This window comes from Oncorhynchus kisutch, linkage group LG8 (assembly GCF_002021735.2).
Source record: "Oncorhynchus kisutch isolate 150728-3 linkage group LG8, Okis_V2, whole genome shotgun sequence".
Taxonomy (NCBI): domain Eukaryota; kingdom Metazoa; phylum Chordata; class Actinopteri; order Salmoniformes; family Salmonidae; genus Oncorhynchus; species Oncorhynchus kisutch.
Genome location: NC_034181.2, coordinates 70,310,276 through 70,454,454, shown reverse-complemented (window position 1 = coordinate 70,454,454; position 144,179 = coordinate 70,310,276). Strand labels below are relative to the sequence as shown.

The window sequence follows — 144,179 nt, the reverse complement described above, 5'->3', positions numbered from 1 at the left end:
CGGGGATTTCCTTACGAAACTAGAACAAAATAGGACCATGATCTTTTTAATTTTCATGAAATTGTATCCATAGAAGGGTCCTTTGGTGCAATAATTGTTGACATTTGTAACTTAAAGCATAATAAAAAAATATATATTTCTCAATATTCATATATTACTGGGAATCCCGGACAGAGTAGCAGGATGACGAGATGTGGAACTGGAGCCCGGGACCAGAGTCAGAGCGGGCAGAACTGTAGCGGAGAGGAAAACAGCGTCAGGCAAGGAAAACAGGCACAACAGGATAACAGGATCTGAATAGTAACAAACGGCTAGAAACGTAGATTGACTGAGCAGAGATTACGATCTGGCAGCATAGAAGTGGCTGAGTATTTGTAGAGGTCTTGATTATGAAACAGGTTGTAGCTGGTGGGGATCTGCTCTGACTCACACACATACACAGAGAGAGAGGGAGAGAGAACTGGGGGAGTGACGGCCGGTCAAGGAGACACAGGATGAGCAGTAGAGGGTGTTGCAGGAGCAGATGTGACACCTCCAAGGTACCCTTCAATGGACAAAGGGTCCTTTGAAGGTGGGTCCTTTGGCGCCACCTGGTGCCCGACCAGGCTTATCTGGGTGTGAGGTATAGAAATCCCGTAAGAGGGAGGGGTCCAGAATGTGATGGCGGGGCAGCCAGCAGTGCTCCTCAGGCACATATACCTTCCAGTCCACCAGGTACTGCCAGCAACGACCCCGACGGTGCACGTCCAAAAGCCGCCGGACAGTATAGGCAGGATTGTCATCGATGAGCCGAGGGGGTTGAGAAGCTGCTGCAGGAGGAGACAGGGGACTGGAGCAGACAGGCTTAATCAGGGATACATGGAAGGTAGGATGGATCCTGAGAAAGGTTGGGAGTTTCAGGCGCAGAGGGGTTAATGACACGGTCAACTTCAAAGGGACCAATGAATCAAGGGGAAAGTTTCTTCAATGCCACCTTCAATGGCAGTTCTTTCGATGGAGAGCCATACCTTTTGACCCGGGGTGTAGACTGGAGCAGAGGCACGGCGACGGTTGGCTTAGTACTGGGTCCTGTCGGAGGCACGAAGAAGGGCAGCCCAGGCTTCCCTCCAGGTACGGTGACAACAGCACAGATGGTCCTGGACAGAGGGTACCGCAACCTCAACCTCTTGGGTGGAAAACAAGGGGGGTTGGTAACCCATAGCACACTCGAAGGGTGACATACCTGATAAGGCGTCGATGAGGGTGTTGTGGGAATATTCAACCCAGGGCATCTGAGCGCTCCTGGAGGAAGGTTTAGCAGAAGTCACGCAGCGGAGGGCAGGCTTCATCTCTTGGTTGGCCCATTCGGTCTGGCTGTTGGTCTAGGGGTGATATCCAGAAGAAAGACCGACATTGATACCAAGAGCTGAACAGAAGGATATCCATACCTGGGAGGTAAACTGGGTTCCTCTGTTTACCTTTACAATGTCAGTGGGGATGCCATGCAGATGAAGCACATAGGGTACTAATAGGTCCGCAGTCTCCCTTTGAGTACGGGAGCTTGGAGAGGGGAATGAAGTGAGCCATTTTGGAAAACCTGTCAATAATGGTGAGGATTGCGGACCAGAGGGCGGAGTAGACCGGAAGTGGGTTTAGTGGAGGTTTTGTTCCGGGCACAAACCGAACGCCCTGAGACAAACTCCCGGACATCTCTCTCCACGGTGGGCCACCAAAAGCGCTGTGGCAGGAAAGCAAGATTCCGGTTCATACCAGTGTGACAGGTGAGATGGGTAGAATGGCCTCACTGAAGAACATCAGAGTGAATACAATCTGGAGCAAACTGAGCTTTACAAGGACCGTTACCCGGGTCAGGCTGGTTCTGCTGAGCCTGGCGGATACGGGACTCGATCTCCCAGGTGACGGCGGCAATGATGCAGGTGGATGGCACAATGGCTTCTGGTTCGGTACCCGTGTTGTCGGTGATGAACTGGCGAGAGAGGGCATCAGGCTTGGTATTCTTCGAACCGGGGTGATAAGTGAGTGTGAAATTGAATCTACTGAAGAACAAGGCCAACCTGGCTTGCCGGTAGATCAGACGTTTGGCGGTCTGGGTGTAGGACGAGTTTTTATGGTCAGTCCACATGATGAAGGGGGTTACAGAGCCCTCCAGCCAGTGACGCCATTCCTCCAGAGCCAGCTTAACTGCCAGGAGTTCCCCGTTTCTGATGTCAAAATTGCTCTCTGGAGGTGAGAGCTTACGGGAAAAGAATGCACATGGGTGGACCTTCTGATCAAAGGGAGGATGTTGAGACAGAACAGCACCTACCCCGGTGTCAGTGGCGTCCAACTTCACGATGAACTGGAGTTCAGGGTCGGGCTGAGTAAAGACCAGAGCAAAGGTGAAACAACTCTTGAGTTCCAGTAATGCTGCCTCTGCCTCAGGAGTGGAGTGTGTTGCTGGTGAAAAAAAATCAGGATGTCATCTAAATAGACAAAAACAAAGCGTCCAATCACCTCCCTCAGCACGTCATTGACTAGGTTCTGGAAAACAGCAGGGGCGTTAGTAAGACCAAAAGGCATGACCAAATACTCAGTGAGCAAGTGGTGTGTTGAACGCAGTCTTCCACCCGTCCCCCGCTCTTATGTGGACAAGGTTGTAGGCATTCCGGAGGTCGAGTTTGGTAAACATCGTGGCACCATGGAGGGGGGCAAAAGCAGAGCTGATGAGTGGCAAAGGGTACTTGTTCTTAACAGCCCATGGTAGTTTATGCATGGTTTCAGTGACCCATCCCTCTTCTTCACAAAGAAAAACCCAGCACCCACCGGGGAGGAAGATGGCTTGAGTCCTGCAGCCAGAAAATCCTGGATGTACCTCTCCATAGCCTCTTGCTCAGGACGAGAGAGGTTAAACAACTGGCTACTGGGAATAGGAGCCCCAGGCGCAGTTGTATGGCCGATGAAGCGGCAGAAACAGGGTGTGGTGCTTGCTGAAAACAGGAGCTAGATTGTGATCCTCGGGAGGAACTGATGACAGGTTCAGAGGTTATGGAATTAACTGGGGCACAGACAAGGCAGGGGAGGGCAGAATGTAAACAATTAGAGTGACAAAATGAACTCAGAGTGGTTACTTTTCCAGCAGTCCAGTCAATCTGTGGATTGCGTAGCTTTAACCATGGATGACCAAGAACCAGGGGAGAGTAAGGACACAGATCTTTTCCTGGTGATTTCCAGAGAGACGCAAGATGACAGGGACTGTTCTCACAGACACGGGCGAGGAGCTGTCTATTGAGAGTGTTGGCATCGAGGGGTGAATCGAGTGGGACAGTGTCCAGGCCCAACTGTGTAATGACACCTCGGTCCAGGAAGCTCTCGTCGGCACCCGAATTGAAGAGAGTAGACAAAGGAAAAGCCTGGCTCTGCCACACATGGTTGCCTTCAAGCAGGGGTCTGGGGGAAGATGGGCAGGCGATTTGGCTCAACAATATATCCACCACGACTGCCAAGCCCCCTATTTTTCTGGACGCAGGGAACAAGTGGAGACAAAGTGACCAACCTGGTCACATTATAGGCAGCTCCTAGCGCCGATTCGTCATTGCCTCTCCTCTGGAGAGAGACAGGCCCGGCTGAGCTGCATGGGTTCAGGATCTGGATGAGTCTGGGGATGGGATGCAGTCGGAGAAGGAGGACAAGGCACTGAAGCAGATGTCATGGGACATGCGACCCTACCTACTCTGTCCGATGCTCATGGAGACGGTTGTTGATGCGGATAGCAAGAGAGATGAGTACAGCAAGTCCATCAGGGACATGGGGGACTGTCTCTACCACACCGCTGTGTCCCAGGAAAGCTCTGCTCCACCGAGGCAGCCAATCAGAAAGGAAATCTTGGCCCGTTCGCTAGCATAAGAGTAGGGATGTTGCTCAACTTCTAGTAAACATTGTACCAAACCAAATTCAAATTAAATTACTATAAATATTAAACTTTCATGAAAACACAAGTGCAATACATCAGAATAAAGCTTAACTTGTTGTTAATCCAGACGCTGTGTCAGATTTCAGAAAGGATTTACGGCAAAAGCAAACCATGTGATTATCTGAGGACAGCGCCCAGCTCATAACAAATCATTTTCAACCAGGGAGTTGCGACACGAATGTCAGAAATAGTGATATAATATATGCCTTACTTTTGAAGATCTTTTTCTGTTGGCACTCCAAGAGCTCCCAGTTACATTACAAATGGTCCTTTTGTTCGATAAAGTCCTTTCTAAATATCCATAATAACTCAGTTTAGCTGGCGCACTTCAGTCAAAAATGCATGCAAAATGAATCCCAAACGTTACCAATAAACTTATCCAAACATGACAATCAACATTTATAATCAAACCTTAGATACCCTAATACGCAAATAAACAATCAAATTTAAGACAGAGAATCATTATTGTCTTTACCGGAGAAAAATACCAAAGAATGCGCTCTCATTCACGCGCTTGGAAACACTACAGCCAAAATGGGAGCCACCTAGAAAAACTACAATTTCTGGCTCATTTTTCCAAAAACCAGCTTGAAACTCTTTCTAAAGACTGTTGACATCTAGTGGAAGCCCTAGGAACTGCAATCGGGCAGGATTTCGCACTGTTATAAAAGTGCGAGCCATTGACATCCGTGGTAGGATGATTTTTTTTGGGGGGGGGGGTTTTGTCCTCGGGGTTTCGCCTGCCATTTTAGTTCTGTTATACTCAAAGACATTATTTTAATACTTTTAGAAACTTTGGAGTGTTTTCTATCCAAATCTATTATATGCATATCCTAGCTTCTGGACCTGAGTGGCAGGCAGTTTACTTTGGGCACGCTTTTCATCCGGACCACACCCAGTCCCGAATAAGTTAACGCTCGGGAGTCGGAACAAACAGCTCCCGGAGCGGAGGAGAAGGACTTGGAACTGATTTTGAGCTCTGGGCGAAGGGTCGGCCCTGTAGGTCAGACAGGCTTCAGGGCTTGGTCATGTTGCTCGAGCAGGGCGCCTGGGTTCTGCTGGGTTCATCTCTTTGGCCAGATCATGCTGTTACGCGGAGTGGAACAGGGGAACCCAAGAGCAGACTCAGACGAGGAGACTGGTATGAAGTAACCAATGTATTTATTGAAACACGGGGAAGATGGAGTGCAGACCAGGGGAAGCCCGGGTGGGTTGCTGGAAACCAGGTGTGGAGGCTGAGGCTGGAGCGAGAGGGGTTGAGACAGGGTAAGCAGGTCCAGAGGGGAATCCAAGGGAGTAGAAGAGTGGGGAATCCAGGACAGAGTAGCAGGATGACGAGACGTGGGACTGGAGACAGGGACCAGAGTCAGAGCAGGCAGAACTGTAGCACAGAGGAAAACAGTATCAGGCAAGGACAGCAGGATAACACGCTTGGTTAACATAGAGATTCTGCGAACATCAGAAGGTGGGGGGGAAATTAACTATATTCTGGTAAACCGACCAATTGAACGGTGGTACTTAATGAATATAGTGTCAGTTCGGTTGTCATCTGAGACATTCTCATCAATGATAAGATTACATAAACTCTACAGTGGAAAGTCTACACATCAGAGTTATCGGATTCACATGGAATTGATGTTCAATTTAAATGTTTGAATATGAAATTACTTGTGATGGGATGAAATGTGATTTTAGCTTCTAAAATGTGAGATTTGGGTTTTCATAAGATAAGGCTCTGCTCAATCAGTGGCCCGCCCCTGTGAAGGGACAAAGGCTATAAAACGTTTCAAACACGCCCTCCTCTCCCTTCCTATATAAAGCCTTGACGACAATATAACCTCATGTTCCGAGGATGTGAGGAAGACGGTCCGATGTCAGAATGGTTCAGATAATAACTACAGAGCGAAGCCAACATCCGCGTGAGCTTTGGTTGCGAATGGTATGAACTTTTAACTTTTATTCACTACAGAAGTGATACCTCCTAGCCGTTGCATTAGCAACAGCAGCTGCAAACGCTGTTGTGTCTACCACACAACAACGTTACTACAACGTATTCAATATACCAGCAGATACATTCTTCAAAGGACTCGGTTGGGCAACATGGCCTTCCATCTACCACCAACCTACCGAAGCGCAGCTCAGAGTAAATATTTATTGCATTTTCCTTTTCCAAATGGGCGGTAATTTAGAATGCATAAGATACTGTATTTATGATAGCACAGCTTCGCCCTTTGTTCCTCAGTCTTCCCGAACTTTCACTCAAACCCAGCCCCTTTTCTTTTGTGTAACAAGCTGTCATATCTGTTCCGCCCGCTAGGGACGTTTTCCTCTATGACGTAATTTGTAATCAAGTTATGATTAATTATATGTATGTGTAATTCTGTGTGATTAGTTAGGTATTTAGTAAATAAATAATGAAACCCAATTTCGCATTGCTGATTCAACTTGTTAGCCAGGGTTCGTGAAGATAACCAAGAATTTACAACTTTCAGATGAGACTGAATTAAGGTGACGAGTAATATTGACTGCTATTGATTTAAAATATTACTAGGTCTTTATTAAGAGTTTATTCGGAAGATAACAGCTCTATAAATAATATTTCGTGGTGCCCCGACTCTCTAGTTAATTACATTTACATGATTAGCTCAATCAGGTAATATTAATTACGGAGAAAGGATTTTATAGAATAGCATGTCATATCACTTAATCCGGCATAGCCAAAGACACGACAGCTCTGTATGACTGGAATCACAGCCTTTTACTAATAATTATCTTGCAGGAAATAAATAATTAAAAAGTGATCACCCAACACACAGCAATGGGACTGGATGGTACTGGAACAGAATCCTCTATTGGAAACATTAATTGCTGGCTTGTAAAGCAATGATCTGGCATTGGATACTTAACTTTGATCTTTATAGACGCCACAGGTACAAACATGCCCGGTGGCAGATGTCTGACAAGATGTGCTGAGCTGCAGTTTTCTTTTCTTCTGAGGACTTGTGTTCGAAGTTCATTGTTTATCGGGACACAGGGTTTCCATTTATGTCACCATTTACAGTCTCGCCCAAATTATAGCTTTATAATTGCTGTATTACATATGAACCAAAATATCCATGTTTTCTAATGTGCTTTATCTACACCATTGTGTAAAGGCGTCAAAAATGCCCAGAGCAGGGTTTGGTTCATCGCACATATGGCAGAATCCACTTTTCATTCCATTGTACATCACACAGTCTCTCTCATCTATAGCAATACAAACAGAATGTTCTAGTCAACTGCTAGCCACCTATTCACAGCCAAAGAGCCATTACTGCCACAGTGTGATGTCATAAATCACAGACGTAATGAAAAAGTCTGGGCGCAAATGAGCCAGTGTGGTGCTCAAACACTTTTAATTGTGTCTTTTGCTATCGCAGTGATCCTATTGTGCTCCAAGTGAATTGCGCTTAAGAAATATGATTTCCACTTGGAATGGGCCAGAGTGTATAGTGCTGTTATCCAAGATATATGTTTAATGTTGAAAATTAAAACTGATTATATAGGCCATATAATGAATACAATTTGATTTGATATAATATTTTCATGTCCACACCACATTTCTATGATATGGACAGGAGAAGTATTATTTCACAAGCCAATCCAGTAGAAAGGAAAAAACGATGTCGATTAAACATTTTCTCACAAATCTCAAGGCTTCTCCTTTGTTGTGATTGGATGTCGCTGGAGCTGTGTCTCTCTCAGGTCTGAGTTCAGTCTGGGGTTAAATCCTGCTCTATGCGTTGAGTGTTTTATCTGAACATGGGCCAGCACAGAGACATTCCCTCTCTCTCAGGCAGTGACACAAAGAACCCTGCGGTGTCCAGAGCTACTGATTAAATATTTATGCAGGTTTTATGAAGTGGTGATGCCGGCGCTCCATCTGAAGTGATGCACGCTGTATTCATCACTTCTTTGTCTCAGAGAGAAAAAGGGAAGAGGGGAAATAAACGACCATCATCTGTTCTCTCTCCTCATCTGTAAGTGTAATGTGGTGAATATGGCTGGGCCTCCATCTGTCAGACGACAAGTGAATTTGATGATCTCTCTGTCTCTCTCTCTCTCTCTCTCGCTCTCTCAGGGTGATGACGTTCTGACAGTCATCAAAATGAAGGCTCAGTGGCCTGCCTGGCAACCCTTGAATGTGTGAGTAGTCCAACAGTAACCTCCTCTATCACCCCTCTCTCTCTCTCGCTCTCTCTCTGTTTCTTTCACTCTCTCTTTGTCTAACTCACTCACACTTTCTCTTGGGGGATTGACCCATCCTGCAGCAATGTCCTTTTTCCTTCCTCTCTCTCCTTTCTATATACCATCCTCACCCCCTTATTATTTGCTCTCCTTTCTGTATGCCATCCTCACCCTTCTTCTTCTCTCTCCTTTCTGTATGCCACCCTCACCCTTCTTCTTCTCTCTCCTTTCTATATGCCACCCTCACTTCTTCTTCTCTCTCCTTTCTGTATGCCATCCTCACCCTTCTTCTTCTCTCTCCTTTCTATATGCCACCCTCACCCTTCTTCTTCTCTCTCCTTTCTGTATGCCACCCTCACCCTTCTTCTTCTCTCTCCTTTCTGTATGCCATCCTCACTCTTCTTCTTCTCTCTCCTTTCTGTATGCCATCCTCACTCTTCTTCTTCTCTCTCCCTTCTATATACCATCCTCACTTTTCTTCTTATCTCTCCTTTCTGTATGCCATCCTCACTCTTCTTCTTCTCTCTCCTTTCTATATAGCATCCTCACTCTTCTTCTTCTCTCTCCGTTCTGTATGCCATCCTCACTCTTCTTCTTCTCTCTCCTTTCTATATACCATCCTCACTCTTCTTCTTCTCTCTCCTTTCTGTATGCCATCCTCACCCTTATTATTCTCTCCTTTCTGTATACCACCCTCACTCTTCTTCTTCTCTCTCCTTTCTGTATGCCATCCTCACTCTTCTTCTTCTCTCTCCTTTCTGTATGCCACCCTCACCCTTCTTCTTCTCTCTCCTTTCTATATACCATCCTCACTCTTCTTCCTCCTTTCTGTATGCCATCCTCACCCTTCTTCTTCTCTCTCCTTTCTATATGCCACCCTCACTTCTTCTTCTCTCTCCTTTCTATATACCATCCTCACTCTTCTTCTTCTCTCTCCTTTCTGTATGCCACCCTCACTCTTCTTCTTCTCTCTCCTTTCTGTATGCCACCCTCACCCTTCTTCTCTCTCCTTTCTATATGCCATCCTCACTCTTCTTCTCTCTCCTTTCTGTATGCCACCCTCACCCTTCTTCTTCTCTCTCCTTTCTGTATACCATCCTCACCCTTCTTCTTCTCCCTCCTTTCTGTATGCCACCCTCACCCTTCTTCTTCTCTCTCCTTTCTATATGCCATCCTCACTCTTCTTCTTCTCTCTCCTTTCTGTATGCCATCCTCACTCTTCTTCTTCTCCCTCCTTTCTGTATGCCATCCTCACTCTTCTTCTTCTCTCTCCTTTCTGTATGCCACCCTCACTCTTCTTCTTCTCTCTCCTTTCTGTATGCCACCCTCACTCTTCTTCTCCCTCCTTTCTGTATGCCATCCTCACTCTTCTTCTTCTCTCTCCTTTCTGTATGCCACCCTCACTCTTCTTCTTCTCTCTCCTTTCTGTATGCCATCCTCACTCTTCTTCTTCTCTCTCCTTTCTTTATGCCACCCTCACCCTTCTTCTTCTCTCTCCTTTCTGTATGCCACCCTCACTCTTCTTCTCCCTCCTTTCTGTATGCCACCCTCACTCTTCTTCTCCCTCCTTTCTGTATGCCACCCTCACTCTTCTTCTCTCTCCTTTCTATATGCCATCCTCACTCTTCTTCTCCCTCCTTTCTGTATGCCATCCTCACTCTTCTTCTTCTCTCTCCTTTCTGTATGCCATCCTCACTCTTCTTCTTCTCCCTCCTTTCTGTATGCCACCCTCACCCTTCTTCTCTCTCCTTTCTATATGCCATCCTCACTCTTCTTCTTCTCTCTCCTTTCTGTATGCCATCCTCACTCTTCTTCTTCTCCCTCCTTTCTGTATGCCATCCTCACTCTTCTTCTTCTCTCCTTTCTGTTTGCCACCCTCACCCTTCTTCTCTCTTCTTTCTGTTTGCCACCCTCACCCTTCTTCTTCTCTCTTCTTTCTGTATGCCATCCTCACCTTTCTTCTTCTCTCTCCTTTCTGTATGCCATCCTCACTCTTCTTCTTCTCTCTCCTTTCTGTATGCCATCCTCACCCTTCTTCTTCTCCCTCCTTTCTGTATGCCATCCTCACTCTTCTTCTTCTCTCTCCTTTCTGTATGCCATCATCACTCTTCTTCTTCTCTCTCCTTTCTGTATGCCATCCTCACCCTTCTTCTTCTCTCTCCTTTCTATATTCCATCCTCACTCTTCTTCTCTCTCCTTTCTGTATGCCATCCTCACTCTTCTTCTTCTCTCCTTTCTGTTTGCCACCCTCACCCTTCTTCTTCTCTCTTCTTTCTGTATGCCACCCTCACCTTTCTTCTTCTCTCTCCTTTCTGTATGCCATCCTCACTCTTCTTCTTCTCTCTCCTTTCTGTTTGCCATCCTCACTCTTCTTCTTCTCTCTCCTTTCTATATGCCACCCTCACCCTTCTTCTTCTCTCTCCTTTCTGTATGCCATCATCACTCTTCTTATTCTCTCTCCTTTCTGTATGCCATCCTCACCCTTCTTCTCTCTCCTTTCTATATTCCATCCTCACTTCTTCTTCTCTCTCCTTTCTATATTCCATCCTCACTTCTTCTTCTCTCTCCTTTCTATATACCATCCTCACTCTTCTTCTCTCTCCTTTCTGTATGCCATCCTCACCCTTCTTCTTCTCTCTCCTTTCTATATGCCACCCTCACTTCTTCTTCTCTCTCCTTTCTATATACCATCCTCACTCTTCTTCTTCTCTCTCCTTTCTGTATGCCATCCTCACTCTTCTTCTTCTCTCTCTTTTCTATATGCCATCCTCACTCTTCTTCTTCTCCCTCCTTTCTGTATGCCATCCTCACTCTTCTTCTTCTCTCTTCTTTCTGTTTGCCACCCTCACCCTTCTTCTTCTCTCTTCTTTCTGTTTGCCACCCTCACCTTTCTTCTTCTCTCTCCTTTCTGTATGCCATCCTCACTCTTCTTCTTCTCTCTCTTTTCTATATGCCATCCTCACTCTTCTTCTTCTCCCTCCTTTCTGTATGCCATCCTCACTCTTCTTCTTCTCTCTTCTTTCTGTTTGCCACCCTCACCCTTCTTCTTCTTTCTGTTTGCCACCCTCACCCTTCTTCTTCTCTCTTCTTTCTGTTTGCCACCCTCAACCTTCTTCTTCTCTCTTATTTCTGTTTGCCACCCTCACCCTTCTTCTTCTCTCTTCTTTCTGTATGCCACCCTCACCCTTCTTCTTCTCTCTTCTTTCTGTTTGCCACCCTCAACCTTCTTCTTCTCTCTTCTTTCTGTATGCCACCCTCACCCTTCTTCTTCTCTCTCCTTTCTGTATGCCACCCTCACCCTTCTTCTCTCTCCTTTCTATATGCCATCCTCACTCTTCTTCTTCCTCCTTTCTGTATGCCATCCTCACCCTTCTTCTTCTCACCCCTTCCATGTTTTCTCTCTTTTCACAAATGCATGAGTTACACCACACTGCAAGGTCTTCTTCATCGCTCATCTACTCACGTTGAATCATGCCTTGCCTCCCAAGCACACAAATGAGATCACAACTCATTCATCCAAAGTTCTGCACTCGACTTGTTGCTCTGTGCCATGGAGCCAATTAAATGCACATGGCCTGAATCTGTGAGCTCATCTCCACCTGCACAAAGCTGATCAGTGTGACTAGGGTTCCTTTAGACTCCTGCATGCATAAACCTTAATTTAATCTCTTATTTAGGACAAAAACAAGGAGCAAGTTAGCCCAGGTAGCGCAGAGAGAAGCATCCTCAATGTAAAAAACACTTTCACAGAGGATCTGAGTGTGAGACTCCAAAGAGAGCTGCCGAAGGCAGCCACAGCTAGGGACAGAGCCAATCAAATACACAGAGGGTAATTATCTCGCTATCTTGTTTATATGCCAGAAAATGTATTGTATCATAAAGTGGTTGTGTAAATGCAGAGGAAATCAAATCAACTGGTTTAGGGGATGGGTGGTAGGAAAGGGCGGATGAGAGGAGGGGAAGAGGAGAGGAGGAGGTGGAGGTTCTTGCTTGTAGTGTGATGTGGAAATGCACACATTCTGTTTGTACATGAGGTTGTCTTCCTTGAAAGTAGGGTGCAGAAATGGTTAAGTGTGTATTTTCCTCCTACAATTGAAGGATGTTTCTTTTTATTCTTTAAAATGAGTATGTTGGGATTGCATGCGATTTTTGTTCATACGTGTTCGTACATGTTTTTGAACATGTTTATAAATGTTGTTTGTTCGTCTTTGTACATGTGATTCATAAAGTTTGTGTGTGTGTGTTTGAATAAGTGAAGGGGGCTTATGTTACTGCACCTGTGTGTACGTGTGTATGTATGTGTGTGGGTTAAGAGGGTGTGTGTTTTGATGATGATTGGTAGAACTCCTGGAGGGGTTTTTCTCCATCAAGGTTAATGGCCTCCAGGCTCCTGTGTATCAAGACATCAGGCTGACCTATACTACACAGCTGCCTGCCAATTAACAAACCCTCCTACCCTGCCTTTGAAGAAAAGGAAGAGGGAGAAAAAAAGAAACAGAGAGAGAGCAAGAGAGAGAGAAATAGACTTTGATTAATTATCAGTGGTTAGACAACCAGCTCTTTATCACGTCTGAAGGATCCAAGGCAGATCTTTAGAGATGGAACTTCAGGTTCAGGGATATCTGGGATCAGTGTTGGGTTCGGAAGCGTTTGGAAGAACCATCATAATGGGACCACATGTAACCACATATTTCTTTACCGGTCTCTCTATGCATCTTCCTTTCTGGTGCCTTTGTTCCCCATTGATCACTTGTACTGATTACGAACTAAAGTGGTCATCTTGAGAGAGATGTGGTGGCTGGAGCAAAGAAAAGGGAGAGAGAGTCAGAGGAGAGGGAGCGAGGGAGGTGGGTGAGCGGAGGGGTGCAGATATGACAGCCATTACACACAGCAGAGCTACGGCAGTCTGTCTCCTGAGACTCATAACATGTTCAAGGGAGAGGAAGAGAGAGAGAGAGAGAGAGAGAGAGAGAGAGAGAAATTAGCCAAAATAGGGAAAGATGGACACAGAGAGAGCAACAGAGAAGGAGATGTGGTCAGAGAGAGTGAGGGAAGAAGAGAAAGTAATGGAAGGAGGAATAGAATTCCACCAGAGCCGTCTGCAACCAACCAACCGCTCCACGCCGCCACACCAAGGTCAGCATTATGGTGTTCATGGATTTACGAGGCTTGCTGGACCTATCGTTGAGGGAAGCTCGCCTAATTAAAAACACTGCGGCGCACTGATGAAATTACCCCCTGCCCGCCTCATTTGCATACACGCCAGGGGATTAGCCGGGCTGGACTTGGAAGGAATCAATTTCCTTTGTGTTGTGTTCACGTTCCTCCTACTCCCTTTGGCCGTGTTTTATTGACGTGTAAACACATCCTTCTCCCTGCCTGTCGTTTTCACAATGTCCTTTTAAATGACATGTTTGCTTTTGCCCTCCCCGGCTGGATTGATGAGGAGTACATTTTACACAGTAAACTGGAGACGCTGCAGCTCCTTTCCCCTTTGAGTTTGAGGTCTGTGTCTGTCTGTCCGTCCGTCCGCCCGCCCGTCCGTCCATCTGTCTGTCTGTCTGTCCTTCATAGGTAAACCACGTTTGAGAGGATGTCTGGTTTCATCTGGTTTCCCTCTCAGTTCCACTGGTCTACCTGCACTTCTAGATAACCTGACACAATTCGCTTCACTGTTTCTCTGGGAATATCTCTATCTCACGCATACACCTGTCCCCTGTACACACGCATGCACGCGTCCGAGCATGCACGCGTCCGAGCACACACACACACACATGCACACACACACACATGCACACATACACACACACATGCACACACACACACACACATGCACACACACACCACTCGTATGGTCAGGTGCTACGAGAGGGACCTTGGAAAAATACAATTGGCTCAGAACAGGGCAGCATGGCTGGCCCTTAAATATACACAGGGAGCTAACATTCATAATATGTATGTAAATCTCTCATGGCTCAAAGTGGAGGAGAGATTGACTTCATCACTACTTGTTTTTGTAAGAAGTGTTGACACACACACACAGTTAACACAGCTGTTCTGTAATATACTATTTATTCAACTGTGCGACCAAGACACTATCCACTTTATATTTGTAACACAGTCATACTTGACATAGCACATTAATCATGAATACTGTATGTCCTATTGTGTAGATATCAGTCTTATTACTATTATGCATACGACTTCCTCTAATGACTTGTTCATTTTGATTGACCTCTGATGAATATTGTTTGATATTATAATGCCATGTTGAGGGGCACGCAAGTATTTCTCTGCACCTTTTATACCTGCTGCCAACTGTGTATGTGACAAATAACATTTAATTTAACACACACACAACAACGGTGTCACACAATGTGCTAGTGACACAGAGAGAGCAATCTGCTGTGGGAATCTTCGTCGCTGGGCGGTGTTCTCTGTCACTGTCACAGTACAGAGCCATCCCTCTCTCAAACACACATTCGGACATGAAGGCAAGCATGCACACACACCCTCCAGAGTCCTAATGTACTCAGACGGTCCCCACAGAAGACAGCCTACACCCCTCTCTTTCTCTCCATCTTCCTCTCTTGGTTCTGCTCTATCTGACCCCCTCCCAATCACACACACACCCCTCTCTCTCTCTCAGAACAGGAATGGCTGTGCCTGTGACAGCTACAGTTACCTCCATGATGTCCAGTAGTGAGTCCCTCGTCTTTTTAAAGCACACTATACGTCTCATCAGACCCTTTCTAAAGACAGCAGGACTACCCCAGCTCCCTGAGGCTTCCAGTTGATTAGCACTGACAGACAGACAGAAACAGAGAAATAAGGGGTTGTCAATGAAAACAAATCAAATCAAATCAAATTTATTTATATAGCCCTTCGTACATCAGCTGATATCTCAAAGTGCTGTACAGAAACCCAGCCTAAAACCCCGAACAGCAAGCAATGCAGGTGTAGAAGCACGGTGGCTAGGAAAAACTCCCTAGAAAGGCCAATACCTAGGAAGAAACCTAGAGAGGAACCAGGCTATGTGGGGTGGCCAGTCCTCTTCTGGCTGTGCCGGGTGGAGATTATAACAGAACATGGTCAAGATGTTCAATGTTCATAAATGACCAGCATGGTCGAATAATAATAAGGCAGAACAGTTGAAACTAGAGCAGCAGCACAGTCAGGTGGAAGTTGAAACTGGAGCAGCAGCATGGCCAGGTAGACTGGGGACAGCAAGGAGTCATCATGTCAGGTAGTCCTGGGGCATGGTCCTAGGGCTCAGGTCAGCTCTTAATGAGCTAAAGGGTTTGTCTTTGTCACTCAGAGACAGCGTGTTTCCTGGGGATGTGGGTGGTGGGAAAGATGGATGGAGGGAGGGACAGTGTCAGAGTCACTGAAGAGAGAAGGAAAAAAGGGAATTAGAGAGAGAGTCTAATCAGATATACTGTATACCCATTACAGGATATCTATCCAACTGTCCCAATAGGTGATGGACAGTGATGTTCACTGTACTTAGACTTGAACAGATTAAAGGATAAACATTTGAAAGTTGAGATCTGGGCTCTTCGCTGGCCATGGCAGAACACTGACATACAGTGCCTTGCGAAAGTATTCGGCCCCCTTGAACTTTGCGACCTTTTGCCACATTTCAGGCTTCAAACATAAAGATATAAAACTGTATTTTTTTGTGAAAAATCAACAACAAGTGGGACACAATCATGAAGTGGAACGACATTTATTGGATATTTCAAACTTTTTAACAAATCAAAAACAGAAAAATTGGGCGTGCAAAATTATTCAGCCCCTTTACTTTCAGTGCAGCAAACTCTCTCCAGAAGTTCAGTGAGGATCTATGAATGATCCAATGTTGACCTAAATGACTAATGATGATAAATACAATCCACCTGTGTGTAATCAAGTCTCCGTATAAATGCACCTGCACTGTGATCGTCTCAGAGGTCCGTTAAAAGCGCAGAGAGCATCATGAAGAACAAGGAACACACCAGGCAGGTCCGAGATACTGTTGTGAAAAAGTTTAAAGCCGGATTTGGATACAAAAATATTTCCCAAGCTTTAAACATCCCAAGGAGCACTGTGCAAGCGATAATATTGAAATGGAAGGAGTATCAGACCACTGCAAATCTACCAAGACCTGGCCGTCCCTCTAAACTTTCAGCTCATACAAGGAGAAGACTGATCAGAGATGCAGCCAAGAGGCCCATGATCACTCTGGATGAACTGCAGAGATCTACAGCTGAGGTGGGAGACTCTGTCCATAGGACAACAATCAGTCGTATATTGCACAAATCTGGCCTTTATGGAAGTGTGGCAAGAAGAAAGCCATTTCTTAAAGATATCCATAAAAAGTGTTGTTTAAAGTTTGCCACAAGCCACCTGGGAGACACACCAAACATGTGGAAGAAGGTGCTCTGGTCAGATGAAACCAAAATTGAACTTTTTGGCAACAATGCAAAACGTTATGTTTGGCGTAAAAGCAACTCAGCCCATCACCCTGAACACACCATCCCCACTGTCAAACATGGTGGTGGTAGCATCATGGTTTGGGCCTGCTTTTCTTCAGCAGGGACAGGGAAGATGGTTAAAATTGATGGGAAGATGGATGGAGCCAAATACAGGACCATTCTGGAAGAAAACCTGATGGAGTCTGCAAAAGACCTGAGACTGGGACAGAGATTTGTCTTCCAACAAGACAATGATCCAAAACATAAAGCAAAATCTACAATGGAATGGTTCAAAAATAAACATATCCAGGTGTTAGAATGGCCAAGTCAAAGTCCAGACCTGAATCCAATCGAGAATCTGTGGAAAGAACTGAAAACTGCTGTTCACAAATGCTCTCCATCCAACCTCACTGAGCTCAAGCTGTTTTGCAAGGAGGAATGGGAAATAATTTCAGTCTCTCGATGTGCAAAACTGATAGAGACATACCCCAAGCGACTTACAGCTGTAATCGCAGCAAAAGGTGGCGCTACAAAGTATTAACTTAAGGGGGCTGAATAATTTTGCATGGCCAATTTTTCAGTTTTTGATTTGTTAAAAAAGTTTGAAATATCCAATAAATGTCGTTCCACTTCATGATTGTGTCCCACTTGTTGTTGATTCTTCACAAAAAAATACAGTTTTATATCTTTATGTTTGAAGCCTGAAATGTGGCAAAAGGTCGCAAAGTTCAAGGGGGCCGAATACTTTCGCAAGGCACTGTATCTGTCTTGGTGAGACAAAACCGCAACTCTTCAGTGAAGAGCACTTTTTTCCAGTCCTGTCTGGTCCAGCGACGGTAGTTTTGTGCCCATAGGCTACATTGTTGCCGGGGATGTCTGGTGAGGACCTGTCTTACAACAGACCTACAAGCCCTCAGTCCAGCCTCTCTCAGCCTATTGCGGACAGTCTGAGCACTGATGGAGGGATTGTGCGTTCCTGGTGTAATTCGGGCTGTTGTTGCCATCCTGTACCTGTCCCGCAGGTGTGATGTTCGGATGTACCAATCCTGTGCAGGTGTTGTTACACGTGGTCTGCCACTGTGAGGACGATCAGCTGTCCATCCTGTCTCCCTGTAGCTCTGTCTTAGGCGTCTCACAGTACGGTCATTGCAATTCATTACCCTGGCCACATCTGCAGTCCTCATGCCTCCTTGCAGCATGCCTAAGGCACGTTCACGCAGTTAAGCAGGGACCCTGGACATCTTTCTTTTGGTGTTTTTCAGAGTCAGTAGAAAGGCCTCTTTAGTGTCCTAAGTCTTCATAACTCTGACCTTAATTGCCTACTGCCTGTAAGCCTGTTAGTGTCTTAAAGACCGTTCCACAGGTGCACGTTCATTAATTGTTTATGGTTCATTGAACAAGCCTGGGAAACAGTGCTTTAACCTTTTACAGATCTGTGAAGTTATTTGGATTTTTACTAATTAACTTTGAAAGACAAGGTCCTTTTTAGAACCATAGAGTATATCATATTTCCCAGCATGCTCTATTGCATGGTGATTTTCAGAATTGTTTATTTTAATGTGTTTTTGCATGGACATTGATTGATTGATAAATGGTATGCTACACAAAGATAAATAACGTACTTTTTTTTTTGACCATTGAGGTAGTATCAGTTTTCCATTTTCCCTACCATGGCAGTCATTCTCAATGCAAATTGCGGGTGATAAAAACATCCATTTGTTGGATATCCTAACTCTGGCTGGATTCCAATAGGAATTGAACATCACTTTGCAAGCCAACATAAGGTGACTTATGGAGTTTTCGAATAACTGTTTTTGGGTATAACATGGCCCTCAATGAAAGGTGTTATGATATACTGTATGGTTCAACATAGCACCTTCTAAGACTGTACGGAAGCTCAATTGTCACCTGAAACAATTATCCCTCCTACTATTCTCCTGTCACTGTTCTGTTCTTCATCTGGCGATAAATCCATCAGATTTTCTATCACCACACACACCTCAGCCCTGTCCTGTCCAGTCCTGTCCTGTCCTCCCATACACAGTAATAATCACCTCTAAGGATGTGTAAGAGCTCTAATCCTCTGGGAACACACAGCAGGCTGCCAGCCGTCCCCTCTTCCCCCTCACCGTGTGTCACCACGTCCCTTTGCTCAGCTCAGCTTTGCTGGAGGCCTTAGGTTTATTTTTGACAGCCACATTGGACCCAACACAAAGCCGACTTGTAATTGACAGGGTGGCAGGAGGGATAGGGTCTAGGAGGGTGTAGGAGGGTGGGAGGTATCTATCAACCCCTGATAAATGTTCATTACAAGTGCTGTGGTTTGGTACTAGGAAAAAGTATTTCTGAACAGATATTTGTGCATGCTTGTGACTGCCTGTGAACTAGCGCACACATCTCTTTGGGTGTGTGTAATCTCTCATCACAACATTATCTGTTGCACACACACACACACACACACACACACACACACACACATACACAGCTCTCTGCCACCAGTAAAGTGTTTAGGGGTGTTTATTACTCTTTACCTCTGGCTGGCGGCTCTGTGTTGAACTGTTGTAGGGGGTGAGGTGGATGCGCAGGGCATGCCTGAGGCAGCAAAGAAACTTCTCTACATCTCTGTGGACTTAAGTACCGCTTCTATCATCCTTTCCTCATATAGTCATCATCTCCCTTTCCTTGCTATCCCTCTTTCGCTTTTTCATGTTTTTTAGGGACTTCAGTCAGTATTTCTGTTCTCTCTCTTCCTCTATACTCTCTTCTACTTTTCATATTTAGTCATTTAACAGGCACCCTTATCCACAGTGACTTGCAATCAGTGCATTGATCAACTAAAGGTAGGTAAAACATCACATATCACAATTATTGCAATTGTGACTTTCTTCAAAATAGTCCCTTCTCTCTGTCCTCCAGTCGTGCTGCCCCGTCGGCTGAGTTCTCAGTGGACCGTACCCGTCACCTGATGTCCTTCCTCACCATGCTGGGGCCCAGCCCTGACTGGAACGTGGGGCTGTCTGCAGAGGACCTCTGCACCAAGGAGTGTGGTTGGGCCCAGAGGGTTGTCCAGGATATGATCCCCTGGGATGCAGGCACCGACAATGGGGTCACCTATGAGGTCAGTGACCCCTCAAAATGTCACAACTACACGCTCTAATCTTCACACTCTCTCTACCACAGTGATTCTAACCATAACCCTGGAGCGCAAGCCCCAGACATCACTCACACCACCTACTGTATAAAATCACACTTCTTATAGGGCTGGGAGTTCCCAGGGTCCTCACGATACCATATTATCACAATACTTAGGTGCCATTATGATATCTATTGCGATTCTTACTATTCGATACTGCAATGCGATGTTCCAAACATACGTCTGCTGCAGAGGGACAAGAGAGAGCCATGACAAAACAACTTTTGATCAGTTCATGGAAATAAATGTGCTGAAAACAAATTGGCTCAGTATTTAAAAAGAAGATGGAGAACAAGCTATGAAGGAAAAATACTGGAATTTTGGTGCCTGTACAGCCGACTAGCACAAAAAGAATATGAAGATATTGTCAAAACGTATATACACTGAGTGTACAGAACATTAGGAACACCTTTCTATTATTGAGTTGCACACTTTTTCCCCCAGAACAGCCTCAATTCAACGGGGCATTGACTCCACTAGGTGTCGAAAGCTTCCTACATTTGTGTCAAGTTGGCTGGAGGTCCTTTGGGTGGTGGACGATTCTTGATACACATGGGAAACTGTTGAGCGTGAAAAACCCAGCAGCATTGCAGTTCCTGCCACATTCAAACCGGTGCGGCAGGCACCTAGTACCACACCCCGTTCAAAGGCACTTAAATATTTGGTCTTTTCCATTTACCTTCTGAATGGCACACACACACAATCCATGTCTCAAGGCTTAAAAAATCCTTCTTTAACCTGTCTCCTCCACTTCATCTAAACTGATTGAAGTGGATTGAACAAGTGACATCAATAAGGTACTATAGCTTTCACCAAGATTCACCTGGGCAGTCTGTCATGGAAGAGCAGGTGTTCCTAATGTTTTGTACACTCCGTATATATGTCAATATATTATTTTTCCATATGGACAGACTGGTTGAGGAGAGTCTATGACTGTGCTGTGCTGTGTGAGCTCACAGACAGACCTTTGGCTGATCCCTGGGAGTTCACAGACGAACCTGTTGAACTGTTACTCCCCTGTTTGATTTGGCTCGCCCCACCAATGACCTTACTCATATCAAATGTCTGGAGCCTCAGACACACTTACGGTGTACTTGGGTGGAAGAAAGAACACGTTGTGTAAGAACCGGTCAAGAGTTATGAAATGAGGTTGTAGAGTGTTTTATTATTGAACGGTGTCTCTATATTTTAGTGGTGTCTGTTGTTTCAGGAAGCCTGAAGTTGACGTTTAGAGTTGTTAAAACAGCTCCTGGTAACCTCCTGTAGTGTTCTCTCTCGCTGTGTGACTCTGCTCTCCACTGGTGTGAAACAGTAGGATGTATGTAATGATGTAGCAACCACATTCTGTACATTGTAATTGAATCAGAAGTTCACAGGTGTGAAAGATGTTGATCACCATAAACACAACAGCACTTTTACGAAGTGACATGTCAACCCTTCATGTTCAGACTAGTGGATGGCTTGTTTTCCCGTGCCTTCAGAAGCCCTGTGGCTGTGTTTGCTGTGTTAGCCCCCTGCTGGCAGACGCTTGCTGCAGACTAATGACAACAGTTTCACCACATAACCCCATAACTCACAGTGTCCCTGACCAAGATCGATGGATTCATGTTGTTTTAGTGGATGTGGCTTTGTGACTTGTATAATCTAGGTTTGCCAGTCTTAGGAGGCCGTATATTTTTTGTGCTGGGACGAGACTATATTATAGATGTGTTGTATACCTCCATAGTGCACATGAAGAGACCTATTGCAACCTTTCAAGGTTATCTGCAAATACATATTTCATCACTGACATCATGACACTGTTCCTCAATACTACAATGGAACACATATTGACATGAAAAGACAGTCATGTATCTATGTTGACTCTTCATTTGTGTGTGTGTGTTCTGACCTCCAGTCTCCCAACAAGCCCACAGTCCCTCAGGAGAAGATACGCCCCCTGACTAGCCTGGACCACCCTCAGAGCCCCTTCTACGACCCTGAGGGGGGCGCCATCACCCCAGTGGCCAGGGTAGTAGTGGAGCGCATCGCCCGAAAGGTCTGTTCATCCAATCATCTCTCTCCATTTCTTCCATTCCTTTGGCTGCTATATCTCTCCCACTTTTGTTGCCTCGATCCTCTTTCTTTGCTTACTTCACTTCCTATTTCCATCCTCTTTCTGTCTCATGCTCTACTCACTCCTCATGTTCTTTCCCTCCAGCTGTCACCAACACAACCTGATTTCATGCACGTCAAGGCATGTTTGAGGTTGGCTCTTAGATCTCAAAGCGGTTACAAACGTTTGATTATGTGCCTGTGTTCATAACGTTGTTTCGGTATACGACTCGAAATGAGAAGGTAAACTAACAGCACAATGGAACATATTGGTGCATTGAACTAGAGATGTCAACTTAAAATCTTCAGACACTGAGAGGAAGATACATCTTTTTCAGTCAGAAGAATGTAGCTTTATTTGAACTCCCTCTGCATTGTTCCAGTGTCTAACTGAAGACGTTGTGGGTCAATGCAGCTGTAGATATAGATGTTAGTTGTATAGGTGCAGTTTGAAGAGAACAGCTGTTGAACAGTGATGTAAATGTCAGTGGACTATAGCATTTACACAGCATTCAACCTGGCAGACTCAACTGGAATCTCTCCATCTACTCATAGTCAATATATTGATCCTCACACACTGAAGCACAATCCTACTATGCCCTCCGACGTACCATCAAACAGGCAAAGCGCTAAGATTGAATCGTACTACACCGGCTCCAACGCTCGTCTTATGTGGCAGGGCTTGCAAACTATTAGAGACTACAAAGGGAAGCGTAGCTGCGTGACACGAGCCTACCAGACGAACTAAATCACTTCTATGCTGGCTTCAAGGCAAGCAACACTAAGGCATGCATGGAAGTATCAGCTGTTCCGGACGACTGTGTGATGACGCTCTCCGTAGCCGACGTGAGTAAGAGCTTTAAACAGGTCAACATTCACAAGGCTGCGGGGCCAGACGGATTACCAGGACGTGTGCTCTGGGCATGTGCTGACCAACTAGCAGGTGTCTTCACAGACATTTTCAACATGTCCCTAATTGAGTCTGTAATACCAACATGTTTCAAGCAGACCACCGTAGTCCCTGTGCCCAAGAACACTAAGGCAACCTGCCTAAATGACTACAGACCCGTAGCACTCACATCCGTAGCCACGAAGTGCTTTGAAAGGCTAGTAATGGCTCACAACACCATTATCCCAGAAACCCTAGACCCACGCCCAAACAGATCCACAGATGACACAATCTCTACTGCAATCCACACTCCCCTTTCCCACCTAGACAAAAGGAACACCTACATGAGAATGCTATTCATTGACTACAGCTCAGCGTTCAACACCATAGTACCCTCAAAGCTCATCACTAAGCTAAGGACCCTGGGACTAAACACCTCCCTCTGCAACTGGATCCTGGACTTCCTGACAGGTTGCAGGCACAGGCACAGGTGGTGAGGGTAGGTAGCAACAAATCTGCCACGCTGATCCTCAACACTGGAGCCCCTCAGGAGTGCGTGCTCAGTCCCCTCCTGTACTCCCTGTTCACCCACGACTACGTGGCCAGGCACGACTCCAATATCATTAAGTTTGCAGATGACTCAACAGTGGTAGGCCTGATCACCAACAACGACGAGACAGCCTATAGGGAGGATGTCAGAGTCCTGGCCGGGAGGTGCCAGAACAACAACCTATCCCTCAATGTAACCAAGACTAAGGAGATGATTGGAAAAGGAGGACCGAGCACACCCCCATTCTCATGGACGGGGCTGTAGTGGAGCAGGTTGAGAGCTTCAAGTTCCTTGGTGTCCACATCACCAATAAACTAGAATGGTCCAAACACACCAAGAGAGTCGTGAAGAGGGCACAACAAAGCCTATTTCCCCTCAGGAAACTAAAAAGATGTGGCATGGGTCCTCAGATCCTCAAAAGGTTCTACAGCTGCAACATCGAGATCATCCCTGCCTGGTACGGCAACTGCTCGGCCTCCGACCGCAAGGCACTACAGAAGGTAGGGGGCCTCTACACCAGGCGCTGTCAGAGGAAGGCCCTAAAAAGACCCCAGCCACCCCAGTCATAAACTGTTCTCTCTAGTCTAGGACCAAAATGTTTCTCAACTGCTTTTACCCCCAAGACATAAGAGTCCTGAACAGGTAATCAAATGGCTACCGGTCTTTTGGCATCCCCCCCCCCCCCCCCCCCCCCCAACCCCTCTGTTAAGCTGCTGCTACTCTCTGTGTATCATATATGCATAACCATATCTACATGTACATACTACCTCAATTAGCCCGACTAACCGGTGCATGTATATAGCCTCGCTGCTGTTATTTTTCACGGTCTTTCTACGGTTGTTTTTTTATTTCTTTACTTATCTATTGTTAACCTAATACCTATTTTTTACTTAAAAATCGCACTGTTGGTTAGGGCCTGTAAGTAAGCATTTCACTGTAAGGTCTACCTACACCTGTTGTATTCGGCGCACGTGACAAATAAACTTTCATTTGATATGGAATCGCACACACACAGCAACCCCCCCCAGCAACCCCCCCAGCCTCACACACACAGCAACCCCCCCAGCCCCACACACACAGCAACCCCCCCAGCCCCACACACACAGCAACCCCACCAGCCCCACACACACAGCAACCCCCCCCAGCAACCCCCCCAGCCTCACACACACAGCAACCCCCCCCAGCAACCCCCCCAGCCCCACACACACAGCAACCCCACCAGCCCCACACACACAGCAACCCCCCCCAGCCCCACACACACAGCAACCCCCCCAGCCCCACACACACAGCAACCCCCCCAACCCCACACACACAGCAACCCCACCAGCCCCACACACACACCCTATCACTCTGATCGTTTGTCACTTGCCCTAAGCAGGCCTCTGTTGTTATGACAGCTGAATGCCATTATCAGCATGTCCCCATATCACCTTAAATAACTAAATATGCTAGCTAGATAGCGACAACGTGTATCTGTGAGCTCCAGCGAAGGTGAGAGGATGTATCAGCTGACCTCCCTGTTTACCCCCTTCTTTGTCTGATAGCCACCAGAGGCAAACGGAGGATCTTATCACAACAGAGTAGTATGTATTCCACAACGCAGGCCTGTGTTTGTCTGTCCGCAGGGAGAGCAGTGCAACGTTGTGCCTGATAACGTGGATGACATTGTGGCTGATATCGCCCAGGAGGAGAAAGAGGAAGGTCTGTGTCTCTCTTTATCTCTCTCTCCCCTCTGTGTCCCTGTATCTCCCCAACTCTGCCAACAAAGGTTGTAACAGAGGAGCGATAAGCAAGAGAGAGGAGAAAGGCATGTCTCTTGCTCTCTCTCATTCTCCCTCTGCCCGTCTCCGGGAGTGTGAGATTAGAACCAGAGCTTGAGAAACAGTTGAATTAGTTAACCCAGCATAATCGTCCTCCATGTTGCCTCTCTCTCTCTTTCTCTCTTTCTCTCTCTTCCTCTAAACCCTCCCCTCCTCTGCCACCCTTTCTCCCCCTCCATCCCTCTCTCTGTCTTGCTGTCTCTCTCGTTCCCACTTTCCCTCCCTCCAGACGACACTCCAGAGACATGCATCTACTCCAACTGGTCTCCCTGGTCAGCCTGCAGCTCAGCCACCTGTGACAAGGGCAAGAGGATGAGACAGAGGATGCTGAAGGCCCAGCTGGACCTCAGTGTACCCTGTCCTCACACCCAGGACTTTGAGCCCTGCATGGGGCCTGGCTGCAGCGACGAGGGTCAGTATGTTGGATGTACTAGGCAGCTCATGTGACATGGCAGGGTTTCGAACAAAGGTTAACCTCAGATTTACAAGCTGATATATTAACCACCCCCGTTACACAAATGTATATTGACATGAACTCATATAGTGCAATACAATCTAGGATACAATCTGGAAATGTGTATTTCTTGTTGCTGTCTTGGTGTATAAACACCCATCTAAAAACAAACTTCACCATCCGACCAAGTCCCTGTATGAGCTCTAGGAGCTTTATTAGTGTGGATGTCATCTTTGTTAGCATTTCATAGGTTATTGTAAAGAGTCAGACAGGGAAAGGTAAAATCTGGTTTACTGTAGGTCTTTATTGGTGTTGGGTCATCGATAAAGCCCCCAGCTCGTTTGTAGCTCAGCCAATAAAGTTGTAGCAGCATAGAGGTGAGAGGGACACTGTGTTTCTGAGACAAGCCTATAAAATGTGTAATGGGCTAAAGCTGCTGGGAGGCCACAGTGGATACTAAGGCTTTATTAAAAGACATATAACAAGTTATGAGAATACACACAGCGGCGTCACGTCTTTGCTGCTTGCAGTGAAAGACTAATGAATAAAAAAATAGGCTTGGGATGTGTGTGTGTGTGTGGGGGGGGTGTAAGGGTCCCGTACACACACACATGGGCTCTTATTCATGATATGCTTATTAATAATGATTCATTAATGATTTGCTCATCTTATTAATGATGAGCTGCTTTATTGAGCAGAATTGAATGAGTCTTTCAGTCTGGAGAGGGAGGGTTTTAGATATAAATCCATGTGAGTCTCACCCAGAACGGCTCTTATCCTCCCTCCCTCCCACCTGAACATAATGCAACATCAGCAGGGGGTTGTTTTTAATGAGGAGAAACATTTCTGTTGCATAAATGTGTTCACAGCTCATGCATTTTCAAAGCTCTTGCGTAACACTGTGGGTACAGGCATACTGGTACAAGCTTTTGGGTAACACTGAGTACAGGCATACTGGTACAAGCTCTTCGGTAACACTTTGGGTACAGGCATACTGGTACAAGCTCTTGGGTAACACTGTGGGTACAGGCATACTGGTACAAGCTTTTGGGTAACACTGTGAGTACAGGCATACTGGTACAAGCTTTTGGGTAACACTTTGGGTACAGGCATACTGTTACAAGCTTTTGGGTAACACTGTGGGTACAGGCATACTGTTACAAGCTTTTGGGTAACACTGTGGGTACAGGCATACTGGTACAAGCTCTTCGGTAACACTGTAGGTACAGGCATACTGGTACAAGCTCTTCGGTAGCACTGTAGGTACAGGCATACTGGTACAAGCTCTTCGGTAACACTGTAGGTACAGGCATACTGGTACAAGCTCTTGGGTAACACTGTGGGTACTGGCGTACTGGTACAAGCTCTTGGGTAACACTGTGGGTCCAAGCATACTGGTACAAGCTCTTGTAATGGCCATGAGCTGACATGGATGCTCATAGACTCCTACTGTCTTATTATGATAAATGAAACTAACAGAAGGTCTCATGATGTAGATGCATTATACACTGGTTGATTATATAAAGTATGATGTGGCTACTAACACTGTAACAACATTAAAATCCTGAATGCAACTCAAATGCCATATCTGACTGTGACCTTCTGCACTTTGCCCCGACCTCTCAGAAGGGTCCACCTGCACGATGTCAGAGTGGATCACCTGGTCTCCGTGCAGCATGTCATGTGGGATGGGCCTGCGGTCCAGGGAACGCTACGTCAAGCAGTTCCCTGACGATGGCTCTGTGTGTACCTTGCCTACTGAGGAGAACGAGAAGTGTATTGTGAACGAGGAATGCAGTGAGTAGCTTTAACCCCTGAAATCAATGGTTCACAAAGTCATTTATCACAAACTTTGCTGCATTTACCCATGTTTTAGTTTTTAATCAGGTAAACAAACATTTTCCGAGGTATAGGAAACTTTTGATTAATCTGTGTATGCGCTTTTCATACTAACAAATCTATGTATTTCTATGCTGTAGATAAATGAGGCTCATTGTGTGCATCAATTCACAGTGGAAGAGCATCTGCTAAATTATTCAAATGTACTGTTCAAACTATTAGGATGATGTATAATTATGCCTGATTACAGGACAAAGTAATGCATATGTGGATTACGTTCTGTCTCTCCCATTGAACACACCCCCACCCCTTCTTCCCTCTCCCCTTCTTATTCGCTCCTCCTCTTCCCTTCCCCCTCTCCGCCTCTTCCCTTCTTAACTGTCTGATCCCCCCTCTCCCTCTCTTTAGCCCCCAACAGTTGTCTGGTGACAGAGTGGGGTGAGTGGGACTCCTGCAGTGCCACCTGTGGGCTGGGCATGAAGAGAAGGGAACGCATGGTGAAGATGCCTCCCCCGGACGGCTCCATCTGTGGGGCTGAGGTGCTGGAGGTGGAGAAGTGCATGATGCCAGAGTGTCGTGAGTAACACACACACGCACTCACACATACGCACTCACACACACACATACTCACACGCACGCACTCACACAGAGAAGCATAAGCAGGCTTATACAAACAAACACCCGCTCATCTGTACACACACCTGCACACTTACACACACCACAACAAATGCCAACTACATGAAATCAGATAGGCACTGTGTGTGACACTGATTCTGTGTGTGCACAGACACCATTCCCTGTATGCTGTCTCCGTGGTCTGACTGGAGTGACTGCAGTGTTACGTGTGGGAAGGGCATGAGGACGAGGCAGCGCGTGCTCAAGTCTCCTGTGGAGCTGGGAGAGTGTATAGAGGACCTGGAACAGGTGGAGAAGTGTATGCTGCCAGAGTGTCGTAAGGAACACACACACACACACACACACACACACACACTGGAGCGAACCTACTTTATTCATGTGTGGACACACTAACTGAAACAGTACTGCACATGTGTAACTCATGATAATGCTGATTAGTATCTTCATTGTGCAACCTAACCATCTGCTTATAATACTCTCCCTATCATATCCAAATGCATACACACTTAAAAGACACTTGGCTTGTTAGTGTGTACACATCTGGTTGACATCTGTGTTAGGGGTGCCCATAGACTCATCTCCAGCCCAAACTCTCCCAGATAGGGTTATCGTGGGAATACCCTGGTGGGATATTAGCTGGTTTATATGAGAGGGAACAGCTACCTCAAGCTGCTCCTCCATTGGAACCCAGAAGTGCCCATGTGCTCTTACATTTAAGCCTGACTTAATCGGTTATATACAGTTGAAGTGGGAAGTTTACATACACCTAGGATGGAGTCATTAAAACTCGTTTTTCAACCACTCCATTCACTGTATCACCCAATTCCAGTGGGTTTACATACACTAAGTGCCTTTAAACAGCTTGGAAAATTCCAGAAAAGGATGTCATGGCTTTAGAAACTTCTGATAGGCTAATTGACATAATTTGAGTCCATTGGAGGTGTACCTGTGGTTGTATTTCAAGGCCTACATTCATGGGAAAATCAAAATAAATTAGCCAAGACCTCAGAAGAAAAAAAATGTAAACCTCCACAAGTCTGGTTCATCCTTGGGAGCAATTTCCAAACGCTTGAAGGTATCACGTTCATCTGTACAAAGACTAGTATGTAAGTATAAACATCATGGGACCACGCAGCCATCCTTCCGCTCAGGAAGGAGACGTATTCTGTCTCCTAGAGATGAACGTTCTTTGGTGCGAAAAGTGCAAATCAATCCCAGAACAACAGCAAAGGACCTTGTGAAGATGCTGGAGGAAACAGGTACAAAAGTATCTATATCCACAGTAAAAACCAGTCCTATATCAACATAACATGAAAGTCCACTCAGGAAGGAAAAAGCCACTGCTCCAAAACCGCCATAAAAAAAAAACAGACTACGGTTTGCAACTACACATGGGGACAAAGATCATACTTTTGGGAGTCCTCTGGTCTGATGAAACAAAAATAGAACTGTTTGGCCATAATGACCATCATTATATTTGGAGGAAAAAGGGGGAGGCTTGCAAGCCGAAGAACATCATCCCATCCATGAAGCATGGGGGTGGCAGCATCATGTTGTGGATGGTGCTTTGCTGCAGGAGAGACTGGTGCACTTCACACAATAGATGTCATCATGAGGCAGGAAAATTACATGGATATATCGAAGCAGCATCTCTAGACATCAGTCAGGAAGATAAAGCTTGGTCGCAAATGGGTCTTCCAAATGGACAAGGACCCCAAGCATACTTCCAAAATTGTGGCAAAATGTTCTATGGACAACAAAGTCAAGTTATTTGAGTGACCATCAGAAAACCCTGACCTCAATCCTATAGAAAATGTGTGGGCAGAACTGAAAATGTGTTTGCGAGCAAGGAGACCTACAGACCCAACTCAGTTACACCAGCTCTGTCAGGAGGAATGGGCCAAAATTCACCCAACTTATAGTAGGAAGCTTGTGGAAGGCTACCCAAAACATTTGACCCAAGTAAAACAATTTAAAGGCAATGCTACCAAATACTAATTGAGTGTGTATAAACTTCTGACCCACTGGGAATTTGATGAAAGAAATAAAAGCTGAAATAAATCATTCTCTCAACTATTATTCTGACATTTCACACTCAAAATATTGTGGTGATCCTAACTTACCTGAGACAGGGAATTAATACTTGGATTAAATGTCAGGAATGTGAATAACTGAATTTAAATGTATTTGGCTAAGGTGTATGTAAACTTCCGACTTCCACTGTATATTCTAGTCAGGTACGGGACTGGCAGACACATTACCATAGGAAAATACTCTCTTTCTCCTCTCCTTTCTCCTGTTCCCTAGAAAATGAGGGAGCTAATTTAAGGGCTGTATTGTGAAGAAAGGGATTAAAAGGCAGAAATAACCAGCTTTAACTTCGGCACACATGTCATTGTATTGGGGTGAAAAAGCTTGTTAACTGGTCTTCCCTCAGTCTTAGTGAGGGGATAAAGCTGGCTGTATTATTCTGGCCAGCCCTAATCATCCTTGCAGTTCTTTAAGAATGTTCCCATTATGGACATAAGTCAGAGAATCTGTTTCTAGGCGATTCATATTGTGTTATGTTTAGAACAAGGAACACTAATGCAAAGTCATGAGGTGTATCTACAAGCTTTCTTCCCATATTAACTCTTCACCTTTCTTACTACACCCTATCCCCTTCTTCATTATCTCCCATCCCCCCTCTCTTCTGTCTCTCTTACTCCCTCTCTCTCTCTCTGTCTCTCTGTACAGCGACAGACTGTATGGTGTCAGAGTGGACGGAGTGGTCTGAGTGTAACAAATCCTGTGGTAAAGGTCACATGATAAGGACACGCATAGTGAAGCTGGAGCCCCAGTTCGGAGGGGACTCGTGTCCCGAGACAGTACAGAGGAAGAAGTGTAAGATCAGGAAGTGTAACCGCGATGATGGCCAGGGCCAGGTCAACAGCGACGAGAAGAAACGACGCAAGGAGGCGAGGGAGAAGAGGAGGAGCAAACAGGGGGGTCCACAGGGGGAGGAGACCATGTCACCTGCTGAACACCCAGGTTGGTGGGACTCATTATCACCACCATAACCATTGTTAGCAGCAGTGTTATAGTCAATAACATTTGCATCATCATCAACTATGTAATCATCATCACTGTCATCACATATCATAGTAAGCTAAATTATAGAGTGTGGATACATGCACACAATAGTATGATTATTGTAGATAGTCAGATGAATATAATAGTTTGATTAAAACGTTTACATGCAATGCAAGAAGAACGATTTCCATTATAACTATGTTTACATGCAATGCAAGAAGAACGATTTCCATTATAACTATGTTTACATGCAATGCAAGAAGAACGATTTCCATTATAACTATGTTTACATGCAATGCAAGAAGAACGATTTCCATTATAACTATGTTTACATGCAATGCAAGAAGAACGATTTCCATTATAACTATGTTTACATGCAATGCAAGAAGAACGATTTCCATTATAACTATGTTTACATGCAATGCAAGAAGAACGATTTCCATTATAACTATGTTTACATGCAATGCAAGAAGAACGATTTCCATTATAACTATGTTTACATGCAATGCAAGAAGAACGATTTCCATTATAACTATGTTTACATGCAATGCAAGAAGAACGATTTCCATTATAACTATGTTTACATGCAATGCAAGAAGAACGATTTCCATTATAACTATGTTTACATGCAATGCAAGAAGAACGATTTCCATTATAACTATGTTTACATGGACACATCTGAAATCAGGCTACCTGATGGCACTCTGAGAAATGTTAAAAAAATACATTTAAAGAAGTTCTACCACGGCGAACATGTTATTTGTGAGAAGCATATTTGATTCTGAGTTGGGACATATAAAGTTTGTATGTGAAAACTACTTCTAAGACACGTACATTCAGTTGTTCCGAACACACGTTATTCGCTCTAAAGAGGGAGGCACTCGGCTGGTGCTATCACATTCACAGATCAAATACACCGCTGGCACGCCGATTAAGGTGTTTACATGTCCTAATAATGACTTATTTCTTTTGACCTTACCCCGATTAAGATGAGCAGAGGAATTTGTTTACATGACTATTGAATATTCTGCCAACTGCCATAATCAGTTTAATATTGCATATGTGTGCATGTAAATGTACTAATAGAAAACTAAATCACAGTCAGTTTTGATAGTCAGTATCTTCAATATGATCATTGCTATTCTTTAACATGGAACAATTTTCAATGAAAATGTATAAACTGTCTCTCTCTCTCCTTCTCATCAGGCTGTAAGATGAGGCCGTGGTCCAGCTGGACGGACTGTACCAAGCTGTGTGGCGGGGGGATCCAGGAGCGGCTGATGACAGCCAAAAAAAGGCTTAAGAGCACCCAGCTCCCCAGCTGCAAGGACAGGAAGGAGATCCGAGCGTGTAACGTGTACCCCTGCTAGATGGACCAAGGTGGGCAGGACGGGGATGGGATGGGTACGGAGTGGGTGGAGGTTGCCCATAAACACTGGTGTGAGCTCAGTTGTTTTCCCCTCTGACAGTTCAGGTTAGGATTGGGGATTGTAAACTGATCCTAGATCTGTGCCTATGGGCAAGTTGGTTATGGGACGGAGCGTGAGGTGGCATAGTGTCACTCAATGATCCAATGCACTCTGTTTAGGGCTGGCACGGACCTTAATCTCTCTTGGTTTAATCCAGGGCTGAGTCTGAAGATTCTAGATTGGGGAAGGTACACTGGTTCTGTATACACCTCTAGTCAGAGGTTGGAAAGAGTTTGGCAAATTCTGAAATGACCCATCCTTCCAGGTCAATGGTCATGGTTTATTTTACAAGAAGGAAGGAAGGAATTCCCTTGGTCTCTTCTCGAGCCTAAAACAAACAGCCATTTTGAGAGAGGATCTAGGCTAGGCTTCCCCAAATAACGCCTAGCCTATGATGAACCTGACTGATTTCCCTCTGTGTGTACAATAAACTAGCTCTGTTACATATAGAATTCTTCTGCAAGATTACTGTAAACTTGTTGTGGTATAATATTCTTGAATAATGATAATGATGAAAACACCAATTGATTTAATAAGCGATAGTACTGTTAGGCTATATCCTGTAGTATCCTCTTTGGCAGTGTATATTATCCCAGAACTTAAAGCACAGTTACCCAGCCATTCCAGCATTTTATAATCCTTCAGAAAAAAAATATGTTTCTAGGATCAAGAAATCTCCTGTATGACTTTATACTCAGCTGTACTACTGTTCATGTAGACACACCGCAACGGAAATCTCTATGATTTTGTGCATTGTTATTATAAGATCATTTTATTTTTTTTGCTGTGGATTTTTTGATAACAATATCACCCAAGAGTCTTACCCAAGTCTTGTGTAGGTGTTTTTTACGTGTCTTTACGTGTCTTTTTCCTCTGCTCCTCTAACATATTAATATTTTGGAATATATCACCTTTACAATAAAAGTAAATGTTAGAAATGTCATCTGGATGTTTATTTATGTTTGAATACCATTTAAATTGAGGTAAATGTTTACATACAATACATAAACCAATGCATGTCATACTCTTGGCCACTAGATGGAGACTATAAGCTGATTAGAAGTGAGTTCTTTTTGGTTTGACAGGTGGAGTCAGTACACCAGTAGGTGCCATCTAAGCCTGTGCTATTTCAATACACTTTGGTCATACATAGTACTGTAACAGCATACTTGATTATCATGAACCCTTTTTCTCAACCCATAACCAGAGATATGTGAATGTCTAGGCAGGAAGCTGCATAAGCAGCACAGTAACACTGGTCTGCAGAAGGGTGCGCTTCCTGGTGATGCAGTACATACACACATTGACCAGACGGTGGCAGAAGTTACCTATTTAGTGTTGAGCCTTGAAGTGTTGAGGGTTTTCTTTTTTTTTGCCTTCGAGGCAACACTGTGATTAGTGCTGAGTGTGTGTAAAAGGTCCACATATTAGGCCACTTCACTCTGTCAGAAATGTATGGAAATCCAACATCAGTCTCATACAGTGAGACATGTGCCTCGTCACATCAACGTTTGGACCTAGACACAGTCATGAGGGCCATGTTCAGTATCCAAACATTAGGAAACGCTGTAGATAGAAATGTCATGAGTAGAGCTGATATGATTCCTTATTCTACATGTCAGAGAGGCATGTTTGTTCTACATGCTATATTTCTACATGCTATCTGAAAGTTGTACAACGATGTGCCATGCTGAATGCACCCAGGTTGCTCATAGTCTGAGCTCATCTTCTAAAGATTTTCACAGTGACACAATTAGGGACAGTTAGTTGCCAGCTTTGCTCATTAAAGCAACATGCTTTGGTTTCAATTTGTGTCTCCATTAAGTAGTATTTCACTTAAACCAAGCAGAGTAAAATAGAGGGGAAATAATTGAACAGAGATGTCATGTACTGGCGGCCATCTTGAGGAACATATTCAAATTAGTCTGACTCGACCTTTGACAGTCTGAGGGATATGATGGTGTCCTATGGGTGGTGGAATTCAGAGGGAAAAGGTGAATAATGCAACACAAACACACTTTACAATGATAAGCACAATGCCATAACAACCACACATTAGGTTCACACTGCAGCTTTGGGAGATTTCCAACATGAATTGTCAAGGTGATATCTGCTGAAATATACATTAAATATCCATGGTGGCTAAATGTGGCTAAATGGGAGAAGAGAGATGTGAGATAAAGAGTTGCATAAGATCGTTGATGCTGGTGATATGTGTGTGCGCGTGAGTGTTTGCATGTATGTGTGAGTGAGTGAGTGAGTGAGTGAGAATGCAGCACACGGCGACTCGCCTCAAAGCGCTGCCCCCGGGACCTCACCAGGCGTTGTTTTTTGCATTCACTGTTGCCACAGCAACCACTCACAGCAGATCATAAGCAGCTCTCCAGGACTCGCCACTGCGGGCCTATTTGAAACGTTGCCCACAGTAAATAGGGGCGGTGCTACAGCTTTACACACACAGACTGGGGGCAGTGCAGTGGTCGACTGTGTGGGAGTGTTCCAGAGTACCCAGAAGGCATCCATCAACATGAACTGTCTCTTCTCTGACAGAGGGCCGGCTTACTGGCTTCTCTCCACCTTCTCTCCCTGTTTCGCAACAAGGCAGGATAGGTGGGCTCAAAATAGATGTGATGTCTACCTCTCTATCACAGACTGCCTTTAGGCTACTGCTGGTGAGATCTCAAGTTGACTGATGAAAAACTTTGAGTCCAATGAGAAGTATTTCTTCGGTATGTTAAGTGCTCTGTGATATAAACATTGATAAAGCCACTAGTAGGAAAAGCCTCCTTTGTGCTGCAATGGCACTGCATAATGTATGGTGAGACTCTATATATTCCTCTGCATTCCTTTGCATTGAAATGTGCATTGACTGTGCATAGTGTGAAGTTGGCATGAATAGTTTTACATTTCTTAACAGTAGTGAGACTGAAACTGTCATGTGGAAATGGAGCTGGAAGAAAATAGTAAATCCGCCCTAACATCATGATGCTGTACTGTAATTGATGACTTATGGTGATATATCATCCCAGAGTAATCTAAAACATTCATTATGAGGCATTTAATATAAAATACATATCTTTCCCGGGGACTTTTGGTGTTATTTGAATCATTATTGTGCACATTGAGATGCAGGTAATAAAGTGTTTCGGTCCTGCATTTGTTTTCTTTATCTTTCCCAAAAACAAATCTACATAAACCCAACACTTGCTTTAAAACACAGCAGGTGGCTGCTCGTACATATGGAGCTTGTACACATGCTTGTACAATTCCTCATATGGAGTCAGTCAGAAAATGTCAAAAGCCCTAGAGCTGAAAGAAATGACTGTTGCTATAGGAGCTGTGATTTTATTCAACTACCACACAAAGCGGAACCTAGTAGATAAGCAATGGGATTCCAATCTGTTCAATCACATTATGCAAATGTTGCATGCTTTCAGTGAATATTAATGTGAATACTAATTTATGACCAAACATGGCTATTCTTATTGGGTGTATGAGCTCTGGTCCAATATATCAAATGACTGGAAACCTAATATTACGGGTATTTTACAGTATAGCACCTTATACCCTCTCATTTGGCAAACGTGACTTTCTTTCATTCTCATGTAATGGGTGTCTGAATTGTCATTTTAGCTGCAGTGATCAGAATGGCTTGAGCTGTAGAAGCAGGGCATGGAAAGGGTTAACCACCTACACATCTCAGTCTAGCGTGGCTAAAAGGATAGATGTGTCTCTGAGATAATTGCCCTGTGATGTGCCTGACACTCAAATCATCCCAGTTGCTGACAGACTGCTGACAGACTGCTGACAGACTGCAAGACGAAAGAGAAAGAAAGAAAAGGAGAAGAAAATAACAATAACTTGATTTTCAAATTTCAAACTGCATTGGGAAATACAGCCGCTCCTTCCTTCCCTGGCCAGTCTCGCTATCCGTCTGGACAAGGAGTCAGAGGAAATCTAACATTTCATAAACCAGGCCAGTAAAAATCATTATGAAGACCAGACATCCAGAAGCTCTTTTCCACAAATGTATAGACCTCAATTGGGCTCCATGGCAGTGATACATTCGTATTGGGGGGGGGGGGGGGGGGGGTGACGGTGGGTAGGACTGACTACGGCTGTTCATATCAATATTGGTGCATATGTGGCATGGCAGAACAAGGTCGGTCATCTCGTTAAACGCACCATGTCTATAGACTGGCACTGAGCTGCGATGTTATAATTTAATGCCAGTGGTGTAAAGTACTTTAGTAAAAATACTTTAATGTACTACTTAAGAAGTTTTTTTGTTATCTGTACTTTACTTTACTATTCATATTTTTGACAACTTTGACTTTTAATCCACTAAATTCCTAAAGAAAATGATGTATTTTCTACTCCATACATTTTCCCTGACACCCAAAAGTACATTTTGAATGCTGAGCAGGACATGAAAATGGTCCAATTCAAGCACTTATCAAGAGAACATCTCTGGTCATTACTACTGCCTCTGATCTGGTGGACTCACTAAACAGAGAACATCTCTGGTCATTACTACTGCCTCTGATCTGGTGGACTCACTAAACAGAGAACATCTCTGGTCATTACTACTGCCTCTGATCTGGTGGACTCACTAAACAGAGAACATCTCTGGTCATTACTACTGCCTCTGATCTGGTGGACTCACTAAACAGAGAACATCTCTGGTCATTACTACTGCCTCTGATCTGGTGGACTCACTAAACAGAGAACATCTCTGGTCATTACTACTGCCTCTGATCTGGAGGACTCACTAAACAGAGAACATCTCTGGTCATTACTACTGCCTCTGATCTGGTGGACTCACTAAACAGAGAACATCTCTGGTCATTACTACTGCCTCTGATCTGGAGGACTCACTAAACAGAGAACATCTCTGGTCATTACTACTGCCTCTGATCTGGTGGACTCACTAAACAGAGAACATCTCTGGTCATTACTACTGCCTCTGATCTGGTGGACTCACTAAACAGAGAACATCTCTGGTCATTACTACTGCCTCTGATCTGGTGGACTCACTAAACAGAGAACATCTCTGGTCATTACTACTGCCTCTGATCTGGAGGACTCACTAAACAGAGAACATCTCTGATCATTACTACTGCCTCTGATCTGGTGGACTCACTAAACAGAGAACATCTCTGGTCATTACTACTGCCTCTGATCTGGAGGACTCACTAAACAGAGAACATCTCTGGTCATTACTACTGCCTCTGATCTGGTGGACTCACTAAACAGAGAACATCTCTGGTCATTACTACTGCCTCTGATCTGGTGGACTCACTAAACAGAGAACATCTCTGGTCATTACTACTGCCTCTGATCTGGTGGACTCACTAAACACAAACGCTTTACTTTTCAAACTTAGGTATATTTTCGCTTTTACATTTACTTTTGATACTTTTAAGTATATATAAACCAAATACTTTAAGACTCAAGTAGCATTTTACTGGGTGACTTTCACATTTACTTAGTCATGGTTTTGTTTATCCATGTTCTCTGGCCCAGCATATTACATGTATATATTATGCAATTGTCTCTGCTGGCAGGTGTCATACAGAGGCTCAGTCAGTCAATATCATGGTTGAGTATAATTTATCATTTACTATGGATAGTTTGTTTAGTCTTGTCTACATTTTTATATACATTTCCATTTTATTTACTGTCTTTCTTCTCCCATTGCAGAAAGAGAAAAGAAAACCCCATCCTGGCGATAGCAGAAAACAAATTCCCTGTCATGTTATCTTGCTGTTGCTTGGGAAACGCATTTCACAGGAATTCACCACGCACTAATCAGAAATTGACTGCTGTTCTACAGCAATGCCAAAGGACTCCAAACAATGTGGCGGTTGCCTTGGTAGCCGCTGGTCATTGTTTAATTAAAGCTAGAGGAACGGATGAGTTCAGAAATAATAAAAGTGTTTAATAATGTATTAAATAATAAAAAAGATTGTTAGACATAACAAATGTCTGGCGTAACCTAAACCCAAACGATCCTTTTCTCTCCCTCAAGCCTTAATGAAATCGAATGAGTTGTTTCCTCTCCACTCAATATTTGTTTGTCTCTCACTCTTTCTGTTAGCCATGATATCAACAAAGTGGAGGTCCATGAAGTCCAGATATTTCATATCTTGTTGGACAAGAGAAAATCCAACAGGTGGGTGGTCAAGCCTGAAGAAGTGTATCTGTTAGCCTGAGGGTGTATCCATATGTTGGTGTGTTGGAGTCTTCCCCCTGTGGTGTGACACCTCCTGCTCTCTCTCTCACACAAACACACACACACACACACACACACACACTAGAAACCCACATGTACAGTCATGGCAAGAGTACAGACACTCACACCCATTCCTCCTCTCTCCCACACTCTAACATTCATCCATCTGCTCTGCTGCATTTAGATAAAGAGTGGTTGTTATGTGGCTCTAGGATTTCTGCCTTACAGCCTCTCCCCACACTTATACATATCCTCACACTCTGCTGGCTCACCTCTCTTATCTCAACAGCCCAACACTTATAACTCAAACAATAAGATTGTAATGGTTTGGCCTGCATATACAGGTATATGATAGAAAGATAGATCAATAAGATAGATGGCATTTTTCTTATTTTGTTGCCTTATTTTGTTGGTTTGTATCATTTGATTTACTTTGAAGATTAAAATACTTTTTTATTGTGAAACAGGCAAGAAAAAACAGAAAATCTGAGCATGCATAACTATTCACCCCCCCCCCCCCCCCCCAAGTCAATAATTTGTAGAGCCACCTTTTGCAGCAATTACAGCTGCAAGTATCTTGGGGTATGTCTCTATACGTTTGGCACATCTAGCCACTGGGATTTTGGCCCATTCCCAAGGCAAAACTGCTCCAGCTCCTTCAAGTTGGATGGTTTCCGCTGGTGTACAGCAATATTTAAGTCATACCACAAATTCTCAATTGGATTGAGGTCTGGGCTTTGACTAGGCCATTGCAAGACATTTAAATGTTTCCGCTTAAACCACTCAAGTGTTGCTTTAGCAGTTTGCTTAGGGTCAACCTCTGGAACCTCTGTCCCAGTCTCAAATCTCTGGAAGACTGAAACAGGTTTCCCTCAAACTTCCCTGTATTTAGTGGCAATTATCATTCCTTAATTTCTGACCAGTTTCCCAGTCCCTGCCGATGAACAACATCCCCACAGCATGATGCTGCCACCACCATGCTTCACTGTGGGGATAGTGTCTCGGGGTGATGAGAGGTGTTGGGTTTGCACCAGACATAGCGTTATTCTTGATGGCCAAAAATGTTAGTCTCATCTGACCAGAGTACCTTCTTCCATATGTTTGGGGAGTCTCCCACATGCCTTTGGCAAACACCTAACATGTTTGCTTATTTTTTTTTTTTTAAGTAATGGCTTTTTTTCTGGCCACTCTTACGTAAAGGTCAGGTCTGTGGAGTGTACGGCTTAAAGTGGTCCTATGGACAGATACCCCAATCGCCGTTGTGTAGGTTTGCAGCTCCTTCAGGGTTATCTTTGGTCTCTTTGTTGCCTCTCTGATTAATGTCCTCCTTGGTCTTCATGGTGCCGCTTGCTTGGTGATGCCCCTTGCTTAGTGGTGTTGCAGACTTTGGGGCCTTTCAAAACAGGTGTATATATACTGAGATTGTGTGACAGATCATGTGACTCTTAGTTAAATAAATTCCATCTATGTGCAATCTAATTATGTGACTTCTGAAGGTAATTGGTTGCACCTTATTTAGGGGCTTCCTAGCAAAGGGGGTGAATATATATACATGCACCACTTCCTTTTAAATATATATTTTTTAAATTAAACAAGTAATTTATTTAATTTTATGTATATCCATTACATGAAATTCAACTGAAAAACCATTTAAATTACAGGTTGTAATGCAACAAAATTGTTAACACGTGCAAGGCACTGTAGATAGCTACCTATATGTACAGTACTAGTCAAAAGTTTGGATACACCTACTCATTCCACGGTTTTTCTTTTTTTTATACTATTTTCTACATTGTATAATAATAGTGAAGACATCAAAACTATGAAATAACACATACACATGTAGTAACCAAAAATGGGTTTTTCAGAAATGAGATTCTTTAAAGTAGCCACTCTTGGCATTCTCCCAAACAGATTGAGGAAAAAAAGTGTTAAACAACTGAAAATATATTTCATATTTGAGATTCTTCAAACCCTTTGCCTTGATGACAGCTTTACACACTCTTGGCATTCTCTCAACCAGCTACACCTGGAATGCTTTTCCAACAGCCTTGAAGGAGTTCCCACATATGCTGAGCACTTGTTGGCTGCTTTTCCTTCACTCTGTGGTCCAACTCATCCCAAACCTTCTCATTTGGGTTGAGGTCGGGTGATTGTGGAGGCCAAGACATCTGATGCAGTACTCCATCACTCTCCTTCATATAGCCCATACAACACAGAGGTCGGTTTTGGGTCATTGTCCTTTGAAAAACGAATGACAATCCCACTAAACGCAAACCACATGGGATGGCGTATAGCAGCAGAGTGATGTGGTAGCCATGCTAGTTAAGTGTGCCTTGAATTCTAAATAAATCACAGACAGTGACACCAGAAAAGTACCCCCATGCTTCACGGTGAGAACCACACATGCAGAGAATATTCCATTCACCTACTCTGCGTCTCACAAAGACACGGCGGTTGGAACCAAAAATCTCATATTTGGACTCATCAGATCAAAGGGCAGATTTCCACTGGTCTAATGTCCATTGCTCATGTTTTTTGGCCCATGCATGTCTCTTCCTTTAATGACCGTTAGTAGTGGTTTCATTGCAGAAATTTGACCATGAAGGACTGATTCACGCGGTCTCCTCCTTATTGAAATCTTCCTGATTAACTGACCTTCATGTCTTAAAGTAATGATGGACTGTCGTTTCTCTTTGCTTATTTGAGCTTTTCTTGTAATAATATGGACTTAGCCCTATTTGGTAAAAGACCATCTTCTTTATACCAACCCAACCTTGTCACAACACAACTGATTGGCTCAAAGGCATTAAGCCAATCAGAAGGAAAGAAATTCCACAAATCAACTTTTAACAAGGCACAACTGTTAATTGAAAAGCATTCTAGGTGACTACCTCAGGAATCTGGTTGAGAGAATGCCAAGAGTGTGCAAAGCTGTCATCAAGGCAAAGGGTGGAAACTTTGAGGAACCTCAAATACATTTTGATTTGTTTTACACTTTTTTGGGGTACTACGATTCCTTTTGTGTTATTTCATAATGTTGTTTTTCTCTCTCTCTCTCTCTCTCTCTCTCTCTCGTAATGCATAGTTTAAAAAGTAATGTATAGTTTAAAAAGTAATGATTGATCACTTGACCTTTCTTCAATGTATTTTATGTGGAGTATAACCCTTTCATACTTAGTTTGAATGTGGTATATTTGATTGAACGCACCCCACATATCTCTATGTGCTGTGTTTAAGACAAATTACTGACTCAATTCCCCTTGCCAACAAATCTACAATCACATAATCTGAACTGATATAGGAATGGGGGAAGATCCATACTGTACTTTCTCAGCCAATACAAAACAGTTCCCATCATGTGCCAACTTGGGGTTGCATCTTTATTTCCATCTAAATGTTATTTAACCAGGACTTTAAGGTCTTGACTGTTTCACAGCTGGTTAGAATGGTCAGGTGTAGAATGATTCATACGTACAATTGGAGAGCTTTGAGATTCTGATATTCCGTTTTTTCCATGAGAACATAACCCGTGTTATACTGTGTCATATCCATGTAATTAAGCACGGTACATGTCCCATGTGGCTCAGTTGGTAGAGCATGGCGCTTGCAATGCCAGGGTTGTGGGTCCGATTCCCATGGGGGACAAGTATGAACAAGTATGAAAATGTATGCACTCACTACTGTAATTCGCTCTGGATAAGAACATCTGCTAAATGACTAAAATGTTGTGTAAATATAATAATCAGGCACCCATCTGCAGTACTTTTCTGAGAAGTCACCCTATATTAATACAACTTCACATTTACGCATTATTCATAACAAGTGTAAAATGAGTCCTGTCCAGAATAATTACATTTTAATAATTGGATCTAGCTACTCTATAACAAAAATGTAATCTTATGCAATATTGTGATTGCGTTTACAATTTGAGTCCAACCCAATCATGGACTTTCTCTGTTATAAGACATTGCATCAGTTATGAAGAATTACACCATGCATCTCCCATCAGTCATCCTGTTATGTTGTGATGAATGTCTTCTTTTCCAACTGATTCACGTTCCTGAGAATCATGTTGTCTTGAGCGTACCGCACAATCAAACAAGCCCAGCTCTCCCCTGCGGCTTGCACCCCTTAGTTTGTGTTTCCGTGGCAACAGCTTCCCTCATGTCAGAAATTGCGATCTGTGGGTGTGGGTGGGAGTATCAATGTGTGTGTGTGGTATGTTTCCATGGGTGGGAGTGTATGTTTGGGTGAGAGTCCGAGTATCTGTGTGTGTCCAAACGTGTGTGTGTGTGTGTGTGTGTGTGTGTGTGTGTGTGTGTGTGTGTGTGTGTGTGTGTGTGTGTGTGTGTGTGTGTGTGTTTGAAGAACACATCTCCGTGTGCACTATTCCACACAGAGGGAGTGTTGGAATCCCACACACCCATATGGAGGCATCGATCGGCTGCTTCTTACGGGCCGGGCTGCCATAGTTCTGAGACAAGGTCACAGTGAATCAGTCCAGCTCAGAGTAGGCAGGAGAGAGAGGGAACCAGAACACACTCATCCATCAAACTGTGATCCACTTAAATGCGGAAAGAGAGGGTTAACCTCTTAACTGGCCCCCACGGCCTGTAGTGAAGCCATAAAAATACATTCTCATGGTATCATCCCTCCTTCGATAGATTGCTGTTGCTGAGGAAGATTAACAATTTATATTATTGATACATTGAAGGAGGGGGAACTGTCTCCAAAGTTAAGTTACCCTAGGTCATTTGGAAACTTCAGTATTGGGATTTTGCTTACCCTTTCCATCTTTTCTTTCCATTCACCTGTGTCACAAACTGCCAGGCTCAAGCTCACACTCTCTGTACTGTCTTTGTAAGTCACAGAACACTCCAACAGGGAACTAGCTACAGGACACTACAGAGACAGCCTTTGGACAGAATATCACTCCACCATGCTGTTACTGTACTATTCTCTGTGAGTCATAAAACACACTCCCTATGCAATAGAACACACTCCCTATGCAATAGAACACACTCCCTATGCAATAGAACACACTCCCTATGCAATAGAACACACTCCCTATGCAATAGAACACACTCCCTATGCAATAGAACACACTCCCTATGCAATAGAACACACTCCCTATGCAATAGAACACACTCCCTATGCAATAGAACACACTCCCTATGCAAGGCCTGTTTCTCCCTCTCTAAGTTCTCCCTGGTTGTGTTCCCCTGCTGTGGTTCTCTCTCCTTTAGGTTGCCTCTTCCAGTATCCCTTGTCTCCATAGTGTTTCCCCCATTAACCCGTAGTCTCTGCATACTGCTCCCGACACCCCTAATGTCCCCTACTTTAACCCAGCCTCACCTTGCCACCTCAGCCTCCCTCATCCTCCCCCAGTCTCCTCAGTCTCCCCTACTGTTCTCCATTCTTCCCATGTGTCCCACTAGCATCCTCCTGTCTCCCCTATCCTCCCCAGCCTCCCCCAGCCTCCCCAGCACCCCAGCTTTCACCCGCCTACAACAGTCTCTCCCAGCCTCCTAGGCTGGGTAGAGGCAGACGGATGAAACATGGGCCATGACAGCTAGTGCCAAATTAGATCATGGCTCTGTCAATGTGGCTGGCACGGGGACAGGAACGGTACCACACACTCAGCAGGTAGTCTACTGAGTCTACTCCTTACTTCACTACCAGCAGAGTAGCTGATCTATGGAGCTGTGTAGGGAATGGCAATGGCTGTGTCTCATTGACCACAAGATCACCTGAAGAAGGCTTTCATAGTGAGATGAGATATGTGTAAAGAGTTCAAATGAGGCATTTTGGAGTTTGGGGATTTTGAAATACATTTCTGAACCAGCAGTTATACTGTACCTGGCAGCCTGTTTATGTGATGGTGCTTGATCATGAATGAACGCATTTGCAAGGTGTGTTTTCAGTAAATGTGCCATGGAATAGAAATTATAACCCTTATTATGTAAACATCAATGGGGTTAAAGATCCATCCCTTTAGATTGTGTAAAGAATTTCTGTTTAGCGTTTACATACATGAGACTTAATAGAAAATGACTTATAATAGGTTGGTTGCTATACAGTTATAGTACAGTCCTTAAGTTCATAGTCTGATTTGGAAAGTTCTGGATGTTCGACTACATGTGCGCCTGGAGGGAGGGAGTGGAGAGAGATTATCTGTAAATCAAGGTGCAGAGCTCTGGGGAGGAATGGACTATATTTACAAAATTACACCAAGGCGAGAGCTATATTAATTAACTGAAATTTGTGAGTCACACCAGAGAGGATGAGGTGAAGCGAGAGTGATAACTGGGCCCAAAGTCTGTCTTCTCCAGAAGGTGGCAGTTTTTTGTGTCACGTGACCTTGAGTACAGGCAGTGGGTTAGCTAAAGAAACTGCAGTTGCTGGCCCAGCAACATCTGCCAGTTAATCAAGCTTTTATATGGCCCACTTGGGCCAGTAGGCTACATTTTCAAACTCCAAAATAAATATATTTGTAATTAATCCTTCACAATCTCCCTGACGTCTGACACTTCACACTTGTTATCAACCAGCATTCTCTCTCAAGTGAGCCCTGCCTCCAAAAGATTGGCCGCTTTGTGGGTGTGTGCGTAGGCATGAACCATTTCAAGTAAGTAAATGTATTATTAGCTAGCTAGCTACAACAGGCTAATGAGCTGCTAGCTAGATAGCTAGCTAGCCAACTTTACATACTATGGCTGTCACGCCCTGACCTTAGAGATCCTTTTATTCTCTATGTTTGTTTGGTCAGGGTGTGACAAGGGTGGGAAAGTCTATGCTTTCTGGTTCTTTGTTTTTGGCAGGGTATGATTCTCAATCAGGAACAGCTGTCTATCGTTGTCTCTGATTGGGAATCATACTTAGGCAACTTTTTCCTTTTCTCATTTGTGGGTTGTTGTCTTTGTTTAATGCATGTATAGCCTGACGGAGCATCACGTTCGTTTTTGTTGTTTATTGTTTTATAATAAAGAAAAATGTACGCCTACCACGCTGCACCTTGGTCCGGTCATTTTCAAGACGACGTTCGTGACAATAGCTAAGTAAAATGTCATCAGCACGCTAACTACATATTAGCATGTTATCTTGACGTAAGCCTATTTATAGTTGTAAATTATAAACACATGATCCAAATGCATTTGTAGATAGCAACAATGTAAAAGGGTGGAAGGATTTGCTGCTCCAGCTGTCAGAAAAGGAAGTAGGTGTACTAGTTAGATAGGGCAGGTTGTGGGATGACATTATGAAAAGATTCTAGTCCATATAGAGGAAAACTATGAAGACAAAGAGAGATAATAGTCAGAGCTGTCTAATTGTAATTGTACATTTTTTTGGTACTTTGTTACCACTTTTTCGTGATATCCAATTGGTAGGGATGAACTCGGGAGAGGCGAAGGTCGAGAGCCATGCATCCTCCGAAACACGACCCTGCCAAGCTGCATTGCCTCTTGACCCACTGCTTGCTTAACCCGGAAGCCAAATCCTCCCCTAACCTGGACGACGCTGGGCCAATTGTGCGCCGCCTCATGGATCTCTCGGTCTCGGCCGGCTGCGACACAGCCTGGGATTAAACCTTGGTCTGTAGTGACGCCTTTACCACTGCAGTGCCTTAGACCTTTGTGCCACTCGGGAGGCCTGTCTAATTGTAACATAATGAAGCATGTTTCTCTGTGATGTTGTCTGTTCTCAGATATGGAGACCTGCGTAAGCCTCTCTGCAGATGAATTGGTCACAGTGACAGTGGTCTGAGAGTCCTTAAGGTGCCTTTTGGCAAACTCCAAGCAAACTCCAAGTGGGCTGTCATGTGCCTTTTACTGGGGAGTGGCTTCCGTCTGGCCACTCTTCCATAAAGGCCTGATTGGTGGAGTGTTGCAGAGATGGTTGTCCTTCTGGAATGTTCTCCCATCTCCACAGAGGAACTCTGGAGCTCTGAGTGACCATTGAGTTCTTGGTCACCTCCCTGACCAAAAGCCCTTCTCCCCCGATTGCTCAGTTTGGCCGTGCAGCAAAGTCTAGGAAGAGTCTTGGTGGTTCCAAACTTTTTCCATGTAAGAATGGTGGAGGCCACTGTGTTTTTCGGGACCTTCAATGCTGCAGAAATGTTTTGGTACACTTCCCCAGATCTGTGCCTCGGCACAATCCTGTCTCAGAGCTCTACAGACAATTCCTTTGACCTCATGGCTTGATTTTTGCTCTGACATGCACTGTCAACTGTGGGACCTGATATAGATAGGTGTGTTCCTTTCCAAATCATCTCCAATCACTTGAATGTACCACAGGTGGACTCCAATCAAGTTTTTAGAAACATCTCAAGGATGATCAATGGAAACAGGATGCACCTGAGCCCATTTCGAGTCTCAGAGAAAAGTGTTCTATTTTTTTGTCTAAAACACTGTTTTTGCTTTGTCATTATGGGGTATTGTGTGTAGATTGATGAGGATTTTTATTTATTTAATCAAAAACGTAACAAAATGTGGAAAACGAACTAGAGCTAGCTAGCTATATGTTCTCAATTTAAAATTATACCAGTAGATCATGTATATGAAGCTAACCATAAGCTAGATTTTCTACATGATTTTTCTGACATATTAAATTGTTTAGTGCAAATCCAAACCTTGTATTCTAGGTACTGTACTGTACATGGATATAAGTAGCTGACAACTTGTAGGATAAAATGACAACAAGGAAAATAATGGGGTGTGGGGAGCATTGTAATTCTACCTTGTTTATTTGCTGAGAATGTTTTTTAGAATACAGAGACAAAATCAGAAGGTCAATAGCATGGAGGAGGATTGCAGATTGTTGGTGTTGATGGTGCGTGAAGAGAGATTTGCACAACAATGTTTGCAAGTCAAACCACACTTTCCTTTACCCAAAGTACCCATTCATGTGCATTTTACATGCAGGCTTATGTATTTTACAGGAAGTGAGCTATAATCATCAATGTCATGACACTGGTATAATGAAAGAGCCATTAGATATAAGAGAATCATAATGTTAAAATACCATAATCCAATTGGTAGCATATTGCATGGGAATTGTATGCTTAATGTATAATTTTCAATGTTATGTGTGATTTCTATCCTTTGGTTGCCACAATTTCATTTAGTCAACACAATGGTGGCTTTGATCGCAGTTTTGAGGTTAGCGTTGATTGCCGTTCATATCTAGCTAGCAGCACAAGCAAATCTCTCTTCACCCATCATCAAGACCAACAATCTCTGCAATCCTCTTTCATTCCATTGACCTTCTGATTTTGTCTCTTTATTCTAGCATAGCGACGACATTGATGCTTTTCATCAATATGTTATTGGGCTCATCATTTCTGGAGGGAATATTACATTTGAAACAGTTTAATATAAGCTATATGTCGACATTGAGAGGGGGATGGTTTAATTTTTGCTTTCCAAACAATCAGTGTAAATATCAGAATTAATGGTTTGATGTAATAATATAATGTAGTTGCCCAGACTGCAAATGAAACATGAAATCAACCACGATTGAAATTCTGTGTGCATAATTTGCTGTGATCTTGGCCCAGGCCAGTAATTTTCTGGTACTGGCCTGGTGTGCCACTGGCAAATTTACCTGAATGTCAAGCACTGGATTGGTACCCAGGCTAACTGCCTTCCATTTTTAAAGACATTTATTTTCATTGTTAGAGCGACCATTTGCATATCTGGTCAATATAATGGATAGTCTGTGGTCACACATGATAGTCACACGTGATATCTTAATTGGGGGGGGGGCTGAATCCTTCGTGAGGGACGATATGTTACTTGTTATCTATCTCTTTTGCTCTCTCTATCTAGCTCTTTCTTTCTCCCTCTCTCTCTCTCCCTCTCTGTCTCTCCTCTTCTGCACTTACTTAATGTACATACTGTATTATATATAAACAGTTTACAGTTATTATTGATATATCCTTTTTTATGTAAGTATTTGATTGTGTAATGAAATTCAAGAGGGTTTAATCAAAAGAACTGGAGGGGGTTTACGTGGGCTTATAGCCACATTCTTTATCTACTTTTTCATTGTTGGTGTTTTTATTGCTTGAATAAAGTTATTGCCTCTACACAATGAATGGCCCCCAGCACCCACTCATGTTTATTGTTTATTTATCTGGAGTTACGATTTATCACTTTGAGGGTTGGTTATTAACAGGAATTAGGGAGTGTGTGTGTGTCATGGGCGTCGAAAGAAGTGGACCAAGGTGCAGCGTGGCGGGCGTACATATTCCTTTTTATTAGAATGTCGCCAACAAAAACAATAAACAAAGAAACGACCATGAAGCTTACTAGGGCTATATTGCCACTAACAAAGTCAACTACCCACCAAATACAAAGAAAAAAAGGCTGCCTAAGTATGATTCCCAATCAGAGACAACAATAGACAGCTGTCCCTGATTGAGAACCATACCCGGCCAAAACAAAGAAATACAAAAACATAGAACATAGAATGCCCACCCATATCACACCTTGACCAAAACAAAATAGAGACATAAAAAGCTCTCTACGGTCAGGGCTTGAGAGACGGTCTGTGGAGGAGGCACAGGATAGACCGGGCTGTGAGGGAGCACTGGCGATCTGGTGCGTAGACTTGGCACCACTCTTCCAGGCTGAATGCCCACTCTAGCCTGGGACCTCCAGAGCGCAGGCACAGGTCGAACCGGGCTGTGGGGGAGCACTGGAGCTCTGGTGCTTAGCACTTGCACCGCTCCTCTTGGCTGCATGCCCACTTTAGCCCGGCACGTGCAGGGAGCTGGAACAGGCCGCACTGGGTTCTCCTGGCGAACCAGTGCTTAGGGAAACCGGCGCAGGCACAGGACTCACCGGGCTGTGGAGGCGCACTGGAGGTCTGGAGCGCCAAGCTGGCACAAGACGTGCAGGGCTGGGGAGGCGCACAGGAGGCCTGGTGCGTGGGGCTGGCACAGTCTTCACCAGACGGCTAGCACCCACCTCAGGACGAGTACGGAGAGCTGACTCAGGTGACATCAAACCAAGGACACGCTGCGTAGGGCGAATATTGTGCCTCATGCACCAACACAGCAGCTCTCTCATAGCTCTCTCCTCCAATCTCCCCATCAACTCCTTCACTGTCTCCCTTCCAAGTTCACCCCGACTGGCTCTGGTTCCAACCTCGGCTCCGCCGACCCTCCCGTATGCCCCCAAAACATTTTTGGGAGGGGCTGCCTCTCCTGGCCACGCTGCTCTGTCCTTTGGTGGTGGGAAGTTCTGTCACGGGCGTCGTAAGAAGTGGACCAAGGTGCAGCATGGTCAGCATACATATTCCTTTTATTTTAAAATGTTGCCAACAAAACAACAAACGAAAGAAATAAACAACCGTGACACTTACAGGGCTAATGCCACAAACAAAGTTAACTTCCCACAAATAGCAAAGGGAAAAAGGCTACCTAAGTATGATTCCCAATCAGAGACAATGATAGACAGCTGTCCCTGATTGAGAACCATACCCGGCCAAAACAAAGAAATACAAAAACATAGAAAATAGAACATAGAATGCCCACCCAAATCACACCCTGACCAAACCAAAATAGAGACCTAAAAAGCTCTCTAAGGTCAGGGCGTGACAGTATGTCTGTTTGTGCGTGTGTGCACCCGTATTTGTGCGCGTGTGTGTGAATGCACGTGCATTCCAGTGGAAATTCAGTGTTTGCCATCCTAGCCCGAGGGCAAACTATTTCCTACTATACCCACTGGGGAGTCTGTCACACACAGGTCAATGTGAACTGGAGAGGAGTTAAGCCAGGGTGATGGGCAAAATGTCATACAATCCTCTCTCCATCCACTGACTGTCCTCAGATCAGTTGTAATACAGTATTAATGCCCTGTTCCTGTGTGTGAGGCATGCTGCCTAATGTGTGCTGTGTACAGGAACGTCGCCAAATTATTCATAGGCCGATGTGTGTCTACAGAGATATACAGTGACATGAGATATGTAGTATCATCACAATATAAGGGAAGTGCATGAACCCTGGCAAAAGGGCGGCATGTAGCCTAGCGGTTAAGAGCATTGTGCCACTAACTGAAAGTTTGCTGTTTTGAATCCCAGAGCCGACTAGATGAAAAATCTGTTGAGGTACCCTTGAGCAAGGCACTTAACCCTACTTGTTCCTGTAATGTAAGTGGCTCTGGATAAGAGCATCTGGTAAATGATGTAAATATAAGGATACAGGGAAAGGCTAGACGTTAATTCAGTGTCAAACTCAAATGTTGCCTGACCATTGTTTCATGGTTGCTTCAGTGTTACACTATTGTTGTTGAATTAATCAGACACAGCACATCATGAGAACGCCACCTGAACATACAGGTTGTCTTTGTTCGTCAAAGCAAACTGCAGTGGCCTTCTGTTAGGTGGATCTGTGAAGGTGGGTAAGGACAAGGACACATTGTCTTCCTTTCATCCATATCAATCTTTTGCAATGTTTTGAGAGGGGTGTGTATTTTTACATGCTATGTGATGTTAGAAACAGAAGGCTTGTTGTTTAGAGGAATGGTTCCTTTAGTTCCTTTATGAACATAATTGGTTTCCGCCAAATGTCTCAATGCTCTGCATGTCAATATTCAATGTCCCTAATTGATTTGTGTGTTTCATGCTTTTTCCATCACTGCATGTAGACTATGTCCTACTGTATGTGACTATAACTAATCCATTGGGACTAACAATGGAAAACACACACAAACACACAACTTCACAATCACCTGACATTTTACATTTCACCAAGCAGTCTCAATAGCAAGGGAGCACAAGTAAGAGCATAGTTTTAAAACAATTACCTGGTCAACTCTTGCACTTCTTACACAGCAAGGCAAAGCTTGTACCGAGCCCACACTATTCCATAACACCATGGTTGGAAACATATTATAGAGATAATCTCAGACAGTATGATTTTATCAGTGAACACCTCTTAACTTCAATCTCATATGGTGCCCATTCCTGAGCGTTCTGCATCAGTGGTAACTTGTGTCTATCACTTAGAGAGCGGGCCAACAATCACTTCAACTCGGAATGGAATGAGACAGGCTTTACTGGGGGGGGGGGATCTGGGAGAGTGAGTGAGGTGCCGATGGTGGTAGTGGTTGCTGGGTTGCTATGGCAACAAGAATGTGGGAAACGACATACAGCTGTATATGGAGATTTACATGGGGTATTTGAGGATATTTGTGACTCCCCTACACTCTTAGAAGAAAAGGTTCCAGAACCCTTTTTGGTTCCAGGAGAACTTTATTTGGTTCCAGGTAGAACTTTTGGGGATTCTTTGTAGAACCTTTTGGGGTTCTATGTAGAACCCTCTGCGGAAAGGGTTCTACGTGGAACTCAAAAGGGTTCTACCTGGAACCAAAAAGGGTTCTTTAAAGGGTTCTCCTATTGGGACAGCTGAAGAAGCCTTTTAGGTTCTATATAGTAAGCATTAGTAAGCAAGGACCCTGTTTTATTTGGCGCATGTCACCAATAAAATTTGATTTGAGATAGCACTTTTTTTCTACGAGTATACCTTATTGGTGGTAAAAAAAATGGTTTATTTCTTTTTCCATTATTCACCCCCAAATGTGTAGAATTTGGCCAGTATGGTTTTCAATTACCCCTTCTCAGTTCCATAGAAGCTGAGGTCCAGGGTTGGAGAGGGAGACTGTCAAACTAAAACTAATCTCCCATACTGATTAATAATTGATGCTAGCCATGGGGATACTGAATAATAATTCATACTTTTTACAGACAGTTCCAGCATACCTTAAATCCTGCATTGATACTGGTGAGAAGATATAATTGTTTTTGAGGCTCATGGTAGCATGTGTCATGCAAGGACACGCACACCAAAACGTCCATTGAATACGGCACATATTTTATATAGCCAGTAGACCAACGGACACCAGCTTGATTAATGGGAGCTAATGGGCTCATCCATCCCGAACAAATCAAAGCCACATAATGAAAATGATGTGAATCTATATGAAGTCATATTTAGTAAATATCATGAGAGACATCTAGTTCATAGTAAATCAGCAGGGCCAGTTTAAGGGACAGACAGTATATAGCTGTGTACTCCCTAATTACACCATTATGTCATGTCCCAGTAGCTGAACTGTTTTGTTGATGTAGCTGTCTGTGTATCCTCCTCTACAGTATACTGGCCCATAGGGACACATAGCTTCCATTCAATTAATTATTACTGATATATCAACACACACACGCACACAAACACGCACAAATATATGGATGCACAAACAGATGTATATCCATAAACAAATAAACACATACACATGTACACAAACATGCACACACTCGCACACACTTGCAAACTCGCACACACAAACATACACACAATCGTACATCTAGCTCCACAGCCCATCCCCATGAGGCCATTTAGAATGCTCTCTGAGTCAGAAGCCATGAGCCCAGTGATGTGGAGCTGGGAATGTGTCAGACTAACTGAGAGGAGTGTAACTGCACCACTCAGACTACTAACCATCCGTAGGATTAGAATCTTACTTTCTGTAATTAACCACATACACATGCACACACACAAACACATACAATCTTCCTATTTCCGGTTAAGTTTGCACACACGCATGCATGCACACATACACACAAAAACACACACACAGTGGGTGGCAGGTAGCTTAGTGTTTAGAGCAATGGGCCGGTAACTGAAGGGTTTGTAGTTTGAATCCCCGAGCTGTGAAATATCTGCCCATCTGCCCCTTGAGCAAGGTGTTCAACACTAATTGCTCCAGGGTCGCCATCAATAATGACTGATCTCTGGCTGTGTCCCCATTCTCAGGGACATGCAATTTCCATTTCACACCACTTGTAAAAATGGACAATATAACTTTCATAATAGTTACATACCAACAAAAAGATACTAGCCTTCTGGCCTTACTGGGTTGATAGGAACATTAGCCCGAGCTATTTAGGAGGGATTTCACACCTGGTACAAATTGTTGTCTAGTTCTGTTTTTCCTGCTGAGGGGTGCTGATATCTGCACCAAGACGGGAGTAGTTCAAAGTCCGGGTACAGCGGGTGGCTTGAGTCTAAAATTATTTTATGAGCCTTGTAGTCTGACGTGATAAAAAAAATCTGAGCAACAGGTAACTCCTCCAAATGGATTCATCCTTCAAATTGATGCATCCCCCTAAACCTTCCCACCACCTCATCTACAAAGGGCCAATGTGATACTTCAATAAGTGACGAGGCCTTTATGCGTGATGCATTCATTTGTTCAGTGAAATATACATAGGCAGAACACTTTTGTTCGCTGTCGCATTTTAGCCCTGAAGAAAATGACTAGGTTGACATCCTGAATCTTGTTCCAGTCTCATGTTCTCTAAATGGTTCTGCTTTTAGAGAACAGCAAATAATACCTCCATAGAATTAGAGACCATGAGCTTCTAGTGCTTTCTATCAAAACTAGCTGCTAATTAGCTACAAATGTGTCCAAAATAATGGTCTGTTTTTGGCCAAATGTTTCTATCATGGACAACGATCTTAGCTAGGGTTGCAAAAAAAAACTGTTACTTTCCCACAATTCACAGGTTTTCCAGAAATCCTGGTTAGAAGATTCCCAGCATCAGGAGGGAACAAGAAGGAAATCCAACAGTTTTGGAATACCTGGGAATTTTGTGAAATGTATTACATTTTTGCAACCCTATTCATAGACGTTGGTTGTTGGCGGGAATCAGCTAACTATGTAATCTATACATCAAACTCTGGCAGCATTATCACCCAAATCAAAAGTAACATTGAAAAATAGTCAGCAATATATAGAAAAACACAGAATCCCAAACACCAAGCTTGATGTTCACATAAATGTGTTGTGTGGTGTATACACTTCTTATGTGTCATTTGAACATGTTTGTTTGCTAATTGCAGTTACACACAATGAGAGAATGAGACAGATCTGGGTGTCTGCTGTAGACATGAAACTGCCTGTAATTTGCATGTTTCATAATAGAGATACAATTCAATATATTTAATCATGTGGTTTTCATAGTAAAGTGTAGTGCAATAATGATCAGTAATGCAGGCTTGTTCCCAAGGGCCGAGGGAGGGAAAACCGAGAACATCAGCCACTGCAGAAACCTCCCTCCCACTCCCATTCACATTCAAATTTCAGTTATTGTCCACAAATAAGCAAATTAATTTTCACAGCTTGAGGAAAACAACGAGACGCATGAGAAACAACAACCGGCAATTTTCCCACAAGGCATTTCAGCATTCAAAGTAGAAGCAAACAATAATGTTCCAAATGATTCACTGCAGTTGATCTAAAATTCCTACATGGGCCATATTCAATCAGAGATATCCATATTAAACCGAGAGCATAGACTAGAAACATGTCTTCTGACACTGAATTATGTTGTCATCTGGTATCACAATCTGTATCCAGTGTCAATGATTACTTTTGTATTGACATGTCGCGGGTTCAGAGATCCACAGTTAAGACACTGAAGACTCCAGCCAGCAACTCCAGGCTTTCCTCAGGATTACAGGCTAACCACTCCACTGCAGCCTTAGGTACCCCCACAGCGAGACTAAGACCTGAGTCAATGTAAAGAGATACAGTAAACAATTGGCAAAACGAGTGAAGTGGAAGATGAGGTGTGAGCAGAATATCCTTTACTGTAATCTCTAGCAATGTTTCTTCACTCCATTATCTGCTGTTTGTAGAGACTCCGTCAATCGGGGGAGGGGAGTTCCCTGAGACAGAGGATTGTTGCTTAATGCTTTGAGGTAAGGTATAGCAAACACCTACTCATGCACACACACACACACACACACACACACACACACACACACACACACACACACCTCCCCCTCCCCCCATACAGCTTTATCCTCCCATGAGGGCCAGGTTTCTGCAGGTCTAACAGGTGTGAACCAGTATCAGCAGGGTTCCCTAACCCCCATCAAGGCTGCTTCCTCCTGGGGTAACACCTAGCCTAGCGGAGCACCAGGCCTCACCCCCTCAGCGGCTCTCGTTCCGTCAATCACCTAGGTGGAGCCAGGAGACAGGCAGAGGGATGGGAGAGGGGGTGTCTTCCTCACTCAGTTTGACAGCTGTGGGACTCCCAGAGTGGATTTGAGGTAAGCCAGTGGAACAGTATCAGTTTCCGCTCCTATTCAGGCTTTCTCATTAGCATACTCCCAAGCCAATACTGACAACCACGCACACACACCACGTGGGCTAGCAAGTATAAAGAGAGTACATAGTCATTATGGGTATGAAGACGCTAAATGTTTTGGGACAACTCCATATGAGTGCTGAACAACTCATGTCTGTATAACTCACATGACCCTCAATCTGCTGGAACATGTGTACTTGTTCTCCATAGAGACAGGACAGCATCAAGGTTGGTTATTTTGATCTCTATGCAGATGCATTAGTTTTTGTATTACGCACTGCAGACGTGACCAAACTCATGAATACAGACACATTAACAATGTGAATGTGAACACGAGCAAGGTGACTTTAGCTATCATGAACATGATTTCCCTCCATTCAGCCCCATGTGTTTCCTTTTCATGTGCACATTACACGTCTGCATTCACTGCTGTAATAGGGATGGACTCTCAAAAAGTTTGGGCCAGAGCCGAGGAAAGGAAAGTAAAATCATCCCCAGGGATAGGTTTCCATTGTCCTGTCTGCTGTTATGATATAGAGTTGAGTCCAGTACAGTACAGTTATGTAATAGAGTTGAGTCCCGTACAGTTATGATATAGAGTTGAGTCCAGTACATTACAGTTCAGTAGCGGATGTAATAATAGTGACCTGGACTTCCTGCTATGTCCCCTGGCTTGTTCACTCAATTATTTAAGAGAGCTCTCTATCTGTGTTTTGTCAAAGGGTCAGAGGACACACAGCAGCCTGAAATCAGCCTGTTAATAGTGCCAGTCTCCTATTTCACATTAGTCAGACAGATGGAAGAGTGGACACATGCATGCCCATATGCAGGTAGGCAATCAGACTGACAGGATGCACATACTCACACACACTGAAACCATTATACACGGGTAACATTTGTTTGACTAATGGATGTTTATTTATTCTCTTATCACCAAGGGGATGATATATGCCATAGAATTTAGTCTTTGATTCCACCTTGCAACACTATTTAGCTCCATTCATCACAGACCCATTGATACCGTGTGGAGGTATCTTCCACCCAAGTGCAGTAGGAATGGAGAGTCATCTAAATGGTGTGTATCTCTATCAGGTAATGGCATTGAAAGGAGAGATCTAAGGGAGATAGAATTTGATATTACACACTATCTAATTATCTCTGCTTGTTACACAGAGAATAAAAGTATAAAAATATTTTTAGCGTCATTCAGGCCCTTTCCTCCAAGCTGCGCCCTGAAGACGCTACTACCATGTGTGAAGAATGCTTCCGTTCAATTAGCATTGGGCTTTTCAGGGTTGACGGCAGTTCACGGCTCCAAGTTAAAATTGCTTCTTTTTTATTTGCGTCTTTGGTGCTTCCACGTTCCCGTGTTCCCATCCCCTCCCTCTAGCAACCACATTCTCCTGAAAATCTGATAACGAGGGTTTCATTTGGTGCTTCCACGTTCCCGTGTTCCCATCCCCTCCCTATAGCAACCCCATTCTCCTGAAAATCTGATAACGAGGGTTTCATTTGGTGCTTCCACGTTCCCGTGTTCCCATCCCCTCCCTCTAGCAAACCCATTCTCCTGAAAATCTGATAACGAGGGTTTCATTTGGTGCTTCCACATTCCCGTATTCCCATCCCCTCCCTCTAGCAACCCCATTCTCCTGAAAATCTGATAACGAGGGTTTCATTTGAATTTTTTAAGGGGCCTAGTTTTTAGCAGAGAGCCGAGGAAATGGGGAAGCATTGTGTTGCTCGCTCTAACACAAAACTACAGCATGAGAATGGTGTGGGAGGGATCCTGTGTGTGTAACTGTGGCTGTAACACTGGGGCATATACACACACTTTCTTAGTGTTTAGTGTGGGTCCAGCAAACCCTGGTCTGTTATGAGGGTATTGTGTCTGGTAAATGGCCAGGAGAGGAGCTGGCCTGGGGGACTCATAGATTAAGCCTTACAATACAGTGGTGGTCATCTCAGAATGGAAATGAGGCAGTTTTCACTCAAGGGACGCGCTCTGTTCACAGCCATCTAAAGCCTGGGTTATTTTGAGTCTCTTCTCTGATTTCTCAGCTCTTGTATAGGGTAGTGAAATGCCTGTTGGATATTTCAAGATGGTTGTGTGTGTATAAGCATGGTACGATGCAATTAATATACACATTTCACAATAGATATCTTCCTTGTTTTACTATACATTATTAATAAATGTGTTATACATCTATACTGTATTGAGAGGTATGTATACTTGGTGTAGAAGTGTAAGCCTGATATACAATGGAGTAAACACATAAGCTACTGTAAATGGTGAAGGTTGCGAGATGAGAGAGTGTACCGATCTGACACATCTCAGGAAGATAGGATAACGAGTGGGCTACAGGAAAGCTCAGGCCATCCAGACGATTACCGAAAGATTACAGGATGCTCAGAGTGCTTTACTGTAGAACACAAGGGAGCCATTTTACATCTCTCAGTCTCCTTCTCGCTAAAAAGCCTAGCGCTGGAGATGTGAGTGAAATGCAAACAGGTTAGATGAGACGTGAGGTGAGATGCTAGATAATGTTTTATAGAGAAATAGTCATCAGTTTCCACCAATGGGCGAGCGACTCATACATGGAGGAATGACTCATACATGGAGGAATGTGATGGAGTGGTGTTTGGTTTGCTGGAAGTAATAGAGGTTTCATTCAAGATATGAACTCTGAAGCGAAAAGGTTCGCTAAAGCTTTTAGGGATGCAGGTCTCTGTCATGCATATTAACCACAAACAATACAGCACAGTTATTACAAGCCAAATCAGTAACAAACAGAAACAGCTCTTGATGAAGTCTCAAAGAGACAGCACTGTCTTTCTTTAGGGCTGAGATACAAAGAGAGGTATCTGCCTACTCATTTGCTTCAGATGTAAATGAAATTCACGATTGTCTGACACATGAGTTCGGATTGCCTCAGAGAAGTGTTTGATGTGGTGTTTTACACAAGGGGATTCGGGCAAACACAGAGAGAGGAGGAAGTAGAGCCTGCTGTGCAATGCTCTCTCCTCTGGAGCAGATAGTAAAGTGTTCCTCGTCGCAGCTTCGCTACTCCTTCTCTCGGTCTCTCTAGGGAATACGTTGATGAAAATAAATATGTTTACGGCTAAAGCTCTTTGGTTGCGTGTGTGTATTCCCTGGGGTTCCCGGTTTAGTGTGCTGGCCTTCCGGAGGGAGAGAGCAGACGAGGCAGGTGGTGCCAACACACGCTTGTCAAAACACCCTCAGTGCGACTTCTTAGTCCTAAGCCACAACGCATGTTTCATAAATCCATAAGCACTCATATGTACATACACGTAAAGACAAACAAACACGCCATTTGAAATGTATCGGCATATAAAAGGGGCATTAGCACCTCGGAAGCTGGCATGTCCTGAAGCCTACTGTGTCTTTATCCTTTATCAATGTAACTGATAACAGATGTTTGCACGCTGGCCCTATACATGTGGCATAGAGTGAAGGCTCTGAGACCAGCAGGAATCAATGGTAGACTATGTTTGTATGATTTTCCATTCTGAGCTTGGGAGATAAACAGGTGCGATGTCGGCCAGATACTCTGATTGGCGATTGGGAGCAAATCACTCAAATGAACTGCAATTACGGCACTGGCACTGCCAGGTGAAGGTCTCACCTCCCTATTCAGGCAAGAGGGGTTGTGGCGAAATGACCATAACGCCTCTAGCCAGTGGGCTCTAAGCATGGACATGGTCATGACCAGCTGTGGTCAATGGTTAATGACTGCCTGCTGCCAGATCAGTGGTCCCAGGCTAAGCAGAACAGGTTACCTGTGGACGTCTTCTTCACATATAATTCTTGTGATAGAGAACCTGGTGGTTGTGTAACACCAGCCTTTGTTTTAAGACATGGAGTTAAGAGGCTTGGGCATCGCTTGTGAGGTTCTGCTTCCAATCAACAGTAATGAATCATCTGAGTTATGAGATACAGAACCATCTCTCTCTCTCTTCTCACTCATCCCCCTCTCCCTCTATCCTCCCTGGATATTGCAGATTGGCAGAGGGTCTATGGGAGGCTTCTAATCATCCTCTCTTTTTAGACTGAAAGAGAAGAGGAAAGCTCAGTCAAGCTCTGACAGCGACACATTTTCATGGCATCCAGAGATGCTTCTCTTAGTCTGCCATCCAAAACATTTACATTTCTCCATTTGACATTTCAGAATCCCTTCACTCTGTCCTACCTTCTGACAGTGATGGCTTAATTGTGTACTACACAGAACAGTACAGCCATTTTGGATAAACTTTGTATTTGAAGGGATTTTTTAAATGTATAATTATCCTCTTTCTGCCATTTGCATTTCTTTTGGGCACTCATGTTTATTTGATGCGATGATGCATCAGAGTATTTAAGATTGAACACTTAAAACCATACAGACCAACTGCAACAGAAAAGAACACGATTCAGCCTAGCTTCCCAGCATAACACACCTTGAAACGCGTATAGTGCTCAATAGTGCTTAAACCCAGGCCCACAGGATACGAGAGAAGGAAATAGAAAAGGAGACAGATCCATAAAACAAGAGAAAAAGAAAGAGATCCATAAAACAATATCAACCACTCATTACAGAACATCGCCATTGCAGAAGAATCAATCAGAAAGTGTTTAGAGATGGGCCTGGGGAGCCAGTCTATTGGATTAATGTTACAATAATCAAAACACAGGGTCAAAACACTACAGAAAGAGCCATATACCCTGGTTGTATTGTGGCACTGATTAGTTTTGAATTGATCATGCCATATGCTTTGTTTTAATAAACAAACACCAATTGAACTGCCCAATCTGTACATGTATATAATTGATACAGTAGGCTGAGCTTTTTATAATGTCTTCTTGGTTTCCCCTCATATGATTACAGCTTAGATCATCACTTTCTATATTGTCTGGAGCCATACGCTTCCAGTGCCCAGAGTTATCTCATACAGTATGAGACTACAGTATGAATGTGGGTTTGAGGGTTATTCAGAAAAATACATTCCAGAGACTTTATCCTGTATTACTCCATTTCTTATACCTTCCCCATTGCTGGGGTGGGCTGGAGGGGGTTAAGGGTTGGGGTGAAGCAGTGATGAGGATGCAGGCTGTGTGTGCCCAGGGGCTCTGTGTGTGTGTGTGTGTGTGTGTGTGATTGTGTGATTGTGTGTGTGATTGTGTGTGTGATTGTGTGTGTGATTGTGTGATTGTGTGATTGTGTGTGTGTGTGTGTGTGTGCGTGCGTGCGTGCGTGCGTGCGTGGTAAGGCTCTGCCAGGGGCATTCCACCAGCCTTTTATCACTGTGATGCTCTGCCCCATTGAGCTGCTTCTCAGCTACAGACTGTAACACACTGCCATTACTGGAGCAGGAGAGAGGGATGGAGAGAGAGAAATAGAGATATGGATACAGATGGGATTATGGGTAGGAAATAATTGAGGAGGAAAATGAGACAATGTGGATGATTGAGCCATAGAATAACTGGAGGGATGAAGGGAGAAGGTGCATAGGGATAGATTGAATAAAGAGGCAGGGTAGAGGAGGCAGGGTAGATATCGAGAGGAGCAAAGAGTAGAGGAGGCAGGGTAGAGGAGTCAGGGTAGATATAGAGAGGGAGCATGGTAGATATAGAGAGGAGGCAGAGTAGAGGAGGCAGGGTAGAGGAGCCAGGGTAGATATAGAGAGGGGGCAGGGTAGATATAGAGAGGAGGCAGAGTAGAGGAGTCAGGGTAGATATAGAGAGGGAGCAGGGTAGATATAGAGAGGAGGCAGAGTAGAGGGAGCAGGGAAGAGGAGGCAGGGTAGATATAGAGAGGAGGCAGGGTAGATATAGAGATGAGGAAGAGTAGAGGAGGCAGGGTAGAGGAGCCAGGGTAGATATAGAGAGGGGGCAGGGTAGATATAGAGAGGAGGCAGAGTAGAGGAGTCAGGGTAGATATAGAGAGGGAGCAGGGTAGATATAGAGAGGAGGCAGAGTAGAGGGAGCAGGGAAGAGGAGGCAGGGTAGATATAGAGAGGGAGCAGGGTAGATATAGAGAGGAGGCAGAGTAGAGGGAGCAGGGAAGAGGAGGCAGGGTAGATATAGAGAGGAGGCAGGGTAGATACAGAGAGGAGGCAGGGTAGAGGCGGCAGGGTAGAGGAGGCAGGGTAGAGGAGTCAGGGTAGATATAGAGAGGGAGCAGGGTAGATATAGAGAGGAGGAAGAGTAGAGGAGGCAGGGTAGAGGAGCCAGGGTAGATATAGAGAGGGGGCAGGGTAGATATAGAGAGGAGGCAGAGTAGAGGAGGCAGGGTAGAGGAGTCAGGGTAGATATAGAGAGGGAGCAGGGTAGATATAGAGAGGAGGCAGAGTAGAGGGAGCAGGGAAGAGGAGGCAGGGTAGATATAGAGAGGGAGCAGGGTAGATATAGAGAAGAGGCAGAGTAGAGGGAGCAGGGTAGATATAGAGAGGAGGCAGAGTAGAGGAGGCAGGGTAGAGGAGCCAGGGTAGATATAGAGAGGGGGCAGGGTAGATATAGAGAGGAGGCAGAGTAGAGGAGGCAGGGTAGAGGAGTCAGGGTAGATATAGAGAGGGAGCAGGGTAGATATAGGAGGCAGAGTAGAGGGAGCAGGGAAGAGGAGGCAGGGTAGATATAGAGAGGAGGCAGGGTAGATATAGAGAGGAGGAAGAGTAGAGGAGGCAGGGTAGAGGAGGCAGGGTAGATATAGAGAGGGAGGAGGGGAGAGGAGGCAGGGGAGATATAGAGAGGAGGCATGGGAGAGGAGGCAGGGTAGATATAGAGAGGAGGCAGGGGAGAGGAGGCAGGGTAGATATAGAGAGGAAGCAGGGGAGAGGAGGCAGGGGAGAGGAGGGTAGAGGAGGCAGGGTAGATGTAGAGAGGAGGCAGGGGAGAGGAGGTAGGGTAGATATAGAGAGGAGGCAGGGGAGAGGAGGCAGGGTAGATATAGAGAGGAAGCAGGGTAGAGGAGGCAGGGGAGAGGAGGGTAGAGGAGGCAGGGTGGATATAGAGAGGAGGGAGATATGGGAGTAAGGGATCATGTGCAGAATATGCTGTAGAGGAAAAGAGGAGGCGGAGGAAGAGAGGGTAATGGAAGATGGAAGGGAGAAGAGCTGGATGAGAGGAGGGAAAACAGAAAGTAAAGTGGGAAGAGGAGTGGGAATGGGAGGGTAATTCCCCACTTGAGCTACCTCATTTCCCTAAACACAACCATCATATTGTCTGAACAATAAGGGAAGTTAAGTAGCTTACTGTAACAGACATGCACATACACATATTTTCAGTGAAAGAGACAGAGACAGAGAGACACTATAGAAAAAGAGACAGACAGAGATTCACAGAGAGGCACAAATGTCTCTTAGTTGCCATGGACACCAAGAAAGCTGACTTGAGGCTGTGCAGAAAGAATTTCTCACAATTCACACACACTAACAAACACATACACACAGTACCATTGCCACCACCCCCTTTTCTCTTCAGCTTTCTCCCTTCCAACTGGGATGGTGGAATTTAGACACAGAAAAATGCCTGTATGAGAAATAGAAAATGGTATACAAATGGTGTGCTTCTAACAGAATGACTGTGGTAATCAGTGCACAGTTTTCTGATGTTGTTGTGTGATAAGTATGCATTGTAGGATAAAACTGTTCTTTATAGAATGCAGGTGTGAAAGCACAGCACGCAATTGGAGAAGCGGAGGAGGATGAAAGCGGGAACGCGAACATACTGGTTACAGTTCACTGTGAGTCGTGCATGTCTTTGATAGCATGAACACTGCTGGAATCTGTGCTCTTATTTGAGAGCAGGCAGAAAGCACATGAAGGCTCACTCATCTCTCCTCTACTCCCTCGAATTCTTATATTTCTGTGTGTGTGTGTGTGTGTGTGTGTGTGTGTGTGTGTACATGCGTAAATAGTCATTCTAATGCCACCATATTTGCAATGCTTATACCTTCACGTATATCCTACTCGACAAACGGGGGCCAAAATAATCATAATTGAAAGATGATCATACTACAGTTGCGTGGATGCACTGAGATGGAAGGCTCTGATCATGTGTCTCACTGATTGAACTTCATACAGTTGTAGATGTAGGATATGATTGGACCTCCTGATCACTCAGTAGTCTGATGTAGGCTATGATTGGACCCCGTGATCAATCAGTCTGTTCTGGTGTAGGCTATGATTGGACCCCCTGATCACTCAGTTTAGTCTGATTTAGGATATGATTGGACCCCGTGATCAATCAGTCAAGTCTGATGTAGGATATGATTGGACCCCCTGATCACTCAGTCTAGTCTGATGTAGGCTATGATTGGACCTCCTGATCAATCAGTCTGTTCTGATGTAGGATATGATTGGACCCCGTGATCAATCAGTCTGTTCTGATGTAGGATATGATTGGACCCCGTGATCAATCAGTCTGTTCTGATGTAGGATATGATTGGACCTCCTGATCACTCAGTCTAGTCTGATGTGGCTATGATTGGACCTCGTCCTCAATCAGTCTGTTCTGATGTAGGCTATGATTGGACCCCCTAATCGTTCGGTTCAAAGTAACTGAAATACCTGATAGTTATTTTTTTCCTATCAACCATGTTTTCATACTGGTGTTCAGACAAAATGGTCAGCATAGTTGTTTCTTCACAGCACATTATGTACAACAAAGGCAACCTGCAAAGACACTATGTCAGAAGTGGAAGCCAAATTAGTGCTGTATATGCTTCCTATACTGTGTATTGTTCCATCTCCCAACCTCACTAAAGATGCGGTTTCTCTTCCTTCCTGTGATGTAGAAGAATTGTTTGATGTGCTGTTGCATGATAAATTATTGCACATACTGTAGATCATAATTTTTGTATTAATTATACCTTGGTGGTGACCTAGGTTCGAACCAAATTATTACAGAGGCTTAGTATACTGTATGTGCTGTATGTACAGTGCATTCGGAAAGTATTTAGACCCCTTGACTTTTTCCACCATTTGTTGTTACAGCCTTATTCTAAAATTCATTAAATAGTTTGATGAGGGGAAGACAATCTACACACAATGACAAAGCAAAAACAGTTTTTTTGAAATTCTTGCAAATGTATTTAAAATAAAAAACAGAAATACCTTAAGGATCGGCGTTAAGGATCGGCAGGACAGTTGTAAATCATGCAGCGCATTATGTCAAGATTGCAGATTTTAGAGAAACAACTAATGTCGGTAAATATACAGTGCCTTGCGAAAGTATTCGGCCCCCTTGAACTTTGCGACCTTTTGCCACATTTCAGGCTTCAAACATAAAGATATAAAACTGTATTTTTTTGTGAAGAATCAACAACAAGTGGGACACAATCATGAAGTGGAACGACATTTATTGGATATTACAAACTTTTTTAACAAATTGCCACATTTCCCGCTTGGAGTTTGCCAATAGGCACCTAAAGGACTCAGATCATGTGAAACAAGATTCTCAACTCTTTGGTCTGAATGCCGAGCGTCATGTCTGAAGGAAACCTGGCACCATCTCTACGGTGAAGCATGGTGGTGGCAGCATCATGCTGTGTGGATCTTTTTCAGTGGCAGGGACTGGGAGACTAGTCAGGATCGAGGGAAAGAAGAATGGACCTCAGACTGGGGTGAAGGTTCACCTTCCAACAGGACAAAGACTCTGAGCACACAGTCAAGACAATGCAGGAATGGCTTCAGGACAAGTATCTGAATCTCCTTGAGTGGCCCAACCAGAGCCCGGACTTGAACCCGATCAAACATCTCTGGAGAGACCTGAAAATAGCTGTGCAGCGTCACTCCCCATCCAACCTGTCAGAGATTGAGAGGATCTGCAGAGAAGAATGGCAGACACACTGTTGAATTTTGGTTGTGGCATTTTTGTGACTGGTTTGTTTGCGTGCTTTGGCATCTTTCAACACTCCTCATTATCACATCTATACATGCAACCACTCACTTACACTACTGATTATTGACTACACACACCATTTGTATATAGGTTTATTTGTATATAGCTTACCTCAGTTAATAAATATATTTTTGTTATTCCTTATCGCCACGCTGTCTCCCTTTTTGTTACGGGCTTTGAGCTGGTTCGTAACAGATGAAGCTACCTTTGGCAGCCTCGAGTCTTCTTGGGTTTGACACTACACTCTTGGAAAACCTGTATCTGGGGAGTTTCTGCATGGAGAGAGTCTCCTCAATGAATGGGGAAAATGACTATTTAACCCAGGACACACCCGGGCCCAGGTGTGTCCCATTTCGCTGACGACCCTCCCAGCTCTGCCCACCGACACCAGAGCAAAGAGAAAGAATACGGCAGACAGAGTGGGAGGGTCGTCACATAACAAAGTACTCAGTAAAGTGTCTGAATACTTCCGTACATTTTTTATAAAACATGTATAAGCCTGTTTTTTCTGTGCAATTATGGGGTATTGTATGTAGATTGATGAGGGGAAAAAACGACATAATACATTTTAAAATAAGTCTATAACGTTACAAAATGTGGAAAAAGTCAAAGGGTCTGAGTACTTTCCGAATGCACTGTATATGACAATGTTCCATTGAAATGTTGGGGCGACAGGTAGCCTAGTGGTTAGAGTGCTGGACTAGTAACCAAAAGGTTGCAGGGATCAAATCCCTGAACTGACAAGGTTGTTCTGTCATTCTGCCCCTGATCAAGGCAGTTAACCCACTGTTTCTAGGCCACCATTGGAACTAAGAATGTATTTTGAACTGACTTGCCCAGATAAATAGAGGTAAAAGAAATATATATTAAAATAGACTTGGATCATGGGAATAACCAAACCCTGGTTTCTCTTCAAATGAATTATACGAAACAAACAAGTCTATGATTTCACTGAATGACGAATACATACATTTTTTTGCCCTTTGGTGCAATTTTCACTCTGCGTACAAAACTCACAACAGATCATCAAAAAGGCAGTTGTTTCAAAACTCTGAGCACAATTTCAATTGCCAAAGTACAATACACAAAAGCACAGTTACTTTTTGACCTAGAAATACATGTTTGACATCCCAATACATGTTAATAGAAACTAAATGCTTTTCACAATGCAGTGATTACATTACTTTTGATATGATTATATTCTCTTTTGTTAAAATAAATTTTACTATTACTTAAACCGACTGCTTTTAATTGCTGATCACTTAAACGTTTGGTAAACCTGTAGATTTTTGCAGGTAAACTGGTTCGTCTAATACAGATTTTAAAAACTACATAATGAAAATGTCTGTAAAGTAGGGGGGGGGTTATACTGATTTACTAAAATTGCATTGGCTATGTCGTCCAAAAAGCTATACTATTGACTCATCTGTCCATAGAACATTCTTCCAAGTGTCTTGATGTGCTTCTAGGCGCTTTTTTGTTGCAAACTTGAGTTAACTTTTTGGATGAGATGGGAACCATTATGTCTGGTGAAAACCAAACACTGCATTACACAGTAAGAACTTCATACCAACGGTCAAGTATGGGTGGTGGTTTGGAGATGCTTTTCTGCCTCAGGACCTTCACGACTTAGGAATTATGCTCTGTATCAGTGAATTCTACAGGAGAATGTCAGGCCATCCGTCTGTGAGCTGAAGCGCAATCAAGACGACATGAAAATTGTTAAAAAGCAACAAATTGGACGTTTTGGAATGGCCTTGCTCCCCTCCCCTCTCCCTTCTACTCTACGCTCTTCTCTCCCCTCCACGGTGTTGTGGGAGACTGCTCAACAACCACAGGAAGCATTTGGTTGCAGTCATTGCAGCTATAAGTCGCACACACTTTTTCATTTCACCTTTATTTAACCAGGTCGGCCAGTTGAGAACAAATTCTCATTTGCAACTGCGACCTGGCCAAGATAAAGCAAAGCAGTGCGACACAAACAACAACACAGAGTTACACATGGAATAAACAAATGTACAGTCAATAACACAATATGAAGAAAAAAACAGATATTGAGTGTAAGGGGGCAATTCCTTTTTCACACAGGGGAATTAGATGTTGCATAACTTTGTTAATTAAATAAGTAAAATATGTATCCATTTTCTGTTGTTATTTGTAAACTCAGGTTCCCTTTATTTAATATTAGGTTTTGGTTGAAGCTCTGATAACATTCAGTATAAACAAATATGCAAAAATAGAGAAAACTAGACTGGGGGAAAATACTTTTCACAGCGATCTATTGCCATTTACGCAGCAGACATTTTAGACCTTTTGGTATGTGTCCCCAGTGGGAATCTAACCCACAACTCTGCTGGTGCTAATGCCATGCTCTCGTCAACTGAGCCACGCACAATACCACTACAATACATGTTTACAATGGAACATGTATGATTGCCATCCCCATGAGAGTAACAGCCTCATTGAGGCCATGGATGAGATATGCAATGACTTAAATCCAGACCTACAGTATTTAGGCTTGGATTCACCATGCCAAAAGGTTTTTCCCCAGGTGCATGAACAATGAGGATATTTACTGTGATTTCAATGACAACCTATGTCCAAATGCTCAATACAGGCTTGATACAAACTAATGCCTTAAAACACTAGGTTTCTTTCATTTGTTTCATTTGATTACATTGTAAATAGGTCTTCAATGGTCACACCATTGACACACATGGGATAGAAATGTACATTTTATGTTTACTCAATTTGAATGAGTGGAAGAATTTGCACTGTAATATAGCATATAACATCCAAAGGGCAATTTATCTTAAAAGTTTTCCTTTTGGATGAACTGGTTGTTAAAATAATGACATTATATCATTATGTTGTGTTTTGGTGATTAAACCAATGTACTCATTATATTTCACATTAACATATATTTTGGATCAATGGTTGTTAAGTGAATATAGTACCAAAGCGACAAAATAATGTTAACGTGTTCAATGGTGCTAAGCTTTATTTAATGTGTTGCTCTTTATGAGGTAACCATGCCCTCCGGGATGGAAAGGGTTTGCTCTCATTCATTATGGAGTCTGATTCGACTCCTGTATAAGGCTCTATGGGGCTGGTAGCTTTAGCTCCATTGTGCTGCTTAAATAACTATTTGTTGCACAGGCTGTTTTCATTCATCTTTACAAAACTGTCTGGACAGGAATGTATTACATACACCTCAAGTCCCCTATAGTTCCATCTTTAGATCTATAGATCAAATACATATTCTGTACATGCACGCACGCACACACACACACACACACACACACACACTTCCACATGGTTAATACAGTAACTGTCAATCACTGAAATGGACTGAGAAATTATTACATTGACTGCACAATAAAAGAGGTGCTTACTGATCAATTGTGCAAATCTACAATATAATTAGTTATCAACCAGCCTCACCATGCAGCCCTTAATGGCATAGACATACTGTATATCCCAAGATAAATAGGTAGAACAACAGTCCTACCTGGCCACTATTATGTTGCACTCTCTCTAAAATGTCCAAAGTTATAAACAGAACAGCATAGAATATAACTGAGAAAAACAATAAAAATGCAGTAGCAGAAAACATGCACAGTCAACACCCCTAATTAGTTCGTTCTCAGGGCCAGTTCTATGGAAAGCCAGTTGGGCGTCAGTCTTGACGTGCATTTGGATGCCAGCCCAGCGGTCTCGGCGCAAAGAGAGCATTGGGGGTTTAGTGTTGACGGCGCCGTTACTAAGCGGAGCGCTTTGAACGGTGGAGAGTCGGGATCGCGCTCGCTCATTGCGTTGATGGTGAGTTGAGAGACCAGCTGCGCGGCGCCGGTCATTCACGCATCGAGAGAGCGCATGCACTTTTTCAACACCAATTGAGTGTGGACAGCGCACGGAGCCTCATAGCCTGTGAGTGGTCGGACATTCACCTGTGGCTAAATTGTACGATAGAATACTTTTGATGGGGAAAACCCCACAATTGCATACTACACACTCGAAAGGGATGCCCGACGTTTGGAAAGAAATAAAGGAATATTATGTTTTTTTGACCTAGTACTTACCTGTTCCTCCTCCGCTACCCTGGTAGACAGCCAGAGTGGTGCTGAGCTGCTGGGTGTTGGTGACTCGGGTGGAGTGGTGCACTGCTACTGGGGCTTCAGTTGACTCTCTGCCGGGAGGATTAGTGTGATTCTGCGGGGGCTAGTCGACTCTCTGGTGGGCGGGGTGGTGTGGTGGTGCCATAGGAGCCCCTCCATTCAGAAGGATGCTGGTGGGAAATGCCTGGCGACAGAGAGGACGAGATTTGTCAAAAAGCACTAGAACTACTGTCTGATCTGTGCTCTAAAGGGGAAGTACAGAATGAGAACTGTCTGGATTTCATTTACCATTTCCGGGACCTCGCCAGACCACGCTACACGGACTCAGGTATTAATGCACTGGTCAATCGTATCCAATTAATCGGCCCTGAAAGCAGTGTGTATATGCAATGCGTGTGCGCTTTTCAGTTTGAATTATACAAAGATGTAACTTTTTTTTTCATGTGCTCTGAAATCTACATAACACTTTGATCTAAATATATTTTTCACACATTACGCTTGGAGAGATAGGGTTCCATTTCTGCACAGAACTTTGTTGCATGGAGATTTGGAGTGGGGGAATTATTTTATGCAGGATTTTGCAGGAACATTTGTTTGATAAAAATCAAAAGTCAGTTGGCTATTTTCAACCTGGCCAATAAATGTAGTGTGGGATATGTGCGCGCCATGGATCGTGTTATATGTGCCTTTATTTCTGGGGCACCTGAGGTGGATGGGGGATTGGGAGTGGAGGGTAGTGACTGGCGCGAGTTTGCGTAGTCCTTGGTCGTATTCATTGAAGCTTGAGCTCGCGTGATTCCCAATGCTATCTCATTTTTTTTCATTGGTACATGCGATACAATACTCGGCCACACTAAAGATCTTAGCCGATTCGTTTTGTAATCCCAGACACATTCATCAAGGGTGAGCGGTGAGTGCATGCGTATGTGTGCTAGCCTCAGCAAGAGAGGGAGGCAGTGCTTATAGTGGAGCGAGAATTTGGGGAACCTAGCACGCCGAGCAAGCACGTCTGGAGACGAGGGAGGAGTACATTCTTAGTAATACAGTATCACACTAACCCACGCGAACTGTTTGTGTGTGTGTGTGTGTTCCACTCTACACACTGATCCATGACTGCCTGTTGCAGACCCTGGTGATTACTAGAAGGTTCTCTGGAGGTTTCTGGAAGGCATAACATGTGACATTGTGATCCCAATGGCCTCAGCTTTTAACCCAACCTTCTGCATTTCTCACATGCCCCTGATTGATGAATGGTTCAAGATGTGGTCGGTAACCCCATCCCCATCCCCATCCTTTCAGTCAAAACATCTTGTCACTCTCCCATCTCCTTGCTCCCCTCTCTCCTCCCCTTCCCCCTACCTTCTACTCTGTGTGCACTATCAGTCCCTGCTCCTCTCCCCTATGCACCATTTTTTCTCCCTTCAGCACTATTCTCTGTGCACTCTCTCTTCTCTCTCCATTCTCCCTCTCCCCTCTACATTGACAGCCAGGTGGAGTATGGTGGGGTTATTGAACTGCGATCAGAGGCAGGTTCCCATGAGTCCACAGTCCCTGGTTTTATTTACATATCCAGCTGAGCCATGTCATCCTGTCCTGGATGACTGGCACCTCAATAAAACCAGAGAGAAATAAGGATGAAAGCGAGAGGAGAAAAAGATATAGGAAGATTGACAAGTCTTTTTGCATTTGTCTCTGGCATTCAAAGATAATATGTGACCCAAACGAAGAGGAGTGTGTGTGTGTGTGTGTGTGTGTGCGTGTGTGTGTGTGTGGAGGGTTAAAAACCAACCATGGCTAACACATTTGCAGTGTTTGTACAGGCCAAGCGACTCCTTCACACCAGATCAGGTCAAAATGAATGTCTGGACCTTACTCAATGTTAATGCCACTGTTGAAGCTTACTATTTTAAATCATCTGGAGAATGAAAAAAAAAGATATAAAACTTACATTAGATCTCTCACCTTTACCAAAATAACTTCACAGACATCTGCCAGCTGTCTATACATTAATGTAGTGCTGAGCATGTTGCTAAGCACTCAGACCCATTATGCACAATGGTGTGATTCTGGGCTATATGTATAACATATGCCATGTTGAGTCCTCAGTAATAGCAACCCCGGGGGAAATTAAGCTACTCTATCTTAAGCCAGATCATGGCCATACAGAGAGTGGCTGGGGAAAGAGAGTTCCCCTGCTGTGCTCACCTTGTAGACTTGATAGACTGAGAGCAGGACTTCCAGCTACTCAACACTGTTTAAGTGTCGTTGCCACAGTATTATCAAACTATACTTATAGATAATGTCTGGGATATATGCCTGTGAGGTTTTTGGTTGGCAGCAGCTCACTCACATTCACATACAGTAGCTAATCTACACTGAGTGTACAAAACGGTAAGAACACCTTCCTAATATTGAGTTACAAAAATGTGTTGTCTTGCCCATTCACTCTCTGAATGGCACACATACACAATCCCTGTCTCAATTGTCTCAAGGCTTAAAAATATTCCCCTTCAGCTACACTGATTGAAGTGGATTTAACAAGTGACATCAATAAGGATCGTAGTTTTCACCTGGTCAGTCAAACTATGTCTTGGAAAGAGCAGGTGTTCCTAATGTTTTGTAAACTCAGTGTATATTCATTCACTGCTATTGCTGCTTATGACTTATTTAGGAGAGGTGTAGGTAATGTAGATGATTACATATCAGTTTGTTATAGGGGCACACTAATTAGTGCTTCCTAACTAATCTCTCACTAATTCAACATCAAACAATCTGTAAGGCACCTTAGAGCATCACAAAGGAATACTACTGTAGGTCCAAGGTAATGCTTAAAAAATGGCAGTACCCCCCTCTCTTTCTGTTGGATGTTTTTGTGAGCTATCGGGGTCATTTGAGTCTCTTCAGATATACTATGAATCTCTACCTCAGGCATCCTGCCAAGTAAACCACCACTAGGCCTCTGGATCAATGTGCTCTCAGGCTATCACCCTCATCTCTGTGCTCAATAGCCACTGTCCAATCAGACGCCACAGTGTGATCTAAACACAACTCACCCCTGGTGTACCATGTCTTTGGTTGGTTATGCCACACAGGTGACAGGAGTGTCTTTCCACATTTTGTCTTTAGACAGTTGTGCATAATTTTTTACTGTTACTGATGATTGCCAAACAGCTGTCTTCACTATCTTCACCCCTGTGGAGGTACAGTATGTAAAAGGCTATGATAAGATTTCATTAAGATGTGGTCACTGAGATCCAGAGAAACATGGTATCTCACAAACCCAAACCTTGTTTTAGACAAGATAACATCCCGAGTGTTCTCTTGCATAGCCCTGTCTGTGCTTAGTCATTTAGCATATATATATATATATATTTTTATAACTCCGCCAGTGGATTAATTAGACAAATCATAATTTAATATGCCACAATTGATGTAAACCCACAGGGTTTCACAAACAAACGGACAAACAGGGCTAGAGAATGGGACAGCATATGGAAAAATATGGTGAACTACATGGTACAATACTGTATGATGCACAACAAAACAATGGGTCTGTTTTGTGAATGCCTCTAGAAAATCTGACCATTTTACTCCCATAAAGATAGCTAGGCAAAATGCCTCTGCAGGTGTGTCATTATGTGTAGTAGTGATAAGTGCTGATCTACTCTGCAGTTTGGAAGGTGTACGTTAGTTAGGTGTCATGCATTGTGTTACATTGACCCTCCAAGTTCAAGGGGTGACAGCTGTACCCAAATGATGAATTCCCAATGACACTGATTAATCTCTTTGAAGATCTTTGGCGGCACTTCCCCCTCTTCAGAAGAATTCCCAGAGAGTGATCTCATCATCACTTCACTTCCTGGGATTTCTTTGGAGGCGAACTGCAAGATGAATCAGAAGGCACTTTGTGACTGTCAACTTTGTGCCCCCCCCCCAGTGACTGGGGACCCTGTGCCAGTGTGAATGAGCACACTATTATTCATCACAACACCTTGAAATCTTAATATTTTATTTGTGATATTTCAGGCTGCAGTGATATGATGTGCCTGCAACCGATGTTGCATGGAAACACAGTAAACCCTAAACAGTCTCTCTAGCTCATTCTGAATGTGAGCAGGACTGCAGTGCTCTGTAATTATGATGAAGCTGACACAAATTTCACATTCATTGGATTGACACTGCTTCCTACAAGACCGTTAATGGGGACAACAAAGTGCAACGCATCAATAGCATCATCAACGTACAACTACACAACATATTGCAAGTCATGCTCTAAAAGCTGTCACATTAAAACATATTTACAGGATTACTTGCAGGATTTTCACAAGGCTTCTCACACTGTATACATACATGTAGTATCTTAGTTTAAACCGTGTAGAGGATGAGGACCAACCTAGATATAGTTAGATTCTCCATTGGGCATAAGTCCATTCTCTCCTCAACTCCTCCTGACCTGGAAACCGATAAGTCATTGCCATATGTAGGAGAATATAAGGACACAAGGCGAGACACAAATGCAGACACAGGAAGCAGATGGATTACTAAATAGGAGCTCAACCATGGGGTAGGTAAAAGGTAGGTCGGGGACAGGCGAGAGTTCATAAACCGGGACAGAGTCCAAAACAGTACCAGACGAAGGGCAGTCTCGAGGTCAGGCCAGGCAGGGGTTTAGTAACCAGATCCGAGTCCAAACAGTACAAGGGGATAGGCAGGTCGAGGTCAGGCCAGGCAGGGGTTCAGTAACCAGATCAGAGTCCAAACAGTACAAGGGGATAGGCAGGTCGAGGTCAGGCCAGGCAGGGGTTCAGTAACCAGATCAGAGTCCAAACAGTACAAGGGGATAGGCAGGTCGAGGTCAGGCCAGGCAGAGGTTTAGTAACCAGATCTGAGTCCAAACAGTACAAGGGGATGGGCAGGTCGAGGTCAGGCCAGGCAGGGGTTTAGTAACCAGATCCGAGTCCAAACAGTACAAGGGGATGGGCAGGCTTGAAGACAGAACAGGTAGAGTGGTCAGGCAGGCAGGGTCGGTGTCAGAACAGGCAAGTGTCAAAACCAGGAGAACTATACACAAAAGAGACTGGGGAAAAATTAGGAGCAAGGAAAACTGCTGGTTGACTTAGCAAACAAGACAAACTGACACAGAGACAGGAAACACAGGGACATACATCGGGGATAATACGTGACACACGGAGGGGGTTTGAGACAATCACAAGGACAGGTGAAATAGATCAGGGTGTGACAGGAGAATATCAATTTGTTAATAGGTGAACAAAGGAGTTTTGCTCTCCTCGATAGCCTCTTCCGGCCGAGAATTCTTACGTATATCCTACCGGATTCCTACCAGGAAGAGTTTTGTAATCTGCCACATCCCCTTTGAATCAACAGTTTTTTTCTCAGAGAAGAAATGCATGCACACATTTTAAAACCAACAATTTTAATCTATAAAATGTCTGGTACAGCTAGCAAAATGTGTTTGTACCACGTTATACATAGTTTGGCTAATGACGCACTTGTGGAGGAGAATCTCATTTCATTCAAGCGCATTTGTTTCCACTCCTCAGTTACATTGACATTTTTCAAAAGGAGGCAGAAGTGAATGGAGGAGAGGATGCATCCTTGAACAATTCACAATTTCTTCAAAAATAAGTTGAAATTGAAAACATTGGTGTTCACATGTGTATTTGATTGATTTACAACGGCACAGGACCACTTCAAAGTCCAAAAATGGCATGGACAAATTATTAAGAATTCGAACTAATTTGGTTGGAGGCAAGTGATTCTCAGCAAGTGTAAATTACCTCACCTGTGCCAACGGGGCAAAAATAGCCATTAAACCAGCCATTCAACCAGTTGAGTTGAGATCTGGTCACTGAGACAACCATGGCATATGGTTTACATCATTTTTATGCTCATCAAACCTAATTAACTCAGGATCCCCACTCGTGTGGAAGCTCATGCTTTCAATATAATTTGAATCCCCCATTTACTCAAGTGCTTCCATTATTTTGGCAGTTACCTGTATGATGTGGTTAGTTGGTACGTAAAATACCTATCCAGGCATAAAATCTGGCATGCGTCAGCAACCCCTGGGCAGAGGAGCGTGCCCTTTACCTGCACCAACAGCTCTCATTGGATGAGGAGAAGACGTTGGGCATCGGTAAAGGACCTGGCATAAACCATTCAAACCTCTTTGTCACGCTCGTTTGATGAATTAGACCAAGGTGCAACGTGGTAGGCGAACATCTTACTTTATTAAAAATGAACACCGAAAAATAACAAAATACCAAACAAACGTAAAGTTCTGCAGACTACACAGCACCTATACAAAATCAAGATCCCACAAACTAAAGGGGGAAAAAAGGCTGCCTAAGTATGATCCCTAATCAGAGACAACGATAGACAGCTGCCTCTGATTGGGAACCATACCAGGCCAAACAAAGAAATAGGAAACTAGAATGCCCACCCAAATCACACCCGACCTAACCAAATAGAGAAATAAAAAGGCTCTCTAAGGTCAGGGTGTGACACCTCTAAACAGGTATTCTGTTCTCTATGAACATAGCCTTGGTTAGTGCAAACCTTTATACTGTATACACGGTCTATGTCTATGGCATAAACATTAGAATTTCCAATACTAAGGCTAAACATTTCAAATGGAATTATATTTTAAGAAGACATACTTGCCGTTTCTTATTTTATATTACCCTACAAGCATAAGTTTTTTATCTTGAATTAGATATAGCTGGTATGTTTGTGGCAAACAATTTAGCAAACAATGAGTTCTGTGAGGAGAAATGAACAGAATTGTCCGACGTCGTCACACCATTTTAAACTCTTACAGAGGATCCATCACATACTTTAACCCCCCAAAATAGCTGTTAAATATCACCTGCACACCAGGTATATCTAAATATAGATTATTTTAGCATGACGAGGGGCTTAGAACCCAAGATGGGTCAATAGATTACCATAGAATGTTTCCCCACAACACATTGTCTTGCTCTTTTTCTTCTCAGTCAAGGACAGTGGATTACAGCAGCGCCACAATCAGGACCATGGCCTCATATGGGACTCCAGAGGAGATAATTAAACAACTTCGGAAAATTCCAAATTAATTCCTAATTAAGTTTGCCACGCTCTCTCGGGGACTTGCTTTCATTCAGCCACAAGAGCATTAGTGGGGTCATGCACTGATGTTGGGAAATTAGGCCTGGCTTGCAGTTGGCATTCCAATTAATCCCAAAGGTGTTCGATGGGGTTGAGGTCAAGGCCCTGTGCAGGCCAGTCAAGTTCTTCCACACCGATCTCGACAAACCATTTCTGTATGGACCTCGCTTTGTGCATTGTCATGCTGAAACAAGAAAGGGCCTTCCCCAAACTGTTGACACAAAGTTGGAAGCACAGAATCGTCTAGAATGTCATTATGTGCTGCAGCGTTAAGATTTCCCTTCATTGGAACTAAGGGGCTTAGCCCGAAACATGAAAAACAGCGCCAAACCATTATTCCTCCTCCATCAAACTATGAATTGGGGCAGGTAGCGTTCACCTGGCATCCGCCAAACCCAGATTTGTCCGTCAAACTGCCAGATGGGGAAGCGTGATTCATCACTCCAGAGAACGCGTATCCAATGCTCCAGAGTCCAATGGCGGCGAGTTAGAAATGTTGTGAAATGATATATACATTTTTTATTTTTTTACTTGTCCTTTAGGTAATCAGGTAGGCCAGTTGAGAACAAGTTCTCATTTACAACTGCGACCTTGCCAAGATAAAGCAAAGCAGTGCGACAAAAACAACACAGAGTTACACATGGGATAAACAAATGCACAGTCAATAACACAATAGAAAAAGTCTACGTACAGTGTGTGCAAATGTAGTAAGATTAGGGAGGTAAGGCAATAAATAGGCCATAGAGGCGAAATAATTACAACTTAGCATTAACACTGGAGTGATAGATGTGCAGGTGATGATGTGCATGTGGAGATACTGTGGTGCAAAAGAGCAACCAAAAACAAAAAAACTATATGGAGATGAGGTAGTTTGGTGTGCTATTTACAGATGGGCTGTGTACAGGTACAGTGATCGGTAAGCTGCTCTGACAGTTGATGCTTAAACTTAGAGAGGGAGATTTAAGTCTCCAGCTTCAGTGATTTTTGCAATTCATTCCAGTCATTGGCAGCAGAGAACTGGAAGGAAAGGCCGGCCAAAAGAGTTGTTGGCTTGGGGATCACCAGTGAAATATACAAATCAAATCTAATTTTATTTGCCACATACACATGGTTAGCAGATGTTAATGTGAGTGTAGCGAAATTATTGTGCTTCTAGTTCCGACCATGCAGTAATATCTAACAAGTAATCTAACCTAACAATTTCACAACAACTTCCTTATACACACACGTGTAAAAGAATGAATAAGAATATATTCAGAAAAATATATGAATGAGCAATGGCCGAATGGCATAGGCAAGATGCAGTAGATGGTATAGAGTACAGTATATACATATGAGATGAGTAATGTAGGGTATGTAAACATTATATAAAGTGGCTAGTGATACGTTTATTACATCAATTTTCCATGATTAAAGTGGCTAGAGTTGAGTCAGTATGTTGGCAGCAGCCACTCAATGTTAGTGATGGCTGTTTAACAGTCTGATGGCCTTGAGATAGAAGCTGTTTTTCAGTCTCTCGGTCTCCGCTTTGATGCACTTCTACTGACCTCGCCATCCGGATGATAGCGGGGTGAACAGGCAGTGGCTCGGGTGGTTGTTGTCCTTGATGATCTTTTTGGGCTTCCTGTTACATCGGGTGGTGTAGGTGTCCTGGAGGGCAGGTAGTTTGCCCCGGTGATGCATTGTGCAGACCTCACTACCCTCTGGAGACACTTACGGTTGTGGGTGGAGCAGTTGCCGTACCAGGCGGTGATACAGCCTGACAGGATGCTCTCGATTGTGCATCTGTAAAAGTTTGTGAGTGTTTTTGGTGACAAGCCGAATTTCTTCAGCCTCCTGAGGTTGAAGAGGCGCTGCTGCGCCTTCTTCACCACACTTTCTGTGTGTTGGGTGAACCATTTCAGTTTGTCCGTGATGTGTATGCCAAGGAACTTAACTCCTTAACCCTACTACTGTCCTGTCGATGTGGATAGGGGGCTGGTCTCTCTGTTGTTTCCTGAAGTCCACGATCATCTCCTTTGTTTTGTTGACATTGAGTGTGAGGTTATTTTCCTGACACCACACTCCGAGGGCCCTCGCCTCCTCCCTGTAGGCCTTCTTGTCGTTGTTGGTAATCAAGCTTACCACTGTAGTGTTGTCTGCAAACTTGATGATTGAGTTGAAGGTGTGTATGGCCACGCAGTCATGGGTGAACAGGGAGTACAAGAGAGGGCTGAGAATGCACCCTTGTGGGGCCCCAGTGTTGAGGATCAGCGGGGTGGAGATGTTGTTACCTACCCTCACCACCTGGGGGCGGCCCGTCAGGAAGTCCTGGACCCAGTTGCACAGGGCGGGGTCGAGCTTAATGATGAGTTTGAAGGGTACTATGGTGTTAAATGCTGAGCTGTAGTCGATGAACAGCATTCTTATGTAGGTATTCCTCTTGTCCAGATGGGTTAGGGCAGTGTGCAGTGTGATTGCCATTGCATCGTCTGTGGACCTATTGGGGCGGTAAGCAAATTGGAGTGGGTCTAGGGTGTCAGGTAGGGTGGAAGTGATATGGTCCTTGACACTTCATGATGGCGGAAGTGAGTGCTACGGGGCGATAGTCATTTAGCTCAGTTACCTTTGCTTTCTTGGGAACAGGAACAATGGTGGCCCTCTTGAAGCATGTGGAAACAGCAGACTGGGATAAGGATTGATTGAATATGTCCGTAAACACACCAGCCAGCTGGTCTGTGTCAAGGATTTCCTCCTCTTCTTCCGAAGAGGAGAGGCGAAAAGGATCAGAGGACCAGTAAGTGTCCATGGTTCTTTTAATACGTAAACGTACACATGAACAACTGATTACAACAAAACAAGAAACGTGTGAAACCCTAAACAGCCCTATCTGGTGCAACACACAGAGACAAGAACAATCACCCACAAACACACAGTGAAACCCAGGCTACCTAAGTATGATTCTCAATCAGAGACAACTAATGACACCTGCCTCTGATTGAGAACCATACTAGGCCGAAACATAGAAATACCCAAATTATAGAAAAACAAACATAGACTGCCCACCCAACTCACGCCCTGACCATACTAAATAAATACAAAACAAAGGAAATAAAGGTCAGAACGTGACAGTCTGCGCATGCTCTGAGGACGCGGCTGGGGAAGCCTTGCGAGGGTTAACACGTTTAAATGTTTTACTCCTATTGGCTGCAGTGAAGGAGAGCCCGCAGGTTTTGGTAGAGTGGCACTGTATTGTCCTCAAAGCGACCAAAGAAGTTGTTTAGCTTGTCTGGGAGCAAGACATTGTGGTCCGCAACGGGGCTGGTTTTCATTTTCTAGTTCGTGATTGACTGTAGATCCTGACATATACCTCTTGTGTCTGAGCCGTAGAATTGCGACTCTACTTTGTCTCTATACTGATGCTTAGCATGCTTGATTGCCTTGCGGAGGGAATAGCTACACTGTTTGTATTCGTTCACGTTTCCGGTCGCTACACTCGCATTAACATCTGCTAACCATGTGTATGTGACAAATACATTTGATTTGGTTGCAATAATTTTGGTGGATACTTTTATAAAGAGAGGGTCCAGATTGTCTAGCCCAGCTGATTTGTAGGGATACATATTTTGCGGCTCTTTCAGAACATCAGCTGTCTGGATTAGGATGAAGGAGAAGCGGGGAGGGGGGGGGGGCAAGTTTCTGCAGGAGGTGCTGAGCTGTTGGCCGGGGTAGGGGTTTCCAGGTGGAAGAAAGCCATAAAGAAATGCCTGTCGTAGATTTATCGGTGGTGACAGTGTTTCCTAGCCTCAGTGCAGTGGGCAGCTGGGAGGAGGTGCTCTTATTCTCCATGGACTTTACAGTGTCCCAAAACTTTTGGAATTAGTGCTATTGGAGGCAAATTTATTTTTGAAAAAGTTAGCCTTAGCTTTCCTAACTGACTGTGTATATTGGTTCCTGACTTCCCTGAAAAGTTGCATATCGTGGGGGCTATTCGATGCCAATGCAGTACGCCACAGAATGTTTTTGTGCTGGTCAAGGGCAGTCAAGTCTAGGGTGAACCAAGGGCTATATCTACAGTGCCTTGCGAAAGTATTCGGCCCCCTTGAACTTTGCGACCTTTTGCCACATTTTAGGCTTCAAACATAAAGATATAAAACTGTATTTTTTTGTGAAGAATCAACAACAAGTGGGACACAATCATGAAGTGGAACGACATTTATTGGATATTTCAAACTTTTTTAACAAATCAAAAACTTAAAAATTGGGCGTGCAAAGTTATTCAGCCCCCTTTAAGTTAATACTTTGTAGCGCCACCTTTTACTGCGATTACAGCTGTAAGTCGCTTGGGGTATGTCTCTATTAGTTTTGCACATCGAGAGACTGAATTTTTTTCCCATTCCTCCTTGCAAAACAGCTCGAGCTCAGTGAGGTTGGATGGAGAGCATTTGTGAACAGCAGTTTTCAGTTCTTTCCACAGATTCTCGATTGGATTCAGGTCTGGACTTTGACTTGGCCATTCTAACACCTGGATATGTTTATTTTTGAACCATTCCATTGTAGATTTTGCTTTATGTTTTGGATCATTGTCTTGTTGGAAGACAAATCTCCGTCCCAGTCTCAGGTCTTTTGCAGACTCCATCAGGTTTTCTTCCAGAATGGTCCTGTATTTGGCTCCATCCATCTTCCCATCAATTTTAACCATCTTCCCTGTCCCTGCTGAAGAAAAGCAGGCCCAAACCATGATGCTGCCACCACCATGTTTGACAGTGGGGATAGGGTGTTCAGGGTGATGAGCTGTGTTGCTTTTACGCCAAACATAACATTTTGCATTGTTGCCAAAAAGTTCAATTTTGGTTTCATCTGACCAGAGCACATTCTTCCACATGTTTGGTGTGTCTCCCAGGTGGCTTGTGGCAAACTTTAAACAACACTTTTTATGGATATCTTTAAGAAATGGCTTTCTTCTTGCCACTCTTCCATAAAGGCCAGATTTGTGCAATATACGACTGATTGTTGTCCTATGGACAGAGTCTCCCACCTCAGCTGTAGATCTCTGCAGTTCATCCAGAGTGATCATGGGCCTCTTGGCTGCATCTCTGATCAGTCTTCTCCTTGTATAAGCTGAAAGTTTAGAGGGACGGCCAGGTCTTGGTAGATTTGCAGTGGTCTGATACTCCTTCCATTTCAATACTATCGCTTGCACAGTGCTCCTTGGGATGTTTAAAGCTTGGGAAATCTTTTTGTATCCAAATCCAGCTTTAAACTTCTTCACAACAGTATCTCGGACCTGCCTGGTGTGTTCCTTGTTCTTCATGATGCTCTCTGCGCTTTTAACGAACCTCTGAGACTATCACTGTGCAGGTGCATTTACACGGAGACTTGATTACACACAGGTGGATTGTATTTATCATCATTAGTCATTTAGGTCACGATTGGATCATTCAGAGATCCTCACTGAACTTCTGGAGAGAGTTTGCTGCACTGAAAGTAAAGGGGCTGAATAATTTTGCACGCCCAATTTTTCAGTTTTTGATTTGTTAAAAAAGTTTGAAATATCCAATAAATGTCGTTCCACTTCATGATTGTGTCCCACTTGTTGTTGATTCTTCACAAAAAAATACAGTTTTATATATTTATGTTTGAAGCCTGAAATGTGGCAAAAGGTCGCAAAGTTCAAGGGGGCCGAATACTTTCGCAAGGCACTGTATATATTTAAAAGTTCAACATTTTTTGAATGGGGCATGCTTATTTAAGATGGTGAGGAAAGCACTTTTAAAGAGCAACCAGGCATCCTCTACTGACGGGATGAGGTAAATATCCTTCCAGGATACCAGGCCAGGTCGATTAGAAAGGCCTGCTCGCTGAAGTGTTTAAGAGAGCATTTGACAGTGATGAGGGGTGGTCGTTTGACTGCAGACCCATTACGGACTCAGGCAATGATGCATTGATCGCAGAGATCCTGGTCGAAGACAGTACAGGTGTATTTAGAGGGCAAGTTGGTCAGGATGATATCTATGAGGGTGCCCATGGCTACAGATTTAGGGTTGTACCTGGTAGGTTCCTTGATAATTTGTGTGAGATTGAGGGTGTCTAGCTTAGATTGTAGGATGGCTGGGGTCTTAAGCATATTCCAGTTTAGGTCACCTAACATTACAAGCGCTGAAGATAGATGGGGGGGCAATCAATTCACATATGGTGTCCAGGGTACAGCTGGGGGCTTAGGGGGGTCTATAACAAGCGGCAACGGTGAGAGACTTATTTCTTGAAAGGTGTATTTTTAAAAGTAGAAGCTCGAATTGTTTGGGCACAGACCTCGATAGTATGACAGAACTCTGCAGGCCATCGCTGCAGTAGATTACAACGCTGTCACCTTTGGTATATCTATCTTGTCGTAAAATGTTGTAGTTGGGGATGGATATTTCAGAATTTTTGGTGACCTTCCTAGGTCAGGATTCAGACACGGCTAGGACATTAGGGTTGGCGGAGTGTGCTAAAGTAGCGAATAAAACAAACTTAGGGAGGAGGCTTCTGATGTTAATATGTATGAAACCAAGGCTTTTACAGTTACAGAAGTCAACAAATGAGATCACCTTGGGAATAGGTGTGGTGCTGGGTGCAACAGGGCGTGAGTTAACCTCTACATCACCAGAGGAACAGAGGCGGAGTAGGATAAGGTTACGGCTAAAGGCTATAAGAACTGGTTGTCTAGTGCGTTGGGGACAGAGAATTAAAGGAGAAGATTTCTGTGTGTGGTAGAATAGATTCAGGGCAAAATGTACAGACAAGGGTATGGTGGAAGGTGAGTACAGTGAAGATAAAGCTGGGCATTGAGTGACGATGAGAGCGGTTGCATCTCTGGAGGCACCAGTTAATTAACCTGTCTAGGGTAGAGGAGACGCTCACATCCCACCAGGCCAACATCCGGTGAAACTGCAGAGAACTAACATTCTAAATACACCATTCGCTGTATTAAACATTCTTGCAAATACATGTATTTTACATCATTTAAAAGATTCATCCAGCTGCTGTGTCAGATTTCGAAAAGGTTTACTGCAAAAGCAAACATGCGATTTAACTGAGGACGGCGCCCCACACACACAAGTATTACTAGCATTTTCCAACCAAGCATTAGCGTCACGAAAGTCAGAAATAACAATAAAATAAATCGCTTACCATTGAAGATCTTCCTCTGGTGGAAATGCCAAGTGTCCTAACTACACAGTGAATATTCGTTTTGTTTGATAAAATACATTTTTATCGCCTAACACGAAACATTTGTAAACCGGTTGCGTCGTGATTTCCGTCTCATTCAACTTTGGACGAAACGTTTGTGATAATTACACACACTAAACAAACGTTTATCCAGTCATGGTTGGTTTCACTGCAATCCTCTGGTTGTTACTAACACAACCATACATGATGGTTCTTTTCCCGGGACGTATTGACCGAAACAAACCGATTTGAAGACACCAATCAATGACCTCATTGCGCACCAATGGTAGGACCGGTCTATCGTTGATTGACTGTATTTTGGCCCAATGACCACTGATCATCTTGAAATCTAGCTTGGAAGATAGCCAATAAGCTGAGGTAAACGGCAATATGTAATGGTTATACGTTCGAAGACCAGCCTTTGTCGTAAACTCTGGCGAAAAAGAGGTTAATTCGCCATTGCAAATCCTACTTGACGGAGCCACGAGTGTTACGCATAGCAGTACATATTCAACAGCATTTTCAACAAGTTTATATATTTAAATTATGGCGAATAAATCAGGAAAAGCTAAAACAAAGTCTAGGTATACAGACTTAACCCAAATTATAGAGGAAATTGATCGAGACAGCGAGACAGAGTTTCTTCAAGAAGATGAATCTTTCAGCGAAGCTAGTTTAGCTAGTTTTAATTCCCAGGCGGAAGTAATGTTTCTGCACGGCGAGGATGCCATGCTGAATTGGTAAGTTCTAATGCTAATGTCCTTATTTGAAATTAATATGGAATATTATTCATTTGAGATTTTTTTTGTTGATTTTCTTATTTTATTTGCAATATATAAAAACTCTGTGTTTAGAAGATGATGTGGAACCAAATCCACCAGTTTTTAGACCCAAAAGGCAGCCAGGACCTCAACTAGACATGACTGCAAAGTACAGCCCCCTTCAACTTTTTCAACAGTTTTTCACCTTGTCAGTTGTTGATTCCCTGGTGGCGAACACCAATAAGTACGGGGCTAAGAAGCAGGCAGGAAAGAAAGAGGCATGGAAGACCATTTCCATGTCAGACCTTTTCTGCTACTTTTCAATGGTCATTTACATGGGGCTGGTGAAGTTGAGAACTCTAAAGGACTACTGGAAAACGTCAGCTCTCTATCAACTGCCTTTCCCCATGACTGTCATGTCTTGTAAAAGGTTTCTGACTATCTCACAGGCGCTTCACATCATTCAAACCATCCCCAGCATCCCATCTCTATGTTTGGCTGTTCTTGGTCATTTGAAAGATGATGCAGCAACAATAAAAAACAGAAAACGTATGTTTATTTCCTTGTATTTTCTTCTAGCAGATCTATTGTGTTATTTTCTCCTACATTCAATGCCCATTTCCACAAAATGCAGAGTGTTTCCTTTCAAATGATACTAAGAATATGCATATCCTTGCTTCTGGGCCTGAGCTACAGGCAGTTATATTAGGGTATGTCTTTAGGCGGAAATTGAGAAGAAGGGGAGGGGGGGTACCCCAAAGAGATTTTTAAGCCAGGTGAGGTCTCCGCATGTGTGGAGGGTGCGACAAAGAGCTATCTAAGGCATTTAGGGTGGGGCTGGGGCTCTATAGTGATATAAAACAATAATAACTAACCTAAACAGCAGTGGACAAGGTATATTGACATTAGGCTGAGGCATGAGTAACCGAGTGATCATAGGGTCCAATGAGCAGCAATAGGTGAGTCGGGGCCATTCGGTAGTCTCTGCTACGCTAGGCGAGCTGGAGACACGGCGATTCAGAAAGCTAGCGGGCCGTGGCCAGCAGATGGATCTTCGGCGACGTTGCAACAGAATAGCCTGTTGAAACCACCTTGAACAATTATGCCGGCAGACCAGTCGTGATGGATCGGCGAGGCTCTGTGTCGGCAATAAAGGGTACGGGCCAATTGGCTAAATAGTTATTGTAGCCCAATAAATAGCTGGTGGACCTTTTCGGCTAGCCTGGAGATGGGCCTAGCTCGAGGCTAGCTCAAGGATAACTGGTGCTTGCTTCGGGACAGAGACGTTAGCCAGGAGTACCCACTCGGATTGCAGCTAGCTAGCTGCGATGATCCAGTGTAAAGGTCCAGAGCTTGCAATAGGAATCCGGAGATGTGGTTGAGAAAAAGCAGTCCGATTTGCTCTGACTTGATATCACGCTGTGCAGACTGGCAGGTATTTACCGAGTTGAGGTTGGCTGGTGTCCGAGTTGACAGTGAAGACCGCTAGAGGTGGCTAACTGACTACTAACTAGTAGCTAGTTAGCTGGCTAGCTTCTAATGGGGGTTCCGGTTCTAAAATATAAAATAGCAGATCTGTACCACATTGGGTGAGGCGGGTTGCAGGAGAGTATATTCAGTCCTTAGATGAAAGTGAGATTAAAATATATACGAAATATATGAAAAAATTAGAACTATTATTTACACGGGACAAGACAGGACAAGACAAAACAGACATTCGACTGCATCTTGGAAATGTTTGATGTGGTGATGATGATTAATTCTCTCCCAAGCCTTTGTCTTGTACATGTGTCATTGAGCTTTGTTTGTCTCACTGTGCCTCTCAGCTCCTTATAACAGTAAAATGACCCTAATAACGCTCTCCCTTTCTTTCCTCCCTCTCACCCTGTTTCCCCCCTTCCTGCATTCTGTAGATGTGTCAGTGAGCCTGCTGTCCCTGGTGGTGACAGCCTGTGGCCTGGCCCTGTTCGGGGTCTCAATCTTCGTCTCCTGGAAGCTCTGCTGGATCCCATGGAGGGAGCGTGGCCCCTCCCCCAGCATCAAGGCGCCCAGCCATGGACACCACGATTCCCCCATGGCACCTTTACAACCCTACGTCCCAGCAAGGGAGTCAGTCTACACGGCCGTCGACCCCCCCATCCCCGCCCTCGACTGCCGTGAGTCACATCGCTTCTCCATTGTCCCTGTGGCATCTGGGACAGTGACGGGGCCGGTGACCCCCGTATCACCGCCCCCCATAGCGGCGATCATTCCCATCCCAGAGGCGGCTATGAAGATTAGCCACACGTCTCCAGACATCCCCCTGGAGTCCCAGAGTAAAGGCCGCGAGAACGGGGTCCACACCAACCCTCGTACGCAGAGGCAGACCACTGAGCCCTCACCCTACGTCCGGTCAATGTCTATACACACAGAGATTGGGTGAGTACTATATCACAGTCCTCTACTATGATGAAGTCGCTATTGTGCTATGTACTGTGCTTGCATACTGTAGTACTTACTATACCAAGCTCCCTTACAATAAGACTGCTGCTAAGACTGCTACTTTGCTTTCATAATACATAGTATTTAATTAGTTCACCACAATGGTTATCACTGTAGGAGTAAAGTTTTCAATACAGTACACCGCCAGTCCATGAGTACCACAGTCCACCAGGATTGGGGTTGATTCCACAAATGTATTATAAATTAAATTAAAGCCAAATTCCAGGTCAATCTTTCAATTCAGAGATAATTCCATTCCTCTGAATTCCAATGTTAGGTTTCTAATTCTATTTAAATTCCTTCAGGCTTTCAGGCTGATCATGTCACCGTTCAGACAGCCTAGCTATACTGGAAATATTGGATTACAGGTTCAAATTATTACAAATAAAATCTACAGTAAATTTGTTATACTATTTGTGTTCAGTCCTTTAACTGGGTAATGTAAAAATATTGAATTCCAATTAAATTCCAAAGATGACATTTTTTTACAATTGCAATTCCATTCAAATTAAACAAGTACAGTCTAATTCCAATTTAATAACTTGAAGATTTGTTTATATTTCATTGTAATTCAATGTCAATTCTTCACCATGAGTGAATTTATTAATTTAATTGGAATTTCTAGTTAAATTCGAATTTACGCCAACTGTACAAATATTTATACTGTCCTTCTGAAGTAAAGACTTCATAATTGTTCGCGACTTTGGTTTGCACAATATTTTCCATGAGTAAAATATACCCTGAGAGCCCATTCATTAATTTGAAGAAAATGTCTCCAGATTCTTAATTTCACTTTCAGAACATTGTAAACTTCATCCACACTTAGGTAGAAACCATGACTCACCCCGGAACTGCAATCTGGGAGGTATTCCATTGATATTCCCATAGACAGCGATTTCAATGAGTGGTGAGCTCCAAAAAAAAAAATCTGCATGGATTCTCCTCGGGTTTTTGCCTGCCATATCAGTTCTGTTATACTCACAGACATTATTGTAACAGTTTTGGAAACTGTGGAGTGTTTTCTATCCAATACTACCATACTATTTTATGCATATCCTAGCTTCTGGGCCTGAGTAACAGGCAGTTTACTTTGGGCACCTCAGTCATCCAAACTTCCGAATACTGCCCCCTATCCCGAAGAAGTTAAAGCCCTGTGTGACACAAACTAGGCAGTTGGGAAGTTCTAGCATTAACCAGGTTTAGAACATAGAACAGGAGCTCAGACATAGCAACCCAGCAGCTGTAGGGCAGCTATCCCACTGAGTCTTGTGGAGTCACGTCCTCTACAGAAAACAATGTTCTGTGAGTAATTCTAACCCCAGACACTCTTTGTATCAATGAGTTTCACTTTAGCTGTTAGTAATTTGTTTGTGTTTGAAGGAAAGTCTATCCACTGCTCAGCATGTAACACTTACCCACAACTCATCCCTCTTGAAAAACCGAGTAGAGAGAATTTGTTATTTTTGTCAATTGTTGCTTGAGCCGTAATGTTCATATTTACAGAAATCCTTAATCTATATTATTCAGGTACTCTATTGTTGTATCAAATACACTTTTTCTGTCTCTCTGTGTATCTCACCTATGCTGACGATGGTAATGTGTCTCTTTCTGTCTGTCCTCTGCACAGGTCTAACTCAATTCGTAGATTATCCGTAAACAGGTCCAACCCGGACTTTAACGTGGCCCAGTTCCAGAGACAGGACTCTCTGACTGGGATGGGCCTGGGTCTGGGCCGTCTCAAACCAGAGCTTTACAAGCAGCGCTCCCTGGAAGGGGATGAGGGGGGCCGGCGGGGCGGAGGCTGTGGACGCCTACACTTAATTCTCAAGTTCGACTGTGACTTGGAGCAACTAATCGTCAAGATCCACAAGGCGCAGGATCTCCCCGCCAAGGATTTATTGGGCACCTCGGACCCCTACGTCAAGATCTACCTACTACCGGACAGGCAGACCAAGCACCAGACCAAGGTTCACCGCAAGACACTCAACCCCGTGTTCGATGAAGTATTCCTGTTCCCCGTGGAGTACGCTGAGCTGCCGACGCGCAAGCTGCACTTCAGTGTCTACGACTTTGATCGCTTCTCGCGCCACGATATCATCGGCCAGGTGGTGGTGGACAACTTCCTGGATCTGGTGGACTTCCCTGCAGAGACAAAGCTTTGCCGGGACATCCAGTACGTCTCCACGGTCAGTCAACTCATCCTGTTTGATCACTTCCTGTTTCCGGCTTTTAGGGGTATGTTTGTTCTGCTTAAACCCTGTTAGATTTACTAAGATAAATGGTAAATTATAACTATAGCAGGATATTAATTTCAGATTAGCCATTTTTACAGTACTGTCCTCTGGTTGAATGCCTCATATACATTTTTTAAAGATGAGCCACAGTAAGCTGTCATTGAGTCGCTTCATCTGAAATAGAGACAATAAGCTTGATTTTTGGCTGGCGTTAAGGCGGTGTCAAACCTGCGTTAGTTTGCAATTTTGTCATGTAAAAACTGGAGCACTGGCATTTTCCAGCCCTAACGTCGGGTTTGGCAATGTACCTGTCTTATACCAGCTCACTTGTGCTCTGATGAGAAGAGTGGAAATATTTTAGGTGTGTCCTTAAAAACATGATACAAAGTGATGCAAAGTTATTTCAGGCAGCACTGGTAGAGATATGTAAGACCAACCAAACGCTGGTTTTAGCATTAACGCAGTTGGTTATGGCATGAATTTTGACAGCAGAAACGCAGCCTATCCAGCCGTGACAGACAAGAGTAACCTAATGTGCTTTTGGTGCCTGCATATACTTCGTATTTAGAAACAGAAAAAAAACATTAATATATATATATATATTTGTTTCATTTTATTTGGTTAGAAACCAAACATAGCCCCACCTCGTCTCAAACGAGGCGTAGTCCTGCCCAATGCAATTGCGAAGTAGTCAAGACTCGATAAAGGCTTTGGCTCATGAGACCGCTTGGAAAACAATCTTCATTACCAGAGCTTTATTCAAATATTAAGTTTGAGAGGATTCAAACAGTGGGCTGACATTTCCCTTTCATCTATGCATTGTAGGCAAGACCACATTGTGTTAGCCATGCAGGTCCCATTTGGACGTGTTTAAAAAAACAAAAAATGTGTTGTAGGCTGTGTCAATGCCCATCATGAATAGAGAGATGAGAACCTTGGTGAATACCGGTGAACCTTGTATTCAGAAGTTATCTGTACCTGGAAATGGCTTGTTTTCCGTTTTATATGTTCAAAACCCAAGCCCTCCCGTAGGCCGAATATAAGGTTCAACAGCAATATGTGTCTTTTATATCCTGGAGATTTTGCATCGATTTATTGTTGTTGTTTCAAAAAAATGATTGCTGGTTTTTCGTTTCATTTTATTACAACCAATCTTATTGGAATGATTCACCTGCGTGGTTTAATGGTTACAATGTCTGTGGCGCGCCTGCAATGCAACTTCTGGAGATGTGTGAATGGGACCTGATCTGTAAGATGGTTCCGATTATGTTCATAAAACATATACTGCTCCCAAATCTTTGTCCTGTGAAAAGTTACGATGTTCCGTAAAACCCTCCATAGTCTGCATTGTTTTAATATTATATGGCCATGGGGAGAAATTATGGTGCCTGTAAGTGTGACATTGTCACGGCTTCTATGAGTAGTGGGTGGAGAAGTCAGGCGCAGAGAGCAGGGTAGTTCACAAGATGTGGATTTTTATTTTCCAAAAACCCAGAGAGACGGTCACGCCACACACACAAGGGTGCGTCAAGACCCAAATCAAATCAAATCAAATGTATTTGTCACATACACATGGTTAGCAGATGTTAATGCGAGTGTAGCGAAATGCTTGTGCTTCTAGTTCCGACAATGCAGTAATAACCAACAAGTAATCTAACTAACAATTCCAAAACTACTGTCTTATACACAGTGTAAGGGGATAAAGAATATGTACATAAGGATATATGAATGAGTGATGGTACAGAGCAGCATAGGCAAGATACAGTAGATGGTATCGAGTACAGTATATACATATGAGATGAGTATGTAAACAAAGTGGCATAGTTAAAGTGGCTAGTGATACATGTATTACATAAGGATGCAGTCGATGATATAGAGTACAGTATATACGTATGCATATGAGATGAATAATGTAGGGTAAGTAACATTATATAAGGTAGCATTGTTTAAAGTGGCTAGTGATATATTTACATCATTTCCCATCAATTCCCATTATTAAAGTGGCTGGAGTTGAGTCAGTGTCAGTGTCAGTGTGTTGGCAGCAGCCACTCAATGTTAGTGGTGGCTGTTTAACAGTCTGATGGCCTTGAGATCGAAGCTGTTTTTCAGTCTCTCGGTCCCAGCTTTGATGCACCTGTACTGACCTCACCTTCTGGATGATAGCGGGGTGAACAGGCAGTGGCTCGGGTGGTTGTTGTCCTTGATAATCTTTATGGCCTTCCTGTAACATCGGGTGGTGTAGGTGTCCTGGAGGGCAGGTAGTTTGCCCCCGGTGATGCGTTGTGCAGACCTCACTACCCTCTGGAGAGCCTTACGGTTGAGGGCGGAGCAGTTGCCGTACCAGGCGGTGATACAGCCCGCCAGGATGCTTTCGATTGTGCATCTGTAGAAGTTTGTGAGTGCTTTTGGTGACAAGCCGAATTTCTTCAGCCTCCTGAGGTTGAAGAGGCGCTGCTGCGCCTTCTTCACGATGCTGTCTGTGTGAGTGGACCAATTCAGTTTGTCTGTGATGTGTATGCCGAGGAACTTAAAACTTGCTACCCTCTCCACTACTGTTCCCTCTGCTGTTTCCTGAAGTCCACAATCATCTCCTTAGTTTTGTTGACGTTGACTGTGAGGTTATTTTCCTGACACCACACTCCGAGGGCCCTCACCTCCTCCCTGTAGGCCGTCTCGTCGTTGTTGGTAATCAAGCCTACCACTGTTGTGTCGTCCGCAAACTTGATTATTGAGTTGGAGGCGTGCGTGGCCACGCAGTCGTGGGTGAACAGGGAGTACAGGAGAGGGCTCAGAACGCACCCTTGTGGGGCCCCAGTGTTGAGGATCAGCGGGGAGGAGATGTTGTTGCCTACCCTCACCACCTGGGGGCGGCCCGTCAGGAAGTCCAGTACCCAGTTGCACAGGGCGGGGTCGGAGACCCAGGGTCTCGAGCTTGATGACGAGCTTGGAGGGTACTATGGTGTTGAATGCCGAGCTGTAGTCGATGAACAGCATTCTCACATAGGTATTCCTCTTGTCCAGATGGGTTAGGGCAGTGTGCAGTGTGGTTGAGATTGCATCGTCTGTGGACCTATTTGGGCGGTAAGCAAATTGGAGTGGGTCTAGGGTGTCAGGTAGGGTGGAGGTGATATGGTCCTTGACTAGTCTCTCAAAGCACTTCATGATGACGGAAGTGAGTGCTACGGGGCAGTAGCACTCAGTCCAAACAACAGGACGAAACTGACCGCAAAAATAAATACCACAAAATAATCACACACCATAAACAGAAAAACAAGCCCGCACAAAAGCCGGCGGGCCTACTGGGTTTAAATAGCCCACAATCAAAACCTAAACACAAAACAGGTGCAACTAATCAGACACAACTAAATGAAACAGAAAAGGGGATCGGTGGAAGCTAGTAGGCCAGGGACGACGACCACCGAGCGCCGCCGGAACAGGAAGAGGCACCATCTTTGGCGGGATTCGTGACAGACATAGCCTATTTAAAACAAGTTGTTATTTCGTTTTGTTTAGAATTTGATTATAATTTTATTTTTAGGCCTTGTCAAAAATTATTTTAATCTTGCTTATTGATAAAATGTGGCATATCCCTGCTTAGCCATAATGCAATTTAAAGTAAACCTAGACCCTATATAATTGTGAATGCTTTTGAAGCCAAGCAATTACTTAGAACAATGTGGACTGAATATGGGTTCAGGTTAATGTGTTTAGCAAAGATAGGTCTACATTTTGTTATTTCGTTTCTCGTATCCAAGCTATAACGGACTAACATTGAAATTGGATTTGATTCCAAGGCAATACATAAAATACAGTAAATATACAACTTGAAGCAACCACATATTTCACCGGGAGCACGTTCTGATTGGCCAGTGAGCGGCCATGCCTCGACACACCCATAACTTGTATATTCATCAAAACACAGCCCTTTCGCACCAACGCCAGCAAGTGATAGTAATTGTGATAGTGATCACAGCAAAAATATTTTGGACACACAACTGAACCTATAGCGCTACCGAATGCACTTAGATTTACCATTGTGTTAGGTTTGTTAAAATAGAGCCCAATGTGTTTCATTTGTGAGAGAAAGAAGTCGGCAGGAGACATCTCCTTTAAACAATGCTACCTAATATAATGTTTACATAACCTACATTATTCATCTCATATGTATATGTATATACTGTACTCTATATCATCTACTGCATCTTTATGTAATACATGTATCACTAGCCACTTTAACTATGCCACTTTGTTTACATACTCATCTCATATGTATATACTGCACTCAATACCATCTACTGTATCTTGCCTATGCCGCTCTGTACCATCACTCATTCATATATCTTTATGTACATATTCTTTATCCCCTTACACTTGTGTCTATAAGGTAGTAGTTTTGGAATTGTTAGCTAAATTACTTGTTGGTTATTACTGCATTGTCGGAACTAGAAGCACAAGCATTTCGCTACACTCGCATTAACATCTGCTAACCATGTGTATGTGACAAATAAAATTTGATTTGATTTGTGAAGACCTACCCAAGAAAGAGTGTCTTAACGTGGAGAAAACAGAAATGACTGCTAGCCAGCTCACTGAGCTGACAGTTGTGGATGGATGTCCACTTTTTCAAAGAGGATTTCTCTTAGGATGACTTTGTTCTGTCTTACTGTAGGACGTTTCTTCATAGTATAGTAGCATAGTATCAGATCATTGTCACGACACTGAGCATAATGAGAGACTCTGTTGTATTATCCTGACAGGTGTGGGGCAATATGAGGTTCATATTGTTGGGCAGATATGTCAGTACCTACAGTAGTCTTGAAATCCGACAAAGGAAAATAGGCGTCATTAACCCATATGGTGCATAGCATTTTATTTAATTGAGTCTAATTTCAGTTAGCCTACCCTTCATTATGTTTCTTCTCAGATTTTGCCTGCGGATTCTGTATGTGACTGGTTACAGGATCCTAGGCATTTGACGCTAGTTCCTACTTCAAAAGGGAGCCGTTTGAAAAAATGGAATGTAGGGAGAAATACAGGATTCTTCCAGGCTAGCCATGATTGGCTGAGATAGTGGAGGGGCTGGAAATGTCGAGAGATGAGTCCTTATCGTTGTGTCACATCACAAGCTTCTGTGTAAAATAAGAATGGGTGTTCCCTTGGTCAGTAAATAGATCATCTTTTCTACAACAGATTTTTGGAACAATATAGCTTTGGACAACTGCAAAAGTGTTGTTAAAGCTCTCAACAACATTGCTGCCCTGAATGTAGCTGGTGCTATCGATAAAGCTCAGTGGCAGAAGGTTGTGAGAGACTACTTTCTGGAGGACAGCGCCATGCTGAGTCCCAGGTGTTACATTTGAATTCTTAAAGAGATGGCTAAGGCTTAAGAGGGTGTGAATGATGCTGAATAGCCATAAAAAAGGAGGAGCTCACTAGCAAATGTTAAAATCACATCAAAAACTTTGAAGTGCTTTTCTCAAAAGTGGGTAAACAAGTATATCAACTTTCATAGCAGCATTACTTTCCCATTGCTTTCTCCAATTGCGGTGTGTGATACACCATTTTGAAGCTCCAAGTCTGTACTGTTATAAACTGTATAAAATAAACGTTTTAGTGAAAAATTACAATAAGCCTAGGATCGTGTTGCCAGTCACATATAGTAGACTATCTATGGTAATGTGCAAGGTAATGATTGAATATATGTTCCAGGGCTGTGCACAGAGCAGACCTTTGGTGGGGCAGGTGCTCAAAGTTAAAAAAAGGGCACCCCCTCCCCCCAACAAAAAACAAAACATATACCGCAATGATCTGCCACACTCACAGTGGCAGAAAGGCAGGGGAGGGGACTTAATAAGTACAAATTCTTATTTACAATGACTGCTTGGGCAAACCCTAACCCGGACCACGCTAGGCCAATTCTGCGCTGCCCTATGGGACTCCCAATCACAGCCAGTTGTGATACAGCCAGGAATCGAACCAGGGTCTGTAGTGAATCCTCTAGCACTGAGATACAGTGCCTTAGACCGGTGCACCACATGGGAGAAGAGAATAGGAAAATAAATAAATAGGAAAAGAGACAAAAAATAAAAAGTAATTTGTTTTAAAAAAACACCACCAAAATGGGCAGGTGCCCCAGCACCCCTAGGGCTCTAACTATCTCATCTCTCAGTAGTGAAACATTGTATCCTTCAGGAAGATAACTCATAATCACTTTCTCTGCATTGTTCCATCAAAGTGGACCCTTAACCCCATCTCAGCTCCTTTCCACCAGGTCCTAACCTCAGTCAGCAGAGCTAAATGGGACCATGGTGATGATGCCTGAGGTCATCAGGAATGAGTGCTCATCACAGTGCCATGCAAATTAGACAACTGACAGCACTGTTTGTGTGATGTAAGAATCTGTGTGTGTGTGTGTGTGCGTGTGTGTGTGTGTGTGAGTGTAAAAATACACTACCGTTAAAAGCAGCCAGGCATATGTGGGAACTCCTTCAAGACTGTTGGAAATGCATTCCAGGTTAAGCTGGTTGAGAGAATGCCAAGAGTGTGCAAAGCTGTCATTAAGTCAAAGGGTGGCTACTTTGAAGAATCTCAAATATAAAATATATTTTGATTCGTTTAACACTTTTTGGTTACTATGTGATTCCATATGTGTTATTTCATAATTTGTATGTTTGTGATTGCATTGATGGACCAGCGCCTTTCTCAGTGTGTCAGTGTGTGAGCTACAGTAGCTGTGATGTGACCATTGATCCTGTCTGTGTTTTTCATGTCACATGGAACTGGCATTTATCAGAGCTCTGCCCTCCCATTGATTATAAAATATGATTCATATTATTCCAGGGAGGTCAGTGCTGAATCAATGAGGCGTAGCTGATGAAGAGAACACCCTCACACACACTGATATATGATGACATTTGTCACAGAGGATTTAACACCCACTCAGAGCATTCCTGTACACACAGGTTTGCGATACAGTCACAGAGCAAGGACAGCATGCAAATGTTGAGTTATGAATAATTCATGAGCTGGTTATTCTGTCCTCTGTGTTGGGGTTCAGGTGATTTTGTACCTTTAATAGTGATACAAGTCTTTGTAGTTTGTCTGAACAGCAACCATTTTGACTTTCATGAGTTTGGACCCCAGGTGACCTGACCATTATTCCTTCAGGATGACTGTGTTAGAGCCCTGTGCCCTCTTGCCTAGAGAATAATAAGGATAGCTAATGACCTGTCTTTCCCTTCAATCCATATCAATGGAACTCAAAGACACTTAGACCAGGGGTGGTCAATCCTACTCTGTCCCTGGCTGTAGACTTTTGTTCCAGCCAATGTGGCTAGTTCCATAGTGTCAGTCAGGGATGGTCAGCCCTACTCCTGCGAAGCTATATAGAGGGTGAGCAGACTTTTTTTCCAGCACTGATTCAACCAATGCCCTGCTGAGTGGTAGAATCCTGTGTTAGTGCTGGGCTACATTCAAATAGGGACTTTCCTCTCCCCTCTCCTCCTCAGCTCTCTCTTCACTGCTCTATTCTCCTCTCCCCTCTCTTCCTCTGCTCTCTCTTCACTGCTTTACTTTCCTCTCCCCTCTCCTCTGCTCTCTCTTCACTGCTCTATTCTCCTCTCCCCTCTCCTCCTCTGCTCTCTCTTCACTGCTTTACTTTCCTCTCCCCTCTCCTCTGCTCTCTCTTCACTGCTCTATTCTCCTCTCCCCTCTCCTCCTCTCTCTCTCTCTTCACTGCTTTACTTTCCTCTCCCCTCTCCTCCTCTGCTCTCTCTTCACTGCTTTACTTTCCTCTCCCCTCTCCTCCTCTGCTCTCTCTTCACTGCTTTACTTTCCTCTCCCCTCTGCTCTCTCTTCACTGCTCTATTCTCCTCTCCCCTCTCCTCCTCTGCTCTCTCTTCACTGCTTTACTTTCTTCTCCCCTCTCCTCCTCTGCTCTCTCTTCACTGCTTTACTTTCCTCTCCCCTCTCCTCCTCTGCTCTCTCTTCACTGCTCTATTCTCCTCTCCCCTCTCCTCCTCTGCTCTCTCTTCACTGCTTTACTTTCCTCTCCCTCTCCTCCTCTGCTCTCTCTTTTCACTGCTTTACTTTCCTCTCCCTCTCCCCCTCTGCTCTCTCTTCACTGCTTTACTTTCCTCTCCCTCTCCCCCTCTGCTCTCTCTTCACTGCTTTACTTTCCTCTCCCCTCTCCTCCTCTGCTCTCTCTTCACTGCTTTACCTTCCTCTCCTCCTCTGCTCTCTCTTCACTGCTCTATTCTCCTCTCTCCTCTCCTCCTCTGCTCTCTCTCTTCACTGCTTTACTTTCCTCTCCCTCTCCTCCTCTGCTCTCTCTCTTCACTGCTTTACTTTCCTCTCCCTCTCCTCCTCTGCTCTCTCTCTTCACTGCTTTACTTTCCTCTCCCTCTCCCCCTCTGCTCTCTCTTCACTGCTTTACTTTCCTCTCCCTCTCCCCCTCTGCTCTCTCTTCACTGCTTTACTTTCCTCTCCCCTCTCCTCCTCTGCTCTCTCTTCACTGCTTTACTTTCCTCTCCTCCTCTGCTCTCTCTTCACTGCTTTACTTTCCTCTCCCCTCTCCTCCTCTGCTCTCTCTTCACTGCTTTACTTTCCTCTCCCCTCTCCCCCTCTGCTCTCTCTTCACTGCTTTACTTTCCTCTCCCCTCTGCTCTCTCTTCACTGCTTTACTTTCCTCTCCCCTCTGCTCTCTCTTCACTGCTTTACTTTCCTCTCCCCTCTCCTCCTCTGCTCTCTCTTCACTGCTCTATTCTCCTCTCCCCTCTCCTCCTCTGCTCTCTCTTCAAATCAAATCAAATTTATTTATATAGCCCTTCGTACACCAGCTGATATCTCAAAGTGCTGTACAGAAACCCAGCCTAAAACCCCAAACAGCAAGCAATGCAGGTGTAGAAGCACGGTGGCTAGGAAAAACTCCCTAGAAAGGCCAATACCTAGGAAGAAACCTAGAGAGGAACCAGGCTATGAGGGGTGGCCAGTCCTCTTCTGGCTGTGCCGGGTGGAGATTATAACAGAACATGGCCAAGATGTTCAAATGTTCATAAATGACCAGCATGGTCGAATAATAATAAGGCAGAACAGTTGAAACTGGAGCAGCAGCACAGTCAGGTGGAAGTTGAAACTGGAGCAGCAGCATGGCCAGGTGGACTGGGGACAGCAAGGAGTCATCATGTCAGGTAGTCCTGGGGCATGGTCCTAGAGCTCAGGTCAGTTGAAACTGGAACAGCAGCATGGCCAGGTGGACTGGGGACAGCAAGGAGTCATCATGTCAGGTAGTCCTGGGGCATGGTCCTAGGGCTCAGGTCCTCCGAGAGAGAGAAAGAAAGAGAGAAGGAGAGAATTAGAGAACGCACACTTAGATTCACACAGGACACCGAATAGGACAGGAGAAGTACTCCAAATATAACAAACTGACCCCACTCTTCACTGCTTTACTTTCCTCTCCCCTCTCCTCCTCTGCTCTCTCTTCACTGCTCTATTCTCCTCTCCCCTCTCCTCCTCTGCTCTCTCTTCACTGCTCTATTCTCCTCTCCCCTCTCCTCCTCTGCTCTCTCTTCACTGCTTTACTTTCCTCTCCCCTCTCCTCCTCTGCTCTCTCTTCACTGCTTTACTTTCCTCTCCCCTCTCCCCTCTCCTCCTCTGCTCTCTCTTCACTGCTTTACTTTCCTCTCCCCTCTCCTCCTCTGCTCTCTCTCTTCACTGCTCTACTCTTCTCTTCCCCCCTCTGCCATCTTTTAGTCTCACATAATTGGTTGTCTAAGATATTGATCACATGTGCGTGTGTGTCTGACTGTCTCAATGGGGTTTAATTGGATGCTCTGTGACACAACTGAACCCTACCTCCATCCCCTCACCTCCTCTTCCCCCTCTCTCTCACCTCCTTCCTCCCCTCAGCTCTGCCTCCTCCGCCTCCACCTCACCTGTCTGGTAATCGGTTTTCTCTCTCTCTCTGGGTGATTACAGTGAGATGCCGCTGTACCCACCATCTCTGATGAGCTCTAATATAATCTGCATGCTAATGTTAGACTAAATAATAATATGAATACACTCTTAGAAAAAAACGGTTCTACCTGGAACCAAACATTTTTTGACTAGGAGTGTACAGTGGGACACAATGAGGGTGGTAGTAGGCTGGGCAGAGAAATAAAAGTATATAGTGGAGGGCAGACTCAGTGTAGGTAGTAATTAATACATGGCCACTCATATTGGGTCTTTGATAAGTTTAACTGGACTTTCAAATGTCTTTGCCACTTTGATCCAGCCATTATTTAGGAAGATTACCTAAATAAGGTGCCAGTGAGGGGTTGTCTGGTAACATGGGTCATTAGCTCTGAGTGTATCTATATTTGGGAAGGACAAAAATATCAGTCTCAAGCTCATGGTATTTCATTTAACCGCAGGCACAAGATTGAGAGTAGTGGTATTTGGATGTGCGTGTGTGTGTGTGTGTGTGTGCGGGAGTGTGAGTGTGCATGCATATGACACGTGCTTCTGTGGATGTTTATGTTTGCATACACATAGCAGGATGGAGGGCTTCATTTCAGAGGGGAGTGACCGAAATCTCGGCTGTTAGTGAGAGGGAGGCAGCTTTGACAGGTTGACATAGAGATGGTGATGGCATCCATTAATCACTAGAGCCTGTCTAGTGCTGGACTGGGCCTCTCACTAAGTCTGGAGCCCCAGCAACAACAGGGAGCAGCCCTAACCAAGACCATGAAATCATACATCCCTCATGACTAAGACCAGGAGTTTTCCTGCCCATGTACCCTGACCAGGAAATACTCTGGGCCTGTAAGTTATACATTTAAAGTTTTTGCTCTTTATATTTTATTTTCACAATGATATTACAATTGGATTGCAATAGTCTTGTTTGTGTTGAGCTGTCTGTGGTTAGCATTCCTTAGCCTGAGGGCTTGAAGCTCTCTGGAACAGTTCAAAACCCAAACCAAACCACAAGAGATCTGTCTAAGATGCTCTGTCAGAACAGTTCATAGTCCCAGCCCAGTGAAATGACTTTCATAAGCAGGTACGTGGCTCCAAACACAACAATTTACTGTAAATGACAACCCGCTCATACAGAGTGTAGCTACAGTATATTATGTACATGTTAACCCCTCACTGTGTACTGTGACATGAATACACCTGCATATCGGAGGAGGTTGTTAGGGTCTTGAAGGTAAAACTGTTGTGGCTGATGAGGGGGCTTGAACCAGAGATCCTCCAGTTCTAAGTAACACATCACCTCCAAAGCTGTCATGTAGCCAGCCAGAGTCTGGACCCAGTGAAAAAGGTCATTAGCATATATCAGAAGAAACAAAGAAACCTGACAGGACTACTCTCTAGTGTCTATAACACTCTGTGTCCACCCAATATCTTCCCTCTCTCTGAACCACTAGTCAAGGGGAAAAGAGAAAGAACAAAAAACAGAGTGAGATGAAGGGTGAGACGGTATGAAACAACCCCGCTGAAGTGTTACTGAGAAAGAGGGAGGAGTAGGTTTCGTAGAGCTGACAAGATCATCTCTCCCTTCTTTCACAACCTGAGGCAATCAGATCCACATCTCCTCACATAGCTGACAGAATCACACAGGCGAATCCTCACTGACCAGCTGTATCAGTGCTCGGTATGATGGGGAAGATATACATGGAAATGGAATGTTATTCTTTACAACATTCCAGTTGCTCTGAAATCTCACGGTTATTGTAAGATAACAACACGCCTCGATTACTTTGAAATTGTAGCAGTTTCTCTGAAATGGCATAGTTATTATTATGGAGTTTTAGTTTTCCCAACATATCAGTTTTTCTGAAATGGAACAGTTATTGTAAGATAACAACTTGCCTCGAATGACAAAATAACTCCTCATCCCTTTCATCGTTAGCTAGACACAGGCAGAAACCTGACAAAACAGTTGTATTGTTCAGGGATGTCACAGCCTTTCGGATCTGTTGTAAGCTGCGGTTATGTTTGCCAGCAGCGTGTCAACTTCGAATATGTGTAGACAGAGTGCATGTTACTACTGCACTCCGATACCACTGCACACCAAACATAGATGAGTCGACGACAGTCATAGCTCCCGAAATAGGAGATTTCATTTTATTGTTCAATTTATTTAAAAAAATAAAAATGTCACCTTTATTTAACCAGGTAGGCCAGTTGAGAACAAGTTCTCATTTACAACTGCGACCTGGTCAAGATAAAGCAAAGCAGTGTGGCAAAACAACAACAGAGTTACACATAAACAAATGTACAGTCAATAACACAATAGAAAAATCTATGTACAGTGTGTGCAAATGTAGATGATTAGGGAGGTAAGGCAATAAATAGGCAGCAGAGGCAAAATAATTACAATTTAGCATTAACACTGGAATGACAGATGTGCAGATGATGATGTGCATGTAGAAAATAGAGATACTGGGGTGCAAAAGAGAAAGAGGATATGTAACAATATGGGGATGAGGTAGTTGGATGGGCTGTTTACAGATGGGCTGTGTACAAGTACAGTGATCGGTGAGCTGCTCTGACAGCTGATGCTTAAAGTCAGAGAGGGAGATATAAGTCTCCAGCTTCAGTGATTTTTGCAATTCGTTCCAGTCATTGGCAGCAGAGAACTGGAAGGAAAGGCGGCTAAAGGAAGTGTTGAATTTGGGGATGACCAGTGAAATATACCTGCTGGAGCATGTGCTACAGGTGGGTGTTGCTATGGTGACCAGTGAGCTGAGATAAGGCGGGGCTTTACCTAGCACAGACTTATAGGTGACCTGGAGCCAGTGGGTTTGACCTGTTATTTGTGTTGTTGTAGATGAGTGGTCACCATTAACTCTCAGATTAAGGTGGGGTAGCGTGCTGTATCTGTCTGCCTGACAACCAATCAGAGGGAAGGATTTCTGATGGAAGAGGGTAGGAGGGAAATTCAGGGATACAAATACAATAAGCCCGTCCTCCTATAGCTCCTCCCACCATCCTCTATTTCAGTCTTTAGCACATTCTCTCTTCCTTATTCCCTCCTTCAGGTTCTCTACAATCCTGTGGGGAATGTCTAATCCAAGTATGGCCTTCTGTTGTTAGCCAATGCATACACACGCTTATTTTTACATTTTAGTCATTGAGCAGATACTTATCCAGTGCGACTTACAAGAGCAATTACGGTTAAGGGACAGATTTTTCACCTTGTCGGCTCAGGGATTCGAACCGGAGACCTATCGGTTACTGGCCGAAAGCTCTTAACCGCTACGCTACTTGCCGTCCAGCACATACATAAACGCACGCTCACAGGCATACACACACACACACATACACACATACACACATACACACATGAACGCATACACACATACACACATACACACATGAACGCATACACAAAACCAATATCAGTTGAAGTATAACTGATTGTTTGGCCCGGAGGAGAGCAGCTCTGCTGGTCATAGAGGGGTGTTTGCTTATCTGCTGCAATATTGTCCGTTTGTCGTAATCATGGCACAGCATAGGCTTCTATTGATGGTGAATGCAGAGTCATTGTTATAAATGAAGCAGAGACAGCTTGCCTGTATAACTGACTGGGTGCTATTTCATGTTTCTGTTCCTCTGCTCAGGGAAGATGCAGCACCAAGGAGGCAGCAGCATTGTCACATTGTAATGATTTAGAGCTATGAGCACACAATAAGAAGATGTCTCTGACAAACACAGGATCCAGTACACTTGTTGTTTGTCTCTAGTGTGAAGGGCCTATACAGTTCAACGGAAGTGCAGCTGTATTCCACATCTGTGCTGAGGCCATGACCATAGAAGACTCCTTTTATATGGAATTATGCGGTACTGAAACAAAGAGGTGTATGACTGCACAACTGTAGGACTCATTTAGCTTCTCCTAGGCAGAGTAGTAGCTTCTGTAAGTAGATTGTGTTACCTGAAACCATGGTGCCAGCATCTGGGGCCGTGAGGCGACGTGATGACCAGAGACTCAGAGGAGCACAGTCGTCACCTTCTCCTGCACCCGTTGTTGCCTCCTACACCTACTGTGCTATATCCTGCTGGTGAAGGCCCTTCGGGGGGTCCCTGGATGCCTGGAACACGGATCTAGCCTTTCTCATCCTGCTTTCACCCCTGAGCAACCCGATAGGAAGACGATTAGGGAGAGGTGTGTAAATGTCACAGGACGCAGGGACCTCATCACGGAACACCGCAGGGGGTTCTAGGAGAAAACAAAAACGCCCCCCCCCCCGCCCATCAGGCATGGTAGACGGCAGAGAGAGACCTGCAGAACGCACTGCTATTAACAGTCTGAGGGGCATTCTGTTTGTGTTCGCTAATCTAGTTTGGGAAGGAGAAAGTAATGGTAAAAAAAAGAAATGCACAGCTGCATACGCATCAATATGCCTTAGGAATGTCTAGAGGTATTCATTAGTAGGACTACATTACTATATAGTAGCAAAACATTTTGTGTTAAGTTTGGTAGGGTTTTTATTAAACCATTCATTGGGTTAATCAATTAAAATCTTGCATAGAAAGTTATTGCTCTCCCATTAAAATGTTCCAGTGGAATTCTCAGTGTGTCAGAGGAGATCTCACTACCTCTACGGAGTTATTTTCAGAACAGGGTGATAATTGAGCTGTTGCTTTTTACAGCCGAACAGAAGTCTTCTCTCTCGTGTAGCATCAATGTTTATTATTGGAAATATGAGAGGGAGTTTTCCAGACCAATGACTGGGAAGCGTTTCAGATAAATCTAGCCTGACACCTGTGCTACAGCACCGTTACCTGTGAGTGAGCTAGTGATGATACTTATGAGGACATGTCAGTAATGAGTTCTCCTATAAATTAGCAACATATTAGTTATAAAGGGACTGAGGGCATTTGCCATTGTTAATCTCATAATAAAAAGCTCTGCCTACCCTTCAGCGAAACCAACTAGAGAGTTGCCATGATGGGGTTTTTGGTCAACATGTTGGCTCAAGTCCTTGTAAAATCCCAAGGCAATGGTTTGAGCTTGATATGGTCAGAGCTTGTTGTGATGGTGTTCTATTCCATCCTTATTCTAATGATATTGGGGTAAGAACAATAAGGATCTTGTCCTTAACCGATCCAGACCGTATATTGATTATTTTGAGATGATTTATTTAGTGGTTGATATTGTTGTGTTGTGTTTCCACCCTGGATACAGTTGTTGATATTGTTGTTGTGTTTCCACCCTGCAGGATACAGTTGTTGATATTGTTGTGTTGTGTTTCCACCCTGCAGGATACAGTTGTTGATATTGTTGTATTGTGTTTCCACCCTGGATACAGTTGTTAATATTGTTGTATTGTGTTTCCACCCTGCAGGATACAGTTGTTGATATAGTGGTGTTATGTTTCCACCCTGGATACAGTGGTTGATATTGTTGTATTGTGTTTCCACCCTGCAGGATACAGTTGTTGATATTGTTGTATTGTGTTTCCACCCTGGAGGATACAGTTGTTGATATTGTTGTATTGTGTTTCCACCCTGCAGGATACAGTTGTTGATATTGTTGTATTGTGTTTCCACCCTGCAGGATAATGTGGTTGATATTGTGGTGTTGTATTGTGTTTCCACCCTGCAGGATAATGTGGTTGATATTGTGGTCTTGTATTGTGTTTCCACCCTGCAGGATAATGTGGTTGATAATGTGGTGTTGTGTTTCCGCCCTGCAGGATAATGTGGTTGATATTGTGGTGTTCTATTGTGTTTCCACCCTGCAGGATAATGTGGTTGATATTGTGGTGTTGTATTGTGTTTCCACCCTGCAGGATAATGTGGACCTGGGAGACCTGATGTTCTCTCTGTGCTACCTGCCCACCGCCGGCAGACTGACCATCACCATGATCAAGGCCAGGAACCTTAAGGCCATGGACATCACTGGGGCATCAGGTAGAAGTCAACACTACCTCACACCATAACAACACTACCACAAAAACACATACTATCTCACTGTGTATTTCTATTCAGAACATCACTATAACACTGTGTTATTCTATTCAATACTACCTAACATCAAAATATGCTGTATACAACAAAAATAGCGCAGCAGACTCTGTCTCAGTCTCAATGTCTCAATGTCTCAGTCTCAATGTGAGGCCGCAGGGTAGCCTAGTGGTTAGAGTGTTGGACTAGTAACCGGAAGGTTGTGAGTTCAAACCCCCGAGCTGACAAGGTACAAATCTGTCATTCTGCCCCTGAACAGGCAGTTAACCCACTAGGCCGTCATTGAAAATAAGAATGTGTTCTTAAAGGTAAAATTAAAATAATAAAAAATAAAATGATAATGTCTGTTTGTCACTGTCTATGTCTCTATCTCTCTAGACCCGTATGTGAAGGTCTCTCTAATGTGTGACGGTCGGAGATTAAAGAAGAGGAAAACCTCAACTAAGAGGAACACTCTGAACCCTGTCTACAATGAAGCCATAGTCTTTGATGTCCCACCAGAGAACATTGACCAGATCGGCCTTATGATTGCCGTCATGGACTATGACCGGTGAGTAAATTTAACTCAGAGATCCAGTAGTTTTTAACTCAGTGACTCAGTAGCTTTTGAAATTGCTAGCTACTGCCCTCATTCAACACCATTTTGACTATGCTAGTACTTCCTGGTTTGTGGGCTTATCTAAATTTATGAAGGGGAAGCTCCAGATAGCCCAGAATAAGCTGCTCAGGGTAGTATTGAAGGTGAGTCCTCATACTCACATAGGCAGGAGCTACTTCCAGGAACTAAACTGGGTGCCTGTTGAGGCCAGGGTGTCCCAGATTAGAATAGGTTTGGTTTACAGGAGTATTTATGGTCCTGCGCCCAGATATCTAAGTGATTGATTTCCTCGTGTTAGCGATGCATACAATCACAGCACCAGATCAGGTGTTGCTGATGTGTGCTTATACAGGTTCAGGAGTAATGCTAGGAAAGATACTTTCTTATGTACTGGAGCCTCAGAATGGAATGAGTTGCCTCTGCCCATAAAAACAACTTTAAAACTTTACAAATAAAGTAAAACTATGTTTGATGTGTTCTGTGGCCATATGAATAACCCCTATGATGTAACTGGAATGATGTGTTCTGTGGCCATATGAATAACCCCTATGATGTAACTGGAATGATGTGTTCTGTGGCCATATGAATAACCCCTATGATGTAACTGGAATGATGTGTTCTGTGGCCATATGAATAACCCCTATGATGTAACTGGAATGATGTGTTCTGTGGCCATATGAATAACCCCTATGATGTAACTGGAATGATGTGTTCTGTGCCCATATGAATAACCCCTATGATGTAACTGGAATGATGTGTTCTGTGGCCATATGAATAACCCCTATGATGTAACTGGAATGATGTGTTCTGTGGCCATATGAATAACCCCTATGATGTAACTGGAATGATGTGTTCTGTGCCCATATGAATAACCCCTATGATGTAACTGGAATGATGTGTTCTGTGGCCATATGAATAACCCCTATGATGTAACTGGAATGATGTGTTCTGTGGCCATATGAATAACCCCTATGATGTAACTGGAATGATGTGTTCTGTGGCCATATGAATAACCCCTATGATGTAACTGGAATGATGTGTTCTGTGGCCATATGAATAACCCCTATGATGTAACTGGAATGATGTGTTCTGTGGCCATATGAATAACCCCTATGATGTAACTGGAATGATGTGTTCTGTGGCCATATGAATAACCCCTATGATGTAACTGGAATGATGTGTTCTGTGGCCATATGAATAACCCCTATGATGTAACTGGAATGATGTGTTCTGTGGCCATATGAATAACCCCTATGATGTAACTGGAATGATGTGTTCTGTGCCCATATGAATAACCCCTATGATGTAACTGGAATGATGTGTTCTGTGCCCATATGAATAACCCCTATGATGTAACTGGAATGATGTGTTCTGTGGCCATATGAATAACCCCTATGATGTAACTGGAATGATGTGTTCTGTGCCCATATGAATAACCCCTATGATGTAACTGGAATGATGTGTTCTGTGGCCATATGAATAACCCCTATGATGTAACTGGAATGATGTGTTCTGTGGCCATATGAATAACCCCTATGATGTAACTGGAATGATGTGTTCTGTGCCCATATGAATAACCCCTATGATGTAACTGGAATGATGTGTTCTGTGCCCATATGAATAACCCCTATGATGTAACTGGAATGATGTGTTCTGTGCCCATATGAATAACCCCTATGATGTAACTGGAATGATGTGTTCTGTGCCCATATGAATAACCCCTATGATGTAACTGGAATGATGTGTTCTGTGCCCATATGAATAACCCCTATGATGTAACTGGAATGATGTGTTCTGTGGCCATATGAATAACCCCTATGATGTAACTGGAATGATGTGTTCTGTGGCCATATGAATAACCCCTATGATGTAACTGGAATGATGTGTTCTGTGGCCATATGAATAACCCCTATGATGTAACTGGAATGATGTGTTCTGTGGCCATATGAATAACCCCTATGATGTAACTGGAATGATGTGTTCTGTGCCCATATGAATAACCCCTATGATGTAACTGGAATGATGTGTTCTGTGCCCATATGAATAACCCCTATGATGTAACTGGAATGATGTGTTCTGTGGCCATATGAATAACCCCTATGATGTAACTGGAATGATGTGTTCTGTGGCCATATGAATAACCCCTATGATGTAACTGGAATGATGTGTTCTGTGGCCATATGAATAACCCCTATGATGTAACTGGAATGATGTGTTCTGTGCCCATATGAATAACCCCTATGATGTAACTGGAATGATGTGTTCTGTGGCCATATGAATAACCCCTATGATGTAACTGGAATGATGTGTTCTGTGGCCATATGAATAACCCCTATGATGTAACTGGAATGATGTGTTCTGTGGCCATATGAATAACCCCTATGATGTAACTGGAATGATGTGTTCTGTGGCCATATGAATAACCCCTATGATGTAACTGGAATGATGTGTTCTGTGGCCATATGAATAACCCCTATGATGTAACTGGAATGATGTGTTCTGTGGCCATATGAATAACCCCTATGATGTAACTGGAATGATGTGTTCTGTGGCCATATGAATAACCCCTATGATGTAACTGGAATGATGTCTTCTGTGCCCATATGAATAACCCCTATGATGTAACTGGAATGATGTGTTCTGTGGCCATATGAATAACCCCTATGATGTAACTGGAATGATGTGTTCTGTGGCCATATGAATAACCCCTATGATGTAACTGGAATGATGTGTTCTGTGCCCATATGAATAACCCCTATGATGTAACTGGAATGATGTGTTCTGTGGCCATATGAATAACCCCTATGATGTAACTGGAATGATGTGTTCTGTGCCCATATGAATAACCCCTATGATGTAACTGGAATGATGTGTTCTGTGGCCATATGAATAACCCCTATGATGTAACTGGAATGATGTGTTCTGTGGCCATATGAATAACCCCTATGATGTAACTGGAATGATGTGTTCTGTGCCCATATGAATAACCCCTATGATGTAACTGGAATGATGTGTTCTGTGGCCATATGAATAACCCCTATGATGTAACTGGAATGATGTGTTCTGTGGCCATATGAATAACCCCTATGATGTAACTGGAATGATGTGTTCTGTGGCCATATGAATAACCCCTATGATGTAACTGGAATGATGTGTTCTGTGGCCATATGAATAACCCCTATGATGTAACTGGAATGATGTGTTCTGTGCCCATATGAATAACCCCTATGATGTAACTGGAATGATGTGTTCTGTGGCCATATGAATAACCCCTATGATGTAACTGGAATGATGTGTTCTGTGGCCATATGAATAACCCCTATGATGTAACTGGAATGATGTGTTCTGTGGCCATATGAATAACCCCTATGATGTAACTGGAATGATGTGTTCTGTGGCCATATGAATAACCCCTATGATGTAACTGGAATGATGTGTTCTGTGGCCATATGAATAACCCCTATGATGTAACTGGAATGATGTGTTCTGTGGCCATATGAATAACCCCTATGATGTAACTGGAATGATGTGTTCTGTGGCCATATGAATAACCCCTATGATGTAACTGGAATGATGTGTTCTGTGCCCATATGAATAACCCCTATGATGTAACTGGAATGATGTGTTCTGTGCCCATATGAATAACCCCTATGATGTAACTGGAATGATGTGTTCTGTGCCCATATGAATAACCCCTATGATGTAACTGGAATGATGTGTTCTGTGGCCATATGAATAACCCCTATGATGTGTTCTGTGGCCATATGAATAACCCCTATGATGTAACTGGAATGATGTGTTCTGTGGCCATATGAATAACCCCTATGATGTAACTGGAATGATGTGTTCTGTGGCCATATGAATAACCCCTATGATGTAACTGGAATGATGTGTTCTGTGGCCATATGAATAACCCCTATGATGTAACTGGAATGATGTGTTCTGTGGCCATATGAATAACCCCTATGATGTAACTGGAATGATGTGTTCTGTGGCCATATGAATAACCCCTATGATGTAACTGGAATGATGTGTTCTGTGGCCATATGAATAACCCCTATGATGTAACTGGAATGATGTGTTCTATGGCCATATGAATAACCCCTATGATGTAACTGGAATGATGTGTTCTGTGCCCATATGAATAACCCCTATGATGTAACTGGAATGATGTGTTCTGTGCCCATATGAATAACCCCTATGATGTAACTGGAATGATGTGTTCTGTGCCCATATGAATAACCCCTATGATGTAACTGGAATGATGTGTTCTGTGCCCATATGAATAACCCCTATGATGTAACTGGAATGATGTGTTCTGTGGCCATATGAATAACCCCTATGATGTAACTGGAATGATGTGTTCTGTGGCCATATGAATAACCCCTATGATGTAACTGGAATGATGTGTTCTGTGGCCATATGAATAACCCCTATGATGTAACTGGAATGATGTGTTCTGTGGCCATATGAATAACCCCTATGATGTAACTGGAATGATGTGTTCTGTGGCCATATGAATAACCCCTATGATGTAACTGGAATGATGTGTTCTGTGGCCATATGAATAACCCCTATGATGTAACTGGAATGATGTGTTCTGTGCCCATATGAATAACCCCTATGATGTAACTGGAATGATGTGTTCTGTGCCCATATGAATAACCCCTATGATGTAACTGGAATGATGTGTTCTGTGCCCATATGAATAACCCCTATGATGTAACTGGAATGATGTGTTCTGTGGCCATATGAATAACCCCTATGATGTAACTGGAATGATGTGTTCTGTGGCCATATGAATAACCCCTATGATGTAACTGGAATGATGTGTTCTTCTTCTATGTTTTTGTTGTATTATTTCACTGCCATACTGTGTTTGATCTTGTCTATCCATCTTGTCTCAAGAGGACAACAATGGAAATAAGGCCCAGACTTTTATTGTGTGTTATCCTCAATGATTTTATTCATGTGCATGTATGGCTTTTTCAAGTTTTACGTGTGCTTGTTTTAAAAAAATGGTCGAATGAATAAATTAAACTAAAAGCTAAACTCAGTGACTCAGTAGCTTTTAAATCAGTGACACAGTAGTTTTGAAATTGTGCAGTATATACCCGTGTGCTACTTGTTAGTCTCTCAGGTTTCTTGTAGCCCCTTGAGCGTGTAGATACCTCCAGTTAAAGACAATACTGATTCAGAATTGATGCGAGGCATATAAATGGTTAAAAAGCTTTCAATGCAGAAGGGAGTGAATTAGAGAAGGTTACATTACCCCGGAGCCTCCTATCTTGTGGGTAGCAGTCCAACATCTCCTCGTCTTTATCTTCCTTCTATTCTTTCTCTTATCAACTCTCATTTTAGTACCGCTATGTTTTTCTACCATGGAAAATGTATCATCATTACTGTGAAGGCAGACATATTCACATGATCACCTAGCTTTGAATGACGGTTCTGTCACACCATGATTGAAAAGATACTCTCATTCTGTCGCATCATTTAGTTCTGTCACACCATTCATACAGACGCAATATGAATGTTCTTTCCTGAGATTTCACATCTCATCATACATTTTGGTTGATGCCCTATTTTTCGATGAATTCACACATTTTCAATGATTCATGTGATTCACTTTTAGATCCACACAGGGTTACTGTAATGTTACTTTAATGTTCTGCCTAAAGTTAGGAATAAACTTGTAGGTTTATCTTACTACCCAAATAAACATTAAGTTTAGGTCGAGACAGTACTCCTTCATCTCCAGTCCAAAGGCAGGAGTAATGAAGGCCTCTGTGTGTTTCCCTATCCAGTGTAGGCCATAATGAGGTCATCGGGGTGTGTAAAGTGGGCACCGATGCAGAGCACCTGGGCCGAGACCACTGGAGCGAAATGCTGTCGTACCCGCGGAAACCCATCGCCCACTGGCACCCGCTCATAGAGGTAAAGCTGGTGTTCGTGTGTGTGTGTGTCCACATATGTCTTGTTTCTAAGTGCAACATTTCCAAGGTTTGCCTCAGCCTAAATAGGTTTGTATTGCATACTGTCAAAATTACTCAAATACCCAACATCTTTGAGCAGACTAGTTTGACCTATGTCTGGTGGTTTCAGACTTCAGACGGTAGAGTGTCATTACCTGCCACAGGAACTCATTCACCAAATTATCCTCCTCTTTTCTAAGGCCTCATTCTTCTCAATAATAAATACCCTAAGAGGCTCTCAACCTCTCTACCTCCTAGCGCAAAAAAAATCCTCCATTGTTAAAAACAACCACTGCTGAGAATGCAAAAGGCTTTCAGCGAGTAGGTGTATCTTGATGGCAGCAAAAAGCATGGCAGCAAGTATACTGATTCTTCTGAAGAAGAATCAAGGCCTTTCTACATCTCATGTTTACATTGCATTGTATAAGATGTTGCTATATACAAGGTAGCTGAACAACGGTATACATAAAAAAGCTGACATTAATTGGACATATATAATAATACATCTATTATTATGGCGGATAGATTGAGTGGAGAGGAGTGGAGAGGAGTTGAAGGAGAGAGTGTGTGACCTGTGCACTCAGCCTTGCATAATGGCTTTATTGTGTTGGCATCAAAGGAGACTGTCTTCCTTTTAGAACACAGCTGAGTGAACCACCAATGTTTAGAGAGGGAATGAGGGAGAGAAAGAGAGAGTGAGACAGACAGATAGGGAGAGACATACCGTAGATTAAGTGAAAGAGACAGCACGAGAGCAAGAAAAGAGGTAGAGAGACAGACAGAGCAGGATTTGAGAAAAGGAACAATTAAGTGGACTATTCTGTTTGCTTCAGGGTTACTTACTTAGTTAGTTACATTATGTGACTATGCTTTGAAATCCTAATTTGAGACCCCAGGAAAGCACATCTATTATTTAGCAGACTGCCTCACCAGCCATTTGAATCAATGTTGTTCTGCCTTCACAAGGCCCTCCCCCCCCAAAATCACATAGTCAAAACACACCCGGGATGCAAAAGGACTTCAAACGCAACTATGTTTGTGTGTGTTTGTTTGCTCTCTAACCCATCACTCTCCCTCACTCTCTTTATTTAATGGCTTCTGTCTTTTTGCTTTTAAGCCAGCAAACAAAACAATTACTGTCAAGAAGAACTGAACCTGCAAAATACATCTGACTTTGATGAGATGAAAAGAGAGGAAGACATTTTGCTGCTTACTTAACTAACCGATTTTGAGCGGCTAGATTTCTGCAAGCGAAAGAAGAGAATCAATCAAGTGCATTCATGTTGAAGTGCTGGGAGTTTGAGAGAATCTCTGTTTTCACTATGGGTGTTTTAGAGAGTAGTTATGTTTGGCAGTCCTCTAAGGAGGATTCAGAGGCAATAAAGATCATTTCCAAAACATATTTTAGTTTGGCACAGCTTGTTGATTATCACCTACAATTCGTGAGAGATCCTTGTATTAGTGAGCTCTTATTTATGCCTTTAGGTCACAATTGCTGCTATTAAGCTTTAACTACAGTGCAGTGAACGTCACTTTCTAACAGAACTTGCAATTTAATTGGTTTATTGAAGTAGCAGATTTGGTCAATACACTGACCCGAAGTGATCTGTTATCTTCTTCCCCTCTACAGAATGTCTCTAGGACTACTAATCTACATGTACACAGCTATCTTTATTGGAGGTTTATCTCTCTTTCGTCTCTCTCTCTCTCTCCCACAGTACCAAGGCACCACAGGTGGGAGCCAGGCAGGGTCCTGTAATTCTCTGAAGACTCCTCTGTCTCCGTAAGCCCGTAAGCTTAACCGCGGGTCCCTCCTGGAATACTACCACAAGGAGAAGAGCCAGGCGGTCCAGCCCAACCGTGGGAACACCGTCCTGCTTGGTGGTCGACATACTGTTATCCGTCACGACCGTGTGCGGTCGATCTCATGGTTATCAGAGACCAATCATTGTCAGCTCTGTGTCTCTGGGACAGGGCATTTGCATGGGGAGTTGGATTGATTCAGTTGCATGTTGAGTGACCACATAATATGGTTGTTTTCTTTTTCATTCCGTTCTAAAAAGAAAATGGATGACAAAAACAACCAGGAGGTTTTAACAGTTTGGTCTAAGCCTGAGTTTGAAGTAACCGTTTTTTACATTAGTCTTGCTCTACCTGTTTTTAATGGGGTGTGTCTGTATTGCACAGTGTACTTAAAAACAACCAGTCGAACTGATATACATATTTCATTTGGAAACAGTGCATGAGGTCATGGTTTTTGGTGGAATATCTTCTCCTCAGTTTCTTACGGTTTCTGTTCTTGGAATAGAATGTTTTGTTGGATGATCACATGACATGTGCAGTGTGGCAGTTCATTTCTTAGACTTAGTACCTGTACGTAAAAATGTCCTTTCAATTGTTATCAATAAATATTTATTAATAAAAACACAGCTGGGTGGTCAATGTTATAATCCTCACCTGTTGCTATGACAACTACAGATGGTCTTGAGGCGATAAAAGGCATGCGTGTGAGTCTAAGTGTTTTCTGAGAGATGGAGATGGGGTCTAGTCATTTGTTTTTTACCTTGTCGATGATCAGTTGTTTATTTTTGCAAATTACAAATCAAATCAATGAGATTGCAGCCGAGTGGATTACCATGACTGGAAGAAGTGCCTGTATTTGTGAGAAGGTTACTAATGAATCCACATAGAAACCAATGCCAAATGAACATCTACATTCACAGATGACTTATCATTATGGTTTGAATAATCTGGATACATGTCTAGTTGCTAACTACTGTTTCACTTTATCAGCTGGGTTCAGTGAATAATACTGTTGCTATGCATACCTCTTGGGGATACATGTACTTGTACATTTGAGGCTCTGATAGAATATTGATTCCACTGTTTCCTACAGTGTCATACAGGCTCGTCAGTTCTAGAGCAAGCTGATTGGCTATCGAACCATGTGTCTCTTCATTGCGTAGGCTGCATGTTCTGGGGCTAAATTGGTCCTCCGTTGCTCTCCATGGATTAGCTGCCTCCAGTGATGATGAGCTGTGATTTGTCACTGTCAGAGAGAGTGTTTTCAATCAGACATGCCTGCCCCTCACAAAGTGCCAGAAATCAGAGTGTGATGAAGTTGTACCTACTCCATATGCTGTTCTCAGGTCAATTTAGCATGTTCCTCCTAATGGTAAAGTTATTAGATTAGGAGAGTACTGATCCTAGATCTGTGCCTACTACCCGCAGCACTAGAATCAATTGTACCTCATGTATTGAGCCAGTTTATCAGATATACTGTAGATCAGAAGAGGTCTACCATGACGGTCTGTTGAATATCCATGTTTCATTATCTGATGCTTTTAGTGATGAATGACTTTGCATGTTGAACTCTACCTGAATGATGGCTGCCATTGTATTGACTTTAGTCATGGGAATCATGTAACATCTGTTGTACTCGGGACTTTTAACATTTCTGGAAATCACTCTTATGGCTACTGTGAAGGTTAACCACATTTACCAGCACTACTTCATAGCTCCATACACATCTATAACAAGCCAACATTGTGTACGTTTTGAATATGACAAGAGAGAACATTAGGAACTGGAGCCATCCATTTATTTTTTAGCTAAGTATGTCATCAGCCGTGGTGTAAAGTATTTAAGTACAATAATAATTGAAATTGAAATGACTACTTAAGCAGTTTTCTTTTGGTATCTGTACTTTACTATTACTTCACTACATTCCATAAGAAAATAATGTACTTTTTACTTTTTACTCCATACATTTTCCCTGACACCCAAAATACTCATTACACCCAAAATACTCATTACATTTTGAGTGCTTTGCTGGACAGGAAAACAGTCTAATTCACTCACTTATCTAGAGAACCTCACTGGTCATCCCTACTGCCTCTGATCTGGCAGACTCACTAAACATACATGCTTGGTTTGTTAATTATGTCTGAGTGTTGGAGTGTGCACTGGCTATCCGTAAATAAAATACAAAACTAGAAAATTGTGCCGTCTGGTTTGCTTAACATGAGGAATTCTTTTATTTTGATAGTTAGGTATATTTGAGCAATTACATGTACTTTTGGTGCTTAAGTATATTTAAAACCAAATAGAATTTTACTGAAGTAGTATTTTCCGTGTGACTTTCACTTGAGTAATTTTCTATTAAGGTATCTTTACTTTTAGTATGACAACTGGGTACTTCTTCCACCACTGGTCATAGGCCGATACATTCCCTCCCTGCATATGGGACACTTCAGAAGATGACGCGTGACACCATTTAGATGAAGATGATGATGATGCAACGTTCGCTATAAACAGGGCAACTTCCCCGTTCTGTGTAGCCTACAGGATGCTTTGGAAATAGAATTAGGAATTAGAACTCTGGAATGGATATGAACCTTCTTAAGATGGTCTAAAGGGTCAGCCATTTTGGTCAGGGAGTTGGTCAAACATGATTTGCCAGTGCTGTGATAAGATAGTGTAAAAAAAAATTATTGAAAAAATGATCTGCATTGTAAATTTGTAATAGCCAGCCAGTTTAATTGCAATGATTCCATAAATTTTTCAAATTATGCCAATATGCCAACATTCTATTTAAACAATGCAGTCAATCCACAGCTATACACTGGCTGAAATTAGTTGATGATAGGATTTAGACAAGTTGTGAATTCATCAAGTACTGATATTGTATAATATAATATCAAACACAGATTTCCAAGAAAATAAAAATGTTGACATTTATGCTCTGTTTACATATATTTTAGAGGCTATTTATACCGAAACAGTATTTATAATTATACAACAATATTTTGGGGTTACAACTGCCCTATCCCATCTGGACAAGAGGAATACCTATGTATGTAAGAATGCTGTTAATCGACTACAGCTCAGCATTCAACACCATAGTACCCTCTAAGCTCATCATTAAGCTAGAGGCCCTTGGTCTCAACCCCTCCCTGTGCAATTGGGTCCTGGACTTTATGACGGGTCGCCCCCTGGTGGTGAAGGTAGGAAACTGAAATGGCGTAGCAAGATGGTGTAGCAATCAGACGTCCTTGTCCTGTCGTGTCCCTTGTATATATCGTTTTACATATTTTTCGTTGCATATCCTTTAAAATATTTTGCTAAACCTCATCATCTAAATACTCTCCTGCAACCCGCCTCACCCAATGTGGCGTGGATCTGCTTTTTTTTCCTAAAGTATTTATATTTACTTCGGATTTGAAATCCCTCAACTGAAGCCAGCCAGCTAACTACCAGATATCAGTCAGCAAACCATTTCCAGCGGTCATCAGCTAACCTTCAGCTCGGAAAGCTCTCGCCAGTTCGAACAACGTGACTCTAACCAGAGCATAACGGACCTGCTATTTTTATCCTCGGATTCCTACCGCAAACTGAACATTTTCATCTGGATCTTCACAACTGGCTAACCGCAATCCCGGATGATTACTCCTGGCTAGCATTTCCATCCCAGAGCAAGCACCAATTTAGCTTGATTCTAGCTCGGCCAGGGCTCCTGTGCTACCACCGAAGCATACTCCTGGGCTACAATATCGGTCTGCTAGCTACCTAGAGCTACTTGGAACCCTACTAATTCCACGACTGGTACATCGACGTCAACGCACGAAGAGGCAAAAACAGACTTACCCCCATCGCGACGCGTCTACTAGCTGCTAGCTTGTTTAGCTCTGGCCTACTAACTGTTAGCTTGTTAGCCTGCTAACTGTCTGAATCGCCGTGTCCCCAGCCAGCCCAACCACTCACTGGACCCATATGTTCACTTGGCTACGCATGCCTCTCTCTAATATCAATATGCCTTGTACATTACTGTCCTGGTGAGTGATTACTGTCTTATTTCACTGTAGAGCCTCTAGCCCTGCTCAATATGCCTTAACCAACCATGTTGTTCCACCTCCTACATATGCGATGACATCACCTGGTTTAAACATCTCTAGAGACTATATCTCTCTCTTCCATTACTCAATGCCTAGGTTTACCTCCAATGTACTCACATCCTACCTTACCTTTGTCTGTACACTATGCTTTAATCTATGCTATTGTGCCTAGGAACCTGCTCCTTTTACTCTCTTTTCTGAATGTGCTAGATGGCCAGTTCGTACAGTCTTTAGCCGTACGCATATCCTACTTCTCCTCTGTTCCTCTGGTGATGTGGAGGTTAATCCAGGTCCTGCAGTGCCTAGCTCCACTCCCACCCCCCAGGTGCTCTCATTTGTTGACTTCTGTAAACGTAAAAGCCAAATCAAATCAAATCAAATTTTATTTGTCACATACACATGGTTAGCAGATGTTAATGCGAGTGTAGCGAAATGCTTGTGCTTCTAGTTCCGACAATGCAGTAATAACGAGTAATCTAACTAACAATTCCAAAAAAACTACTGTCTTATACACAGTGTAAGGGGATAAGGAATATGTACATAAGGATATATGAATGAGTGATGGTACAAAGCAGCATAGGCAAGATACAGTAGATGATATCGAGTACAGTATAACATATGAGATGAGTATGTAAACAAAGTGGCATAGTTAAAGTGGCTAGTGATACATGTATTACATAAGGATGCAGTCGATGATATAGAGTACAGTATATACATATGCATATGAGATGAATAATGTAGGGTAAGTAACATTATATAAGGTAGCATTGTTTAAAGTGGCTAGTGATATATTTACATAATTTCCCATCAATTCCCATTATTAAAGTGGCTGGAGTTGAGTCAGTGTCATTGACAGTGTGTTGGCAGCAGCCACTCAATGTTAGTGGTGGCTGTTTAACAGTCTGATGGCCTTGAGATAGAAGCTGTTTTTCAGTCTCTCGGTCCCAGCTTTGATGCACCTGTACTGACCTCGCCTTCTGGATGACAGCGGGGTGAACAGGCAGTGGCTCGGGTGGTTGATGTCCTTGATGATCTTTATGGCCTTCCTGTAGCATCGGGTGGTGTAGGTGTCCTGGAGGGCAGGTAGTTTGCCCCCGGTGATGCGTTGTGCAGACCTCACTACCCTCTGGATAGCCTTACGGTTGAGGGCGGTGCAGTTGCCATACCAGGCGGTGATACACCCCGCCAGGATGCTCTCGATTGTGCATCTGTAGAAGTTTGTGAGTGCTTTTGGTGACAAGCCGAATTTCTTCAGCCTCCTGAGGTTGAAGAGGCGCTGCTGCGCCTTCTTCATGATGCTGTCTGTGTGAGTGGACCAATTCAGTTTGTCTGTGATGTGTATGCCAAGGAACTTAAAACTTGCTACCCTCTCCACTACTGTTCCATCGATGTGGATAGGGGGGTGTTCCCTCTGCTGTTTCCTGAAGTCCACAATCATCTCCTTAGTTTTGTTGACGTTGAGTGTGAGGTTATTTTCCTGACACCACACTCCGAGGGCCCTCACCTCCTCCCTGTAGGCCGTCTCGTCGTTGTTGGTAATCAAGCCTACCACTGTTGTGTCATCCGCAAACTTGATGATTGAGTTGGAGGCGTGCGTGGCCACGCAGTCGTAGGTAAACAGGGAGTACAGGAGAGGGCTCAGAACGCACCCTTGTGGGGCCCCAGTGTTGAGGATCAGAGGGGCGGAGATGTTGTTGCCTACCCTCACCACCTGGGGGCGGCCCGTCAGGAAGTCCAGTACCCAGTTGCACAGGGCGGGGTCGAGACCCAGGGTCTCGAGCTTGATGACGAGCTTGGAGGGTACTATGGTGTTGAATGCCGAGCTGTAGTCGATGAACAGCATTCTCACATAGGTATTCCTCTTGTCCAGATGGGTTAGGGCAGTGTGCAGTGTGGTTGAGATTGCATCGTCTGTGGACCTATTTGGGCGGTAAGCAAATTGGAGTGGGTCTAGGGTGTCAGGTAGGGTGGAGGTGATATGGTCCTTGACTAGTCTCTCAAAGCACTTCATGATGACGGATGTGAGTGCTACGGGGCGGTAGTCGTTTAGCTCAGTTACCTTAGCTTTCTTGGGAACAGGAACAATGGTGGCCCTCTTGAAGCATGTGGGAACAGCAGACTGGTATAGGGATTGATTGAATATGTCCGTAAACACACCGGCCAGCTGGTCTGCGCATGCTCTGAGGGCGCGGCTGGGGATGCCGTCTGGGCCTGCAGCCTTGCGAGGGTTAACACGTTTAAATGTCTTACTCACCTCGGCTGCAGTGAAGGAGAGACCGCATGTTTTCGTTGCAGGCCGTGTCAGTGGCACAGTATTGTCCTCAAAGCGGGCAAAAAAGTTATTTAGTCTGCCTGGGAGCAAGACATCCTGGTCCGTGACTGGGCTGGATTTCTTCCTGTAGTCCGTGATTGACTGTAGACCCTGCCACATGCCTCTTGTGTCTGAGCCGTTGAATTGAGATTCTACTTTGTCTCTGTACTGGCGCTTAGCTTGTTTGATAGCCTTGCGGAGGGAATAGCTGCACTGTTTGTATTCGGTCATGTTACCAGACACCTTGCCCTGATTAAAAGCAGTGGTTCGCGCTTTCAGTTTCACACGAATGCTGCCATCAATCCACGGTTTCTGGTTAGGGAATGTTTTAATCGTTGCTATGGGAACGACATCTTCAACGCACGTTCTAATGAACTCGCACACCGAATCAGCGTATTCGTCAATGTTGTTATCTGACGCAATACGAAACATCTCCCAGTCCACGTGATGGAAGCAGTCTTGGAGTGTGGAGTCAGCTTGGTCGGACCAGCGTTGGACAGACCTCAGCGTGAGAGCCTCTTGTTTTAGTTTCTGTCTGTAGGCAGGGATCAACAAAATGGAGTCGTGGTCAGCTTTTCCGAAAGGGGAAGCCTTGGTTTCATGCATGTTAACATTAGAAGCCTCCTCCCTAAGTTTGTTTAATTCACTGCCCTAGCACACTCTGCCAACCCAGATGTCTTAGCCATGTCTGAATCCTGGCTTAGGAAAACCACCAAAAACCCTGAAATCTCCATTGCTAACTATAACGTTTTCCGCCAAGATAGAACTGCCAAAGGGGGCGATGTTGCAATCTACTACAAAGATAGCCTGCAGAGTTCTGTATTATTTTCTAAGTCTGTACCCAAACAATTTGAGCTTCTACTTCTAAAAATGCACCTTTCCAGAAACAAGTCTCACTGTTGCCGCTTGCTATAAACCTCCCTCTGCCCCCAGCTGTGCCCTCGATACTATATGTGAACTGATTGCCGCCCATCTATCTTCTGAGCTCGTGCTACTAGGTGACCTAAACTGGGACATGCTTAACACCCCGGCCATCCTACAAACTAAGCTTGATGCCCTCAATCTCACACAAATGATCAATGAACCTACCAGGTACAACCCCAAATCAGTAAACACGGGCACCCTCATAGATGTCATCCTAACTAATTTGCCCAAATACACCTCTGCTGTTTTCAATCAAGATCTCAGCGATCACTGCCTCATTGCCTGCATCCGTAATGGGTCTGCGACCAAACAACCACCCTTCATCACTGTCAAACGCTCCCTGAAACACTTCTGCGAGCAGGCCTTTCTAATCGACCTGGCCGGGGTATCCTGGAATGACATTGACCTCATCCCATCAGTAGATGATGCCTGGCTATTCTTTAAAAGTGCCTTCCTCACCATCTTAAATAAGCATGCCCCTCTCAAAAAATGTAGAACTAGGAATAGACATAGTCCTTGGTTCACGCCAGACCTGTCTGCCCTTAACCAGCACAAAAACATCCTGTGGCGTTCTGCATTAGCATCGAATAGCCCCCGTGATATGCAACTTTTCAGGGAAGTTAGGAACAAATATACACAGGCAGTTTAGAAAAGCTAAGGCAAGCTTTTTCAAACAGAAATTTGCATCCTGTAGTACTAACTCAAAAAGGTTCTGGGACACTGTAAAGTCCATGGAGAATAAGAGCACCTCCTCCCAGCTGCCCACTGCTCTGAGTCTAGGAAACATTGTCACCACCAATAAATCCACTATAATTGAGAATTTCAATAAGCATTTCTCTACAGCTGGCCATGCTTTCCACATGGCTACCCCTACCCCGGTCAACTGCCCGGCACCCTCCACAGCAACCCGCCAAAGCCCCCACCATTTCTCCTTCACCCAAATCCAGATAGCCGATGTTCTGAAAGAGCTGCAAAATCTGGACCCCTACAAATCAGCCGGGCTAGACAATCTAATCTTCTAAAATTATCTGCCAAAATTATTTCAACCCCTATTACTAGCCTGTTCAACCTCTCTTTCGTATCGTCTGAGATTCCCAAAGATTGGAAAGCTGCTGCGGTCATCCCCCTCTTCAAAGGGGGTGACACTCTAGACCCAAACTGCTACAGACCTATATCTATCCTACCCTGTCTTTCTAAGGTCTTCGAAAGCCAAGTTAACAAACAGATTACTGACTATTTCTAATCCCACCATACCTTCTCCACTATGGAATCTGGTTTCAGAGCTGGTCATGGGTGCACCTCAGCCACGCTCAAGGTTCTAAACGACATCATAACCGCCATCGATAAGAGACATTACTGTGCAGCCGTATTCATCGACCTGGCCAAGGCTTTCGACTCTGTCAATCACAACATTCTTGTTGGCAGACTCGACAGCCTTGGTATCTCAAATGATTGCCTCGCCTGATTTACCAACTACTTCTCTGATTGAGTTCAGTGTGTCAAATCGGAGGGCCTGTTGTCTGGACCTCTGACAGTCTCTATGGGTGTGCACAGGGTTCAATTCTCGGGCCGACTCTCTTTTCTGTATACATCAATGATGTTGCTCTTGCTGCTGGTGATTCTCTGATCCACCTCTACGCAGACGACACCATTCTGTATACTTCTGGCCCCTCCTTGGACACTGTGTTAACTAACCTCCAGACGAGCTTCAATGCCATACAACTCTCCTTCCGTGGCCTCCAGCTGCTCTTAAACGCAAGTAAAACTAAATGCATGCTTTTCAATTGATCGCTGCCCGCACCTGCTCGCCCGTCCAGCATCACTACTCTGGACGGCTCTGACTTAGAATACGTGGACAACTACAAATACCTGGGTGTCAGGTTAGACTGTAAACTCTCTTTCCAGACTCACATTAAGCATCTCCAATCCAAAATTAAATCTAGAATCGGCTTCCTATATCACAACAAAGCATCCTTCACTCATGCTGCCAAACATACCCTCGTAAAAATTGACCATCCTACCGATCCTCGACTTCGGTGATATCATCTATAAAATAGCCTCCAACACTCTACTCAACAAACTGGATACAGTCTATCACAGTGCCATTCGTTTTGTCACCAAAGCCCCATACACTACCCACCATTGCGACCTGTACGCTCTCGTTGGTTGGCCCTCGCTTCATACTCGTCGCCAAACCCACTGGCTACACAGGTTATCTACAAGTCTCTGCTAGATAAAGCCCTGCCTTATCTCAGCTCACTGGTCACCATAGCAGCACCCACTCGTAGCACGCTCTCTAGCAGGCATATCTCACTGGTCACCCCCAAAGCCAATTCTTCATTTGGTCGTCTTCCTTCCAGTTCTCTGCTGCCCATGACTGGAACGAATTGCAAAAATCTCTGAAGCTGGAGACTCACATCTCCCTCACTAGCTTTAAGCACCAGCTGTCAGAGAAGCTTACAGATCACTGCACCTGTACATAGCCCATCTGTAAACAGCCCATCTATCTACCTACCTCTTCCTCATACTGGTATTTATTTATTTATTTTTCTCCTTTGCACCCCAGTATCTCTACCTGCACATTCATCTTCTGCCGATCTACCATTCCAGTGTTTAATTGCTATATTGTAATTACTTCACCACCATGGCCTATTTATTTCCTTAACTTACCTCATTTGCACTCACTGTATATAGACTTTTTGTTTTCTTTTGTTATACTGTATTATTGACTGTATGTTTTGTTTATTCCAACTGTATATTCCAACTGTGTTGTTGTATCTGTCGAATTGCTACGCTTTATCTTGGCCAGGTCGCAGTTGCAAATGAGAACTTGTTCTCAACTAGCCTACCTGGTTAAATAAAGGTGAAAAAAATAAATAAATGCACCTCCACTTAGCTGACCCTCAACACTGGGGCCCCAAAAGAGTGCGTGCTCAGCCCCCTCCTGTACTCCCTGTTCACTCACAACTGTGTGGCCATGCATGCCTCCAACTCAATCATCAAGTTTGGAGATGACACAACAGTAGTGGGCTTGATTACCAACAACGACGAGACAGCCTACAGGGAGGAGGTGAGGGCACTCGGAGTGTGGTGTCAGGAGAACTACCTCTCACTCAACAAAGCAAAGGAGATGATCGTGGACTTCAGGAAACAGCAGAGGGAGCATACCCCTATTCACATTGAAGGGACAGTAGTGGAGAAGGTGGAAGGTTTTAAGTTCCTAGGCGTATACATCACAGACAACCTGAAATGGTCCACCCACACAGACAATGTGGTGCCTATTCAACCTCAGGAGGCTGAACAAATTTGGCTTGTCACCTAACACCCAGTCAAACTTTTACAGATGCCCAATTGAGAGCATCCTGTCGAGTTGTATCACCGCCTGGTACTGAATCTACAGCGCCCTCAATCGCAAGGCTCTCCAGAGGATGGTGCGGTCTGCACAACACATTACCGGGGGCAAACTGCCTGCCCTCCAGGACACCTACAGCACTCGATGTCACAGGAATGCCCCAAAAATTCAAGGACAGCAACCACCCGAGCCACTGCCTGTTCACCACGCTATCATCAAGAAGGCGAGGTCAGTACAGGTGGATCAAAGCTGGGACCAAGAGACTGACAAACAGCTTCTATCTCATGGCCATCAGACTGCTGAACAGTGTTCACTGACTCAGAGAGGCTGCTGCTAACATAGAGACTCAAATCAATGGCCACATTAAAAAATGGATCACCAGTCACTTTAAACAATTTAATAATGTTTACATATCTTCTATTATCATCTCATATGTCTATACTGCCTCTGCCGCTCAGCCATCGCTCATCCATATATTTATAATTACATAGTCATATTCCATCCCTTTAGATTTGTGTGTATTAGGTAGTTGTTGGTGATATTGTTAGATTACTTGTTAGATATTACTGCACTGTCGGAACTAGCACAAGCATTTCGCTACACTCGCATTTAACATCTGCTAGCCACTTGTATGTGACCAAAAACTTGACCTAAAATGTCATTTGATTTGATTTAAATTACACAATTTCTGATATTTCTCATGCCTTTTATTTTCTTGCAGAAGTAAAAACAGGAAATGCATCACTCTACTGCCATTCATTCCAAATAGACTGGTTTGGATTTCTTTCTAACGAAAATAGCTGCCATTATCACTCCATTCTATAACTTTGAGTGATTATGACATAGCCCCTTTAGTAATTTAATAGGATCTCTATGTAGTCGACCACCAGACGACGGGCAGATGAACTGTCTTTCTCTGTGTGTGTGTGTTGTATGTCGAATGGAGAGAGCACTACTTTCCTCTTCACAAAACATTGATGAATTAGAGTACCATTGTTGTAGTGTTGCATCTCGTTGTATGACACCACATTCTTTACATCAGCTCTGCTGTCTGGGTACCTCCATGAGCTCTACCACTGTCCTGTCCACCACAGATTAAGATTTCTACATGGCCATTTGGGGCTTCTTTATGCTCCACCTGCCACACAGTGATGATTTCTCTGTTATCTCATCCCAGCTAAGGAGGCCAATGGAAATGTATTTTTTCTTCCATGCTTTTTTCTGTATCGTTATATCAAGGCAAGACATTGCCTTTTACTTCAGGTCCCACATCCCATGGGATATAAAACACACCATCTCATGGTCTTACTGCTTTAACGCAGCTCGTCAATACTGCTCCTTCACAGGTCATTAACATACGGCTTTTACACAGCCATACACTATGCTGTATAGCACATAACACTGCTAAGCAGGGCATTAACATGGACCACCATAAAGAGAGAGCGTGTATCACCTCTACCAGTAGTGCTGGCAACAGACAGAGACTGGTGCTACTGCACTGTAGAACATCCTCTTCCATATCTGCTCCCCATTACATTCAGCTAGCTGCAGTCTGTTTATTTTCTATTGTCCATGATCCCTCTCTTTTCCACTGTCTAGCATTTAGCATCACTCAGGCCGTTGGTTAGAGTTGCTGTGATGTAGATAAGGCCTCTCATCCCTGACTGATATAAACCAGGCCGTTAGCTAGCAGCGCTGCTGTTGAATGATGCCGTGCTACAGATGAATAATTTAGTTACCATTAGTATGCGCAGTGTCACAGGTCTCTATCTCTCTCCGCCTTTATGACAGCCTGCCTGATGTCGCCTCTTGTCAGGTTAACAACCGTGACCCATGGACCCGCAGTCCACCTACACCAACCATTACTGTGTGACAATAGGGTGTGTGAGTGTGACGTGTGTGAGAGTGTGCATGTGGTGTGTGTTTGTGCGTGCATACCTGCAAACCTATCGTTAGTGGTCTGAGTGAATTGGATAAACTACTGTGATACATCCAGGTGCCTCCAGAGGTGTTAGCCTATCATGTTGTATGAGCTTTTATCACCAATCACCTCTGCTGATGACACACAGAGTAATTATCAGGCTGACATGTAGCACTTAAAAGCTGACACTAACAGGTGCTGAGCCAGGGAGGCTTGCTCTCTCTAATGCTACATGTGGCGGCAATCTGCTTTTAATAGTGCAAACATAGAGGACGTATGAATAGACGTGTTGCCATGACTCTTGCCCACTGGGCTGCATGTATTCAATGAGTCTACTCTTGGACTACAACAATAATGTATTCTGATTGCCAACAGTAGTAGTCTGTTGAATGTGGCACTTGATAATCAACTGTATAATAATACTCATTGCGGAGTGATTGACTTGTGCTCAGCCACTCTCTCCTTGCAACATGATGCAGGCAAATTATGAGAAAATCAACTGCTGCAATAGGGTGAAGGCAGAGGTTGAATATGAGTACAGGCAGAGAGAGAGAGGTAGAGAGAAGGAAAGAGAGAGACAGACATACAGTTATAGGAACTTAATTTGATCCAGTTTGCAACAGCAGGATAATAATTCTGCAGTAACAGGAAATGTGAAATATTATGTGGATTATAATTAATGGAGATTCTTTTTGTAGGCTTTGATACATTGTTTATTTGGGCAAAACTGGAAATGGAAAATGGAAATTACAAAATTACAAAGCCTTTTGTAATACAAGTTTGCATTTCTTGTTCTGCAGTACAAGTCTCAGAAACAAAAGAGTGATCAAATTAATATCCTAAATCTGTACAGACAGCCAGACATACTGACATACAGGCAGACTAGGTCTATAGAAATAGGCTGTTCCAGTGTTCTGGGTGCATATGTGGATAGGTAACTAACTTGATGATGTCACAATGCCCCTTTACCAGGGATGGAGCTCTAGTTGTTATAAGGGAACATTATGAGGTAACATGTTGCCACGGAAACACACTTATGTCATAATCTCAGACCACATTAAAACGGTCAGACAAGCTCAGGTAGAGCGCATTAGCTACATTCGAACGATCTCTCAACCTACAACTGATTTGATTGATTACAACAGTACACTACCTTGTCGTGACATGGGTCAGAGACTAAGTGACCCTGTCCCTGAGGTATCCCATAGGGAGAAACCAAAGGAGACACAGGAACATAAAGATAAACCCAAGGAGAAGAGGATCCCTCAAGCCCTGACCTTTCTTCAGCTGTTTACACTGCTGAACTGCGTCAAGGTGAAGAAAACACCCTTTGATCCCTCCCAGAGTGGTGATGGGAGAAAGGGAACAACGATAAACTATACAAACAACAATAATGACTCTGATACTGGTGAGTGTTAGGAGGTGTATATTGATTAGTGCTGCTACATTGTACAATTATCTAGGCTTCACTTGGAAAAAAACAGGTCATGTGTCTTAGAAATGTTTCACTTACAGGCTTGGACTACTCTGCAGGTGACGTGAAAAGGATCAAGGACAAGAGTAAAGGAAAGGTTGGGGGAGAGAAACATAGCATTGAATCTCAGGACCACAAATGCAGAACGACACAGGAAAAAGAAAAAGACATTAAACAAAGACCTAACTCGGTAAGACATCCAAACTTGCTTATAAATGAGTATTAACCAATGCCCAAGGATCACTGACAGCACTAACCCTAGTTATTATGGGGTAACATTTTGACATGGAAACACACTTAGGAAATAATATTTGTTGCCAATCAAGCTAGAGCTCATTGGCTATGTATATTCAACATTGATATTGTAGTTTGAAATGTCAGTAGATTTCTAACTGATGTACTTACTGATTGCGACACTGAGGTCTCCCCTGAGGAGCAAGCAAAGAAGACCCAGCAGAAAGAGAAGAAGAAGAGCATCCATCCAGCTGTGGCGGCCCTGCAGCTGTTCACTCTCTTCTGCTGTGGTGGGAAAGTCAAGCCGAGGAAGTCTCGTCCCTCTCAGAACAGACAGAGTAGAAAGGACCAGGACAAAGATAATGCATCTGATACTGGTGAGTGTTATGGGGTGTCTGCTGATTAGATATAGAATGAGATTGGCTCCACTTGGAAGAAAGTGTCTTCAAAATCAAAATGTCTAATCTACACAGGTTCAGACTTGTCTGGAGGTGATGTTACAACCAAAAGGGTCAAGGACAAGATTAATGGAAAGGTGGGGAGGGAGAAAGAAAGGACTGAAGTTCAGCTGTTGAAATCTTCTCAGGAACACGAACCCGTAAGTACAACACCAGAAACAGACAAGGGAACTAATTCAGGACAAAGACCTAACACTGTGAGACAACCAAAAATGCTGTATTGTATTTTATTGTGAGCAAAATATCTTTCTGATTATGCTGTGTTATCATTGGGTGTTACAATTGTGTTGTGCAGGAAAATCGAAGGACACGCCAGCAAGTGAAGACCCCTGTGGAGGAAATTAACATAAGACCTGACTCTCTGACTCTACCACGTGCCCACGTAAGTTACTGAAACCTAAATTACTATACGGACAGACAGAGATTCAAACATCTAGACAATTTCCCCTCTGACCTCAACCTAACCACCCTTTTCCTCCGGGTAGAGCTCCCTCTCTCAGTTTTCCCTGGCTCGGAACAAGGCCATCTTCCCGCTGGAGTGGCAGCTACCCGGAGTCCCTCTGACCACCTCGTCTATGGCAACTAGGACAGAGAGAACGCCATCCTCTACCAACACTTTGACACATGCGCAGATGGAAACACAGACATCAGATATGAACACAGACACACGGACCACTTCTACCTCTCAGAGCCCGATCTCAATGGTCTCATCGGAGACCATGATAGATCTTCACACGTCAGACTCCATTACCCAGACCTCCACTCTTGACATGGCACTGACCCCTGAGAGCACTAAGGACATGATCACTACTGATGAGGATGTGAAGGATGACTCTGCTAAAGATTTGATCTCCACCCTAACAGACACCTCTATGAAGAAATCCATCAGTGAGACCAGCCTGGAAGACCTCATCGCTGAGAATGAAGATGAAGATGAGCTGAAGGATATGGCTGCCTCCGCTACCCCTGCTACTGATAATGCCAGTGAGGATGCAATGCTGCTGGAGATTGCAGCACTTTTTGACTGATGGAGACCGAGCTGCCTCTGCATCTCTGAAGAGCCAATAGGCCTAATGAACATTTCAATGTAGCAAAAGCTAAACTTTGATCAATTAATAAAGCATATTTTCTGCAGCAAATTTCCACTACTGTTGATATGTGACACAGCATGTTTAGATTAGACCTATTTGTTTGAATTCACCAAAAATAATAAATATTACTGCCAAGGGAACAATCAAACTACTACAGGTAGGGGAGAGTGAATATATCAGCATAGAGTTCATTTGGACAATAATGATCCATAAGCATATTGCATTCTGTAATGTATGAAATAACATTCACCCACAGCGAATACAAATCAGACGTGTTCTATTTTCTCCCTCTGTCCTTCCCTCCCACATCCTGATGAGGTTTAGATCGTCATGTTATCCAGCCCTTAAACTGTTTAGCATTTTAATAACACCTCACAAACTCAGGGCCTAATTACCTTTGTTACACATGCATCAAATAGAGTCCTCCTGTCACCACATATCTGAGCCACCTGAAGATGCTTTGTTACTGGTGGGTTTCCAACAGATTACAGGGAGATTGGTTAAGTAAGTCAACCTAAATAAGGATGGTGGGAACATCATCATACTACAGCACATCATTCTCTTTGCCTGTATTACAGGAGGGGAGGATATATTGGTGTCATCAGAGTAATTGATTAGCACACATACTGTATGTGTCATTTAATCACCTTGAATGGTGACAGAATAGAGAGCTTTGAAACTATTGAATTAAGTATTAAAATACCAGGTGAAAAATGCTCCGTTAGAAAATCATTTTGAGAATTTAGGTATTTTATGAATTGTCACAGGGAAGATTTAGTTCAAACTGCACTTTTTTGTCTCTGTCATGCCTGTGGTCTGCATAGATAATGAGCTGAGAGAAGCAGTAGTAGCAGCACATCGTTTACGGCTACAGCCAAGCTGTCCCTCACCTGAGAAACCCCCTAGTTGTACATGAGTGCACTCTCCACAATAAAGATCAGCCTGACATCAACATGCTGTTGACAAAGTAGACTTGGAACTAAATCTACATAACATAGATACTGTACATGTATGAAATTAAGCATGATGTTTTTGAGGATTGTTAATCTAGAAAAGATGCAGAACATATTAACTCTGAAAGGGGAGGGAGAGAAGAGAGGGGGATGACTGGGAGAATATAGAGGAGAGACAGTAGGAGGGATGGTGAGATGTATCCATCTATGAATTCAAATATTAATCTACCCAATAAGGAGATCAAAGTGTCTGTCACCCAGATGTACACACAGACATGCACGTACACACAGACATGCACGTACACACACCTACACACACAAAAACACACACACACTCACACCCGCTCCTCTATCCACATGAAGTGGTCAGGGCATCACAGTGATCTAGTTACAAGGACATTGAGAGAAGCCATTTCTTTCCTCTAGAGACTGTAACATTGATGAGGTCTCCAACAAGAAGTGGCCAGTCTATCCTCAGGGGGATACTACTGACAACACATTGAAAATGGGTGTGGTTATATCCTGCCTGTTTGGCCCTGTCCGGGGTATCGTAGGATGGGGCCACATTGTCTCCTGACCCCTCCTGTCTCAGCCTCCAGTATTTATGCTGCAGTAGAGTATGTGTCGGGGGGCTAGGGTCAGTCTGTCAGTCTGTTATATCTGGAGTATTTCTCCTGTCTTATCCGGCGTCCTATGTGAATTTAAGTAAGCTCTCTCTAATTCTCTCTCTCTCTTTCTTTCATTCTTTCTCTTTCTTTCTTTCTATCTTTCTTTCTGTCTTTCTTTCTTTCTTTCTCTTGGAACCCTGACCTGTTCACCATACATGCTACTTTTCCCAGACCTTCTGTTTTCAACTCTCTAGAGACAGCAGGAGCAGTAGAGATACTCTGAATGATCAGCTATGAAAAGCTAACTGACATTTACTCCTGAGGTTCTGACCTGTTGCACCCTCGACAACTACTGTGATTATTATTATTTGACCTTGCTGGTCATTGTCACGACTTCCGCCGAAGTCGGCTCCTCTCCTTGTTCGGGCGGCGTTCAGCGATGGACATCACCGGCTTTCTAGCCATCACCGCTCCATTTTTCAGATATCAATTTGTTTTGTCTTGTCCCATACACATGTTTGGTATTGTTTTTATGTGCCTTGACTTTGCCTCCCTTACACACCTTTGACAGAATTACACACCAAACCATGGAGTCAGCAGGAGCAGGTACCCCGGTTAGAGGAGTCCAGGAGCGCGTCCAGGAGAGCGACAAGGAACATTCGGCAATGTTAAGTCAACTTGGTGCCATGATGGATCGCGTTTTTCAAACCATGGACCGTTGGGAGAGACAGGGATTCTCTCCAGCACCTCAACCAGTACAAACGGGATTTCCTCCACCCGTCCCGTCCGGAGAGAATTCCAGTGGGATGCCTGGAGTATGATGGGATGGCAGCAAAGTGCCAGGGATTCCTGTTTCAACTGGACGTCTATCTGGCCATCGTGCAACCAGCTCCCTCAGGAAGGGAGAGAGTAGCTGCCCTCATTTCCTGTCTCACAGGAGCGCTGGAGTGGGCAAACACCGTGTGGAGAGAGGAGGACGCGGCGTTGGACCAGTTCGAGTAGTTCACCCGTCGCTTCCGGGCCATCTTCGACCATCCACTCGAAGGTAGAGCGGCGGGAGAAAGTCTCTTCCATTTGAGGCAGGGGACGAGGAGCGCCGAGGAATTCGCTCTGGAATTCCGGACCTTGGCTGGCGGAGCAGGCTGGAACGCAAGGCCCTCATCGACCACTATCGATGCAACCTACGAGAGGATGTCCGACGTGAGCTGGCCTGCAGGAATGCCACCATCTCCTTTGACCAACTGGTGGATTTGTCCATCTGGTATGATATCCTGCTGGTCACCTGCGGACATCCAGAGGACACACTCTGCGTGCCGTGTTGGTTCCTCTGGGAGTCGAGGCAACAGACAGGGCACTCTGGTGTCACCCCAGGTGAGTTCGCACCACACTCATCCAGAATCCTCTGTTGATCAACTGTTTGTGCCTATTTGTTTCCCTGAATTTTCTCCACATTCCCAGCATAAGGCGCTCGTCGATTCAGGCGCAGCTGGGAATTTTATCGACAGAGCTTTAGCCAATAGTTTAGGGATCCCGATACGTCTCCTGGCAGATGCTGTGCTTCCCAGGAGTCATGTGTATCCCCTGTAGCAAGCGGAGACGGTGGCTATGGATACATATGTCTCTGAATCGCTGCGTCACCCGCCTCCTCAAGTTAATTTTTTGTGAAGAAGATGGATAGGGGTTTACGCCCGTGCATTGACTAAAGAGGACTCAATCAAATCACGGATCCCTCTTTGGCATTCATTGTGGAGGTGGACGCGTCCGAGGCTGGGGTAGGAGGCGTGCTCTCACAGCGCTCTTGTACGCCACCGAAACTCCGCCCCTGTGCTTTCTTCTCGAAGAAGCTCAGCCCAGCAGAGCTTAACCGCGAGTTGTTGGCTGCGGTTAAAGCGTTGAAGGTGTGGAGACATTGGCTTGAGGGGGCTAAACACCCTTTCCTCATCTGGACAGACCACCGCAACCTGGAGTACATCCAGGCAGCGAGGAGACTGAATCCCCATCAGGCAAGGTGGGCCATGTTCTTTACCCGCTTTGTGTTTACCCTATCCTACAGACCAGGTTCCCAGAATAAGACGGCAGACGCACTGTTCCGGTTGTGTGATACAGAGGAGCGGCCCATGGATCAGACTCCCATACCCCCGGCCTCCTTCCTGGTAGCGCTGGTCGTGTGGGAGCTGGATGTGGAAATTGAGCAGGCTTTGCGTGCATAGCCCGCCCCCCTCCAGTGCCCCGTTGGGCGTATGTACGTTCCGTCAGCTGTCCGTGACCAGTTGATCTATTGGGCCCACACATCCCTGACGGTGCTCTGTCTGACTGGAAAGTACTGATGGCCCACCTTGGCAAAAGACGTGAGGGCTTATGTTTCCTCCTGCTCGTTGTGTGCCCAGTATAAGGCTCAAAGACACATGCCCAGAGGTAAGTTAATCCCTTACCCGTTCCACAACAACCTTGGTCACATCTGTCAGTGGATATCCTAACAGATCTTTCTCTTTCACAGAGAAACACTATGATCCTGGTCGTTGTGGATCGTTTTTCTAAGTCCTGTCATCTCCTCCCTCCTCCCTCCCTCTGCCCGGTCATCCTATGGCCCTGCAGACTGCGGAAGCCCTGTTGACTCACGTCTTCCGGCACTACGGGGTGCCTGAGGATATAGTGTCGGATCGGGGTCCCCAGTTCAAGAGTTTGGAAGGCGTTCATGGAATGTCTGGGGTTCTCGATCAGCCTTACCTTAGGTTTTCACCTCGAGAGTAACGGGCAGGTAGAGTGAGTCAACCAGGATGTGGGCAAGTTTCTGCGGTCTTATTGCCAGGACCGGCTGGGTGAGTGGGCTGCGTTCGTGCACTGGGCCGAAATGTCACAGAACTTGCTTCGCCACTCCTCCACTAACCTCTCCCCCTTTCAGTGCGTATTTGGATACCAGCTGGTTCTGGCGCAATGGCATCAGGGTCAGACCGAAGCTCCTGCGGTGGATGACTGGTTTAGGCGCGCGGAGGAGACATGGGAGGCCACCCGTGTACACCTCCAGCGAACCGCGTGCTGCCAAATAACCAGAGTGGACCATCACAGCAGTGAGACCGGGTCTGGCTCTCGACCCGTAACCTGCCCGTAATGTTCTGACCTTAGTTCTTTTGTTATGTCTTTGTTTTAGTATGGTCAGGGCGTGAATTGGGTGGGTTGTCTATGTTTCCTTTTCTATGATTTGGAATTTCTGTGTTTGGCCCGGGAATGGTTCTCAATCAGAGGCAGCTGTCATTCGTTGTCCCTGATTGAGAACCATACTTAGGTAGCCTGGTTTCACTTTTGAGTGGTGAGTGATTGTTTCCTGTGTCTGTGTTTGTACCATACGGGACAGTTTCGATTTTCGTTTGTTCATTCACGTTGTTATTTTGTATTTTTATAGTGTTCAGTTTTATATATTAAAATGGACACTTACCACGCTGCACATTGGTCCGACATCTCTTACTCCTCGTCAGAAGAAGAGGAGAGTCGTTACACTGCCCCTCCGACTGCCCTGCCGGAAGCTGGGTCCGCGGTTTGTGGGGCCCTTTAAAGTCCTGAGGAGGGTGAATGAGGTATGTTACAGATTACAGCTTGCCTCTGATTATCGTATTAACCCCTCGTTCCATGTGTCTCTCCTCAGGCCGGTGGTGGATGGTCCGCTCCAGGAATCTGAGGTGTGGGAGGTCCCTCCACCCCCTTTGGACATGGCGGGGGCCCCAGTGTACATCGTTCGTTCCATCCTAGATTCGAGGCGTCGGGCGCGGTGTCTTCAGTACCCCGTGGAATGGGAGGGGTAGGGTCTGGAGGAGAGGTGCTGTGTTCCGGTTTTGGATCCTGAACTGCTGCGGGAGTTTCACCGTCGCCGGATCGCCCTTCACTTCGCCCTCCGGGTCGTCCTCGAAGCTGGTGTCGGCGTGCCACTGGAGCTTCGCGTCAAGGGCGGAGTCACAGGCTTTTTAGCAATCAACTCTCCATTTTTCATATATCCATTTGTTTTGCCCTCTTTTTCCCATGATGTCTTTGTGTGTAATTGTGTGTTTGGTATTGTGGATTATTGTCGGGCGCTTTACTTATGTCATGTTCCGTGTCTTTGGCACGTTATTGTTTTTATGTGCTATGTATTTTGGAAAGGAATTAAAGTGTGCCTGTTAACTATAATCTGCTCTCCTGCACCTGACTTTGCCTCCCGTACATACCTTTGACAGTCATCAATGAACATTTGAACATCTTGGCTATGTTCCGTTACAATCTCCAGCCGGCACAGCCAGAAGAGTACTGGCCACCCCTCATAGCCTGGTTCGTCTCTAGGTTTCTTCCTAGGTTCTGGCCTTTCTAGGGAGTTTTTCCTAGCCATCGTGCTTCTACTCCTGCATTGCTTGCTGTTTGGGGGTTTAGGCTGGATATCTGTACAGCACTTTGAGATATCAGCAGATGTAAGAAGGGCTACATGAATAAATTTGATTAGATTGTTAATACATTTGATTTGACAGACAGGCTCTATTACGGTCTGTCAGCTGCTGTTTTTGCTGGCCCTGTCTTTACCCTGCTCATAGGACATGATTGACAGTGTGTGTGTGTCCGTGTCTTCAGTAATGTGTGTGTGCATGCGTTCTTAGAGATGCATGCGTGGATGCGTGGTGTGTGTGTGTGTGTGTGTGTGTTTGTGCGTGCATACCTGCAAACCTATCGTTAGTGGTCTGAGTGAATTGGATAAACTACTGTGATACATCCAGGTGCCTCCAGAGGTGTTAGCCTATCATGTTCTGTGAGCTTTTATCACTAATCACCTCTGCTGATGACACACAGAGTAATTATCAGGCTGACATGTAGCACTTAAAAGCTGATACTAACAGGTGCTGAGCCAGGGAGGCTTGCTGTCTCTAATGCTACATGTGGCGGCGATCTGCTTTTAATAGTGCAAACATAGAGGAGGTATGAATAGACGTGTTGCCATGACTCTTGCCCATTGTGCTGCAACAACATTGTATTCTGATTGCCAACAGTAGTAGTCTGTTGAATGTGGCACTTGATAATCAACTGTATAATCATACTCATTGCGGAGTGATTGACCTGTGCTTAGCCACTCTCTCTCTCTCTCTTTTTTTTTTTCTTTTTTAACCTTTATTTAACTAGGCAAGTCAGTTAAGAACAAATTCTTATTTTCAATGACGGCCTAGGAACAGTGGGTTAACTGCCTGTTCAGGGGCAGAACGACAGATTTGTACCTTGTCAGCTCGGGGATTTGAACTTGCAACCTTCCGGTTACTAGTCCAACGCTCTAACCACTAGGCTACCCTGCCGCCCCTTGCAACATGATGCAGGCAAATTATGAGAAAATCAACTGCTGCAATAGGGTGAAGGCAGAGGTTGAATATGAGTACAGGCAGAGAGAGAGAGAGGTAGAGAGAAGGAAAGAGAGAGACAGACATACAGTGGTAGGATCTTAATTTGATCCAGCAGGAAAATACAGACATACAGGCAGACTAGGTCCATAGAAATAAGCTGTTCCAGTGTTCTGGGTGGATATGTGGATAGGTAACTAAATTGGTGATGTCACAATGCCCCTTTACCAGGGAAAAGGAACTAGTTGTTATAAGGGAACATTATGAGGTAACATGTTGCCACGGAAACACACTTATGTCATAATCTCAGACCACATTAAAACGGTCAGACAAGCTCAGGTAGAGCGCATTAGCTACATTCGAACGATCTCTCAACCTACAACTGATTTGATTGATTACAACAGTACACTACCTTGTCGTGACATGGGTCAGAGACTAAGTGACCCTGTCCCTGAGGTATCCCATAGGGAGAAACCAAAGGAGACACAGGAACATAAAGATAAACCCAAGGAGAAGAGGATCCCTCAAGCCCTGACCTTTCTTCAGCTGTTTACACTGCTGAACTGCGTCAAGGTGAAGAAAACACCCTTTGATCCCTCCCAGAGTGGTGATGGGAGAAAGGGAACAACGATAAACTATACAAACAACAATAATGACTCTGATACTGGTGAGTGTTAGGAGGTGTATATTGATTAGTGCTGCTACATTGTACAATTATCTAGGCTTCACTTGGAAAAAAACAGGTCATGTGTCTTAGAAATGTTTCACTTACAGGCTTGGACTACTCTGCAGGTGACGTGAAAAGGATCAAGGACAAGAGTAAAGGAAAGGTTGGGGGAGAGAAACATAGCATTGAATCTCAGGACCACAAATGCAGAACGACACAGGAAAAAGAAAAAGACATTAAACAAAGACCTAACTCGGTAAGACATCCAAACTTGCTTATAAATGAGTATTAACCAATGCATTTGACAACTGATAAGGAAAACACAGCATATTGTGTTGAATCTGATTCTTTGACATGGCTTGACAAATGTGATAATGTTACAATGCCCCTTCGGATGGGGTAGGCCCTAATAGTTATTAGGAAAAGTCTAAACAGAATCCATGGAACGTCCCAACTCTGACCTTTGACGTTGAAATTGAAATGGTTAAGGTAAGGGTTAAGGTTAAGGTAGGGGTTAAGGTTAGGGTTTAGGGTAGGGAAGGCCCAAGGATCACTGACAGCACTAACCCTAGTTATTATGGGGTAACATTTTGACATGGAAACACACTTAGGAAATAATATTTGTTGCCAATCAAGCTAGAGCTCATTGGCTATGTATATTCAACATTGATATTGTAGTTTGAAATGTCAGTAGATTTCTAACTGATGTACTTACTGATTGCGACACTGAGGTCTCCCCTGAGGAGCAAGCAAAGAAGACCCAGCAGAAAGAGAAGAAGAAGAGCATCCATCCAGCTGTGGCGGCCCTGCAGCTGTTCACTCTCTTCTGCTGTGGTGGGAAAGTCAAGCCGAGGAAGTCTCGTCCCTCTCAGAACAGACAGAGTAGAAAGGACCAGGACAAAGATAATGCATCTGATACTGGTGAGTGTTATGGGGTGTCTGCTGATTAGATATAGAATGAGATTGGCTCCACTTGGAAGAAAGTGTCTTCAAAATCAAAATGTCTAATCTACACAGGTTCAGACTTGTCTGGAGGTGATGTTACAACCAAAGGGTCAAGGACAAGATTAATGGAAAGGTGGGGAGGGAGAAAGAAAGGACTGAAGTTCAGCTGTTGAAATCATCTCAGGAACACGAACCCGTAAGTACAACACCAGAAACAGACAAGGGAACTAATTCAGGACAAAGACCTAACACTGTGAGACAACCAAAAATGCTGTATTGTATTTTATTGTGAGCAAAATATCTTTCTGATTATGCTGTGTTATCATTGGGTGTTACAATTGTGTTGTGCAGGAAAATCGAAGGACACGCCAGCAAGTGAAGACCCCTGTGGAGGAAATTAACATAAGACCTGACTCTCTGACTCTACCACGTGCCCACGTAAGTTACTGAAACCTAAATTACTATACGGACAGACAGAGATTCAAACATCTAGACAATTTCCCCTCTGACCTCAACCTAACCACCCTTTTCCTCCGGGTAGAGCTCCCTCTCTCAGTTTTCCCTGGCTCGGAACAAGGCCATCTTCCCGCTGGAGTGGCAGCTACCCGGAGTCCCTCTGACCACCTCGTCTATGGCAACTAGGACAGAGAGAACGCCATCCTCTACCAACACTTTGACACATGCGCAGATGGAAACACAGACATCAGATATGAACACAGACACACGGACCACTTCTACCTCTCAGAGCCCGATCTCAATGGTCTCATCGGAGACCATGATAGATCTTCACACGTCAGACTCCATTACCCAGACCTCCACTCTTGACATGGCACTGACCCCTGAGAGCACTAAGGACATGATCACTACTGATGAGGATGTGAAGGATGACTCTGCTAAAGATTTGATCTCCACCCTAACAGACACCTCTATGAAGAAATCCATCAGTGAGACCAGCCTGGAAGACCTCATCGCTGAGTATGAAGATGAAGATGAGCTGAAGGATATGGCTGCCTCCGCTACCCCTGCTACTGATAATGCCAGTGAGGATGCAATGCTGCTGGAGATTGCAGCACTTTTTGACTGATGGAGACCGAGCTGCCTCTGCATCTCTGAAGAGCCAATAGGCCTAATAAACATTTCAATGTAGCAAAAGCTAAACTTTGATCAATTAATAAAGCATATTTTCTGCAGCAAATTTCCACTACTGTTGATATGTGACGCAGCATGTTTAGATTAGACCTATTTGTTTGAATTCACCAAAAATAATAAATATTACTGCCAAGGGAACAATCAAACTACTACAGGTAGGGGAGAGTGAATATATCAGCATAGAGTTCATTTGGACAATAATGATCCATAAGCATATTGCATTCTGTAATGTATGAAATAACATTCACCCACAGCGAATACAAATCAGACGTGTTCTATTTTCCTCTATCTTCCCTCCCACATCCTGATGAGGTTTAGATCGTCATGTTATCCAGCCCTTAAACTGTTTAGCATTTTAATAACACCTCACAAACTCAGGGCCTAATTACCTTTGTTACACATGCATCAAATAGAGTCCTCCTGTCACCACATATCTGAGCCACCTGAAGATGCTTTGTTACTGGTGGGTTTCCAACAGATTACAGGGAGATTGGTTAAGTAAGTCAACCTAAATAAGGATGGTGGGAACATCATCATACTACAGCACATCATTCTCTTTGCCTGTATTACAGGAGGGGAGGATATATTGGTGTCATCAGAGTAGTTGATTAGCACACATACTGTATGTGTCATTTAATCACCTTGAATGGTGACAGAATAGAGAGCTTTGAAACTATTGAATTAAGTATTAAAATACCAGGTGAAAAATGCTCCGTTAGCAAATCATTTTGAGAATTTAGGTATTTTATGAATTCTCACAGGGAAGATTTCGATCAAACTGCACTTTTTTGTCTCTGTCATGCCTGTGGTCTGCATAGATAATGAGCTGAGAGAAGCAGTAGTAGCAGCACATCGTTTACGGCTACAGCCAAGCTGTCCCTCACCTGAGAAACACCCTAGTTGTACATGAGTGCACTCTCCACAATAAAGATCAGCCTGACATCAACATGCTGTTGACAAAGTAGACTTGGAACTAAATCTACATAACATAGATACTGTACATGTATGAAATTAAGCATAATGTTTTTGAGGATTGTTAATCTAGAAAAGATGCAGAACATATTAACTCTGAAAGGGGAGGGAGAGAAGAGAGGGGGATGACTGGGAGAATATAGAGGAGAGACAGTAGGAGGGATGGTGAGATGTATCCATCTATGAATTCAAATATTAATCTACCCAATAAGGAGATCAAAGTGTCTGTCACCCAGATGTACACACAGACATGCACGTACACACAGACATGCACGTACACACACCTACACACACAAAAACACACACACACTCACACCCGCTCCTCTATCCACATGAAGTGGTCAGGGCATCACAGTGATCTAGTTACAAGGACATTGAGAGAAGCCATTTCTTTCCTCTAGAGACTGTAACATTGATGAGGTCTCCAACAAGAAGTGGCCAGTCTATCCTCAGGGGGATACTACTGACAACACATTGAAAATGGGTGTGGTTATATCCTGCCTGTTTGGCCCTGTCCGGGGGTATCGTAGGATGGGGCCACATTGTCTCCTGACCCCTCCTGTCTCAGCCTCCAGTATTTATGCTGCAGTAGAGTATGTGTCGGGGGGCTAGGGTCAGTCTGTCAGTCTGTTATATCTGGAGTATTTCTCCTGTCTTATCCGGCGTCCTATGTGAATTTAAGTAAGCTCTCTGTAATTCTCTCTCTCTCTTTCTTTCATTCTTTGTCTTTCTTTCTTTCTATCTTTCTTTCTGTCTGTCTTTCTTTCTTTCTTTCTTTCTCTTGGAACCCTGACCTGTTCACCATACATGCTACTTTTCCCAGACCTTCTGTTTTCAACTCTCTAGAGACAGCAGGAGCAGTAGAGATACTCTGAATGATCAGCTATGAAAAGCTAACTGACATTTACTCCTGAGGTTCTGACCTGTTGCACCCTCGACAACTACTGTGATTATTATTATTTGACCTTGCTGGTCATTGTCACGACTTCCGCCGAAGTCGGCTCCTCTCCTTGTTCGGGCGACGTTCAGCGATGGACATCACCGGCTTTCTAGCCATCACCGCTCCATTTTTCAGATATCAATTTGTTTTGTCTTGTCCCATACACACCTGGTTTTCATTCCCTAATCATTCTACATGTATTTAGCCCTCTGTTTCCTATCATGTCTTTGTGTGTAATTGTTTGTTTGGTATTGTGGATTATTGTTGGGCGCTTTACTTTTGTCATGTTCCGTATTTTTGTCACGTTATTGTTTTTATGTGCCTTGACTTTGCCTCCCTTACACACCTTTGACAGAATTACACACCAAACCATGGAGTCAGCAGGAGCAGGTACCCCGGTTAGAGGAGTCCAGGAGCGCGTCCAGGAGAGCGACAAGGAACATTCGGCAATGTTAAGTCAACTTGGTGCCATGATGGATCGCGTTTTTCAAACCATGGACCGTTGGGAGAGACAGGGATTCTCTCCAGCACCTCAACCAGTACAAAACGGGATTTCCTCCACCCGTCCCGTCCGGAGAGAATTCCAGTGGGATGCCTGGAGTATGATGGGATGGCAGCAAAGTGCCAGGGATTCCTGTTTCAACTGGACGTCTATCTGGCCATCGTGCAACCAGCTCCCTCAGGAAGGGAGAGAGTAGCTGCCCTCATTTCCTGTCTCACAGGAGCGCTGGAGTGGGCAAACACCGTGTGGAGAGAGGAGGACGCGGCGTTGGACCAGTTCGAGTAGTTCACCCGTCGCTTCCGGGCCATCTTCGACCATCCACCCGAAGGTAGAGTGGCGGGAGAAAGTCTCTTCCATTTGAGGCAGGGGACGAGGAGCGCCCAGGAATTCGCTCTGGAATTCCGGACCTTGGCTGGCGGAGCAGGCTGGAACGCAAGGCCCTCATCGACCACTATCGATGCAACCTACGAGAGGATGTCCGACGTGAGCTGGCCTGCAGGAATGCCACCATCTCCTTTGACCAACTGGTGGATTTGTCCATCTGGTATGATATCCTGCTGGTCACCTGCGGACATCCAGAGGACACACTCTGCGTGCCGTGTTGGTTCCTCTGGGAGTCGAGGCAACAGACAGGGCACTCTGGTGTCACCCCAGGTGAGTTCGCACCACACTCATCCAGAATCCTCTGTTGATCAACTGTTTGTGCCTATTTGTTTCCCTGAATTTTCTCCACATTCCCAGCATAAGGCGCTCGTCGATTCAGGCGCAGCTGGGAATTTTATCGACAGAGCTTTAGCCAGTAGTTTAAAGGATCCCGATACGTCTCCTGGCAGATGCTGTGCTTCCCAGGAGTCATGTGTATCCCCTGTAGCAAGCGGAGACGGTGGCTATGGATACATATGTCTCTGAATCGCTGCGTCACCCGCCTCCTCAAGTTAATTTTTTGTGAAGAAGATGGATAGGGGTTTACGCCCGTGCATTGACTAAAGAGGACTCAATCAAATCACGGATCCCTCTTTGGCATTCATTGTGGAGGTGGACGCGTCCGAGGCTGGGGTAGGAGGCGTGCTCTCACAGCGCTCTTGTACGCCACCGAAACTCCGCCCCTGTGCTTTCTTCTCGAAGAAGCTCAGCCCAGCAGAGCTTAACCGCGAGTTGTTGGCTGCGGTTAAAGCGTTGAAGGTGTGGAGACATTGGCTTGAGGGGGCTAAACACCCTTTCCTCATCTGGACAGACCACCGCAACCTGGAGTACATCCAGGCAGCGAGGAGACTGAATCCCCATCAGGCAAGGTGGGCCATGTTCTTTACCCGCTTTGTGTTTACCCTATCCTACAGACCAGGTTCCCAGAATAAGACGGCAGACGCACTGTTCCGGTTGTGTGATACAGAGGAGCGGCCCATGGATCAGACTCCCATACCCCCGGCCTCCTTCCTGGTAGCGCTGGTCGTGTGGGAGCTGGATGTGGAAATTGAGCAGGCTTTGCGTGCATAGCCCGCCCCCCTCCAGTGCCCCGTTGGGCGTATGTACGTTCCGTCAGCTGTCCGTGACCAGTTGATCTATTGGGCCCACACATCCCTGACGGTGCTCTGTCTGACTGGAAAGTACTGATGGCCCACCTTGGCAAAAGACGTGAGGGCTTATGTTTCCTCCTGCTCGTTGTGTGCCCAGTATAAGGCTCAAAGACACATGCCCAGAGGTAAGTTAATCCCTTACCCGTTCCACAACAACCTTGGTCACATCTGTCAGTGGATATCCTAACAGATCTTTCTCTTTCACAGAGAAACACTATGATCCTGGTCGTTGTGGATCGTTTTTCTAAGTCCTGTCATCTCCTCCCTCCTCCCTCCCTCTGCCCGGTCATCCTATGGCCCTGCAGACTGCGGAAGCCCTGTTGACTCACGTCTTCCGGCACTACGGGTGCCTGAGGATATAGTGTCGGATCGGGGTCCCCAGTTCAAGAGTTTGGAAGGCGTTCATGGAACGTCTGGGGTTCTCGATCAGCCTTACCTTAGGTTTTCA

At 44.1% G+C, this 144,179-nt stretch overlaps 3 protein-coding genes and 1 long non-coding RNA gene across 8 annotated transcripts in view; 3 read left to right on the top strand and 1 right to left on the bottom strand.

Annotated features, from left to right (window-relative positions):
* Window positions 1-33,591, top strand: part of LOC109895351 (spondin-1) — a 169,144-nt gene extending 135,553 nt beyond the window's left edge. Inside the window, exons 8-17 of one of the 2 annotated variants that reach the window (XM_020488979.2) lie at window positions 8,070-8,134; window positions 19,549-19,750; window positions 21,723-21,863; window positions 24,984-25,059; window positions 25,408-25,590; window positions 27,259-27,429; window positions 27,880-28,047; window positions 28,259-28,423; window positions 30,844-31,137; window positions 32,386-33,591. In XM_020488979.2, coding sequence (XP_020344568.2) covers window positions 8,070-8,134; window positions 19,549-19,750; window positions 21,723-21,863; window positions 24,984-25,059; window positions 25,408-25,590; window positions 27,259-27,429; window positions 27,880-28,047; window positions 28,259-28,423; window positions 30,844-31,137; window positions 32,386-32,549 — 1,629 coding nt within the window. In that variant the 3' untranslated portion in view covers window positions 32,550-33,591. Of the gene's footprint in view, window positions 1-8,069; window positions 8,135-19,527; window positions 19,751-21,722; window positions 21,864-24,983; window positions 25,060-25,407; window positions 25,591-27,258; window positions 27,430-27,879; window positions 28,048-28,258; window positions 28,424-30,843; window positions 31,138-32,385 lie in introns of both variants that reach the window. The other variant, XM_031831061.1, reaches the window with a different exon arrangement.
* Window positions 33,592-68,057: 34,466 nt separating this feature from the next.
* On the bottom strand, window positions 68,058-84,620 carry LOC116374877 (uncharacterized). Its single transcript, XR_004210894.1, has 3 exons — window positions 84,376-84,620; window positions 70,021-70,240; window positions 68,058-69,866 (listed from the first exon to the last, which is right to left on the bottom strand). It is a non-coding gene; the product is annotated as an uncharacterized LOC116374877 (long non-coding RNA).
* LOC109895352 (synaptotagmin-9-like) lies at window positions 69,753-116,420 on the top strand. 3 transcript variants are annotated; one of them, XM_031831058.1, is made up of 7 exons: window positions 69,753-70,384; window positions 87,089-87,593; window positions 89,284-89,842; window positions 105,673-105,793; window positions 106,226-106,397; window positions 112,253-112,382; window positions 114,139-116,420. In XM_031831058.1, the coding sequence occupies exons 1-7, from the start codon at window positions 70,237-70,239 to the stop codon at window positions 114,205-114,207; spliced, it is 1,704 nt and encodes a 567-aa protein (XP_031686918.1). In that variant the 5' UTR covers window positions 69,753-70,236; the 3' UTR covers window positions 114,208-116,420. The 3 variants fall into 3 exon arrangements, with proteins under 3 accessions (XP_031686918.1, XP_031686920.1, XP_031686919.1); XM_031831060.1 differs by lacking the exon at window positions 69,753-70,384 and adding an exon at window positions 84,792-85,154; XM_031831059.1 differs by lacking the exon at window positions 69,753-70,384 and adding an exon at window positions 86,069-86,331.
* An 8,736-nt stretch (window positions 116,421-125,156) lies between these two features.
* LOC116374876 (uncharacterized) lies at window positions 125,157-130,133 on the top strand. 2 transcript variants are annotated; one of them, XM_031831057.1, is made up of 6 exons: window positions 125,157-128,230; window positions 128,356-128,486; window positions 128,718-128,907; window positions 129,004-129,128; window positions 129,284-129,370; window positions 129,474-130,133. In XM_031831057.1, the coding sequence occupies exons 1-6, from the start codon at window positions 127,837-127,839 to the stop codon at window positions 130,014-130,016; spliced, it is 1,470 nt and encodes a 489-aa protein (XP_031686917.1). In that variant the 5' UTR covers window positions 125,157-127,836; the 3' UTR covers window positions 130,017-130,133. The 2 variants fall into 2 exon arrangements, with proteins under 2 accessions (XP_031686917.1, XP_031686916.1); XM_031831056.1 differs by having other exon boundaries at window positions 125,158-128,230; window positions 128,338-128,486.
* The last annotated feature ends 14,046 nt before the right edge of the window (window positions 130,134-144,179 follow it).

What these genes read in the sequence shown, in the direction of transcription:
- LOC109895352 (XM_031831058.1), top strand. Translation starts at nt 70,237, where the DNA reads ATGCCTGGCGACAGAGAGGACGAGATTTGTCAAAAAGCACTAGAACTA. An exon ending in ACATCCAGTACGTCTCCACG is followed by an intron (nt 89,843 to 105,672) that starts GTCAGTCAACTC and finishes TCCACCCTGCAG; the next exon opens with GATAATGTGGACCTGGGAGA. An exon ending in ACTGGCACCCGCTCATAGAG is followed by an intron (nt 112,383 to 114,138) that starts GTAAAGCTGGTG and finishes TCTCTCCCACAG; the next exon opens with TACCAAGGCACCACAGGTGG.
- LOC116374876 (XM_031831056.1), top strand. Translation starts at nt 127,837, where the DNA reads ATGTTGCCACGGAAACACACTTATGTCATAATCTCAGACCACATTAAA. An exon ending in AGATAATGCATCTGATACTG is followed by an intron (nt 128,908 to 129,003) that starts GTGAGTGTTATG and finishes TAATCTACACAG; the next exon opens with GTTCAGACTTGTCTGGAGGT. An exon ending in TGACTCTACCACGTGCCCAC is followed by an intron (nt 129,371 to 129,473) that starts GTAAGTTACTGA and finishes TCCTCCGGGTAG; the next exon opens with AGCTCCCTCTCTCAGTTTTC.